Source organism: Camelina sativa, chromosome 12 (assembly GCF_030686135.1).
Source record: "Camelina sativa cultivar CO46 ecotype springtype chromosome 12, ASM3068613v1".
Lineage (NCBI taxonomy): Eukaryota > Viridiplantae > Streptophyta > Magnoliopsida > Brassicales > Brassicaceae > Camelina > Camelina sativa.
The window spans coordinates 13,962,226-14,080,254 of NC_141891.1; the positions used below are offsets into that span (position 1 = coordinate 13,962,226).

General features: G+C 38.5%; 10 protein-coding genes across 23 annotated transcripts; 5 read left to right on the plus strand and 5 right to left on the minus strand.

Moving 5' to 3' along the window:
- Window positions 1-45,980: 45,980 nt before the first annotated feature.
- LOC104773356 (scar-like domain-containing protein WAVE 5) lies at window positions 45,981-53,996 on the plus strand. 3 transcript variants are annotated; one of them, XM_087479819.1, is made up of 8 exons: window positions 45,981-46,088; window positions 46,185-46,401; window positions 47,010-47,173; window positions 47,388-47,511; window positions 47,606-47,738; window positions 47,979-48,046; window positions 48,156-53,684; window positions 53,800-53,996. In XM_087479819.1, exons 2-8 carry the CDS (start codon window positions 46,241-46,243, stop codon window positions 53,831-53,833), a joined length of 6,213 nt encoding a protein of 2,070 aa, XP_087335945.1. In that variant the 5' UTR covers window positions 45,981-46,088; window positions 46,185-46,240; the 3' UTR covers window positions 53,834-53,996. The 3 variants fall into 3 exon arrangements, with proteins under 3 accessions (XP_087335945.1, XP_010496253.2, XP_010496254.2); XM_010497952.3 differs by having other exon boundaries at window positions 46,009-46,088; window positions 46,990-47,173; XM_010497951.3 differs by having other exon boundaries at window positions 45,981-46,401.
- On the minus strand, window positions 53,989-54,891 carry LOC104773357 (pollen-specific protein-like At4g18596). The gene is made up of 2 exons (XM_010497953.2): window positions 54,551-54,891; window positions 53,989-54,461 (listed from the first exon to the last, which is right to left on the minus strand). The coding sequence occupies exons 1-2, from the start codon at window positions 54,720-54,722 to the stop codon at window positions 54,115-54,117; spliced, it is 519 nt and encodes a 172-aa protein (XP_010496255.1). The 5' UTR covers window positions 54,723-54,891; the 3' UTR covers window positions 53,989-54,114.
- Window positions 54,892-55,032: 141 nt separating this feature from the next.
- On the minus strand, window positions 55,033-56,432 carry LOC147930506 (putative inactive dual specificity protein phosphatase-like At4g18593). Of its 6 annotated transcripts, none has more exons than XM_010497945.3 (3): window positions 56,302-56,432; window positions 55,495-55,749; window positions 55,033-55,400 (listed from the first exon to the last, which is right to left on the minus strand). In XM_010497945.3, exons 2-3 carry the CDS (start codon window positions 55,739-55,741, stop codon window positions 55,204-55,206), a joined length of 444 nt encoding a protein of 147 aa, XP_010496247.1. In that variant the 5' UTR covers window positions 55,742-55,749; window positions 56,302-56,432; the 3' UTR covers window positions 55,033-55,203. The 6 variants fall into 6 exon arrangements, with proteins under 6 accessions (XP_010496247.1, XP_010496248.1, XP_010496246.1 ...); XM_010497946.3 differs by having other exon boundaries at window positions 55,495-55,745; window positions 56,302-56,431; XM_010497944.3 differs by having other exon boundaries at window positions 56,175-56,431.
- A 283-nt stretch (window positions 56,433-56,715) lies between these two features.
- LOC104773355 (replication protein A 14 kDa subunit B) lies at window positions 56,716-57,745 on the minus strand. The gene is made up of 3 exons (XM_010497943.3): window positions 57,618-57,745; window positions 57,124-57,393; window positions 56,716-57,004 (listed from the first exon to the last, which is right to left on the minus strand). Exons 2-3 carry the CDS (start codon window positions 57,377-57,379, stop codon window positions 56,940-56,942), a joined length of 321 nt encoding a protein of 106 aa, XP_010496245.2. The 5' UTR covers window positions 57,380-57,393; window positions 57,618-57,745; the 3' UTR covers window positions 56,716-56,939.
- A 119-nt stretch (window positions 57,746-57,864) lies between these two features.
- LOC104773353 (uncharacterized) lies at window positions 57,865-59,282 on the plus strand. Its single transcript, XM_010497941.2, has 5 exons — window positions 57,865-58,019; window positions 58,438-58,507; window positions 58,648-58,770; window positions 58,860-58,948; window positions 59,045-59,282. The coding sequence occupies exons 2-5, from the start codon at window positions 58,441-58,443 to the stop codon at window positions 59,138-59,140; spliced, it is 375 nt and encodes a 124-aa protein (XP_010496243.1). The 5' UTR covers window positions 57,865-58,019; window positions 58,438-58,440; the 3' UTR covers window positions 59,141-59,282.
- Window positions 59,260-62,878, minus strand: LOC104773354 (protein INCREASED PETAL GROWTH ANISOTROPY 1). The gene is made up of 6 exons (XM_010497942.3): window positions 61,360-62,878; window positions 61,033-61,164; window positions 60,767-60,948; window positions 60,559-60,670; window positions 59,664-59,801; window positions 59,260-59,576 (listed from the first exon to the last, which is right to left on the minus strand). Exons 1-6 carry the CDS (start codon window positions 62,617-62,619, stop codon window positions 59,445-59,447), a joined length of 1,956 nt encoding a protein of 651 aa, XP_010496244.2. The 5' UTR covers window positions 62,620-62,878; the 3' UTR covers window positions 59,260-59,444.
- Window positions 62,879-67,877: 4,999 nt separating this feature from the next.
- On the plus strand, window positions 67,878-70,870 carry LOC104773352 (phospholipase A1-IIgamma). Its single transcript, XM_087479820.1, has 4 exons — window positions 67,878-68,440; window positions 68,873-69,256; window positions 69,347-69,576; window positions 70,380-70,870. Exons 1-4 carry the CDS (start codon window positions 68,144-68,146, stop codon window positions 70,774-70,776), a joined length of 1,308 nt encoding a protein of 435 aa, XP_087335946.1. The 5' UTR covers window positions 67,878-68,143; the 3' UTR covers window positions 70,777-70,870.
- A 2,793-nt stretch (window positions 70,871-73,663) lies between these two features.
- LOC104773351 (adenylate-forming reductase 03009-like) lies at window positions 73,664-75,849 on the plus strand. The gene is made up of 2 exons (XM_087477566.1): window positions 73,664-75,209; window positions 75,374-75,849. Exons 1-2 carry the CDS (start codon window positions 73,845-73,847, stop codon window positions 75,716-75,718), a joined length of 1,710 nt encoding a protein of 569 aa, XP_087333692.1. The 5' UTR covers window positions 73,664-73,844; the 3' UTR covers window positions 75,719-75,849.
- Window positions 75,850-83,695: 7,846 nt separating this feature from the next.
- On the minus strand, window positions 83,696-87,422 carry LOC104773349 (uncharacterized). Of its 7 annotated transcripts, none has more exons than XM_087479045.1 (13): window positions 86,800-87,250; window positions 86,220-86,343; window positions 86,036-86,140; window positions 85,725-85,787; window positions 85,521-85,625; window positions 85,360-85,443; window positions 85,161-85,279; window positions 84,978-85,079; window positions 84,701-84,883; window positions 84,562-84,628; window positions 84,427-84,480; window positions 84,207-84,332; window positions 83,696-84,109 (listed from the first exon to the last, which is right to left on the minus strand). In XM_087479045.1, exons 2-13 carry the CDS (start codon window positions 86,220-86,222, stop codon window positions 83,978-83,980), a joined length of 1,143 nt encoding a protein of 380 aa, XP_087335171.1. In that variant the 5' UTR covers window positions 86,223-86,343; window positions 86,800-87,250; the 3' UTR covers window positions 83,696-83,977. The 7 variants fall into 7 exon arrangements, with proteins under 7 accessions (XP_087335171.1, XP_087335170.1, XP_010496239.1 ...); XM_087479044.1 differs by having other exon boundaries at window positions 83,696-84,118; window positions 86,800-87,243; XM_010497937.3 differs by lacking the exon at window positions 86,220-86,343 and having other exon boundaries at window positions 86,800-87,422.
- LOC104773347 (pentatricopeptide repeat-containing protein At4g18520, chloroplastic) lies at window positions 87,366-89,577 on the plus strand. Its single transcript, XM_010497935.3, has one exon. The coding sequence runs from the start codon at window positions 87,573-87,575 to the stop codon at window positions 89,436-89,438; it is 1,866 nt and encodes a 621-aa protein (XP_010496237.1). The 5' UTR covers window positions 87,366-87,572; the 3' UTR covers window positions 89,439-89,577.
- Window positions 89,578-118,029: the final 28,452 nt, after the last annotated feature.

A 118,029-nucleotide genomic window follows, 5' to 3' on the forward strand; every position in this document is an offset into this window, starting at 1 on the left:
TCCAAGAGGAGAAATGCCAAAGAGTTAGAGGCGTCAGAGAAGGCCAAAGAGTTAGAGGCGGGAGAGCCGGTAATGTCTGGTTTATCTTTGTTTTATGGCTGATGTTTCAGAATGTTTAGGCTGAGTTATTATAATTTTAATTGTCTTCGCTATGATATACAGGAAAAGAACTCTTTGACTTCTCCTAAGAAGTCTCCAGCTGCTAAGAAACCAGCTGATACGAAAACAGGGCCTTCCACGAGGAGAAATGCCAAAGAGTTAGAGGCATCAGAGAAGGCCAAAGAGTTAGAGGCGGGAGAGAAGGTAATGTCTGATTCATCTTTGTTTTATGGCTGATTTTTCAGAATATTTAGGCTGAGTTATTATAATTTTAATATACAGGAAAAGAACTATTTGACTTCTCCAGATGCTAAGAAGTCTCCAGCTACTAAGAGACCAGCTGATACGAAAAGACGGCCTTCCACGAGGAGAAATGTTAAAGAGTTAGAAGCGGCAGAGGAGGCCAAAGAGTTAGAGACGGCAGAGAAGGCCAAAGAAGTAGCTGCGTTAAAGAAGCCCAAAGAAGTAGCTGCGGCAAAGTAGGCTAAAGAAGTAGCTGTGGCTGGAGGTAGAGGTGGAGGTAGAGGTAGAGGTAGAGGTAGAGGTAGAGGTAGAGGTAGAGGTAGAGGTAGAGGTAGGGCGCCTACAAATCCTACTGCTGCTGTTGTGGCTGCTGGTGTTAAGCCATTGAAATTTGTACTACCTGGAGGTTCAGAAGCTGGTGCAGAAGCTGGTGCAGAAGCTGGTGCAGAAGATATTACAGACGAGTATTTTGCTGAAGCCGACTCACTTGAACCTGAATCTGAGGATGATGAGGAGGAAAAGATTAGGCTTGATAGAATTAAAGCTTTAAGGCTGGAGAGTGTTAAGCTGTCAGCGGATGGGAGTGCATTGAATACACAACAAGATCATCCAAGCTGGATTTTCCCTAATATTGGAGACAACGGACTGACGTGCATGAGGAAGAACTGTTCACCTGGACCTGGAATATATGATCCTCTGGCACCTGTTGATCCGGTGAAGTTGCAGAAACTTTTGGAGTACCTAAAGAAAGCCGAGTATGACCCTTTAGACCCTTTTGCTTAACAAGTTAATAACAGCTTGTTAACATTATATTAACTTGTGTTTATTTGTTTGTTAGGAATATCCCGTTAGGCAAAGGCGGAATGGAAATTGAATTCTATAGGGTGCTAATCACCGAACGAAAGGAATGGCCAGTGAAGCCAGAAGAATATGGTAAATATGGGTGGCTTACTGATGAAGTAAGTTTATCTTAATGTCTTAGTTATTGTTGTCGTTGTCTGACTTATATTACATTATGGCTGCGTTGTTGTTTACTACTCAGTTTTCTGTTGTACAGCACTTGGGCGCGTTTATGAGAGTCCTTAGGTGTAGGTACAAACGAGATCCCTTCCCATTCCACAACAAACGCATTGCGTTTAGAGACCCGTGGTTCACCAGTGAAATGGTTCACCGTCATTATCCGTTGTTCAAGTCCGAACCCAAGTTTTTTACAATGACTGGCAATTGTTATGAAAAATTAGTTAAAGGTTTGATTCCATCAGATGAACAAACTAATTTGAAGTGGATAGAAGATGTGGATCACCTGTATATTACTCCACAAATTGGAGGCGATCACTGGGTGGCGCTGCACGTGGATCTCAACAGAAGGCATATTGATTGCTATGATAGCATCGTGGGACAAGTAACCGGAGAGAGTGAGCTTAGAATGCTGAATGCTTGTAGGGCGTTTACGCGGATGATTCCAGCAATGATGAACGCGAACGTTCCTCACGAAATTCGTACACCTACTTACAAACAGTTTACCTTCAGGAGGAGGACAGTCTCCAAGGTCCCTCAAAACGTACATGTTGGTGACTGTGGCGTGTACGCTTTAAAGTTTATAGAATGTCTAGCGCTTGGTGTGTCTTTCGATGGAATCTGTGATCAAAACATTCAGGGTATACGTGTTAAAATGGCAGCAGAAATCTTCGATGAGTCACCTGATTTTATGAATCAGTTCACGTAAAAAACATTTGTATTTCTTTTGGTAGGTAGGACTTGCACTTTGGATATGTAAAAAAACATTTGGATTTCTTTTGGTAGGAATTGTACTTGGATATGTAAAAAAACATCTGGATTTCTTTTGGTAGGAATTGTACTTGGATAAGAAAGTTCTTTGTTTAGTATCTTTTCAATGTTACGGTTGAGTTATGTACTTCACACGGCTGAGTTATAATTAAATAATGAATAAACATATATGTTATGGCTGAGTTATATATTTCAAACGGCTGAGTTATCTATTTCGTACGGATGAGTGAGTTATGGCTGAGTTATGAACTTGGTACGGCTTCGTTTAGTCTTTCGTGCCGTGCCTCGATATTACTAAAAGTGTTGTTGGGGAAGCCCAAACAATAATTCTGTGCCTGCTCAGATCCACACGCGTAATCAATTTATAAAGTTAGTTTTTTCACAATATATTATACAAAATAATTAAAAAATTGAACTCAAAATTCGAATAAAAAATCTTAAAATTCCGACAAATTGACTAAGTGATGGCTGAGTTATTGACTTACACGGCTGACTTATAAAATATTTGTAAATTTACATTATTATAACTCAACATTTAAATGTAAAATTTAATTATGAATATTACAATTATTATAACCAATAAAAAGTAATAATTATAGAGAAAGATTGATTTTTACACATTCTCACCAAGGATGTGTAAAACATACAACACATGACGTTTAGGGGTTAGGGTTAGGGTTAGGGTTGGGGTTTAGGGTTTGAGATGTAGGGTTCAGATTATTTGATTTTTGGATTTGGTTCTAATGTGTTTTAATGTGTATAGTTTAAGGTGGTAATATGGATATAATAATATTATTACCATTTGAATATTTTTTAAAAAAATCAAAAAATCAAAAAATATTTGGTTATTTCCGGTTATGGGTCGGTTATATTAATATCTAACCATAAATAACCCAAAATATATTGTAATTAAGTAGATTAGCCTAATATAACAGAAATTAAGTCGAATATATCCGAAATTAATTAAACATACCAATTCAAAAATATCAAATTGGAAAATTTATTTTATCGGTCGGTTCGGTTTAGTCGGTTATTTAGGCATTCTAATAAATAACCCAAAATATATTGTAATAAAGTAGATTAGCCTAATATAACCGAAATTAAGCCGAATATATCCGAAATAAACCAAACATACCAATTCAAAAATATCAAATTGGAAAATTTATTTTATCGATCGGTTCGGTTAAGTCGGTTATTTAGTCATTCTAGTTTGAGGGTTGGCTGAGATATCGTCTATGACGGCTGAGTTATAATTAATGATGACTGAGTTATAATTAATCATGACTGAGTTATTAAAATAGATTGATAAAACACCACAACATAGAAAGTTCATATCATATCCAAAAAAAAAAAAAAAAACAACGGAGGTTGACTAATCTCACAGATACTTGTTCAAGCTCTCAAACTTCTTCTCCAGCGCGTCATATTTCTTTTCCAAATACAAGATCATTTCTTCTTGAATCTCGATGCGCTTCTTGGTTGCATCCAAGTCCTGCTTCATCTCATTCTTCTCCTCCTGAGTAACCCTAAACTCTTCGCGCACTGCATCAGTCCACCACTTCCTGAAACCGCAGCCTTGACCGGGACCCTTACAAATAGTACATAATTCATATTAGACTAAAAAAAAAGAGTCAGAAACAGAACACAAAACTCAACAATAAGAGTACAAAAATCTTTACATCTGTGATGTCATACGGACAACTGAAATAACGTTCTCCTCTCGTGGTAGGATCATTAGAAGTGGCAACGAGAAGCACCGCACCGCAATTACACCCGATTGGAACGCCCTTGTCTCGCCTCCGGATTTCGCCGTACCTCATTTTCATATTTATTTCATTACGATTCAGTTCCTACAGTTCCACAAACACAATATTAAGATAATGCTTTGAGATTTCAGATAGTCTAGAGATCTACCTCAGCTAGTGCTTCAGAAGCAGTTTTCTCATCAGCCCTGGAGTTGCCGCCGTATATATCTCTATTTGCCATCATCTTGACTCGATCTCGATTACTGAAGCAATGAATCACACCAAATCCCTTAATTTATACTAAAACAATATATCGAACGACGTCGTTTGACAGTAATATACTTGAAGGCTGAGTTGTGTTCTTTACACGACTGACTTAGGATAGTCAGTTAAATTAACAACTTTGTTATGGCTGACTTATGCAACGGCCATAATAATGGTTTTACGGCTGAGTTATCCGACGGCCACCCTATTAATTTATTATATACCCGCTCGGGAATGCAAAAAGGGTTGTTGGGGAGACGCAAACAATAATTATGTTTCTTGTTATCATCCATACGCTTTATAAAAATATTTTAAACGGTTTATTATTAAAAATAAATTCAAAAATTTGAATTCAAAAATTTGAATTCAAATTTGTCATGTATTTTTATTTATTATTAAAGAAGGGGCCAGTAATTTGACTAAGTAGTGGCTGGGTTATTGACTTAAACGGCTGAGTTATGAGATATTTGTAAAATAAGGTTATTATAACTCAAAATTAAAATTTAGAATGGCAAAATGAATATTACTATTATTATAACCAATAAAAATAATAATTATAGACAAAAAGAGTGATTTTTACACATTCTGATCAAAATGTGTCAAACATACCAAAACATGTTGTTTAGGGGTTAGGGTTAGGGTTAGGGTTTAGGGTTTAGAGTTAGATGAGGTAACATTATTTGTTTTTAGTATAACAGTTTGGTTTTGGATATAATGTGTTTAGATTAAGGTGGTAATATGGATATACTTATGGTTGAACCATTTTGAAAATAATTTTTTTAAAAAAATTTTAAAATTTTGAAATTAATTTTTGGTTATTTCCGGTTATTGGTCGGTTAGATGAATATCTGACAATAAATAACCCAAAATATATTGTAATTAGGTAGATTAGCATAATATAACCGAAATAAGCCGAATATAAGAAAACTAGGCAAACATACCAATACAAAAATACCAAATTGGGAAAAATTATTTTTTCGGTTCGGTTCGGTTTAGTCGGTTATTTAATCATTCTAATTTGAGGGTTGGCTGAGATACCGTTTATGACTGCTGAGTTATCTTTCCAGCATCGACAGTTACAATGAGAGGGAAAGTGAATGGTTTTTAAACCGCGGAAAAAAAAACTCTCTGTCCTTATCGTCGGCGAAATCTAACCCTAATTGTGCCGGCGATAATCTGTCTTTTTCTACTCTCCCGCCGTCATCTCTCGCCGTCCTCGCTCGATATCCTCATTCGCTCTTTCTTCTCTTCGTCGGCGCTGGTCTTGTTCATTTCCGTCTAAGCCGTCTCGTCTTCGAGTTCCGGTATGTGTCTTCCTATTTATTTTTGAGATACGGGTGATTGTCGCCGTCTTGGATGGCTGAGTTTGGACTGAGTTATCTTATGCTTTACGACTGAGTTATGTATTATGGCGGAGTTATTATATGCCTTGTGTTTGCCATATGTTATGGCTGATTTATTTTATGCTTTACTATCAGATGGCGAAGGATATTTCTGAAGAACAAACAAGGGATTACCCACCAAGACTATACGCTAAAATAGAGTCTAGAGATATAAACACAAATTTCAGGATGTTAGAATTACCTCAGATTAGGGAATCAATAGGACTGGATGCGTGGGATGAAACGAAGAAAGTACCAATTGGAATAATCTCTAAGCTAGTTGATAGCCAATTCGTCTGGTCTGGTAAGGTTGTTCATTTCCTACTATGTAACCAGTTAAGGGTACATAAGAAGGAGCTTTGGTTTGTGGTTGAATGAATTTCATTATCTGACGGGGTTAAACATAGACCCAATGCCTACTGAACAGTTTGAACTTGAAGAGGAACACAAAAAGTTCTTCCGACTTTTGAAAGTGCCTGGTGGGGCAGGTCCAACGCTACTTGAACTTAGGGAAGCATTAAAAGTGTGCCGGGGATGGGTTAACCTTGATCATCGTAAATGGTTGGGGCTGTTGCTTCTTCAACACATTGGACTTTATGGTTTGCATCATAACTCTAGAATTCCATATGAAAGTGCCAAAAGAGTTTTTGATGATGAAGCAATGAAGACGTATCCGTGGGGTCGGTCAGCATTTGAAGCTCTTGTTGATTCCATAAAGATGCTGAACCCTACGGGAAAGTCGTACACCCTCATTGGGGTTACACCCGTGTTACAGGCTTGGGCGTATGAGTCCATCAAATGCTTTGGAGAACGGTTTGGGAATGCATCAGCTAATGATGGTGGCATACCGATGCTTCAATGGCGTGGAAACCGTACACGTTCTACGATGGTATCGGTAATTGCTAAAGAGATCAAAGCGCTTGGTGAGGTAAGGTTTATATCTGGTTGAGTGATTGTTTAGTAATGGCTTCGCTATGATTTAGTTATGACTGATTTATTGTTTAGTAACGGCTGAGTTATGGTTTAGTGTTGGCTGAGTTATTGTTTAGTGTTGGCTGAGTTATTATTCCCTGATGGGTCTCATATTCTCTTATGTTACAGCTGCGTGTGACTAAAATGGTTATGAAGGATGATGTACGGGAGCTATTTCATACGTGGCCAGATCAAAAAGACGACCCAGCAGTTGATCGCCTTATCCAAGACATACATGAGGATAAGTTTGTTAAAGGTTTTTGGGATGTTGATTCTGACTCTCCTCCCGCAAAGAAGCAGAAAGTCAAGAAGGTGGTAGTTTCCAACAGTCAGGGTGGTGGATCTGGTGAAGGAGCTGAACAGAAGGTGGTAGTTTCCAACAGTCAGGGTGGTGGATTTGGTGAAGGAGCTGAACAGAAGGTGGTAGTTTCCAACAGTCAGGGTGGTGGACCGGTTGGAACTCTCATTGAGTTGGTGTCTAATTTAACCTCAAGTTTTGACACCTTGGAAAAAAACATTGGAGATAGAATAGAAGAGAGGATGAATGAAAGGTTTGAAACCAGGTTTCGTTCTGTTGAGAGTGATCTCAAGCAGATGAAAGAGCACGTGCTTTCCTTGGGTGTTGGGCAAACTGGCCAAAACAATGTTGAAGACCTTGGGGATGAACTGTTGTCACAAAACACTTGTAAAAATTTCAAAATAAAGAACCTTATTGATGAACTGTTGTCACCAAAAAGTCCACCAGTACCAGCAGTTCCAGGAAAAATGCACCAAAACTACTCTGTCAACAGTCCTCCGGTAATGTCTGAATTATGTTAATCTTATGGCTGAGTTTCCAGATTGTTTAGGTTGAGTTATCATTATCTTTAATTGTCTTCGCTTATGTTATACAGGTAGTTGGCAGTGGTTTGGCTGGGGTCAGTAGGAATCTGAATAAAGAGTTTGATAAAGATGAGTTTGATAAAGATCATCTTCTTAATTTCATTGAGAAGTCTCCAGCTGCTACGAAACCAATTCAACGGACTAACACGAGGAAAAATGCCAATGATGGAAAGAAGGACGAAGAATTAAATGCAAAGAAGGCCAAAGTTGAGGCGGCCGCTGCTAAAAAGAACAAAGAGTTGGCAGCAAAGAAGGCTAAAGATGAGGCGGCGGCTGCGAAGAAGGTCAAAGAGTTTGCGGAAAAGAAGGCAGAAGATGAGGCGGTGGCTGCAAAGAAGGTCAAAGAGTTGGCGGAAGAGAAGGATGGAAATAATCCGCCAAAGAAAAGAGTTAGAAAGACTACTAAGCCTAATCAAATCAATCAATTGGGATCTGATTTGAATGAGGGAGTATCCAAAGCTGGTGCAAACGCTGGTGCCGACGCTGCTGACAGCAGTATATGTGATATGAGAGCCAAGATTATGGCTGAATAAAATATCCTTGAACCTGAATCTGAGGATGATGAGGAGGAAAAGATTAGGCTTGATAGAATCAAAGCTTTAAGGCTGGAGAATGTTAAGCTGTCCCCGGATGGAAGTTCATTGAATAAACTACAAACTACACAAGAGAGGACTTTTCCTTATATTGGGGACAACGGACTGACGTGCATGAGGAAGAACTGTTCACCTGGACCTGGAATATATGATCCTCTGGCACCTGTTGATCCGGTCAAGTTGCAGAAACTTTTGGAGTACCTAAAGAAAGCCGAGTATGACCCTTTAGACCCTTGTTAATCACATCTTGTTAAAATTATATTAACCTGTTCTTATTTTTTTCTTAGGGGTACACCATTAGGCAAGTCAACATCAAATATTGAATTCTATAGGACTCTCATCACCGAAAGAAATAACTGGCCGTCTGGTACATTTGGGTGGCTGTCTGATAAAGTAAGTTTAACTTGATGTCTGAGTTATTATGTTTACGGCTGAGATATTATAAGTGATGGCTGAGTTATTATGTTTACGTCTGAGATATAATACATATTGATAGTAGGTGGCAGTGGTATGATTTGTTATTGTTTACGACTGACTTATATTACATTATGGCTGAGTTGTTGTTTACTAATCAGTTTTCTATTTTACAGCACTTGGGCGCGTTTATGAGACTCCTCAATATTAGGTACAAACGAGATCCCTTCCCATTCCACAACAAACGCATTGCGTTTATAGACCCGTGGTTCACTAGATCGATGATTGGTGATTATACGATGTTCAATATGAAACCCAAGTTTTTTAAAATGACTGGCAATAGTTATGAAGAGTTAGTTAAAAGTTTGTTACCACTAGATGAACCGACTAATTTGAAGTGGATAGAAGATGTGGATCACCTGTATATTTGTCCACAAACTGGAGGCAATCACTGGGTGGCGCTGCACGTGGATCTAAAGAGAAGGCATATTGATTGCTATGATAGCATCGTGGGACAAGTAACCGAAAAGAGTGAGCTTACAATGCTGAATAATTGTAGGGCGTTTACACGGATGATTCCAGCAATGATGAACGCGAACGTTCCTCACGAAATTCGTACACCTACTGCTAGTCAGTTCGGTTTGAGGAGGAAGAGTGCCTCCAAGGTCCCTCAAAACGTACAGGTTGGTGACTGTGGCGTATACGCTTTAAAGTTTATTGAATGTCTAGCGCTTGGTGTGTCTTTCGATGGAATCAGTGATCAAAATATCCAGGCTATACGGGTTAAAATGGCTGCAGAAATCTACAATGAGGCACCTGGTTTTTTTGATCCAGATTAAATAATGCATTATGTCCTTCCTTCGTTTCGTTTGTTATCTCGTTGTACTTGGATTTGTAAAACTTTGATTTGTCTATTTTCAAAATTATGGCTGGTTTACGGTTAAGTTACGGCTGATTTACATACTTCACACGGCTGACTTATGAAATATTTGTAAATTAAAATTATTATAACTCAAAATTAAAATATAGAATGAAAAAAGGAATATGACAATCACTATAAGCAATGAAAAGTAATAATTATAGACAAAGATTGATTTTTACACATTCTGATCAAAATGTGTAAAACATTTAAAACATGACATTTAGGGGTTAGGGTTAGTGTTAGGGTTAGAGGTGAAACAACCCTTTCCGTTTTTTTTTTAATACCTTAATTTACTAGTGGTCCCATACCCACTAACATCCTAACATCAACCAATAACCACGGATAACCAAATAAAACAGTTTCCATTCAATCCAATAGAATTCCAACTTTAATAACCCAATACTCAATAGCAACATAATCCAAATAAAGAAATAACCAAAAGCTAACATCCTACAATGTTCCACTGACTTAATCTAGCAACCTAACAACAGCTAGAACACAATCAATCAAGCCTCTAGAACATCCTCCCCCTCATCGCCTTTGATTCCACGATCACACTTTTCCTTTACCTGCACACCACAAACAACAATTGAGATGCGTAAGTATTATCATAAATACTTAGTGAGGCCATCCTCCCATCTACTAGGTTATACAAACAAGCAAATGAGACCCTCAAGTTTAAGCAAAACAAACAACACACAACACTACATCGAACCAGGAAAAACAAGTCTCGGATAAGACTAGTGTCGACCGATGCCAAACGATGTCGATCGATGCTACAACAAAGGTGTCGACCGATGCCAAACAGTGTCGACCGATGCCCCTCAAAATGGTGTCGACCGATGCTCTTGAGTGTCGATCGATGTCTCCTCTGCAATCACGATCTGCGCGAATCCGAAAGTCGAACTCTCCTCCCAAATCATCTCGAATCCATCTCAAACTCAACCAAACGACTCGGAAATCACTGGGAATCACAAAAGCAACGAACCCAAGCAACAAAACAACACAAACAGCAAAGAAACACACAAAACAAGAGAGATCTCATGCTTAGATCAACCATGGTCAAGCACTCACCTCAAGAACAGGAAGATTGGATTGAGAAACGTGGAAAACAACACCTCCAGAAGCTCCCCCTTTGTTTCCAGCAACAGATAACCCTCCTACAGCTTCAGATCTCTCCAAAAACTCCAAATACAAGCCCAGAAAATCCCAGAAACGTTTTCCTCTCTTTTCTCTCTTTCTTTTCACTCAACGGCGACAAATGAGACTTTCTGAAACCCTTCTTTCGTCCCAGACACTTAACACACGATTAGGGTTTTAAATCAAACCAAACCGTACCAATTCGGCAATTAAATCAAACCCGACCAAACCGGAAAAACATGGTGTCGATCGATGCCACCAAGGGTGTCGATCGACACCCACACCAAAAATACACAAATTGGTTCGCGGGCGTTACAATTCTCCCCCACCAATATGGATTCGTCCCCGAATCCCGCAATACCGTCCATCTGCCAAGGACCTCCGTGCCACCGTCTGCACGGCCCGCACGTCCCCAGACCGGACTAAGCACCGTCAGCCAAGGTTTCCCGTGCCACTGTCGCAACAGCCCGCACACCTCCGACTGACCCTCGAGGTCTCCCTCTAGCCAATATACTCGCATCATAAACACTATTTGCTCACAACTCAGTGCTTCCCCCGTCCGTGGTCGCAACCATCGAATCATGCCGGCTCGCTATCAGGCCAACCGCCTTAAGCTACGGCATCCAGGAAGTCACTCACACACACACACACACTCCCCCCGCTCTCAGGTCGCAACCTTCGAGTCATACCGGCTCACTGCCAGGCCACAGCCTACAGCTATGGTATCCAGGGAGTCTCACGCGCCCACTCCCCCCGCTCTCGGGTCGCAACCCTCGAGACATACCGGCTCACTGCCGAGCCGCGGCTCACAGCTACGGTATCCAGGGAGCCTCACATATCCCGCTCTTGGGTCGTCACCCTCAAGCGCGCTCTCGGATCGTCATCCGAAGCAACATACCACTCCCACTCTCTGGCCACAAAGTCCATCGAGCTATCGGTATCACGTGAGTTAGGCTCGCACGGCCTTGAGCAAAAACAAACACTGATGCCAACGAGTATCTCCCGGCTAGATCTACCTCAACACTTCCCACAAAAATTCCCCTTTTAGAAACTTTCTAATTCTGGAAACTTTCCTTTTGTGGAAACTTTCTATTTATGAAAACTTCCAAAAATAGAAACCCGAGCTATTTCTCTTTTTCCCATGACGACAACAGTCAAACATAAAGAAAAATACTCATCTTATTAATCTCAAAATGTCATAATCGTTACAACCTCAACGAAAATACAACAGAAACAATAAGATACAACAATCCAATCCATCAACCCGCATTCCGAGCACCACCTCATCTTAGTACTAAGTCGCACAACCAACCACCCCTAAGCGACCAAGTATCAAGAGAGATGGGCTGGAATACTCTGTACCCGCTCTAGCCACGGACTACAACTCAGACCCGGCTAGACAAGCTCAAGTCGCGGCCTGCTTCTCAAACCACTTCTTAAACCTTGCCTTCATCCTCGCCTCAGGCTCCCAAGTCTGCTCCTCTACTCCATCACAGTCCCACAGGACTCTCATCAAAGGAATCTTCTTCTTCCGAAGTTCCTTGACTCTCCTCCCGAGTACCCTCAACGGTCTCGCCTCCAACGTCATGTTGGGCTGAAGATCCTCAGGAATCTTAGGCAACAACCGGTCACCCTCGTGAAGACACTTCCTCAGCATCCACACATGAAATACCTTGTGGAACGCACGCATAACCTCAGGCAACTCCAGCCGGTATGCCACTGGTCCCACCCGCTCAACCACTCTGAACGGTCCCATGTACCTCGGACTCAACTTAGTCTCTGTCATGACCTGTTCGGACCCCGCAACATGGCCATCTTGAGGTACACTCTATCACCAACCTGAAACTCAAGATCCTTTCTCCTCTTATCAGCATAACTCTTCTGCCGATCCTGAGCCTCCTTCATGTTCAGCCTCAAAACCCGAATCTTCTCCGAGGTCTCTTGAACAAAATCTGCACCAAATATGCTCCTCTCCCCCACCTGAGTCCAACATAATGGTGTACGACACGGCCTCCCATACAAGGCCTCATAAGGAGCCATCCCAATACTAGCCTGGTAGTTGTTGTTATAAGCAAACTCCACCAAACTCAAGTGATCTGCCCAATGACCACCCCAATCCAGCACACACATCCTCAATAAATCCTCCAAAATCTGGATCGTCCTCTCTGACTGACCGTCCGTCTGAGGATGGTAGGCTGTACTCATATGCACCTTCGTGCCCATCTCCGCCTGAAATGCCTTCCAGAACACTGAAGTGAACTTGGAATCTCTATCAGACACAATACTAGCAGGCACCCGTGCAATCTGACTATCTCCCTCACGTACTTCTTGGCCAAAACCGCTGCTCCATCAGTTTTCTTGATGGCCAGAAAATGCGCGGACTTAGTCAAACGGTCCACAATGACCCAAATAGCATCAAACGTCCTCGACACGGGTAAACCTACCACGAAGTCCATCGTGATCAAATCCCACTTCCACTCTGGAATGGGTAAACTCTGTAACAAACCACCAGGAACCTGATGCTCCGCCTTCACCAGCTGGCAAGTATCACACTTCGCCACCCAATCAGCTACGTCCTTCTTCATCCCGACCCAGTGATAGTACCGCTTGAGGTCACGGTACATCTTGGTCGCTCCTGGATGAATAGAAAACCTCCTCGAATGAGCCTCTCTCAGTATCTCCTGCCTCAAATCCTCACCCTTGGGCACACAGATCCGACCATGCACAAGGATAGTACCATTGGCAGAAACCTGATACTCTGCACCCGCAGCCTTAGAGGCATTCACCAGCCCCTCATCACTCTCCTGAGCTAACCTCACTCTGCTCAACAAATCTGCTCTATCAACTGCCTCCAAACCCAAAGGTTCCTGTGAGATAGCACACAAACTCAATGCACTAATCTCACCTACCAACACCTCCATATCCTGCTCCTGAGCCGAAGCCACCCGCTTCCGACTCAAGGCATCTGCAACCAGATTAGCTTTACCAGGATGGTAAGCTATGTCCAAATCATAATCCGCTACTAACTCCATCCAACGCCTCTGCCTCAAATTCAGCTCAGGCTGAGTAAAAATGTACTTCAGACTCTTGTGATCTGTAAATACCTGTACCTTCCCACCATACAGATAGGATCTCCAAATCTTAAGAGCAAAGATCACTGCTGCCATCTCCAAATCATGAGTAGGATAATTAGCTTCATGCTTCCGCAACTGCCGCGAAGCATAAGCTATAACCTTCCCCTGCTGCATAAGTACACAACCCAACCCCACTCTAGAAGCATCTGTATACACAACATAAGGCTCGTCCTGCTCAGGCAATGCTAACACCGGCGTGGTAGTCAACATCTGCTTGAGACTTGCAAAACTTGCCTCACACTCTGGTGACCACACAAACGGGACATCCTTCCCTGTAAGCTTAGTCATCGGCTGAGCCATACTCGCAAAACCCCGAACAAACCTCCTGTAGTAACCTGCTAACCCCAGGAAACTCCGAATCTCAGTGGCACTCTGCGGCCTCGGCCACTCCCTGATGGACTGAATCTTCTCTGGATCCACTGAAACTCCCTCAGCTGAAACAATATGACCCAAGAACCCCATCTCACGCTGCCAGAAACTGCACTTACTCAGCTTAGCAAACAACTTCTGCTCCCGCAGCTTCTCCAACACTGCTCTCAGATGTACTGCATGCTCCTCAGGACTTTTAGAATATACCAGGATGTCGTCGATGAAAATGATGACTGACACGTCCAGAAACTCCTGGAACACGCTGTTCATCAATCTCATAAACGCAGCTGGCGCGTTTGTCAACCCAAACGGCATCACCACAAACTCATAGTGCCCATATCTCGTCCTGAAGGCTGTCTTCCTCACATCTGCCTCATGAATAGGGATCTGATGATAACCTGAAGCCAAGTCGATCTTGGAGAACCAAGTAGCACCCCTCAACTGATCCAACAACTCATCAATCCTCGGGAGAGGGTACTTGTTCTTCACAGTAACTCGGTTCAAACCCCGGTAGTCAATACACAACCGAAAACTCCCATCCTTCTTCTTAACAAACAACACTGGAGCTCCCCACGGTGAACAACTAGGACGGATAAAACCCTTGCCCAACAAATCCTCCAGCTGCTTCTTCAGCTCTGCCATCTCTGCTGGAGCCATCCTGTAAGGAGCCTTGGATAACGGCATCGTCCCCGGTTCCAGCTCAATGGTAAAAGGATCCGACCGAGATGGTGGTAATCCCTGCAATGACTGGAACACATCCTCAAAGTCCTCCACAACCGGAATACCGCTAACCGTAGACTTCCCCACTGATTCTGGCATAGATATAGTAACCAGATAGGCCTCACGGCCCTTCTCGATCATCTTCCCTGCCTGAACGGCTGAGATCACGAGACTCTCCGAAGTCGGTCTAATACCCTGAAAAACCAACTTCCCTCCTGGACTCTCAAACTCCACTCTACCCCGATAGCAATCCAAATGCACCTTATACCGATGCAACCAATCCATACCAAGAATGACGTCATACAACTCCACTGGACTGATAAGCAAATCCGCTGGCCACGACTCTCCTGCGATCTGAATATCAACTCCTCCAGCTCGTCCAATAACCCTCAGAAACTTGCCTCCAGCAACTCTGACAACTCCTGAACGCTCTCCAGAATCCCCTCTGATCCCCGCACTCACGGCACACTCCGGAGTAATGAAGCTATGAGAAGCTCTAGAATCAAACATAACATGGGACTTAAACCCGCCCACCAACAAGGTCCCTACACAAACCTCATGTGTTGAGAACCTAACACTTGACCACAAACAAAAACAAAAATAATCTGAACTATTGAATTGACTACTGAACGGTTTGAACTTGAAGAGGAACACAAAGATTTCTTCAGACTTTTGAAAGTGCCTGGTGGGGCAGGTCCAACGCTACTTGAACTCAGGGAAGCATTAAGAGTGTGCCGGGGATGGGTTAACCTTGATCATCGTAAATGGTTGGGGCTGTTGCTTCTTCAACACATTGGACTTTATGGTTTGCATCATAACTCTAGAATTCCATATGAAAGTGCCAAAAGAGTTTTTGATGATGAAGCAATGAAGACGTATCCGTGGGGTCGGTCAGCATTTGAAGCTCTTGTTGATTCCATAAAGATGTTGAACCCTACGGGAAAGTCGTACACCCTCAGTGGGTTTACACCCGTGTTACAGGCTTGGGCGTATGAGTCCATCAAATGCTTTGGAGAACGGTTTGGGAATGCATCATCTAATGATGGTGGCATACCGATGCTTTAATGGGGTGGAAACCGTACACGTTCATCGCTGGAAACCGCAATTGCTGAAGAGATCAAAGCGCTTGGTGAGGTAAAGTTTATATCTTGTTGAGTGATTGTTTAGTAATGGATGAGTTATGATGTAGTTATGGCTGAGTTATTGTTTAGTAACGGCTGAGTTATGTTTTAGTAATGGATGATTTATGCTTTAGTGTTGGCTGAGTTATGTTTTAGTAATGACAGATTTATGCTTTCATTAGTAATGACTGAGTTAAAACTTACTGATGGGTTTCATAATCTCTTATGTTACAGCTGCGTGTGATTAATATGGTTATGAAGGAAAATGGCTGCGAGCTATTTCATTCATGGCCAGAAGAAGAAGACGACCCAGCAATCGATCGCCTGATCGAAGACATACATCTGAATACGTTTGTTAAAGGTTTTTGGGATGTTAAGGGGAGTGATAAGAAGAAAAAGAAAAAGAAAGCTGAAGCAGTTGTTGAGTCTGAATCTCCTCCCGCAAAGAAGCGGACAGTTCAGAAGATGAAAGTTTCCAACAGTCAGGAAACTAGTGAAGGAGTTGCACAGGAGAGGAAGAAGAAAGGAAAAAAGGTAAGTGAGGAGGAAGATGCTGGGGAAGATGATCTCTACGAATTGATCTCTAAGTTATACACAAGGTTTGACACCGTTGATAGGAACATTGAAAATGTATCGGCGAATCTGGAGAAGAAGATGGATGAAAGGATTGAAACCAGGCTTGGATCTTTTGAGACGGACCTCAAACAGATGAAAGAGCTCGTGCTTTCAAAGAGCACGACTGACCAGACTTTAAAAATGGGACAGGAACTAAATAACCTGGGACATGGACAGGAACTTCAGACATCAAAAGGTCCACCAAAAGTTCCGGTAATGTCTGGTTTATCTTTGTTTTATGGCTGATTTTTCAGAATGTTTAGGCTGAGTTATTATAATTTCAATTGTCTTCGCTATGATATACAGGAAAAGAACTCTTTGACTTCTCCTAAGAAGTCTCCAGATGCTAAGAAACCAGCTGATACGAAAACAGGGCATTCCAAGAGGAGAAATGCCAAAGAGTTAGAGGCGTCAGAGAAGGCCAAAGAGTTAGAGGCGGGAGAGCCGGTAATGTCTGGTTTATCTTTGTTTTATGGCTGATGTTTCAGAATGTTTAGGCTGAGTTATTATAATTTTAATTGTCTTCGCTATGATATACAGGAAAAGAACTCTTTGACTTCTCCTAAGAAGTCTCCAGCTGCTAAGAAACCAGCTGATACGAAAACAGGGCCTTCCACGAGGAGAAATGCCAAAGAGTTAGAGGCATCAGAGAAGGCCAAAGAGTTAGAGGCGGGAGAGAAGGTAATGTCTGATTCATCTTTGTTTTATGGCTGATTTTTCAGAATATTTAGGCTGAGTTATTATAATTTTAATATACAGGAAAAGAACTATTTGACTTCTCCAGATGCTAAGAAGTCTCCAGCTACTAAGAGACCAGCTGATACGAAAAGACGGCCTTCCACGAGGAGAAATGTTAAAGAGTTAGAAGCGGCAGAGGAGGCCAAAGAGTTAGAGACGGCAGAGAAGGCCAAAGAAGTAGCTGCGTTAAAGAAGCCCAAAGAAGTAGCTGCGGCAAAGTAGGCTAAAGAAGTAGCTGTGGCTGGAGGTAGAGGTGGAGGTAGAGGTAGAGGTAGAGGTAGAGGTAGAGGTACAGGTAGAGGTAGAGGTAGAGGTAGGGCGCCTACAAATCCTACTGCTGCTGTTGTGGCTGCTGGTGTTAAGCCATTGAAATTTGTACTACCTGGAGGTTCAGAAGCTGGTGCAGAAGCTGGTGCAGAAGCTGGTGCAGAAGATATTACAGACGAGTATTTTGCTGAAGCCGACTCACTTGAACCTGAATCTGAGGATGATGAGGAGGAAAAGATTAGGCTTGATAGAATTAAAGCTTTAAGGCTGGAGAGTGTTAAGCTGTCAGCGGATGGGAGTGCATTGAATACACAACAAGATCATCCAAGCTGGATTTTCCCTAATATTGGAGACAACGGACTGACGTGCATGAGGAAGAACTGTTCACCTGGACCTGGAATATATGATCCTCTGGCACCTGTTGATCCGGTGAAGTTGCAGAAACTTTTGGAGTACCTAAAGAAAGCCGAGTATGACCCTTTAGACCCTTTTGCTTAACAAGTTAATAACAGCTTGTTAACATTATATTAACTTGTGTTTATTTGTTTGTTAGGAATATCCCGTTAGGCAAAGGCGGAATGGAAATTGAATTCTATAGGGTGCTAATCACCGAACGAAAGGAATGGCCAGTGAAGCCAGAAGAATATGGTAAATATGGGTGGCTTACTGATGAAGTAAGTTTATCTTAATGTCTTAGTTATTGTTGTCGTTGTCTGACTTATATTACATTATGGCTGCGTTGTTGTTTACTACTCAGTTTTCTGTTGTACAGCACTTGGGCGCGTTTATGAGAGTCCTTAGGTGTAGGTACAAACGAGATCCCTTCCCATTCCACAACAAACGCATTGCGTTTAGAGACCCGTGGTTCACCAGTGAAATGGTTCACCGTCATTATCCGTTGTTCAAGTCCGAACCCAAGTTTTTTACAATGACTGGCAATTGTTATGAAAAATTAGTTAAAGGTTTGATTCCATCAGATGAACAAACTAATTTGAAGTGGATAGAAGATGTGGATCACCTGTATATTACTCCACAAATTGGAGGCGATCACTGGGTGGCGCTGCACGTGGATCTCAACAGAAGGCATATTGATTGCTATGATAGCATCGTGGGACAAGTAACCGGAGAGAGTGAGCTTAGAATGCTGAATGCTTGTAGGGCGTTTACGCGGATGATTCCAGCAATGATGAACGCGAACGTTCCTCACGAAATTCGTACACCTACTTACAAACAGTTTACCTTCAGGAGGAGGACAGTCTCCAAGGTCCCTCAAAACGTACATGTTGGTGACTGTGGCGTGTACGCTTTAAAGTTTATAGAATGTCTAGCGCTTGGTGTGTCTTTCGATGGAATCTGTGATCAAAACATTCAGGGTATACGTGTTAAAATGGCAGCAGAAATCTTCGATGAGTCACCTGATTTTATGAATCAGTTCACGTAAAAAACATTTGTATTTCTTTTGGTAGGTAGGACTTGCACTTTGGATATGTAAAAAAACATTTGGATTTCTTTTGGTAGGAATTGTACTTGGATATGTAAAAAAACATCTGGATTTCTTTTGGTAGGAATTGTACTTGGATAAGAAAGTTCTTTGTTTAGTATCTTTTCAATGTTACGGCTGAGTTATGTACTTCACACGGCTGAGTTATAATTAAATAATGAATAAACATATATGTTATGGCTGAGTTATATATTTCAAACGGCTGAGTTATCTATTTCGTACGGATGAGTGAGTTATGGCTGAGTTATGAACTTGGTACGGCTTCGTTTAGTCTTTCGTGCCGTGCCTCGATATTACTAAAAGTGTTGTTGGGGAAGCCCAAACAATAATTCTGTGCCTGCTCAGATCCACACGCGTAATCAATTTATAAAGTTAGTTTTTTCACAATATATTATACAAAATAATTAAAAAATTGAACTCAAAATTCGAATAAAAAATCTTAAAATTCCGACAAATTGACTAAGTGATGGCTGAGTTATTGACTTACACGGCTGACTTATAAAATATTTGTAAATTTACATTATTATAACTCAACATTTAAATGTAAAATTTAATTATGAATATTACAATTATTATAACCAATAAAAAGTAATAATTATAGAGAAAGATTGATTTTTACACATTCTCACCAAGGATGTGTAAAACATACAACACATGACGTTTAGGGGTTAGGGTTAGGGTTAGGGTTGGGGTTTAGGGTTTGAGATGTAGGGTTCAGATTATTTGATTTTTGGATTTGGTTCTAATGTGTTTTAATGTGTATAGTTTAAGGTGGTAATATGGATATAATAATATTATTACCATTTGAATATTTTTTAAAAAAATCAAAAAATCAAAAAATATTTGGTTATTTCCGGTTATGGGTCGGTTATATTAATATCTAACCATAAATAACCCAAAATATATTGTAATTAAGTAGATTAGCCTAATATAACAGAAATTAAGCCGAATATATCCGAAATTAATTAAACATACCAATTCAAAAATATCAAATTGGAAAATTTATTTTATCGGTCGGTTCGGTTTAGTCGGTTATTTAGGCATTCTAATAAATAACCCAAAATATATTGTAATAAAGTAGATTAGCCTAATATAACCGAAATTAAGCCGAATATATCCGAAATAAACCAAACATACCAATTCAAAAATATCAAATTGGAAAATTTATTTTATCGATCGGTTCGGTTAAGTCGGTTATTTAGTCATTCTAGTTTGAGGGTTGGCTGAGATATCGTCTATGACGGCTGAGTTATAATTAATGATGACTGAGTTATAATTAATCATGACTGAGTTATTAAAATAGATTGATAAAACACCACAACATAGAAAGTTCATATCATATCCAAAAAAAAAAAAAAAAAACAACGGAGGTTGACTAATCTCACAGATACTTGTTCAAGCTCTCAAACTTCTTCTCCAGCGCGTCATATTTCTTTTCCAAATACAAGATCATTTCTTCTTGAATCTCGATGCGCTTCTTGGTTGCATCCAAGTCCTGCTTCATCTCATTCTTCTCCTCCTGAGTAACCCTAAACTCTTCGCGCACTGCATCAGTCCACCACTTCCTGAAACCGCAGCCTTGACCGGGACCCTTACAAATAGTACATAATTCATATTAGACTAAAAAAAAAGAGTCAGAAACAGAACACAAAACTCAACAATAAGAGTACAAAAATCTTTACATCTGTGATGTCATACGGACAACTGAAATAACGTTCTCCTCTCGTGGTAGGATCATTAGAAGTGGCAACGAGAAGCACCGCACCGCAATTACACCCGATTGGAACGCCCTTGTCTCGCCTCCGGATTTCGCCGTACCTCATTTTCATATTTATTTCATTACGATTCAGTTCCTACAGTTCCACAAACACAATATTAAGATAATGCTTTGAGATTTCAGATAGTCTAGAGATCTACCTCAGCTAGTGCTTCAGAAGCAGTTTTCTCATCAGCCCTGGAGTTGCCGCCGTATATATCTCTATTTGCCATCATCTTGACTCGATCTCGATTACTGAAGCAATAAATCACACCAAATCCCTTAATTTATACTAAAACAATATATCGAACGACGTCGTTTGACAGTAATATACTTGAAGGCTGAGTTGTGTTCTTTACACGACTGACTTAGGATAGTCAGTTAAATTAACAACTTTGTTATGGCTGACTTATGCAACGGCCATAATAATGGTTTTACGGCTGAGTTATCCGACGGCCACCCTATTAATTTATTATATACCCGCTCGGGAATGCAAAAAGGGTTGTTGGGGAGACGCAAACAATAATTATGTTTCTTGTTATCATCCATACGCTTTATAAAAATATTTTAAACGGTTTATTATTAAAAATAAATTCAAAAATTTGAATTCAAATTTGTCATGTATTTTTATTTATTATTAAAGAAGGGGCCAGTAATTTGACTAAGTAGTGGCTGGGTTATTGACTTAAACGGCTGAGTTATGAGATATTTGTAAAATAAGGTTATTATAACTCAAAATTAAAATTTAGAATGGCAAAATGAATATTACTATTATTATAACCAATAAAAATAATAATTATAGACAAAAAGAGTGATTTTTACACATTCTGATCAAAATGTGTCAAACATACCAAAACATGTTGTTTAGGGGTTAGGGTTAGGGTTAGGGTTTAGGGTTTAGAGTTAGATGAGGTAACATTATTTGTTTTTAGTATAACAGTTTGGTTTTGGATATAATGTGTTTAGATTAAGGTGGTAATATGGATATACTTATGGTTGAACCATTTTGAAAATAATTTTTTTTAAAAAATTTTAAAATTTTGAAATTAATTTTTGGTTATTTCCGGTTATTGGTCGGTTAGATGAATATCTGACAATAAATAACCCAAAATATATTGTAATTAGGTAGATTAGCATAATATAACCGAAATAAGCCGAATATAAGAAAACTAGGCAAACATACCAATACAAAAATACCAAATTGGGAAAAATTATTTTTTTCGGTTCGGTTCGGTTTAGTCGGTTATTTAATCATTCTAATTCGAGGGTTGGCTGAGATACCGTTTATGACTGCTGAGTTATCTTTCCAGCATCGACAGTTACAATGAGAGGGAAAGTGAATGGTTTTTAAACCGCGGAAAAAAAAACTCTCTGTCCTTATCGTCGGCGAAATCTAACCCTAATTGCGCCGGCGATAATCTGTCTTTTTCTACTCTCCCGCCGTCATCTCTCGCCGTCCTCGCTCGATATCCTCATTCGCTCTTTCTTCTCTTCGTCGGCGCTGGTCTTGTTCGTTTCCGTCTAAGCCGTCTCGTCTTCGAGTTCCGGTATGTGTCTTCCTATTTATTTTTGAGATACGGGTGATTGTCGCCGTCTTGGATGGCTGAGTTTGGACTGAGTTATCTTATGCTTTACGATTGAGTTATGTATTATGGCGGAGTTATTATATGCCTTGTGTTTGCCATATGTTATGGCTGATTTATTTTATGCTTTACTATCAGATGGCGAAGGATATTTCTGAAGAACAAACAAGGGATTACCCACCAAGACTATACGCTAAAATAGAGTCTAGAGATATAAACACAAATTTCAGGATGTTAGAATTACCTCAGATTAGGGAATCAATAGGACTGGATGCGTGGGATGAAACGAAGAAAGTACCAATTGGAATAATCTCTAAGCTAGTTGATAGCCAATTCGTCTGGTCTGGTAAGGTTGTTCATTTCCTACTATGTAACCAGTTAAGGGTACATAAGAAGGAGCTTTGGTTTGTGGTTGAATGAATTTCATTATCTGACGGGGTTAAACATAGACCCAATGCCTACTGAACAGTTTGAACTTGAAGAGGAACACAAAAAGTTCTTCCGACTTTTGAAAGTGCCTGGTGGGGCAGGTCCAACGCTACTTGAACTTAGGGAAGCATTAAAAGTGTGCCGGGGATGGGTTAACCTTGATCATCGTAAATGGTTGGGGCTGTTGCTTCTTCAACACATTGGACTTTATGGTTTGCATCATAACTCTAGAATTCCATATGAAAGTGCCAAAAGAGTTTTTGATGATGAAGCAATGAAGACGTATCCGTGGGGTCGGTCAGCATTTGAAGCTCTTGTTGATTCCATAAAGATGCTGAACCCTACGGGAAAGTCGTACACCCTCAGTGGGGTTACACCCGTGTTACAGGCTTGGGCGTATGAGTCCATCAAATGCTTTGGAGAACGGTTTGGGAATGCATCAGCTAATGATGGTGGCATACCGATGCTTCAATGGCGTGGAAACCGTACACGTTCTACGATGGTATCGGTAATTGCTAAAGAGATCAAAGCGCTTGGTGAGGTAAGGTTTATATCTGGTTGAGTGATTGTTTAGTAATGGCTTCGCTATGATTTAGTTATGACTGATTTATTGTTTAGTAACGGCTGAGTTATGGTTTAGTGTTGGCTGAGTTATTGTTTAGTGTTGGCTGAGTTATTATTCCCTGATGGGTCTCATATTCTCTTATGTTACAGCTGCGTGTGACTAAAATGGTTATGAAGGATGATGTACGGGAGCTATTTCATACGTGGCCAGATCAAAAAGACGACCCAGCAGTTGATCGCCTTATCCAAGACATACATGAGGATAAGTTTGTTAAAGGTTTTTGGGATGTTGATTCTGACTCTCCTCCCGCAAAGAAGCAGAAAGTCAAGAAGGTGGTAGTTTCCAACAGTCAGGGTGGTGGATCTGGTGAAGGAGCTGAACAGAAGGTGGTAGTTTCCAACAGTCAGGGTGGTGGATTTGGTGAAGGAGCTGAACAGAAGGTGGTAGTTTCCAACAGTCAGGGTGGTGGACCGGTTGGAACTCTCATTGAGTTGGTGTCTAATTTAACCTCAAGTTTTGACACCTTGGAAAAAAACATTGGAGATAGAATAGAAGAGAGGATGAATGAAAGGTTTGAAACCAGGTTTCGTTCTGTTGAGAGTGATCTCAAGCAGATGAAAGAGCACGTGCTTTCCTTGGGTGTTGGGCAAACTGGCCAAAACAATGTTGAAGACCTTGGGGATGAACTGTTGTCACAAAACACTTGTAAAAATTTCAAAATAAAGAACCTTATTGATGAACTGTTGTCACCAAAAAGTCCACCAGTACCAGCAGTTCCAGGAAAAATGCACCAAAACTACTCTGTCAACAGTCCTCCGGTAATGTCTGAATTATGTTAATCTTATGGCTGAGTTTCCAGATTGTTTAGGTTGAGTTATCATTATCTTTAATTGTCTTCGCTTATGTTATACAGGTAGTTGGCAGTGGTTTGGCTGGGGTCAGTAGGAATCTGAATAAAGAGTTTGATAAAGATGAGTTTGATAAAGATCATCTTCTTAATTTCATTGAGAAGTCTCCAGCTGCTACGAAACCAATTCAACGGACTAACACGAGGAAAAATGCCAATGATGGAAAGAAGGACGAAGAATTAAATGCAAAGAAGGCCAAAGTTGAGGCGGCCGCTGCGAAAAAGAACAAAGAGTTGGCGGCAAAGAAGGCTAAAGATGAGGCGGCGGCTGCGAAGAAGGTCAAAGAGTTTGCGGAAAAGAAGGCAGAAGATGAGGCGGTGGCTGCAAAGAAGGTCAAAGAGTTGGCGGAAGAGAAGGATGGAAATAATCCGCCAAAGAAAAGAGTTAGAAAGACTACTAAGCCTAATCAAATCAATCAATTGGGATCTGATTTGAATGAGGGAGTATCCAAAGCTGGTGCAAACGCTGGTGCCGACGCTGCTGACAGCAGTATATGTGATATGAGAGCCAAGATTATGGCTGAATAAAATATCCTTGAACCTGAATCTGAGGATGATGAGGAGGAAAAGATTAGGCTTGATAGAATCAAAGCTTTAAGGCTGGAGAATGTTAAGCTGTCCCCGGATGGAAGTTCATTGAATAAACTACAAACTACACAAGAGAGGACTTTTCCTTATATTGGGGACAACGGACTGACGTGCATGAGGAAGAACTGTTCACCTGGACCTGGAATATATGATCCTCTGGCACCTGTTGATCCGGTCAAGTTGCAGAAACTTTTGGAGTACCTAAAGAAAGCCGAGTATGACCCTTTAGACCCTTGTTAATCACATCTTGTTAAAATTATATTAACCTGTTCTTATTTTTTTCTTAGGGGTACACCATTAGGCAAGTCAACATCAAATATTGAATTCTATAGGACTCTCATCACCGAAAGAAATAACTGGCCGTCTGGTACATTTGGGTGGCTGTCTGATAAAGTAAGTTTAACTTGATGTCTGAGTTATTATGTTTACGGCTGAGATATTATAAGTGATGGCTGAGTTATTATGTTTACGTCTGAGATATAATACATATTGATAGTAGGTGGCAGTGGTATGATTTGTTATTGTTTACGACTGACTTATATTACATTATGGCTGAGTTGTTGTTTACTAATCAGTTTTCTATTTTACAGCACTTGGGCGCGTTTATGAGACTCCTCAATATTAGGTACAAACGAGATCCCTTCCCATTCCACAACAAACGCATTGCGTTTATAGACCCTTGGTTCACTAGATCGATGATTGGTGATTATACGATGTTCAATATGAAACCCAAGTTTTTTAAAATGACTGGCAATAGTTATGAAGAGTTAGTTAAAAGTTTGTTACCACTAGATGAACCGACTAATTTGAAGTGGATAGAAGATGTGGATCACCTGTATATTTGTCCACAAACTGGAGGCAATCACTGGGTGGCGCTGCACGTGGATCTAAAGAGAAGGCATATTGATTGCTATGATAGCATCGTGGGACAAGTAACCGAAAAGAGTGAGCTTACAATGCTGAATAATTGTAGGGCGTTTACACGGATGATTCCAGCAATGATGAACGCGAACGTTCCTCACGAAATTCGTACACCTACTGCTAGTCAGTTCGGTTTGAGGAGGAAGAGTGCCTCCAAGGTCCCTCAAAACGTACAGGTTGGTGACTGTGGCGTATACGCTTTAAAGTTTATTGAATGTCTAGCGCTTGGTGTGTCTTTCGATGGAATCAGTGATCAAAATATCCAGGCTATACGGGTTAAAATGGCTGCAGAAATCTACAATGAGGCACCTGGTTTTTTTGATCCAGATTAAATAATGCATTATGTCCTTCCTTCGTTTCGTTTGTTATCTCGTTGTACTTGGATTTGTAAAACTTTGATTTGTCTATTTTCAAAATTATGGCTGGTTTACGGTTAAGTTACGGCTGATTTACATACTTCACACGGCTGACTTATGAAATATTTGTAAATTAAAATTATTATAACTCAAAATTAAAATATAGAATGAAAAAAGGAATATGACAATCACTATAAGCAATGAAAAGTAATAATTATAGACAAAGATTGATTTTTACACATTCTGATCAAAATGTGTAAAACATTCAAAACATGACATTTAGGGGTTAGGGTTAGTGTTAGGGTTAGAGGTGAAACAACCCTTTCCGTTTTTTTTTTAATACCTTAATTTACTAGTGGTCCCATACCCACTAACATCCTAACATCAACCAATAACCACGGATAACCAAATAAAACAGTTTCCATTCAATCCAATAGAATTCCAACTTTAATAACCCAATACTCAATAGCAACATAATCCAAATAAAGAAATAACCAAAAGCTAACATCCTACAATGTTCCACTGACTTAATCTAGCAACCTAACAACAGCTAGAACACAATCAATCAAGCCTCTAGAACATCCTCCCCCTCATCGCCTTTGATTCCACGATCACACTTTTCCTTTACCTGCACACCACAAACAACAATTGAGATGCGTAAGTATTATCATAAATACTTAGTGAGGCCATCCTCCCATCTACTAGGTTATACAAACAAGCAAATGAGACCCTCAAGTTTAAGCAAAACAAACAACACACAACACTACATCGAACCAGGAAAAACAAGTCTCGGATAAGACTAGTGTCGACCGATGCCAAACGATGTCGATCGATGCTACAACAAAGGTGTCGACCGATGCCAAACAGTGTCGACCGATGCCCCTAAAAATGGTGTCGACCGATGCTCTTGAGTGTCGATCGATGTCTCCTCTGCAATCACGATCTGCGCGAATCCGAAAGTCGAACTCTCCTCCCAAATCATCTCGAATCCATCTCAAACTCAACCAAACGACTCGGAAATCACTGGGAATCACAAAAGCAACGAACCCAAGCAACAAAACAACACAAACAGCAAAGAAACACACAAAACAAGAGAGATCTCATGCTTAGATCAACCATGGTCAAGCACTCACCTCAAGAACAGGAAGATTGGATTGAGAAACGTGGAAAACAACACCTCCAGAAGCTCCCCCTTCGTTTCCAGCAACAGATAACCCTCCTACAGCTTCAGATCTCTCCAAAAACTCCAAATACAAGCCCAGAAAATCCCAGAAACGTTTTCCTCTCTTTTCTCTCTTTCTTTTCACTCAACGGCGACAAATGAGACTTTCTGAAACCCTTCTTTCGTCCCAGACACTTAACACACGATTAGGGTTTTAAATCAAACCAAACCGTACCAATTCGGCAATTAAATCAAACCCGACCAAACCGGAAAAACATGGTGTCGATCGATGCCACCAAGGGTGTCGATCGACACCCACACCAAAAATACACAAATTGGTTCGCGGGCGTTACAATTCTCCCCCACCAATATGGATTCGTCCCCGAATCCCGCAATACCGTCCATCTGCCAAGGACCTCCGTGCCACCGTCTGCACGGCCCGCACGTCCCCAGACCGGACTAAGCACCGTCAGCCAAGGTTTCCCGTGCCACTGTCGCAACAGCCCGCACACCTCCGACTGACCCTCGAGGTCTCCCTCTAGCCAATATACTCGCATCATAAACACTATTTGCTCACAACTCAGTGCTTCCCCCGTCCGTGGTCGCAACCATCGAATCATGCCGGCTCGCTATCAGGCCAACCGCCTTAAGCTACGGCATCCAGGAAGTCACTCACACACACACACACACTCCCCCCGCTCTCAGGTCGCAACCTTCGAGTCATACCGGCTCACTGCCAGGCCACAGCCTACAGCTATGGTATCCAGGGAGTCTCACGCGCCCACTCCCCCCGCTCTCGGGTCGCAACCCTCGAGACATACCGGCTCACTGCCGAGCCGCGGCTCACAGCTACGGTATCCAGGGAGCCTCACATATCCCGCTCTTGGGTCGTCACCCTCAAGCGCGCTCTCGGATCGTCATCCGAAGCAACATACCACTCCCACTCTCTGGCCACAAAGTCCATCGAGCTATCGGTATCACGTGAGTTAGGCTCGCACGGCCTTGAGCAAAAACAAACACTGATGCCAACGAGTATCTCCCGGCTAGATCTACCTCAACACTTCCCACAAAAATTCCCCTTTTAGAAACTTTCTAATTCTGGAAACTTTCCTTTTGTGGAAACTTTCTATTTATGAAAACTTCCAAAAATAGAAACCCGAGCTATTTCTCTTTTTCCCATGACGACAACAGTCAAACATAAAGAAAAATACTCATCTTATTAATCTCAAAATGTCATAATCGTTACAACCTCAACGAAAATACAACAGAAACAATAAGATACAACAATCCAATCCATCAACCCGCATTCCGAGCACCACCTCATCTTAGTACTGAGTCGCACAACCAACCACCCCTAAGCGACCAAGTATCAAGAGAGATGGGCTGGAATACTCTGTACCCGCTCTAGCCACGGACTACAACTCAGACCCGGCTAGACAAGCTCAAGTCGCGGCCTGCTTCTCAAACCACTTCTTAAACCTTGCCTTCATCCTCGCCTCAGGCTCCCAAGTCTGCTCCTCTACTCCATCACAGTCCCACAGGACTCTCATCAAAGGAATCTTCTTCTTCCGAAGTTCCTTGACTCTCCTCCCGAGTACCCTCAACGGTCTCGCCTCCAACGTCATGTTGGGCTGAAGATCCTCAGGAATCTTAGGCAACAACCGGTCACCCTCGTGAAGACACTTCCTCAGCATCCACACATGAAATACCTTGTGGAACGCACGCATAACCTCAGGCAACTCCAGCCGGTATGCCACTGGTCCCACCCGCTCAACCACTCTGAACGGTCCCATGTACCTCGGACTCAACTTAGTCTCTGTCATGACCTGTTCGGACCCCGCAACATGGCCATCTTGAGGTACACTCTATCACCAACCTGAAACTCAAGATCCTTTCTCCTCTTATCAGCATAACTCTTCTGCCGATCCTGAGCCTCCTTCATGTTCAGCCTCAAAACCCGAATCTTCTCCGAGGTCTCTTGAACAAAATCTGCACCAAATATGCTCCTCTCCCCCACCTGAGTCCAACATAATGGTGTACGACACGGCCTCCCATACAAGGCCTCATAAGGAGCCATCCCAATACTAGCCTGGTAGCTGTTGTTATAAGCAAACTCCACCAAACTCAAGTGATCTGCCCAATGACCACCCCAATCCAGCACACACATCCTCAATAAATCCTCCAAAATCTGGATCGTCCTCTCTGACTGACCGTCCGTCTGAGGATGGTAGGCTGTACTCATATGCACCTTCGTGCCCATCTCCGCCTGAAATGCCTTCCAGAACACTGAAGTGAACTTGGAATCTCTATCAGACACAATACTAGCAGGCACCCGTGCAATCTGACTATCTCCCTCACGTACTTCTTGGCCAAAACCGCTGCTCCATCAGTTTTCTTGATGGCCAGAAAATGCGCGGACTTAGTCAAACGGTCCACAATGACCCAAATAGCATCAAACGTCCTCGACACGGGTAAACCTACCACGAAGTCCATCGTGATCAAATCCCACTTCCACTCTGGAATGGGTAAACTCTGTAACAAACCACCAGGAACCTGATGCTCCGCCTTCACCAGCTGGCAAGTATCACACTTCGCCACCCAATCAGCTACGTCCTTCTTCATCCCGACCCAGTGATAGTACCGCTTGAGGTCACGGTACATCTTGGTCGCTCCTGGATGAATAGAAAACCTCCTCGAATGAGCCTCTCTCAGTATCTCCTGCCTCAAATCCTCACCCTTGGGCACACAGATCCGACCATGCACAAGGATAGTACCATTGGCAGAAACCTGATACTCTGCACCCGCAGCCTTAGAGGCATTCACCAGCCCCTCATCACTCTCCTGAGCTAACCTCACTCTGCTCAACAAATCTGCTCTATCAACTGCCTCCAAACCCAAAGGTTCCTGTGAGATAGCACACAAACTCAATGCACTAATCTCACCTACCAACACCTCCATATCCTGCTCCTGAGCCGAAGCCACCCGCTTCCGACTCAAGGCATCTGCAACCAGATTAGCTTTACCAGGATGGTAAGCTATGTCCAAATCATAATCCGCTACTAACTCCATCCAACGCCTCTGCCTCAAATTCAGCTCAGGCTGAGTAAAAATGTACTTCAGACTCTTGTGATCTGTAAATACCTGTACCTTCCCACCATACAGATAGGATCTCCAAATCTTAAGAGCAAAGATCACTGCTGCCATCTCCAAATCATGAGTAGGATAATTAGCTTCATGCTTCCGCAACTGCCGCGAAGCATAAGCTATAACCTTCCCCTGCTGCATAAGTACACAACCCAACCCCACTCTAGAAGCATCTGTATACACAACATAAGGCTCGTCCTGCTCAGGCAATGCTAACACCGGCGTGGTAGTCAACATCTGCTTGAGACTTGCAAAACTTGCCTCACACTCTGGTGACCACACAAACGGGACATCCTTCCCTGTAAGCTTAGTCATCGGCTGAGCCATACTCGCAAAACCCCGAACAAACCTCCTGTAGTAACCTGCTAACCCCAGGAAACTCCGAATCTCAGTGGCACTCTGCGGCCTCGGCCACTCCCTGATGGACTGAATCTTCTCTGGATCCACTGAAACTCCCTCAGCTGAAACAATATGACCCAAGAACCCCATCTCACGCTGCCAGAAACTGCACTTACTCAGCTTAGCAAACAACTTCTGCTCCCGCAGCTTCTCCAACACTGCTCTCAGATGTACTGCATGCTCCTCAGGACTTTTAGAATATACCAGGATGTCGTCGATGAAAATGATGACTGACACGTCCAGAAACTCCTGGAACACGCTGTTCATCAATCTCATAAACGCAGCTGGCGCGTTTGTCAACCCAAACGGCATCACCACAAACTCATAGTGCCCATATCTCGTCCTGAAGGCTGTCTTCCTCACATCTGCCTCATGAATAGGGATCTGATGATAACCTGAAGCCAAGTCGATCTTGGAGAACCAAGTAGCACCCCTCAACTGATCCAACAACTCATCAATCCTCGGGAGAGGGTACTTGTTCTTCACAGTAACTCGGTTCAAACCCCGGTAGTCAATACACAACCGAAAACTCCCATCCTTCTTCTTAACAAACAACACTGGAGCTCCCCACGGTGAACAACTAGGACGGATAAAACCCTTGCCCAACAAATCCTCCAGCTGCTTCTTCAGCTCTGCCATCTCTGCTGGAGCAATCCTGTAAGGAGCCTTGGATAACGGCATCGTCCCCGGTTCCAGCTCAATGGTAAAAGGATCCGACCGAGATGGTGGTAATCCCTGCAATGACTGGAACACATCCTCAAAGTCCTCCACAACCGGAATACCGCTAACCGTAGACTTCCCCACTGATTCTGGCATAGATATAGTAACCAGATAGGCCTCACGGCCCTTCTCGATCATCTTCCCTGCCTGAACGGCTGAGATCATGAGACTCTCCGAAGTCGGTCTAATACCCTGAAAAACCAACTTCCCTCCTGGACTCTCAAACTCCACTCTACCCCGATAGCAATCCAAATGCACCTTATACCGATGCAACCAATCCATACCAAGAATGACGTCATACAACTCCACTGGACTGATAAGCAAATCCGCTGGCCACGACTCTCCTGCGATCTGAATATCAACTCCTCCAGCTCGTCCAATAACCCTCAGAAACTTGCCTCCAGCAACTCTGACAACTCCTGAACGCTCTCCAGAATCCCCTCTGATCCCCGCACTCACGGCACACTCCGGAGTAATGAAGCTATGAGAAGCTCTAGAATCAAACATAACATGGGACTTAAACCCGCCCACCAACAAGGTCCCTACACAAACCTCATGTGTTGAGAACCTAACACTTGACCACAAACAAAAACAAAAATAATCTGAACTATTGAATTGACTAAGTTCGAATCTCAGAGGTTATACCTGTGATCGCTCTTGCACTAGTGCCACCGGGCTCCTGAGTCGAATACACCTGAGTCGTCGGCTCAATCCAACCCACCGGCTGCACACCGTGCTGCACACCCTGCTGCACCCCTGGCTGAGCTCCAGCCTGCAATACCGCTACCGTCCTCTGCTGCAACTTGGGACAACGAGGCTTGATATGCCCCGTCTCTCTGCAGTAGTAACACACCCGAGTATCTGTCCGCGACTCCGTCACCGCCCGCTGCTCTGTCACTGCCCGCTGCTCACCTCTCTGTGGACAGCTAGACACCTTGTGGTCCCTACTACCACACCCAAAGCACTTCGCACCCCCGTGCCTCGATCTCTGCATAGCATCGAACTTCCTCTTCTGCCCCTGCGCAGGCTTGCCGCCCTTGCTAGGAACAGAAAGCGGCTGAGACTGCTGTGGCTGCACCGAAGAACTGACCACAACCACCTGTGACCTCAAGTCATCCTCTATCCCAGCTGCAACCTCAACCAGCTCTGCTCTCGTAGCATAGCTCCTCACTCTGCACCGAGTCCTCAAATCATCCCGCAGAGCCAACAAAAACCTCCGCACCTGAGCTGCCTCTGGCTCCCATGCCCTGCCTGCATACCCCACAAGCCGACTGAACTCTGCATCCAGCTCCCGCACTATACGGTTCCCCTGAGTCAGACCCAAGAACCGTGCCTCCATACGATCAAGAGCCTCCTGAGGAAAATACTTGGAGTTAAACTCCCCCACAAAATCTCCCCAAGACATACCCCTCTGCACCCTCCGTGCTGTCACCGACCTCCACCACACACGAGCATCTCCTGACAAGTAAAACACTGCCAGATCCACCCTGTACCGGTCGGGACACCTAAGCGAAAGGAAAATATCCTCCATCCGCTCTCTCCACTCATCCGCTACACTCGGATCGGTACCTCCTGAGAAATACCCTGCTCCCACATGCCGCAGCTGCTCCATCATCCGCACATACTGAGCATCCACTACCTCGGCCCCCGGCTGCACACCTGCCTGCAAACCCGCTGCAGGCTGCACCACTGGAACCTGTCCACCACCCACTTGTGGCACTACTGGATCCTGCTCACCAACCACTGGCGGCACAACTGCTGGAAGTCGCTGCAAAGCCTGAGCTACCTGAGCTAGCAAGTCCATCAAGACATCCTCCCTGCCCGGAGCACCCGCAGCTGCAACCCTCACACCCGGGGCAACACCGTGACCGACACCGGGCCCATCCGCCCTGCCGTCACCCAAACCAGCCTGGTCTCCAGACACACTAGGATGAACCTGTGACTCCGCCACCTCCTCGCTGGCGATGCTCTGGGTCACACTCACACTAGCCTCAGGAACCTGACCTCGTCCCCGACCACGACCACGACCACGCCCACGACCACGACCACGACCGCGACCAACAACATTCTCACCTCTAACCATCTGTATCATCCAAGAACATAAGGCTAAGCAAACAATAATTCTAATACACAAAAACACAACTTATCGTGGAATCACAATCAGGCTCGAAGAGGATGTTCTAGGACTTCATGCCACACACAATTGCCAATCACACAATCAATTATAGCATGTAATCCTAAACATCAACAGCAAAAGCACAATGAACCCTAGACCTAGAACCGTAAGGACTCTGATACCAAAATGAAACAACCCTTTCCGTTTTTTTTTTTAATACCTTAATTTATTAGTGGTCCCATACCCACTAACATCCTAACATCAACCAAAAACCACGGATAACCAAATAAAACAGTTTCCATTCAATCCAATAGAATTCCAACTTTAATAACCCAATACTCAATAGCAACATAATCCAAATAAAGAAATAACCAAAAGCTAACATCCTACAATGTTCCACTGACTTAATCTAGCAACCTAACAACAGCTAGAACACAATCAATCAAGCCTCTAGAACATCCTCCCCCTCATCGCCTTTGATTCCACGATCACACTTTTCCTTTACCTGCACACCACAAACAACAATTGAGATGCGTAAGTATTATCATAAATACTTAGTGAGGCTATTGTCAGATCCTTAAGGCGGGATTGTCAGATCTGGCGATCTGAACTGAGCAAGCTGGTGGTGGAAGAACCGTTGGAGTCCGATCTATACGGTCCGCTCCCATCCTGAGTGTTTGACTTTTTTTTAGTAACTGTTGATGACGACATTTTCCGTTGGGAGGCCACCCTAATCGGACCGGTAAACACTCCTTATGAAGGGGGAGTGTTTAAAATATTTCAGTCACTGCTCTTGTAAACTCTATTTTAAAAAATATTTCATTCAGAGTCTACTGTTTTAATATTAGAAACAACTTGTAAAGCTTTTAGAAAAGCAAATAAAATTGATATATATCATTATAAACAATTTGTAAAACCTTTTAAAACTTTCTAAAAACCAGATATACTCTTGTAAATGAATGATATATATAACTTGACGGCTGAGTTATAATATTTACGGGAAAACGAAAGGTCATGTGATGGCTGAGTTATAGTAAGTTATGGCTGAGGTATCACAAGAAACAACTTGAAAGTAAATGAGTGATATAAATGACTTGACGGCTGAGTTATTATATTTACGGGAAAACGAAAAGTCATGTGACGGCTGAGTTATAGTGAGTTATGGATGAGTTATAGTAAATATATGGCTGAGTTAGTAAAAAAGATTGATAAAACACCACTAACAACAACATTAGTTTGCTTGGAATCCATAACCATTAACAACAACATTATGGAAACATAATCCCATCATACACTATCTCATCCTGCTATCTTAAATAGACCAAACATGATTATATAACCAAAAACTATCACAACTATCATAACCTTCATCCTTGCTTTCAATTCTGATTTTGCATCTTCAACCCTCTCAAATAGCTCCTTCCCAAGCTCCATTTGTAGTTTTTCAGTTTGAACAGATAAAGACTCTACCTCATCCAACAGTGCCTCATCGACCCACTTGAAGACGTGTTCATCATTCATAAGCTATCAAGGTGATGGAGACAACAATTGGAACAAGAACAGATTCAATATAAACCAACAAGAACAGATTCAACATAACCAAGAACAGACTCTACCTTCTTCGCAGCTGCATACCCACAACGGAAGTATCGTCGACAAGGATTTGACTCCGATTTTGAATTTTTGGCCACGATTGCTTCTCCACACCAACATCTCTTAGGTACGCCAACAAATGTACCTCGTCCTCTCTCTCGGACATTTGATGCACAACTCGAATCTCCAGATACATTGCTCATGATTTACGAGAATTTGATTTTTTAGGGTTTAAGCATTTGACATCTGGGGATTTTCGTTTTTAAGAAGAAGAACATCACTCGACAATTAAATATTAATATTATTAGGTTAACTTATGGTTTCTCGCCAACAACTGGATTTTAAAATTATTAGGTTAACTTATGGTTTCCCACCAAAATATCGCTTTACGGCTGAGTTATAACCATTATTGGAAAACGAAAGGTCACGTAACGGCTGAGTTATCACAAGAAAAAATTTGAAAGTAAATGAATGATATATATGATTTGACGGCTGAGATATCATATTTACGGGAATTCGAAATATCGCACCGATTCATGTTACGGCTAAGTTAGAGTGAGTATGGCTGAGTTACCTCAAGAAACTTTATGAAAATAAATGGCTGATATATATGACTTTGCGGCTGAGTTACAATATTTATGGGAAAACGAAAACTCTCAACGATTCATGTGACGGCTGATTTATAAATCTTTAGTGGCTGATTTATCATAATACCGGCTGAGTTATATTAATATGAAACATTACAAAAAGAAATAAAAATCAAACAAGTTCAGGGTTCATAAAGAATAAGAGACGACATTACAATGGAATTAATTTCTAAAAACCGATTAAGAGGAGGAGGAACCATGAGCTTTTAGTTAATCCCAATCAACAGGAGGAGGAACCACACACAGGTCGGCATCGGCCTCCGCAATCTCTCTCATCTCCTCTAACTTCTTGTGCTCTGTCGCTAAGTCGACAAGTTCTCCAGCCAAGATTTGATTCAGTTGGTTTAGTTGAGCGTCGATTAGTTCCACTTGATGCACGAGGACGGTCTTCTCTTCCTTCTTCTTCATATGCTCATCCATCATACGCAGAATTTCTGCGTAGCGACGCTTTGACTCCGCCTCGACCGTGGCCCTTGTCTGAGAAAAGGCTTCGGACACACCCAATAGTGATTCCTCTTCCCACTCGTAAGCTTCTGGGACTCTTGCTGGCGATAATGCTTCGTCTGCCTTGCGTTTTTGACGTCTACTGGAACCCTCTCCGTCCATAGCTCGGCTATCAAAATAAAAACAACCGTCACCAACTGATAGGTGCAATGATCGGAAAATATGCAATAGATTGAGAGGGGATGGAGAGGAGACTTACATATGCAATGATCGAATGATATATTGATATTGGTTGTAGAGGAGATTTGTAGGTGCAATATATTGTGAGCGGAGAAGAAGGAAACGATACAATGAGTAAGAAACCGAAACGATACAATGAATTAAGAGAATTTAAAGGAAAAACAATAGGTTAACTTTTGGAAAAACGAAAGGTCACGTCGACTATTAGGTTAACTTATGGTTTCCCGCCAAAATATTGCTTTACAGCTGAGTTATAGTTTTACGGATTCATGTTATGGCTGAGTTATAGTTATCAAAAGACAGGTCGGGTCTATTATTAGGTTAACTTACGGTTTCCCGCCAAATTATCGCTTAACGGCTTAGTTATAGTTTTTTACGGGAAAACGAAAGGTCTTGTATATTCATGTGATGGCTGAGTTATAGTAAGTGATGGCTGAAATATATATATATATATATATATATATATATATATAACTTGACGGCTGAATTATCACTAGGATTATTAGTCTATTACATGAATAGCTTATGGTTTCCCACCAAAATACAATACAATGAATTAAGAGAATATAAAGGAAAAACAATAGAAAAACGAAAGGTCACGTCGATTATTAGGTTAACTTATGGTTTCCCGCTAAAATATTAGTTAACGGCTGAGTTATAGTTTTATGGATTCATGTGATGGCTGAGTTATAGATATCAAAAGAAAGGTCGCGTCTATTATTAGGTTAACTTACGGTTTCCCGCCAAAATTTTGCTTAACGGCTGAGTTATAGCTTTACGGGAAAACGAAAGGTCTCGTATATTCATGTAATGGCTGAGTTATAGTAAGTGATGGCTGAAATATATATATGACTTGACGGCTGAGTTATCACTAGGATTATTAGTCTATTACATGAATAACTTATGGTTTCCCGCCAAAATATGCTTAACCCTAAAATCATTAGTCTATTTATTACCTCTCAACTACAAATAGAACCAAGTGCCTGAGTTAATATTCCCGTTTTTAGTCTATTACCTCTCAACTACAAACTAGAATAAAATTATTTTTTTCAACATTATGTCCGCGCTAGCACCCAAGATGCCGGATCTCCCCGACGACGTTTTCATCAAAATCGTTTCCCTTGTTGCAGAAAATGCTGCAGAATATGGTGGATGGACCGCACTTGTTCTAAAGACAACTGCTATCTATTGCCTTTGTACTGATCCCTCATCAGAAATCAACACATCCAATGCCCCTGATGGTGGCCTCCAAAATGAAGGGCGGCACAGGCCTTTCTTCGTCAAATGCTTTGACGCCGGCAACCCCATTGCCATTTACTTCGAAGGGCTAAGGGTTGTGGCTGAGGATAGAGATATCCAGCGTGGGATTGATATTCTCAGTCGTATTGTACCGGCCGATGGTCATGCCACCTTAGCATGTGGGGTACTAAGTATTTGTCAAGGGAATGAGGATATGGCCATCCATTATCTCCAGCTGTTTCATGCAAATCATTATCCTCTGATGTCTTCGGATGCCATTGTAAGCGGTAATTATTTTCTGGATGATTTATCTCGTTTTGATACGGCCCGGAAAAAGTCATACTCAGCCTCCCATCGCTATCCTGACAGCCCGCCACTCCCTTCACCCACTTGTGCTGTGATGTGTTCCCGTTCTCTCTGCTTCGGAGACTTTGAAATCAAGTGCAAAAACTGTTACCTTTGGTGGTTGTCCCTCAAAGTCTCTAAGATCCTTTAGGGTTTCTAGCAGTGATTTCCAGTTTTACCTTATCAATTTGTGACTCTAATTTCTGTTTATTTTAAAATAATTGTTTTCCATTTATTCGTATAGTTTCCCATCTTTTTCATGTATTAAACGTCCCTTTTTTCTTCGGCTAATTCTATGTATCCACCTTTCATGCTTCCACATTTTAGTATCTACTCTCATGTATTGGCTGAGTTATAGTTTTACGGGAACACGAAAGGTCACGTCGATTCATGTGACGGCTGAGTTATAGTAAATAACGGATGAGTTATCAAAATGAACAATATATATGGCTGAGTTATCAAAAGAAAGGTCGATTCTATTATTAGGTTAACTTGCAAAAATATTGCTTAACGGCCGAGTTATAGTGAGTTATGACTGAGTTATAGGAACAATCTATATGGCTGAGTTACAGGTCATGTGACGGCTGAGTTATAGAGAATGATGACTGAGTTATCATTATAAACAATTTGAAGAAATGACCTTCGTTTCTAATGATAACTCAGCCATAATTCTCATCGATTCATGTATTGACTGAGTTCTAGTTAGTAATGGCTGAATTATCAGTAGGAATAATCTGAAAAGGTCTCGTCGATGCGTCTATTACAGGAATAACTTATGGTTTCCCGCCAAAATATTGCTTACCAATAAATTAGGTTAACTTGCAATAATTTTATTGTTTAGTTTCCCGCCAAAATATTGCTTTACGGCTGAGTTATAGTTTTACGGGAAAGCGAAAGGTCACGTCGATTCATGTTATGGCTGTGTTACATGAATAACTTATGGTTTCCCGCCAAAATATGCTTAACCCTAAAATCATTAGTCTATTTATTACCTCTCAACTACAAATAGAACCAAGTGTCTGAGTTATAATATTCCCGTTTTTAGTCTATTACCTCTCAACTACAAACTAGAATAAAATTATTTTTTTCAACACTATGTCCGCGCTAGCACCCAAGATGCCGGATCTCCCCGACGACGTTTTCATCAAAATCGTTTCCCTTGTTGCAGAAAATGCTGCAGAATATGGTGGATGGACTGCACTTGGTTCTATTTTAAGGGTTGGTTATAGGGGGGAAAAATGCAGTATACAGTGATGAAGTTCTAAAGACAGCTGCTATATATTGGCTTTGTACTGATCCATCAGAAATTAACACATCCAATGCCCCTGATGGTAGCCTCCAAAATGAAGGGCGGCACAGGCTTTTCTTCATCAAATGCTTTGAGGCCGGCAACCCCATTGCCATTTACTTCGAAGGGCTAAGGGTTGTGGCTGAGGATAGAGATATCCAGCGTGGGATTGATATTCTCAGTCGTATTGTACCGGCCGATGGTTATGCCACCTTAGCATGTGGGGTACTAAGTATTTGTCAAGGGAATGAGGATATGGCCGTCCATGACCTCCAGCTGTTTGATGCAAATCATTATCCTCTGAAGTCTTCGGATGCCATTGTAACCGGTAATTATTTTCTGGATGATTTATCTCGTTATAAGACGGCCCGGAAAAACTCATACTCAGCCTCCCATCGCTATCCTGACAGCCCGTCACTCCCTAAACCCGTTTGTGCTGTGATGTGTTGTTTGAATTATGGTTTCCATTCTCTCCGCTATGGAGACTATGAAATCATGTGCGAAAACTGTTACCTTCTGTGGTTGTCCCTCAAAGTCTCGGAGATCCTTTAGGGTTTCCAGCAGTGATTTTTAGTTTTACCTTATCAATTCGTGACTCTAATTTATGTTTATTTTAAAATAATTGTTTTCCATTTAGTCGTATAGTTTCCCATCTTTTTCATGTATTAAACGTCCCTTTTTTTCTTCGGCTAATTCTATGTATCCACCTTTCATGCTTCCACATTTTAGTATCTACTCTCATGTATTGGCTGAGTTATAGTTTTACGGGAACACGAAAGGTCACGTCGATTCATGTGACGGCTGAGTTATAGTGAATAACGGATGAAATATCAAAATGAACAATCTATATGGCTGAGTTATCAAAAGAAAGGTCGCGTCTATTATTAGGTTAACTTGCCAAAATATTGCTTAACGGCTGAGTTATAGCTTTACGGGAAAACGAAAGATATAGTCGATTCATGTCATGGTTGAGTTATAGTGAGTTATGACTGAGTTATCGAAAAAGACAATATGAAAACAAACGATTGATCTATATGGCTGAGTTATCAAAAGAAATGTTTTTGTAATTATTAGGTTAACTTACCAAAATATTGCTTAACGGCTGAGTTATAGCTTTACGGGAAAACGAAAGACGCGTTTCATTAAATGTGTTGCACGGTCTTTTATAGTTATTCTCGGGACACAGCGGAATTTTCGCAGCAGTCTGATTGGTGGACTCAGCGGCGGTTACATCCTATGACTCTATATAAATAGGGATGAAGGTTTGGGGAATAAATCATTCGAACTTCCACCAGCGTAAGAAATAGAAGGATGCCAGCAAGAACTCGATCCGCATTGCTGAGACAGGCCCGGGAAAGGATAGCCGCCGCATCCGGCAATCGGGAGCCGGAAAATCCCATTCCACAGGAGGTAGGAGAGACGTCCCGATCTCGTGAGGTCGCTCCAAACTCAAATACTGTCGACCCTGGTGTGTCTCCCCTTCAGCTAGAACTCCGAGAGTACCGAGCTCGGCGAAAGAGGATGGGCGCGTATATTCGGGCGCTTCGGCTGAAACTTGACCAGCTCCATCGTTTTTACCGTTTAGAGGGAACCATTCTAGTCCTGGAAGACCTTATCGTTGAAGGTTACTTCTTGGCACACTGGCGAATGCTCCGTCTACTTGATGAGCACAAGGCGTGCAAAGAACTGGTCGATCAGATGGATGTACCCGATCTCCAGAAAGGCGATCGCGAACCCCTGAGGGAAACCGCCTTCCCGTTCGTGACGGATGTCTGGGCCTATCGAGCTTGCTTGACTAGGTTAATCCGATATGTCAATTTCCTGGAGTCGTCGGGTGAAGCCTTCCGCGAGCGCCATCTTCTTGAAGGCCCATGTGCCTTTATAGAGGACATGATGTCCAGAGGCTCCGGATTGCCAATCGAAAGGCTAGAGGCCTTACAACGGGTACGAGATTTCTGTCGAATTGCGGTGAACAAACTCGTAGTGGAGGAACCATTGGAGACTGACATATCTGGCCCAGCTCCCGTTCTGCGATTGCAGGACCGTCCAGAACACTAGAGGGTTGGTGGCGAAACTTTTCGATCGGGCTCCCCCGACCAGAGATCTCTCGTTTAGGCGTTGTTATTATATATATTTTTTGTTGTTGTTTGGATGAAGTGTAATGGAAACTAATCAAAACGATTTTAGTGAAGTTTAATGTCATGGCTGAGTTATAAAATTTACGGCTGAGTTATAGCTTTTACGGGAAAACGAAATATATAGTCGATTCATGTCATGACTGAGTTATCAAAGAAACAATCAAACGACTGATTTATATGACTGATTATATGGCTGAGTTATAGTTTATTACGACTGAGTTATCATGATATAGGACGAAATATATCGTCGATTCATGTGATGGCTGAGTTATAGTGTGTTATGGCTGAGTTATAGTGTGTTATGGCAGAGTTATACTACTTGACAGATGAGTAATACCACAAAATAAAGTAATAATACTTTGACAGATGAGTAATAACACAATATAAACTATAGAGCACAAGTTTTCGCATTGTGCCCAACTTGCTTACATCGCGAACATGCGTGTTGCTTCCTAGGGCGTTTATTTTCAGTGGCAACTTCCAAAGATGATTTAATCCTACACTTCTTTGGTCTTCCTGGCTGGTTCACAACAATCGGAGGCAAGCACTTCTGATTATCCACAATTTCAGGAGCAGGGAATGATTCATCTGGAGGCATGATTGAACCAGCCCATCCGTTAACCAAATCGACACTCCTAAATTTCGTATCGCACATGGATATACGAGACACATCCATATGCTCTGCAGCTGCGATTGCATGGATGCATGGTATTTTCTCGTGGTCGAAACGACGGCATGTGCAACTTTTTATTTCTAAATTTACAACATGCAAAGATGATCCATATTTCACTTGAACACGTACAACATCAATCGTTTGTACCTCCATAAGTCTTGCTTCGGTGACACGGCCCTATAAGGGAGTAGAACAAAAAACAAAACGCTTTAGGCTGAGTTATGAAAACAATTATGGCTGAGTTATTGAAACAACAATGGCTGAGTTATGGAAACTATAATGGTAATGGCTGAGATAAGGAAACAATTACGGCAGAGATATGGTAACTGTTACGGCTGAGTTATCAACATTGACGACTGACTTATGTAAAATTACCTGTAATAGTTTCTCAACACCTCGAGTGAGCGTTGTTTGCTGCGATTTCGCATCCTCTCTCCATTCAGAAAACCATATGGTCATCATATCCCGTATCGATTCTAGAAGTTGAACTATGGGAAGACTTCTAGCATTTGACAGTGCATGGTTCATTGATTCTGCAATATTCGTTGTCATTAAATTGTACCTTTCACCCGGGAAATGAACACGCGCCCACATTTGGACACCAGCTCGTTGGAGGTATCCATGTAGTTCGGGATGACGTGCTTCAATCTCATTGAAAGCCTCATTAAAATCAGTTAGCCTAAAACACTTTGCCGCTTTTTTCACCAGAGGGAACAAATGTTTTCCTTTGAACTTCACCAAGATGTTCTTATACAAATGGTAAGTGCAAATATCACGTGAAGCCAACGGATACACTTGACGAATCGCTTTCCCTATTGACTGATGTCTGTCAGAGATTACCGCAAGATCCTTTTCGTCTGGAATGGCAACTTTGAGTTGTGTAAAGAACCAACGCCAAGACTCATCATTTTCAGTGTCAACAACAGCGAAAGCTAATGGGAAAATTTGAAAGTTACCATCCTGAGCTAGGGCTGTTAGAAGTGTCCCTTTGTAACTACCATGGAGAAACGTTCCGTCGACAACAACAACTTTGCGCATGAAAGCAAACCCAGCAATACTCGCACCAAAAGCAATAAAAACATATTTGAATCTATCTTCATCACCTATTTGAAAACGCGTGACTGTACCCGGATTTTCCCTTTTTAACTTGAATATGTAAGAAGGCAACTCGCTAAAACTTTCCTCAGGAGTTCCCTGATGGATCTGCCTTGCATTCAGTAGCGTTCGATATGCCTTCCAATAACCCATTTGTCGACACCAACAAATTAATAAATCAGCCATAATATATAAATAACTCAGCCGATACATTCGAATAAGTCAGCCTTAAATAATCAATAAATGAGCCATAAAATGTAAATAATTCAGCCTATACATACCTATAACTCAGCCATTGTTATCAATAATTAACTCAGCCTATACATACCTATAACTCAACCATTATTATCAATAAGTCAGTCGAAACATAGTAATTACCTTTAGACTAAATTGCTTATTGAAAATAACTCCGACACTTTTAGGTTTAACATCTGGACGAAGATCACCAAGATAGTCCCTGTAAAGACCTGCTAGTACATCAGCTGTTGATTGACGGCATCTAGTAGAACGTTCCGTCACAGAACATGTGTGTTCCGAATCGTATACACGAACATGAAAATCCGGGTCATCCCCTTGTACAGATGCACGAACTCTCCAAATACATCCTTTAACCCAACACCTAAAAACCACTTGTCTCGGATTTGAGACTGGTACATTAAAATCAAATCCATCCCTAACCGAAATAAGTTTCACGTGATTCCTGAACTGCTTTTTGCTACTGTATCGTTGTCCTACAGCAATTTTTAGCGTTGACACCTCCAACCTAATAGCCTCCGGATTCATCTTCGATCCGGCAAAGTTATCATCTCTATGAGCTTTCTTCTGAGGAGGCGGAGTAGGTGGGTCTTCCACTGTACTCTGAGGCTCGCCCAATACAGAAAACTTCTCGTCATCAGATGACTCACCATCGGAGTCGTCGAAAACATCAAATCGGGTTGAAAATTCATCGTCTTCTTCTTCGTCAGATGCTACTTCAACAGCTTCTTCTTCGTTTTCTTTGTCAACAATCTTACCATAATCAAAACAAGTGCCTTCAAATCCCCCACCGCACACTTCGGGGGTAGATTCTGCTTTCGAGTCTCTGCTTCGCCGAATCATACTTCCTCTAGCTCCACTAGTTTCTGTAGACTCTTTCGCCGAAAACTCTACACAGAGACGTAGCTGATCGGTTTTCCATAGACCCAAAAAACATTGCAACTGTCGATCATTGGAGACAAAAACTGGTGGAGTATCATGCGCCATATGTTTCATTGCCCTGTTCGAGAACATGTAGCTCAGCTTTAGCTCATGTCTAAACGAGTCCAATCCGTAGTCTTCAAGAACAAGCTTAACAAGCTTGTCGTATGTTGTGCCTCCATCTATCTGCACAACTATACACCCTCTCTCGTCGGAGTTAAATACATATCTCTTGTCTTTATCCAATTACCGGACACAACTAGTACCGGCACTGGATCCATGAAATATAATGAAGAACAAGGTAGAGAAGAACAAAAGTAGAAGAACAAGGTGTGAAGAAGAAAGTGAAGAAGAAGTAGAAGAACAAGGTGAATAAGAAGGTAAAATAGTTCACTTATTAACCAGTTGAAGAACCAGAGTCGAACGATGTTTCGTATTTCCGGAGAAAAAGATGATGACATGGAATGCTGACATGGATGTTGCATCCGACGTGGCAAATCAGCCATGAAACAATACCATAACTCAGCCTAACTAAAACTCAGCCACAACATGAAAAACATTACAGTAATTAAAAAGCAAAAAAAATTGCTGCCAAACTCAGCCGCTTCATGAACTGAAAATATGTAACTCAGCCGTATCATTTGATAAGTCAGCCGTAACTGAAAAACATTTAGTAATTAATCTTTTGCCAATAAGTCAGCCGTCAAACGGCTGACTTGTCGATAAGTCAGCCTATTACGGCTGAGTTATAGTTTTTTACCATAACTCAGCCGTAACTACATCTCATAAGTCAGCCATTTTTCATAACTCAGCCAGTCGGAAAATGGCAACTCAGCCGTGTCGTTGTGATAACTCAGTCAAAATTTTGACAACTCAACCGTGTCGTAGCGATAACTCAGCCAAAATCTTGACAACTCAACCATCATGTGAAAACTCAGCCATTACTACAGCTGAGTTATGCGCATAACTCAGCTAAATTTAATAAGTCAGCCATAACTCATGGCTGACTTATAAGCGTAACTCAGCCAGATTTTCATAAGTCAGCCGTCCGCTCTTACTCAAATGTTTTTTTGAGTAACTCAGCCGCAACATACCTATAATTCAGCCGTAACATACTCTGTATCGCGTTACGGCTGAGTTATGGTACACGTCAGCGATTTCTGACGTGGCGTCTGACGTGGCAATGGCATTTTTGTAATAACGTTTTTTCCGGTAACATAAAACAGGGGCACGCTGGGTATTTTGAAAATACCCGAAACATTCTAGTAATAAAAAAGTTTTTTTTTATTCTGGTAATATTACCTAAAATGAGTAATATTTGAGTAATTCACCCTAAAAGATTTCTAAAAGTATTTTGTTATATTAATATTTTATTTGTAAAATAACCTGTATTTTATTTTGTTTAAAATGCCCAGCAATGTTATATATAAAAAAATCAGCCTGGTAACTATAAACCCAATAAAGGCCCATATACATGATGTAATCTCAGGCCCATATTGTCCGTGACGTAAAGGGGTTTATTAACAAAAGAAGAAAGTGACAAATTTATCTGGAAAAGCTGAATCAAAAATGTACACACAAATGATATGAGCATATAAGAATCAAAACTTTAGACTTCTCTAATTATGATTCATACAGAAGCTTTTATTAATTAGGTAAGGTTTCAAATTAATAAAGAAGAAGGAGTCAGATTGATTCATCAATGGTGGTCACAGCTTTTATTTATTAACTTATTATTATTATTATTAAAGCTCTCAGTTTCAGAGAGAGAGAGAGAGAGAGAGAGAGAGAGCGAGCGAGAGAGACAATGCCGTTGGTGAGGTTCAAGATACGGAACGAGCTAAGCTTAGGTGGGCCGGAGCTAAATCGTAGCGCCGCCGTGGAAGATGAGGAACCCAAGGCGATTCTCGGCGCTGTTGAAGTTGCTGGACTCATCGGCATACTTCGTCAGTTAGGCGATCTCGCCGAGTAAGTTTCTCCTACTGTTGCATTACCCTTATATAAGATTTTTTGAATTCGGGGTACTTGTAGCTTGTTTCTTGTGATTAGGATTAGTTTTAGCTCATCAATTTTATTTTTAGCTCGAGTTTGAAGGGTTTCAGTTAACATTTCTATATTTTGATTTCCGTTAGGGGGTTTAGGGCTTTTTGCAATAGTTTTGATTTTAAAACTCAGTTCGTGGAACTAGTAACTGATTAATTGACTCTTAGGAAGTGAAGTGTTGATTTTGTGAATATCCTGGTGAAACCTCAACATGGTTAACTTGAGTTTAGGATAGTTCAAATAAAGTAAAGATTGCTAATTTATGTAAACTTCTCATCTATTGATGATGAGAAAGTGAAGTTTCTTAACGGGAACCATGGATTATGAGTTTTTTTCTTTCTTGTTGGTGTTGTCTATACACGAGGAGATTGGTGAAAGTTTTGCATAGTGCGTTTTGCAAGAAGATGTTAATTCTCCCGTAGTCAAAATCCTTTCTTTTATAACTCTCTTGCATGGAATAAAACATAAGTTTGCTCAGAGCGAATGTAAACTGATAGAGAGTTCTTTAACCAGGTGGCATTTCTTACATGTAGATTTTCCGCAGAAGTATTTAATGGCATACAAGAAGAAGTGACTGTTACAGCGTCTAGGTGTCAGAAATTGACAAGCCGTGTTAGGCGGATAGAGTCTGCGCTGTCACCTCTTGAAAAGGCTGTGCTCTCACAGACAAGCCACATTCATTTTGCATACACAGCAGGTATGGCTTTACTCATGCCCCTCACCTATAGGCCTCTGGTCTTATTTTTGAGTTTCTGTTTCGAAGGTTCTCTATGCCTTTTTATCCTTTTCCCTGTACCACTCTTGCTTTCTTATCCTGCACCTCACTTGTGTTAAGGGATGGAAGATTTTATGATCACATTTCCTCCAAATTTGCATGATATATTTTTAAAAAGTTTTTGTTTCTCCTGTAGGCACTGAGTGGCATCCTCGTATAAGGAATGGACATAGTCATTTTGTGCAGAGTGATTTGCCACTGTGTGTTATGGAAAGTTATGAACAATGCAGAGATCCTCCTCCTTTGCATCTGCTTGACAGGTAAGAGACAAGCTTTTAGTTTAATTAATCCTAATATAGAAAATAATACATTGGATCTTTCTTCTGAAGTGGCTGATTTTCTTCCTTCTTGCAGATTTGCTATAGGTGGTCCTGGATCGTGTCTGAGAAAATACTCTGACCCAACATTCTTTAGAAAGGAATTAGGCAACCCCAATAAAGCAGATGATATCAAGGTCCAGAGAGATCAGGCTCACCGCAAGAGAAAGGTTTGTAATTATCTTAATGGATTTACGTTATGCTGCCTGAACCATTCTAAGAGTTTATTTTCTGTTTATGAAGTCTTTCCAAATTCTTACAACTGTACCATACCATTTGTAAAAGAACCTTTGTGACCTGAAGAAAATATGATTTTTTAAGACATCTCAAGTGCTATGGTTCTTATTGTTGTGCATTTTTGGCTGGTTTAACTAATTTTATATCTGATTTGTGCTTCGCTGAAATGACAGAAAAAGAGGTTACCACAAAGAAACATTTGCAGATCAAATGCTGTGTCTACATCTGATGAAACCAATGGGTGGGTGATTTGAAAAATATAGACGTAGTAATTCTCGTCAATTCATGTTCTAAATATGCAGTATAGTTGCTCTTGACAATTAAATTTGCTAACCTGAATTTTTGTGCAGGGCTCATCTCAGTTCTGTTACTGATGACAGACAGACAACATCTCAGAGTACTTCCACAGTTGACATGCCACGTAGCTCTAATATGCAGGATTTATCTGATATTATAGACCAATCTCAACTGCAAGATGCGCAAGAACAAAGTGAAGCACAAGTACAATCAGATTTCCAAGATTCATCGAAAGCTCGTGATTCTATAACTGGTTCAGGTTATATCGAGTATGTCATCAATCAAAGTCCTGTTAATGAGCCTGAAGTGAAGCTAGTAGAGGGTTATCTGTCTGGTTCCGTACAACCTGCTGGTGGAATAGGTTCAGTGGCTCCTGAAGGCTGCATTGTTGTTGTAGATGATAATATCCTATATAACCCTTCAGAAGACCTACATGGGTCTTGTGCCTCTGTTGTTCCTGATAAGAAAAAAGAAACATATGAACCGATGGAAGAGAAAAGCAGCAAAGTTGAAGAAGTGTCAGAGATACATGAGTCAAAATTTGGTCCAGAGACACCAGACAGGGTTAGGCAAAATCAAAGGGACTTTGATAGGACGCATATTTTGTTAGATGAGGTAGATATTGTGCGAGAAAAAGAGAGTAAGAGTCAGGCCAACAATATTGATGAAATACTAGTAGTTGAGAGCGAAGAAGAAGATAAGAGTGAACAAGGAAGTGAAGTAGATGAGTTTGTGGATGCACGTAATACAATCGAGTCGGAATCGGACAGTGATCTTGATGGAGTACCAAAACCAAAACTGGAGCATTATTTTGGGGATGTTAGTACTTATTGTTCGGAAGATGCTAACAGTGATAACAATGATGGGTCAGAAGAAGATATACCATATGAACAAATGGCACATGATCTACACCATGAAAACCCTCTAGATGAATCTTGTTCAGGTTCCTGCCTTCCTAATGATGCTAATGTTTCCTGTCGCCTTTCAGATCCAGTGTGTGGGAAAATTCAGTCTCATGATGAGACTTTTCAAAAGCCTTGGGAATTTTTTGCCATGTGCCCTTCATTATTGGCTGAAGAAGCCTTTCCCAATATAGCAGTTTTGCGAGAAGAACCTGTTGCTGAACATCCCGTTTTGGCAGGAGACTCTTCTAATGAAATTTTTTCATCTGAAGATCCAACATCCTTATGTCAGTCACTGAAAGATGCAATTCCTGCTGAAAAGACACTGCCAGAAGAACATTTGGCCAACTATCCATCTCTCGCAGAAGCTGTTATCCATGAAAAGAGCTCACCAGGAGAGTCTGTTGCCAAATTTCCGTCTTTTACAGAAAGGATGGAGCTTTCGAGTGAGGATTGGCCGAGGACAGTTCGAGATGTACCGGGAATCCTCCCCCAAGAAAAAATCTTGCCTGTAAAATCTCTTCCCAAAACTCTGGCTGTGGCAGAATCTGTGTCTGACACTATGACCCAGTCAGGAGAACCTGACGCAGTTCATCCATCTTTTCCCAACGCTATTCAAGAAAAGAAAATTTCACCAGAAGTTATTGATTCGAAAAATCTGTCTGTGCCAGAAGCTGATTCACACGAAAAAATCTCACTTGAAGAATCTGTTGGCATATATCCGTGTTTGGTAAAATCTGTTCCAGATGAAAGGTTCTTGACAGAAGAACTAGAAGAACCTGCCACCACAGAAGAACTTTTGGAAGGGGATCTTTATTTGGCAGAACTGCCTAAAGAAAAGGTCTTGCTAGAAACATTTGTTGGTTCGACACGTCCATCGTGTGCCAAAGCCGGTCCAGAAGCGAATCCATCATCAGAAGTTCTTACTTCCACAAATTTGTCTGTGACCGAAGCTGTTCCACAAGAGCAAATCTCACTCGAAGAATTTGTTGGCGTAAATCCGTATTTTGCAGAAGCTATTCCTGATGAAAGGTTCTCGCCAGAAGAACCTGTCACCACACATCTGAAAAAATCCGTGGCTATTGAAAAGGTCTTGGCAGAAGAGCTTTTGGAAACATATCCTTCTTTGGAAGAATTGCCTGAAGAAAAGATTTCGCATGAGGAAACTTATGATGCTACTGATCCATCTGAAGCTGTTAGTGATGAAGATATCTCATCAGAAGTTTCTAATTCCACAAATTTGTCACTGGAAGAAGTTGTTCCACAAGAGCAAATCTCACTTGATGAATTTGTTGGCAGAAATCCGTGTTTGGCAGAAGCTATTCCTGATGAAAGTTTTTTGCAAGATGAACATGTCACCACATGCCTCTCTTTGACAAAAGTGGCAGCAATTGAAGGAGTCTTGCCAGAAAAACCTTTGGAAACATATCTTTCCTTGGCAGAATTGTCTAAAGAAAAGATTTTGCATGCGGAAACTAATGATGCCACACATCCGTCTGAAGCTGTTCGTGATGAAGAAATTTCATCAGAAGTTTCTGATTCCACAAATTTGTCCCTAGAAGAAGCTCTTCCACAAGAGCAAATGTCACTTGAAGAATTTGTGGGCATAAATCCGTGTTTGACAGAGAATATTCCTAATGAAAGGTTATGGCCTGAAGAACCTGTCACCCCATATCTCTTTTCGACAAAAGCTGCGGAAATTAAAGGAATCTTGCCAGAAAAACCTTTGGAAACGTATCCTTCACTGGCAGAGTTGGCTGAAGAAAAGATTTTTCATAAAGAAGGTGATGATGCCACATATCCATCTCTTTTTGAAGCTGTTAGTGATGAACAAATCTTACCAGAACCTCTTGATTCCACAAATTTGCTTGTGGCAGAAGCTGTACCACAAGAGCAAATCTCAGTTGAAGAATGTGTTGGCAGAGATCCATGTTTTACAGAAGCTATTCTTGATAAGAGGGTTTTGCCAGAGGAACCAGTAACCACATGCATGTCTTTAACAAAAGTGGTGCCCATAGAAGAAGTCTTGCCAGAAGAAGCGTTAGAAACGTATGCTTCTTTGGAACAATTGCCTAAAAATAAGACCTCACTAGAAAAATCTGATGATACCAAACACCCATCTTGTGCCAAAACTGAAAGTGATGGAAACATCGCACCAGAAGTTCTTGATTCAACAAGTTTGTCTGTCGCAGAAGCTATTCCACAAATGCAATGCTCTTTTGAAGAATTATATGGCATAGATCCGTTTTTGGCAAAAGCTGTTACTGATGAAAGGATTTCGCCAGAAGAACCTATCACGACATGTCTGTCTTTAGCAAATGCTGCGCCTATCGAAATAATCCTTCCAGAAGAAGCTCCGGAGGTGTATCCTTCTTTGGAAGAATCGCAAGAAGAAGAATTCGATGATGGCACACATCCATCATTTTCTGAAGCTGTTGGTGATGAAAAGATCTCGCAACTAGAAGGTCCTGGTTCCACATATCCATCTTTAGAAGAATCTGTTCCGCGTGAGAAAACCTTACATGAAGAACCTGTTAGCACAAATCCGTTTTTGGCAGTAGCTGTTCCTGATGAAAGGATTTTGTCAGAAGAACCTGTCACCACATGTCTGCCAATGACAAAAGCCGCGCCTATCGAAACAATCTTTCCAGAAGAATCTTTGGAAGTGTATCCTTCTCTGGAAGAATCGCAGGAAGAAAAGATCTTGCAAGAAGAAGAACTTGATGATGACACACATCCATCATTTTTTGAAGCTGTTGGTCATGAAAAGATCTCGTCACTAGAAGATCCTGATTCCACATATCCATCTTTGGAAGAATCTGTTCCGGACGAGAAAACCTCACATGAAGAACTTGTAAGCACAAATCCGTTTTTGGAATTAGCCGTTCCCAACGAAAGGAGTTTTCTAGACGAACCTGGCCTCATATATCAGTCGTTGGCAGAAGCTGTTTCCAAGGAAAATAACTTGCCAGAGGAACCCTTGCCTACATATTCGTCTTTGGCAGAAGCTGTATGCGATGAAAAGATCTCTCTAGAAGAACCTGATGCTTCATGTCCAACTTCTGCAGAAGCTGTTTTTGATGAAAATATCTCAGGCTCAGAAGCTCCTGTTTCCATGATAGAAACTGGTCCACACAACAAAGTCTTCCCTGAAGAACCTTTTGCCATGGATAGTTCCTTGGCCGAAGCTGGTTTTCATGAAAAGATCCCAGACGCAGAAGCTCCTGGCTCCACAACAGAAACTGGTCCACACAACAAAACCTTCCCTGAATTACATGTTCCCGACGGCGATAGTCTGCCAAAAGAACCTGTTGCTACATATCTGGCTTTGGCAGAAGGTATTCCTGACCAAAAGGTATTTTTGGACGATGCCGCACTTCTACTATTTGCAGAAGCTATTTTCGACCAAAAGTTCTCACCAGAAGTTCCGGATACCACTTATCCCTCTTTGAAAGAACCAGAAATGCATGTTGCCGCACCATCTTTGGTAACAGATCTTCCTGCTAAAAACATCTTGGTAAAAGAAGGTGAAGCGTATGATGAATCCTACCCAGCATCTGACGTTTCTATGAATCAGAAAACTGGTTTGACGGAATCAGAATCTGCTGAAAGAACAATTCCCTTGAGTGGTGGTACAGTCACAATTTCTTCAGATACTCGGGAATCTCTTTCAAATGGTACAAATGTTGAATCAGTAAGTATATGGAGCAATGGGGGACTCCTTGGACTTGCGCCATTGAAACCTCCAGTTTTTGCTGAGCCTAATTCGGTAAGCGAACATTTACAGAACGAGATCAACAAAGCTAGTGTTCTTTCTACAAGGAAGCAGGAATCAGCAAGTAGATCAGTTGAGAATACTGAGAAAAGCTCACTTCCATTAGTTGTTTCAGATCCTGCATCTCAACAGCACAGCAACATGTTGAGTCCCTCTCACCTACAGAGCACTGGAACATCATTCAGAGTCTTTGGCTTAAGTCATAGACTACTCATGGCTGGGTTTCGTGGAAACTCTTCTTCGAGTTGCAAATTTGAATCCTTACCTAGTAGTAGCTATAATACCGGAGTAGCAGCTGAAAACAAGTCTCAACAAACTCGTGGTGACTCAAGCTATGAGGAGCAATTGGATTATGAATCATCTCTCTTTGGCTCGCCGACTTCATCACCTCTGGTTGAACATATGAAAATATCATTCAACCCAAAAGACGCCTCTCCAGTTCCCAAATTGAAACTGAGAATCCCAAGCCAACCTCAGTACAATGGGGAAAATGCAGATATGTTCCCTACGTTTCAGTTGGTTCCAGAGGCTAGCAACTCTGATGACGACGACAACAGCGATACCTTTTGCCAGTCATCTCCATGTGTGTCAGACAATTGTTTGTCGGATTCTGAGCTGTGGGAATCTGATGAAAGTCCTAAAAAATCTATATCAAGCTTGAAGCACGTTGGAGAGAGAAGTAGGCATGGCGACATGGGTTCTTTCTCTGGTTCGTTTCTGGATCTTCCATGCTACGACGCCGTAGATCATCAATCCACATCTTCAAGACTCGAGCAAGAACCAGTGCCAGATTACAAACCATCTGTCTTAGAGATCATCCGTGATTGGCCACCAAACCAACCAAAAAGCAGTCCCAGTAATGAAGCAAACACAGTTCTGAAGAATACGCAAGATCAATCTCCCGGGTACTTATAGCAAAACTCACTCTCCTTTCGTTCCCTTAAATCATCTGCGTTAGTCGTAGACTCTTAGATCATTAGCCTCATGAGACTAACGAACAAATCCTTCACTGTTAATTAGGCTGTTAGCTACAGATGACGGTGGTGAAAGATAAATCGGTGATAGTGTCTTGATGAACTTAAAATCAAAGAAATCTAACAATTGAATCTTTGTTGTACTTGTACATTCCTCCTGTCATTTCAATTGTCTGATTTCATGTAAAAAAACAAATCTTTTTATAAATCAGAAATATAAATTTGACGCTCTAGAAACAAAAAGATAATAAATTATTTAATTACCGCATTTTTTTTTTGTATTTTATCAAATTACATTCTTTTTTGCTTTTCGTGAAAACAAATAATACATTACATGACGATCTTGAAGTCGCCATCACATTTAGAAAGTGACGTCAGGGACGATTCCGATCTCCTTGAAAGCAGCGGGGCATTCAGCTGAGGGAGTCTTAACCATGAAACCAAGAGGGTTAACGATACGTGTCTCGTGAGAGACGATTCCGTCATTTGCGGTCAGGCTGATCTTAGCGGCGTTACGTAGGTAAGCCTCTTTGCTAACATCACTGCATTCACTGTCTGGTGATTCAACGAGCACGAGCTCGCAAACTTCCTCCTCGTGGTCACCGGTCACTTCCATTTTGTAGCTCCCTGACTTGTCTGTTACGGCTTCTTTTGTCAACGTCACGGTTCCGTTTACTCTGCTCCTGCACTCTAGCTTCACTTTCGCTCCTAAAAAATTCACAAATGTAGAAATTATAATAACCATAACAACAACTATAGATAGAAGCGATGTGTAGATAAATGTATGGAAATGTTACCTTCAAGGAATTTGCTGAGACGGGTAACGAATTGGACACGGCATGTATCACAGTAAACCGATCCCTGAATCTGGAAACGGTCAAAGTCATCAGCGTCAGCGACGGCCACGCTGGCTAGGGAGGATAGGCACACGGCGGAGACAAGGAAGAAGAAGATGGCTTTGGATGCCATTTTGTTTGAAAATGTTTTAGAGATTCTGGTCTTTTTTGATACCTCTTCTCTTTTGTAATCGTTTTCTTTCTTGAGATGTTGTTAGAGAAGAGGACAACTAATTCACAAGAGCCACAAAGTTCGGTTTTATACAAAGGAAAACCAGTAGTTATTTTTAGCTAATTAGAAACTAATCGTTCAATGGTAAATTAAATTAATTACCGAGTTTGTTAACTGTTTTAATTATAGCCTCTAATTTCCATATGTGTAACCTTTTGTCTCCCTATTTTTTCTGTCTTGGGGTTTCCTCCTAAAATTAGAATGAACCAAAAAGAAAAAAGAAATACACATAACTAACTCTATGTTTGAATTCAAACAACACTTTTGAGATTAAGCTAATAAACTTTGTTGGATTTTGTAACTAAAATCCCCTTAAGGACATTGAATACAATAGTAAGGCTTCCTTTGATCTTATTATCCAAGAGTTAAACATCTTCTCCTTTCATCCAGTTTCTGTCTTTAGGTTCGGGTTTGGCAGGTTTGACTCGGATTTACACTCGTCTATTCGGCTTTTATTAAGCTGGAAAGCCGGATTAACCCAAGCGCCGCAGCTACATTGCATCCCAGACCAGTTGAAATAACCTAACCGACCATTACATCCAAAACAAAGAAGCTTCTCTTCCACCAATCCATCATGTACTGTTAAAAATCAAATGTAAATAAGATCATTAGAAAGAAACTGGACGAAAGATTCTTTCACTTGTTAAGGAATTATTAAGAAAGATTCTCTCACTTGTCTGCATCCATTTCATAGGCTCGACGAAGATAGAAGAGCATTGCACTTGTTCAGGGTTTCCACTTCTCTTTTTCCAAGCAAAGCATTCTTCACCTTTACCAGGTTCATGCTGGACAACGTTTTCCTCAACAGCTACTATCCTTCTGCATTTCTTACATCTGTATATGACTTGAGGCTTCGGGACGGCAGACTCCTGCAAAGAAGAATTGGTCTCTACCTCCATTTCCATTTGCACTTCAGTCATAGCTCTAGCTTCAAGATTAAAGAAAGAGAATACTCAGACTAAGTTTCAATCTGAGTATACACAAACAGTTCAGCATCAATATAAGAGAGATCCCAGTTTCACAGTTAATATGGACAATGAATGCCATAGTAATACAAACGAGACTAAAACGAGATGTTCAAGTTAAATCGAGTAAAAGTTTCGATTTTTGAGCCACCCACAAGTCCAAAATTGCATCATCACAGAGAAATTATAATCTACCAACAAAATGATCCTATGTAAATGTTCTTAATTTCTCAAATCCCTAGTAAAGTTGTCAGCTTTTTACAACAACAATTGATTTGATTTCCTCTAATCCATACACGAGTCAGCCACTAACCTCATACACGGTTACAAACGAATTAACCAAGAAACAACGCATATGACATTCAAGTTGCAAACAGTAAAGATTTACCCGAAAAGTAATAGATTCAGCGGCGAAGAAGAACAGTACCAACAACAACAGCTCAAACCAGGCAAAACCCTAGAAGTGAAATCTATAACCCTCCACGAGAAAACACACAAAATACCAAAGCAATCACCTTTGCCAAAACTGATTGATTTCTTCTTCGTCACCAAATTTCTCCGGTTTAGGTTTAAAGGTTTTGTGACTCTACTTCGGTTGTGTCAGTCTTATGATTCTTCCATGATGGTTAAATCTCTCAATAGTCCGGTTTAAAGCCAGCCTCCAACGATGTCGTTTTAAAGAAACGTTGGATGGGCCGTGGGCTTTCGAAGTTGTTGTGTATGATCGATCGTATTTCAGAAAAGAGAATTTTTGTTTTTTTACAAAATACTATTACTAATTTTCCAGATTCCTTAACATTTTTGAGTTGTGTACTTGTGTGTGTAAATTTTTGTTTCCAACAAAGTGTGCGTGTTTTTTCATTAGGCCATTTACAATCTAAGACATCCAGATGTGATGGACTCAAAAAGAAGCAATGAGAACCAAAACATTAATCAAGAAACATATATATGATTCATAGTTAGATTAACCAACATAGTTTGCCTTGAATCTGAAAGCTATGATAAGAAATCAAAGACCATAAGAACCCTAGTTCACATGAAACAGAAGAGCTTCAACACTAGATATCATATATTAACTATCTCCAACCTGAATAATCAACAAGATTAAATACTTGGAAATAGCTTCCATCCGTATCGCCAGTACCCCTGTAATTTAGATAAACAAGTGTCTAAACTCACCATTTGCAAGCTTACATAGTTCATTGTAGTTCTGTGCATCTGCAACCAAAACAAGATCCAACTCAAGCGAAAAAGAATTTTGCAAATCTTACAGTAAACCAATAAAACTCAATTGAGAGAGCTTAAAGGAAAGGACTTTTTTCACTAGATTTACATACCGAAACTATCACCAAAGTTGGTCCAAACATCAGCACGAATGGTGTTGTCACTCTCAGCAATCCCAATCACCTCAAGGTAACTAGTTAAAGGAGGTTGAGGCGAACCTTTAACAACAATCTGTTGATCATCAGTCGATTTACCAATCACCGATCCAATGTCTGACCTGATTACTTGAATCACTGCTCTCACTTTCTGACCAATGTACCTTCTCAACAAAGCTCCATTCACAAACACAGCAGGACTTGTTGTATCCATTTTTCTCTATAATTCTATAACAACCCACAAAAATGTTTTAGTCTTATCTCATTTGATGAAACACAGATACAAAACCTAGACTAATCAAATCGATAAAAAATTTCATATTTATCTAAGTCAAAACAAAAGTATTTATCCCTATATCTTGAAGCAAAGAGAAGAACATAGCTACCAAAAACGAATCAAGCAGACGTTAAACATTAACAGATATTACTAAAGCCTTGTGATTTAACATTACCCGGAAGACGAATTGAGACAATTTCCGGTGAGTTTTCCGCGGGAATAAAACCCTAATTTTTTCCTGGATTAGTGAGAAGAAGAAGAAGAAGAAGAGGAAGATGGAGAGAGAGAGAGGTCAAGAAATAATAATAGTGTAAACCGAACCGGTTTATAAGGAATCTAAACCGCTTGCATATTTGGTTTAATCAGTGACACGTCAGCTACAAAAATAATTAATTAAACCCTATTTATATCGCTAATAACACATCCCAGCATTGCCTAATCTCAAGTTTTATAGCCACCGCAAATCTCTCTGCTCTTCTTCTTCTTCTTCCCCTGACTGAATTGTTTTGATAATTCGAACGACCATCCAATTTCTCTAGAGATCTGATTTAGCAGTTTCATCTTTAATCTTCTTAAGGTAATTATCATACCTAACTATTTGACACTGAATTTTTTTATTTTTATTTTCCTTCGAGGGTATGGTTACGGAAACTAGGGTTTACTTTGTTTATTTTTTTGCTTGCGGCGTAATTTTCCTGTATATCTCTGCTTCGAACGATCTGAATCTCTTGTTTTTAATATGTTTTCGTCGATCAGGTGTACAAAGATGATAAGTTTCTTAATCTTTGAAGGGCTCTTTCATAAAATTTTCAATCTTTTTTAGTCGATTGGGTATACAAAGTTACAAACTTTAATAATCTGTATAGGGTTCTTTGATAAAATTTCCTATCTTGTTTAAGGGTACTTTAGGTTTAGGTTGATCTCTTTGGTTCTCATATAAGTAAGTTCCTGCAATTGCTTCACCTGATTGATTATGAATTACTGTTCTGAATCAGGACATGGCGAAGTTGGAACCAGTTTATGTCGATTGTCTCATGGATTCTCGCAAGAGGAAAGGCTGTAATGGTAAGTTGATTTGCTTGTGTCACGGTTTAGTCTTTCCAACAATTTGATTTTTATCCTTGAGGTTCCTTTTTGTTTCATGCTCTGAGTTTATTGATTTGGAAATTTATGTGTCTTGGTTGATTTTGTATTTTTTGTTGCAGGAGTGCCCTTACCATATTTGATTCGACCTCTTAGGGTTCTGCCTCCTTTTGATACTTTTGCCTTCTACAACGAATACTCATCTGATGATGAAGGTGACTCTGCAATGGAGGAGGCTGACAAAGGTAATTGTAGTTTTGTTTCCTTTAAAACGAGAGTGTTGCGAATTTATCTGAAAGGGGTAACTAAATCCGTTCTTTATGTCTTTGATCAGGTCATTCAGATGACGAATATGTTATTGTGGACAATGTTGTTGAAGCTTTGCCCAACGCTAAAATGGAGAAAGCAGCAGTTCTTCAAATGGTGTGTATTCTTGTTTCTCAGGACATGTCTTTCAACTCTGTTTTTTTTTGTTAATTCCTTTGTCCTAACAAATACGTCCTTCCTTTTTGTTTTCAGATGGAACTCTCTAAAGATGCAGTTGATGGTGATGGGTCTGAATCCGAAGATGCGGGATACAAAAGTGACAAAAGTGATAGTTGGGTGGTTGTGTAACTAGGAGGTGTAATCTTAAAAGTGCATGCTCTGAGTTCTTGGTTTTAGGATAATGGAATTTAGTTTTACTTCTGTCTTTCTGAGACATTTTCTGTTATAACTTTTATTAGCAGTACATATGACAAAGATGGTTTTCGATTGATTATGAACTGTTTCATCCTCTCTTCTTTTCATTCAGCAAGAAAAGAACGTATATTCACAAGAGTTATCGGTCTAGATTTAAAAAAAAAAAAAAAAACAAATTGAATCGATCGAGATAATGACAACAGTGAGGTTGGATATATATGAAGCTAAGATTGCTTCTTCAACAAGGGGTAGATCGATAACAAAGTTTATGTTGATGTGTTTGGCTTTGACACTGAACATGACATGATCTTGCTTTATCCCTTAGCTCTTGAAATGCCCTCATTGTCTCTGCATCGAATCCTCCAGCAAACTGAACAAAAACAAAGTTTCAAGAGTTTGGAGCAAAACAATTGTTGTAACAAACACTAAACCAATGATCAAGGTCTTTTAAGTTTACCTGATGAACACGGAATGCGAATCTAACGCCTTGGACAATAAGCTCTTCCTCTTCAGGACCACCACCTCCAGTGGCTTCAAGCTCTGCTGATACTCTCTTCATATACTTCATCGCTAGTTTCACGGATGCTAGTTTAATCTGAAATCACATTCGTAACATAACAACACACTTAATACGAAACTTGAACATACCCATATTCTAAGTTTATACTAAACAAATATGAGACTCGGGTAACTTATTTAAGCACACTAGACTTAAACATTAAAACTTGAAAGAGTGAGAATGAAGGCATCCAAAGTCATTAGAGAATCAGATTCCAATCTCTCTATTGATTTGTCTATTTGTTACTTGTGGTGTGTGCGTATGTGTATTAAAAAATCTCATGAATCCCGAAGCAAGAAAACAAAGGAAACAGACAGGAAGATACAATATGAGAAAATCTCGGAAAATATCACAGGCGTGCACATAGGAAAAACCCCACCAAAAACATTAAAGTAAAACACTGTATCCAACAAGTTTACTTTTTCTGAAATAATTTGTATCTATCTGAATTTGTCATCTTGTACATAATAGTTTCATTCACCATGTAAACAAGCAAAAAAAAACTAATAATAGAGTGAAGAAGACAGTATCTCAAACAAACAACAATTTTTCACAATTGCCCTGCCCTCAACAATTGACTTTTATCAAAAATTGGGGACCATAAGAATTGTTGTTCTTGTGACCTATATGTTTTCTATATGCCAATCAAAACGCAATAACTGCACACAAATTTGGGAAGTATATTGATCATGACCAATTGAAGCAAGAAGCAATATTATAATCTAGTAGCAAGAAAGAAACATAGAAGAAGCATCTCACTAATGTAAATCTCGAGATTGGCTATGTTGCTGACCTGGCTAGTAATGCCGGTTTCGAGCATCCAATCAACCGGAATTTGGAAACTCTTGAATTTTGTAGCCGCCGATTCTTTCATCCTCGAGAGACTATAAACACCATGCTCTAACCTATTAACATCAACCAAAAGATTCTTTTGATTAGTCTCATCTCAAATTAAAAGAGTTAAAAAATGAATGAATCAAAGATTGGATTTTTAATTTTACTTTTCAAATAAAGCTTGCATTTTTTTAAGAGCAGAGCCTGAAGATTGACGAGGGTCTTCCCGGAAACGAGAAGCTTCTGATATGAGTTTCTTCAAATCGAAATAACAAAACGCTGCTTCACGTAACGCATCGGCTTTTTGCTCCGGCCATTCGAAGTGTTTCAACACTGCTCTCTCATCAACCTTTAGAAACCAAACATCAAAATAATTTCAATATTTCAAATCTCTAATAATCACATAGCCAAACCAAGAAATCTTTCTTCATACCAAGTAAGAGAGTTCGTCGTCGAGCCATTTGACGAAGGGGACAACGTCTTCGATATCTGAAAACGCAGCGTTTTCTACTTCTTTGATCAAGAACCTTATGAAATCTCCTTGCGTTTCCACGTCGGTTTTTATCTGCAATGTTCGGTTAAGTTAAACCAATACCGGTTTATGATTTTTTAAAATTTTGAAAGTAGTTACTTGGAAAAGGACGAGGAAAAAGTGGAACGAAACGACCAGTCAATTCTCACTGACGCAACCAAAGTCAGAGATTGAAGAAACTAAACCGAAATGTACCGAACCGGTTGAAGAGCTAGATTTGATAATTACCGCGAGGAGATAAACCGATCGGTTTTCTATTTCTCCGATCATGTCTCGGGCATTGGAGCTAGCGAGTATCGCTTCTGCGGCGGTGCCACCGCCGGTGGAATCTCTTCTAGAATTTGTTGAGTCTCTTCTCATCAGCGAGTGGTAAAACTCCACGACTTCCGGTACTCTCCTCACTTTCGCCGACGCAATGCCTAAACTCTTCGGTGGCGGCGGTGGAGGAGGCGGAGGAGGAGCTTTGGAAACAGACGGAGGTGGTGGTTGTTGTTGAAGAAGCGGTGGCGGAGGGGGAGGAGGAGGAGGAGGAGGCGGAATTGATTTCTGCGGCGGCGGTGGAGGATCTGCTCTGTTCTCCGTGGAATCACATAATGAAGAAAATGACCGTTTCGGCGGTGGTTTAGGGACTCTCGGAACCCTAGATCTGACGGTTGAGAGTGACGTCGACTCAGTGAGTTCGTCCGAGTTACAGCTCTTGGAATAATTCTCGATCTCGTCTTTCCGATAAATGTCGCCGTCGGCGTCGCCGGATGAAGAAACGCTCTTGATGTTCTCTTGGCTCTGAATCGGGTCGGGTATGTTCCTCATCGACCCGAGCCGTTTTAAACTTCTGATGAGACTCGACTTCGCCGACACATCCATTAAACCCTGAAACCTCTGCGAATTCGAGAGCGCGTGGTCGTCACTCTCCGACGAAACAAGTTTCCGAAGCTCAACCATCTCCGCCTCTGTTTCCTTCTCTCTCCTCTCGCTCTCTCTCCTCATCTCCTCGCTCCGGTCAAACTCTCGCCGTAATGTCTCGTTCTCCTCCGCTAACCTCGCCGTCTCTTTCCTCAAACTCTCGACTTCGCCGCTCTTCTCAGCGATCTGCGACTCTAGCAACGGGATAACTGAAACGGACTCTCTGAGAAGCTTAAGCTCGAGGACCTCTGTTTTCAACAGAGCTTCTCTCTCACGAAGCTCCTCGACCTGACGACGAAGCTCAGAGACGACGCCGTTTTGTGAAGAAGCGGCAGCAGCAGCGTGGACTTGAGCGGAAGCGCGTGGGAAATAAACGCCGAAAGAGCGGGTGAAACCCGGTTTACCAGGATGATTAGTAGACGGTTTAGTAGAAGAACCGGAAGAAGGCGGTTTAAGTAGAGACGGAGGAGGAGGTGGAGGAGGGAGAGGTAAAGGAAGAGGAGAAGTCATGTCTTTGGTTTTTTTAGTGGAAGGTGATGATTTATGAAAACCCATTGTTACACGAACCTTACCACCGGCCACCATTGATTGATGTCTTGATGATGATATCTGATAAGAGAGGAAAAAAGGTTTCAATTTTTCAAAAATGGTTTCTTGAGAAGAAAAGAGTGATTTGCATGGAAATTAAAAGCATGTCGTTGTCCGTGCAGTTTCTTGAGTGAGAGAGAGAGAGAGTGATAGTGATGATTCAAAGTTTGGGCCTTTGGGATTAAGAAGAAGGATGAGAGACTTACTTGTTTGGAAGGATTGATAATAAAAATATAAAATATAGTTTTTGTATAATGTATTTTTATAATAAATTGGGATTTTTACCTTTTTCGACCGTTGGAAGAATAATAATCTGAATGAAATTGAAACTATGCTTTATTTTTTTAAGTAGAGAGTGCACAGATGACGAGGAACGTTCTTCTGTTCATCTTAGATTTTCAAATTTTAAAACCAAAGTAAACTACACTTTAAGTCTTTGGTCCCTCTCGGTTCTTTTTACCTTTGTCTTTGACAATTTTCAGTTTGTGTTCGGTTCGGCAATACTGAGAATGATCAGTATGATGGGATTATTTACCTTTTTAATTTATTTTTACGTAATAGTATGGTACTAATAACTTATTTCCAAGAAATTAGTAACTAAACTCGTTTCTGTAGAAGTTATGGTAAATAACTGTTATGATATTAGCTCTAAAAATGGCTAACAAACAGACACAATAAACGGTTATAGAGTTATTGACGATTAGATTTAATAATGGTAAAGTAACTACATTAGTGTACATTAATTTTAATGCTACTTAAGGTCTGATTTAAACCCCCACATTAAATTTTACACGGTAAAAGTACCATTGTTTCGGTTTCCACAAACATCATTGTTTTAGAGTTGTTTTCTGTACGAAATGCATAACGTTTGGTAGTAATATTTTCTGATGGTGATTTTCAAACTAAAAACCATAATTTCACCACAGAGTTAATAAACTTTAAATTTGAGTCATTATCATCTAAATAGCCGTAGTTTAAATAAGTGTTTGATTATAATTCAAAGTTTAAATAAGACTTGACCCAATAATCTAATCAGGCACATCTAAGATAAAAGCTTGTTAAATATTACTAGTATAGCTGATTCGTTGTTATTACACCATCATAACTTAGACTCGGTATTATTATTGTTCAAACGTAGAACACTTTGGGAGAGAAGAGCTGTTTTATACTGACTTTTTCCCGCATTACTTTGTCAGCACAGATCATATTGATTTTGCCCTTCTTTTCGTAAATTGATCAAACACAAATTCAGAGACATTTATTTATTTATTTTTAATGTTATAAAAATACTTGACACTATATACTAGCTCTTATTACTTACAGTATTACTCTTGTAGTACTAATTATAAAATAAATGGATAGAATAAATCAATAAAATGACGATATTGTGATACTATTGGACCTTTCATTGCAACATATTGATTGTAGTAATCTTGAGTAAATTTATAAACTATTTGATAATTATTTTTAATTACCAATATTATATACTGTATATGTTTCATCTTTAGAGCCTAAGAGGATTGAAAATTTATAGTTTTGTTTAACTCAATAACTTTCCCAGTTAAACAAACCGTGTCGTTTCCAAAAAAATTTCCCCAATTAATTTCGACATAGTTCCAATTTTCACAGACAAAAGTTAATCGCCGAACAGTTAAGTAGCTTGATGTTCAAATGTAGATAGACAAAAAAACAAAAGGAAGAAGGTATACGTGTTTACTGGTTGGTCTTTTTGAGAATGATTAGATTGATTTATTGAGAAAAAGCTTAGCTAACTAACTATGAAAGGGAAAGGGGAAATTAATGTGAGCAGCGTCGAAGAAGGGGAAAGAACAGAGAATTGAAAAGAATGTCACATAACCTAGTGGGGGTGGCATACATGTATCCATGTGTGTGTATATGTATTTTGTAACAATATTTGAAGGTGGTCCTTTTACAAAAAATCAACATCTTGTCTCTTCTATACTTTGCTTTAACTTACAAAATATACACAAATTTATACATATTAACACATGTGCACACATACCTAACTATATCTTATACACACATTTTTAAATTTCTGATTATGGTGCCATGATTTTGTTTTATACTTGATTACATCGTTGTTACAGGGTTTTTATATTGGATCAGAAGATGAAAATCTTTAACAATATATACATTTAATTTTTTTTGGTCGTCTCCTCAATTAAATAAGATTCATTAGTTTTGAAGTTGGTGATGCTGACTTGTGTACTAACAAAATTGTAATTAGACGTATTAAAAGAATTGTTCCTATTTTGAGTATTGCATCTTTGTTTCTCAAAAGTGGGCTCTATTGAATTGCTGGTTATGTCATGGAAATTTGTTGTATGTGTGAATTTATGAAAAGGATTTGTGTTGGGGACTCTTAGCCACATTAGAGGTGTAAAAGGGAGCTTTCTCTTCCCACATGCTTTTGTTTATGCTTCTAAGCAAGAAAATAAAATGGTATCCATATCTATCTCTACTCCATCAGTCATCAATGTACCAACCCTATTAATCTAATAGCCAATACATATATATTTCTAAATCAACGTTAGGGTGTATAACTGTATATTTATATACTACGAATTTTAGTGTTCTTTTAAATGAACCAAAGAGTGGTATTCAGTAACACGGCATTAGAATGGTTAGGTTCTTTTGTGGGTCTAGTATATGCACCCCACCATCTAAGATTATAAGGATCACACCATTACATAGATCCTTGACAACTGTAATCGTTCTAAGTGGCATTCTTAAACAAGAAAAGTTTATATATTACCAGATAATAGATACTTACTAAGTTCAAACCGAATATTATGCTATGATTTAAGAGTAGTTTACGTAGATCAGTATATGTTTCCAAATACAGGTGCCGTCACAGAGAAAAAAGTGTCCAATTATAGGTAGCATTTTTGTTCCTTGTTACAACTTTGAGCAGGAAGACTTTAATTTACTTCAATAATGTATTTCTTTTTGGTCGACTTCAATATTTGTTTAAGATACAAAACCCAATACTTAAAAAATTATTTGAAATCAAATGCGATTAGATTTTTATCAAATCATATGTCATCCATGATAATACACTTTTTTCGGGTATCTTTACACATTCACAATTTGGTTTTAGTGACAAAATTCTATACCAGAATTCAATATCCACTTCACAACACACAACAATTACAAAATTGGACCACAACTTGATTAGGATGATCTTCCAAACCACGATCCATCATATGTGGAAAGAAGAAATAAAAACGACGTCAACAAAGTTGGCTCTCGACAGTCGACATCTCACGTATCATTGACAAGACGATTACGAATAAATTTATATGTTTACGTTACGAAAAAAAACTCGTATGTTTAACGGACTATTGCACATATGGTTTGAAGATCGTTTATCATAAACATCAGTCATCACCCTAAACAAATGATTTTCTCGACCCTCTAGGTTTCTCCACTGTGAAATTACTCTGGTTCCAAAGCTTTTTTCTCTTAAGTTTCACCAACTTCAGTTTTTTCCCACATTGTAAATGAGTCTTTTCTTAAAAAAAAATTTTAAAAAATTGAGCAACAAATATTAAATTTCAAAAAATGATATTACACCTAATTAAATTCTATCATATATTTAGTAATTTGCGTATTTGTTATTTACTAATTAATATATTTAAAAAATATTCTAAATTTAGTATATTTGGGTGGTAAGAAAAAAATGATTATTCAAAACTCTAACAGATTAATTAGCCCTGTTAAACCCATGAGACTATTAAGGCTAATCCAAAAAGCTCATTCATTTCAAAGGATCTCACAAGGGTCTATCATATCACCAATTTCGACAAACCCTAACGCCTATCGCTGAGGCCTGAGGGTGAGGGTAACACACAACCTCTGTGTTCATCTATAATTACACGTGTGTATGTGACTAATTTTGTGGAGACAGTAGTGCAATGATCCTTGTGAAGCCATGCACTGGACTCAGGACCATTTTTAGTTTTTCACCAAAATGGTCATACTTTAACATTGTACACCAATTATTACGTACTGTACATTTGGATTTTCTGCAGCTGTACAATCATTTATTTATCCTATAGTATGATGGCTTTTTCTATATAGTATTATGCAGGCCCGGCTCAATATTTTTTTGGTCCCTGTGCTCCAACCAAAAAAGGGCCCTTTGTTCTCTGTATTTTTCTTCTAGATTTTTTAAAAATACATCATAAAACACTAAAAAATAAGGAAAAAATTTTGGGGACCCTGTGCTAGTGCACCGCTTGCACACCCTTAGAGCCGGGCCTGGTATTATGACGGTCAAGTTTCACATGTAACAAATCTTTTAAACTTGGTGTGGGAGAGAGACTAAAAAACAAGTAGAAGAGAATAAATTAGGCCCTATATATGGACGAAAAATGAAAGCTTCAAGCCCATATTGTAAAAGGCCTGTCTTCATAGTTTTGTTACAACACATATTTTTTGAGTACTAAAATATCTATGATGCGAAACATTATTATTAATATGCACAAACCCGCTATGGATTTTAGATTTATTTAACAACTTATTTGCATAACGTGATAATAAGTGCACGGTTTTAGTTAGTAAACCTCCAATCCATGTTACGAAGCTTCCACGGATAAGAAAATATTTTTAAAAAAACAAATCAATCTATATAATTGTGATCTGAAATCATGTAATGTATCAACGTGTGGACTTTTTTAGTTGGTAACACACATATGATATGACCGTCAATTTCGGAGCTATACGTGGCTATCGACTATATTATAATTTAAGATAAGATCAAAGTATTTGTATGAAATTAGTTGCAAATCATTTTTAAATATTTTTCTATAGTTAAATGATCGCATAGATATATGATCTTTTTCCAAAGAAGTTTGTGTCGACCTGTTTAAAGCATATATTAGTATTACGTTAGATAGCTTGCTCCACGTTTACAAGCAATTGACAATTTACTCAATTAGTGACACCACACTCATGCTTTCACGTAATATATATGATAGTAGATATGCTCGATTCGTTTTTTCTTCGAATTTTGACTTTACGGTTTAGCAAATATAGATAGATAGCTTGATCCAAGTTTGGTAAGGTTCGGTATAGTTTCAATTGAACCAATTTTACATCGAACCCTTTTATATATTTTTTTGGTTGGTTTGGTCAAATCCAACTCGAATAGTCATAGTCATAGCATAGATCATGACAGAAAAGTGAAAGAAGATTATAAGAAAAGAAAGGAATCGTTTGTTTGATGAGCTATTGCTTTCCTTAAACGTTAAAAAGAACTTGTTTCCAGATATATTAAGAAACTTAAACTTTTTGTCTATCAAACAAATTTGATATTTAATACCAAATATAACGAGAACGATGCTTCCTCTGCAGCACGCCTAAGATACGCGATTAAATATTTATATCATCAAACCAGCTATCATCTCTAAAGTTTTCAACATAATTCATCTTCTTTAACTCAAAGAGCTTCTTCTCTGATCAAATAAACTTTAGAGATATATCTGAACGATTGATTATGGAGGAAGAAGACAAGAAAGCGATGAGGTGTTTTAGCTTCAAGAGAATCATGAAGAGGAAGAAGAAAGAGGAGGAGGAGAAATTGATAGTGGCTAAAGAATTCGCAAAGAGATGGAGAGATCTGAGCGGTCTAAACCACTGGAAAGGGATGTTACAGCCGTTGGATCAAGATCTCCGGGAGTATATCATACATTATGGCGAGATGGCTCAAGCAGGTTATGATACTTTCAATATCAACACCGAGTCTAAGTTTGCTGGCGCTAGCATCTACTCTAGAAAAGACTTCTTCGCCAAGGTATCATCGGAAAAATTGAAAAGAAAAGTTTACATATCTAACGTTTTGATCGATCGGTACAGTTTTTAGAATTGTGAAACGTGAAAAGTTGAAATTCCTTAATTATTATTTGCCAAGGTTAGTTTGTTATACCCATCCATCATATACTTTTGTGGAATTAACCAAATGATGCAATATGCCTTATTTCATCTTACGTCAATCAAAAACGGTGTAAATTACCCAAATGATGGAATATGCTTTATTTGTTAGAGTGTACATACTATATGATATATTACAACTTACTCCACATATGTTGTTTTCATTTTTTATACTATTTTATAATGTCACCAATCGAAGCAAGAAGTATATTTATTTAATAAATAAAGGGAAAAGGTACTTTCTTCTTATGCAAGAAACAATGATGCAAACCGTTTTTGTTTTCTTAAAACGCAGGTGGGTCTAGAGAAAGCACATCCGTACACAAAGTACAAAGTGACGAAGTTTCTATACGCGACATCACAGGTCCACGTGCCTGAGTCATTCCTATTGTTCCCAGTTTCACGTGAGGGATGGACAAAGGAGTCGAATTGGATGGGTTACGTGGCGGTAACAGACGACCAAGGCACGGCGCTTCTTGGCCGGAGAGATATTGTGGTTGCTTGGAGAGGCTCAGTTCAACCGCTTGAATGGGTTAATGACTTCGAATTCGGTTTAGTGAACGCCAAGAAAATCTTTGGTGAGAAAAATGATCAAGTACAAATTCATCAAGGTTGGTATTCAATTTACATGTCTCAAGATGAACGATCACCTTTTACTAAGGCCAATGCTCGTGACCAGGTCCGTCTAAATAGTACTTTTTAAATGAAGATTTTTACCATTTTGGTTTTCTTTGCAAAAGTATATATCTGAGAGAGAATAACAAAATAGGTATTACGAGAGGTTGGGAGATTGTTGGATAAGTATAAGGACGAAGAAGTTAGTATAACTATCTGTGGTCATAGTCTTGGAGCTGCACTCGCGACGCTTAATGCTGCGGATATTGTGGCTAATGGTTATAACCGACCAAAGAGTCGTCCTGATAAGTCTTTTCCAGTTACGGCCTTTGTCTTTGCTAGTCCTCGTGTTGGGGATTCTGACTTTAAGAAACTCTTCTCCGGGTATGTCGATCCAATCTACTTCTATATATTTTTTCTCAATATTTTCAAAATTGTCATTTCATACCAAAATACTACTCTTTTATTTGAATTCTGTTGAGCCCGAAGTTGGGTTAAGCCTTAAACATCGTGGATACATGATAAATGAGTGTCTTTAGTACAAATTGATAAAGGTTTTAAAAATATATAAGTATATAATCACTTAGTTAACAAATAGTTTTCGTTACCATTTAAAAACAAAGCTATGATTCATAATTATTGTAAAGATATGCATCATGTGTGTTATATACCTGGCTAGAAGAACAAAAAAAGTCAGGATGTTCATGTTACAACGGATATTATATCTTAATATTCGTATTCAAATATAATTTTTGGATTTTAAGATTTCCGTTGAAAAGTTTTATGTACGTGCAAGCATCCATACCCTTATCCGAATCATTTTTGAGAAATCATTGATAAAAGACATATATCAATTAATCATTACGAATTTACGATAGGCCGTCAAGTGGAAGTCAGTGATTTATGCCGTAAATGAGGTCTAGTCTTATACAAAACATGAAGAGACCCTTTTTCTTTTGATACCGAAGAAAGAATCATCATGAAAAAATTATGATAAAATATTATATTAAATATATTCTACCCATATTTACATTTACAAATTATATCATCCACGTATTGTGTGATTAATAGTACTATATCAACTAACCTTATTATAAAGGTCCTATATAAATTTATAATATAGCCTTGATATCTTACATGGTACGTTCTTACAGATGAAACATGTCTTATAATGCAATGAAAAACAGGTTGGAAGATCTCCGAGTGTTACGGACAAGGAATCTACCGGACATAATTCCGATATATCCCCCGATAGGTTACTCCGAAGTTGGAGACGAGCTTCCAATAGACACAAGAAAGTCACAATACATGAAATCTCCAGGAAACCTCGCGACCTTCCACTGCCTAGAGGCTTACTTGCACGGCGTTGCAGGGACTCAAGGAACGGCCAAAGCTGACGAATTCAGACTCGATGTGAAAAGAGATATCGGATTGGTCAATAAATCAGTGGATGGGTTAAAAGACGAGTGTATGGTCCCAGGAAAATGGAGAGTTCTTAAAAACAAAGGTATGGTCCAACAAGACGATGGCTCTTGGAATTTATTGGACCATGAGATTGATGATAACGAAGATTTTGATTTGTGATTTTTTTTTACCTTTTTTTTTCTTTTTCTTTCAAGTGTTGATGTTTGAAAAAGACTGTATTTTTCATATATATTCTTTGTATCGTATTCTTGAATTTTACTTATTTAACAAAAAAAAATATCTAATTTTTAATTTGATATATTGAATGTAAAAAAATCAGAACCTTTCCTTCAAAATATTGTGTTAGTTTCATTTAGTACAAAATATTTTTTCCTTTTTTGGAAATTTAATGATGCTTAAAATATAACGTATTTTGCTTCTATTTAACGTTGTATTTTACCCTAATGCATGTCAGCATGTACAATATAGTATATTAAATGTCTATATGAATGCCTGGCCCTAGTTGTGTGTCGTACGTACTCGTATGTATGTCTTTATTATGTTTTAAGTTTTTAAGCTTTAAAGCATTTATGTTCTTTTGATACAACTTGGATAGTTGGATCCCCAGCTGCAAAGCCCGTATTAATAACATCCGACTCGCGAATAATCAAGTTTGGCAACTGACAAGAGTGAAGAAGAAAGAATAGACAAGAACGTCGTCGACATAATTCTGTAAGAGAAATAAGTTTCAAGGTTAATTTTTATTTATGGTTATTCACCGTTCATCTTGACCGTCCACATGCACATCCTAATTATAGTTCTCGACAAATTTTAGTTGTGTAGAAGATCCTAATTGGTCAGACTTAATACCTTGAATTACCATTAATTAATTATAAAGGTATGTTCAACCAAATGGATTGTGTCTTACATGGTATGTTCAACCAAATGGATTATGTCTTATAATGCAATAAAAACAGACTGGTTCATCTCCGAGTGTTACCGACAAAGAATTTCTAGGATGAGTGTTACCCATTGATAGGTTACGTCGAGGTTGGAGGCGAGCTTCCAATAGATACAAGAAAGTCACGATATATGAAATTCCTAGGAAACCTCGCAGCCTTTCATTGCCTATCGAGGCTTACTTGCACGGCGTTGCAAGGGATTAAGGAACGACCAAAACTGACTATTTAGACTGGATGAGAACAGAGACATCGGATTGTTCAATAAATGAGTGGATGAGCAATGAGTTAAAAGACAAGTGCATGGTCCCAGGGAAATGTAGGGTTCTTCAAAAAAACAAAGGTACAGTCCAACAAAACGATATGGGTCTTGGTTTCTTGGAAGTTATAGACAATGAGATTGATGATATATAACGAAGATTTTGATTTTCTGATTATTATTTTTTTGGTTCTTTTTAATTTTTTGGTCAACGGTTGATGTTTGGGAAAATACTGTAATTTCTTAATATATAGAGTTTTGTATTTTGCACAAAAAAAGATGAGTTTTGTATATTTCATTTATTTAATATTTTTAATTTAGAATACCGATCCACTTATTTCAAGAAAATTCTGTTAGTTTCTTCCTTTTTCTTACAAAAAAAGTTTCCAATTGTAGATTTTATTTGGAATACTGTAAGTACTTGTTTATATTTTTAAACTTGGAAGTTGGTTTGATTGTTACTGATCTTTTTACTTTTAGTTTATTAGGATATTCAATATACAGTAAAACCTCTATAAATTAATAATATTGGGACTGTAGAAATTTATTAATTTATAGAGGTTTTATTTTATCGATAAATTAATAATTATTAATTTGTAGAGATATTGTCCATATTTGGTAATTTTTTTTTAAAAAGTTTTTAAAACTAAGATTTAATTGTTATAAATAATATTTTTATATAATCAATTACAAGGAAAATAACAATTCTTATGTTTTAAAGAGAAAACTAAAAGTTTTTGATATAGTAGAAATATTAGAAATAAGGTCTACCAAAAATTAATGTTTATATATATACATATATTTTGATAATTTTCTATAATTAATAACTTTGATAATTTTACAAAGAATTTTTAAAAAAATTATTATTTTATTATATTATCAAATTATGTCCAAAATTATACCGGTTCCAAGTTGGGACCGGAGAAATTTATTAATTTACAGAGAGTATTAATTTACCGAGTATTAATTTATAGAGGTTTGACTGTATATAGTTATGTAATGGAATATGTAAACTTAGACCGATAAAAAAAATTCAAGATTTACTTCTACTGCAATGTAGCTAGACTACAATTACGTTTAAGTAAATAACAAATGATTGATTATATTTTTTTACGGGGTTGTGGCTCAGTAGTCACTCTATCTCTATGACCAAACCGTTTCATATAATCAAACCATCCATGTCTAAAGCAATAATCAAATATTTTGGCTAATAAATCTCATCAACGCCACTTGCATTTTCTGATTGAGTATTTAATTGTATAGTGGAACTAGTTTGACAAATTCTTCGTCCATTGGGCACATCATGTGAGTTTCATATCATGTGGAGTATCGTTTTCACGCGTCATGGACTAAATTAAATGAAGAAAGAGATATAGTATAAAACAAAATAGTTAGTTATTGTTGCCTCTTTTCATAACAACATTTATAATGCAATTACAATATGGGTTGTAAATTGTAACTTAGTGATGAAACCCTTATGGGATGAACTAAAGCTATTTTCCGATTCAATATTTTGAGAAAAGGAAAAAAAAAAAAACAGTTTGGTAATAGGTAAGTGGTAACTCACAGACACTACACACCAACAGCTGTAACACAAATTAAATTAATCAGTAAAATGCCAATCATGTCAAATTTCAGTGAATTAATCCTCCAAATTTCTATTAATCATATATACAATGTGAATGTAGTAAGAGTTTTTCGATCACAATCAGTGTGTTATTTGACAATTTCAGAGCTTCTCCAAGTCAGAGTCAAAGGAAAGACATACAAAACAGAACTCTTTATGGTCCTACCTTAATAACAAAACGAAACAAAAAAATGGCGTGAAAACGACGTTTTTGTCCGAGTCAATGATGAAAAATCAGAATGTGGTGATACCAAATTACGATATAAAAAGGCATGCAGTTCATGAACAATCCATAAAGCTAAAACCAAACAACAAGAGCTCGATAAAAACTCATCCTTGCCTTGTCTCTTAAGCCATCCTTCTTCTTTCCTCTTAATCTAAGCCAACAAAAGAGATAGCAAAAATGGAAAAGCCTTCGACCGTGAGATTCTCTAGCTGTCGAGGTGTAGCGTTTGAGATAAAACCTCATGCAGACCCTTTTGCTGTCGTTACCATTGATCAAAACCGCAACGCAAACCTTGAACGCGAGGGAACGTTCAGCAGGTTTCGACGTCCATGGGATTTCTTGAGAAACCCCTCAAGAGTTTTCCCTTCATCGATTCAACGCTCCATGAGCCGACCCAGCAGCCATTTCTGCGATTTGGAGTCTGACAACGACGATGACGAAGAAGATAAAGATGATATTTTCTACTTAGAAGAAGGTGGGATCAAGGAAGGGAACGAAGAACACAGTGAGACTGACGAAAAGCCTATTCTTACCTCTTCCACAAGCAAACACAGCGAGAAGCCGCAGCAACCACCGGTTCCAAAGAAACGTCCTTCAAGACTCTCAATTATACTTCTTGATCAAGGCTTGTTCACTGTTTACAAGCGTCTCTTCGTTCTTTCGTTCTTTCTGAACGTCCTAGCTCTTGTTCTCGCGGCCACGGGAAATTTCGCTTACGCTAGAAACAGAGCAGCTCTGTTTTCAATCGCCAATATTCTTGCCCTAACTTTATGCAGAAGCGAAGCCTTCTTGAGACTCGTCTTCTACTTAACCGTGAAACTCCTTGGACGCTCCTTTGTCCCTCTCCGCATCAAAATCATGGTCACATCACTCTTACAAAGCCTAGGTGGCATCCACAGCGGCTGCGGTGTTTCCTCGGTAGCTTGGCTCATCTACGCACTGGTTCTCACTCTTAAAGACAGAGACAACACTTCTAATGCAATCATAGCGGTCGCTTCCGCGATTCTCTGTCTCCTCTTCCTCACTTGTGCTGCCGCGTTCCCACTTGTTCGCCATTTACACCACAACGTCTTCGAACGCATCCACAGATTCGTAGGCTGGTCCGCTTTAGGTCTTGTTTGGGTGTTCATAATTCTGACGATTTCCTACGATCCAATCACAAGATCCTACAGCGATAATCTCGGCTCGAAACTGATCAAAACACAAGAGTTTTGGTTTACGCTAGCGATCACGATCGCTATTTTGCTCCCTTGGTTAACCGTGAGACGTGTTCCGGTTGACGTATCATCTCTCTCGGGCCACGCGTCCCTGATCAAATTCAGAGGAGGCGTGAAATCAGGGATCTTGGGTCGGATCAGTCCATCGCCGTTGTCGGAATGGCACGCTTTTGGGATAATCTCAGATGGAAAGACATCGCACATGATGCTGGCTGGTGCTGTCGGCGACTTCACAAAGTCCTTAGTCTCAAAACCTCCAACACACTTATGGGTCCGTACGGTTCACTTCGCTGGCTTACCCTATCTCGTTAACTTGTACGACAAGGTAAATAAATCTCTCTTAAGAATTTGGTCTAACTAGTAACAGATTTTAACAGCTTTTTGTTGACTTTTTTAGGGTTTAGTAATCATATATCCACCGACATAACAGTTGATAAATTATTGGTGAAAATATAAATCATTACTAAATATATTTATTTGCTTTCACAGGTATTACTTGTGGCCACAGGATCAGGGATTTGCGTGTTTTTATCGTTCCTTATGCAACAAAGCAAGGCTGAGGTATATTTGATATGGGTAGCAAAAGGATTAGATGATAATTTCGGGTCTGAGATTGTGAACAGGCTTAAAGATTATCCTCATCAAGATAGGATCATAGTTCACGATACTGCGGTTTTAGGAAGACCTAATGTCTCGGAAATGACCGTGGAAGCTTCAAAGAAGTTTGGAGCTCAAGTTGTGATTGTTACAAGCAATCCTGAAGGAAGTCGTGATGTTGTTAATGCTTGCAAGGCTTCTGGTATTCCTGCTTTTGGTCCTATTTGGGATTCTTAATTAGATTACTATTTTTTTCTTTCCTTTTTTTTGGTTACTTCTCTGGTTACGTTATTTATTTCTTTGTCTGTTTACATTTAACAATGATCTAAACTTGTGTGATATTATCGTAATAAATGAAATCTTATCAAGAGTAATGAGTTAATAAGATAAGACATGTTCATGTGTGACAATGAGTTTGTTAGCTTACCTCCCATACAAATTAGATAACGTTTTGCCAACTACGGAGACTTTGACTATACTAGTATATGAGTTCTACTTTTAAACAAAACAGTTTGGCTTAGGACATGATTAGTTCAGTTGGGACTTTTAATTTTTAAACCTGTAATTACTTCTTTAAAGCAAAAAATTAACAGTCAATTATTTCCAGTACTTGTCACTTTTTCTTTTCTTTACAGTCCTATCAGAACACATGTTTTTCTCTCACAATTATTGAAGTCCAAAAAATGAGACTTTTGTGGTCTTTTACGTGAGCAATCTTTTTTTTTTTTTAATAATTGAGTATCTCCTTAACGATTTATCTTATCTTCTATTTATATCACAATTAATTATTGTTTAAAAATAAACTAGATATTTCACTATTAATAGAAGCAAGAATTCAACAAAAATAAAAAACATTAAAAACATATGTTTATGTTTTATTTGGTCAAAAATGTATATATGTGTTTTATATCAATGTGAAAATTATTGTAAAACAATAAAGTCAATATAGAAACATTCTATTCAAAACAAATTAGCACATGATAGTGAATCAAGAATCATTCAAAAACAATAAAAGAGAATTTTTAAAGCATAACATATTATTCAAAACGAAAAAATAAATTTAATTGCCTAGAATATTTATCACTAACGGCTAAAAGTATACAGTAACAACTTATACCAAAAATCTTAACCAGTTGACCCCTTTAACCAAGAACAAAACAAAACAGTGTGCAACGACTTTGACTTCTCAGTTCTTATCATATATACGACTACAAGATTTGATCAAGTCAAACTCAAAACCCATAAAGATTTGAGCTATTATACGTTAGGGTCAACACGAAATAGGACTGTACACAAACACATGAACAAGTTGACTTTTATAAGGTGCATCATGATCAATATTATCATTATACTTCTCTAGGGTTTTCACCGTTCTTGTTATTATGACATTGTATTACGTACCTTCAATCATTTATCTATGCAAGCCTAGACCTGTATACTTTATGGTTTTCTCGCAATACATGTGCACATACATACATTTAATAAATTAGATGCCTAATTAAACAAAAACATGTTACAGAAACAAAATTTAATTGTTTTTTTTTTTATAACAAATGTGAACACTTATAATGAAATAACGGGATAGAACTGATACACTAAATCATGCTTCTTCATTAGGTTTCTAGAGTGAATACGATTTGTCATTTTAATTGGGGACACGCTTTATTGGAAATCGATTTGTTTACTTTTAGGTCATTTACATTAAAAATGTGGGTCCAAATATGTGTTTTGCTCATGTATAATTATTGCATAATCAGTAAGGCGGAAACAGATGTTCGAATGAATATATATTTCGTTCGTGTCCTAATCAACATCTAATTTATTAGGATTTCAAATTAAAAATTTATTTTGTAAAACATCATGAAATAAATTAGATATTCAGATAACAAAAAGAATTTGAAGTCACCTTTGAACCTTTCCACCAAAATTGGAAGTCATAAACAAAATTAGTAGACATCACCTTAGTTACATTCCATTTGGTAAATTTACGTAAATATAATCATGAGATATTGTTACTAGTACAAAAACACTTCTGTATAAATTTTTTTTTTTGGACAAACATATGTTTCATTCCATTAAAATAGAACACAACATACAACAAAGAGAGCAAAGTTTAAGGAACAACAGAATAGGGCAATCCCCAAAGCCAATACATTGAAGAGATAAAAAATAGATAAGGGTCATTGAAATTGTAGACTTGAGAGCTATGAACCAACTCCTTGCAAGGATTTTGGAACCTGTGAGGTCAAGAAATAACAATGCTTCTTCCATGAATGCTTCTATGGATGAGAAGGTGGCCACTGTCTTAGATTGAAGACTAAGCTACAGCTGTGACCCGAAGGAGAGCTGTGCTAAGGGTTTGAGCAGGGTTAATAATGCTCTGTTTGAGGAGAGGTATAAGGTTGCTTGCGGTTTTAATCTCAAGGGTGAAACGCTTGAAGATGGTGTGGTAACCCCAACTACTATGAATTGGGATCATAATGCCACTAATCTTCAGGTTTTTAGGAAGGAACTTCAAAAAGTTGATGAGAGGCAGTTTAGCGAGCTTATGTATCAGTCGGATTGAAGAAGGGATCCTGAAGACACATCGGTAACCACAGTTCCATATGGACTGGATCATAATGCCGAGTTCATTCAAAATACTAACTTCACAAGCAAGAGCCCTAGATGATTCTAAAAACATGTTTTCTAAAGAATTCTTCGACCAAACTAGCCTCAATGGTAGTTTATTATCCAAATGCAGTCTTCGAACAAATGGTTCCATAAAGCTACACAAAGATTGCCTAGAGTGTGAGAGAATTGAGTTCTGATCGAACCTGGATGAAAGCGGAATAAAATGTGAATCATCTTTTCGCAATGGGCTCGAGAAGCTTAAAGGGCCGAGAGTTTGTAAGCCCACCAATGGAAATCCTAGATTTCCGATTGGGGACGGTTTGGTTCTCACGCGGCAGCTAGACTGAAGCGAGGTCTGATACAGGGGTTTGGGTATCTCCGGTGGGGGAAAGGGTGCTGGTTGTGGCTTCATAGCAGGCCTTGAGGCTTCAGAAGAAAACATAAGGAGCTTAAGATCTACGGTTCTAGAAGTCGACACCAAGATGAGATGGTCGTTGTGTGCCGTCAACGGTTCCACCAGGCCAGCAGAAGATGGTCCAAGCAGAACTGCTTCTGCCATCGCCGATACCTGGTGTGAGCACTACAAGAAAACACGCGTTTTGCGAGGAACTGTTGCGACGGACAACAGCTCTCGCAAATTTGCGGTGGATTTGCGAGGAAAATACGAGAAACAAAAAAACCCTAGCAATGCCCTCGCAAAATTGCGAGGAAGCCAATCGTCGCAAATTCGCTGCTCATTTGCGAGGCATTTACGACAAATTCGCAGGGAAAGTCACCTTCCTTGCAAATCAATCGCAAAATTGCGACGCATTTGCGAAAACATTATCCATAGCAAAATTGCTATGGACATGCGAGTGATTTACGAAAGCCATAGCAAATCCATTGCAAAATTAAGAATTTTTTTTTATATATAAATATTACAAAACTTAATATAATTATTCTGAAATATATTTCAATGTGTTCATAAGGTGAATTATTCTGAAATAAATTATTCTGATGGTTTTTATAATTAAGATATTCAAGATTTGCGACAAGCTTGCGACGGATTTGCTATATATAAAGCAAATTAGTCGCAAATCTATTGCAAATTACTCAAATCATAGCAATTCCCTCGCAAATGACAACTTTAAACCTAACCCCTAAACCCTAAACCCTAAACCCTAAAGACTAATTACAATACTATTAATGATTAAAAAGATGAATTCAAGACTTATAATCAAATATAGGGCAGTGCAACACAAAATTGTTAGAGAATTGGACAATGTTGGAATATTTGTCAAATATTTGTCTCAATGTAATGAACATATGTATGATATAGTGTAGAAGATAGTTAATGATTAGAGGAAGATGCAAAATTAGACAATTTTGGAAATTTTTATGATAGAAAAAAGTATGATGAGGCCATTGGACCTTATAATATACTTGAAAGTTTATTTGACTAATTATTTAAATTATTTTGATAGTTTTTATAAATTAGTTATTCAGGTTGTGCGACAAATTTGCGACTGATTTGCTAGCTTCATAGCAAACTAGTCGCAAATCCATCGCAAAACACTAAGATCATAGCAATTCCCTCGCAATTGTACAACTTTAAACCCTTGAACCTAAACCGTAAAGACTAATTTCATTACTATTAATGATTAAAAAGATGAATCCAGGATTTATAATCAAAGATAGGGCACAAAAAACAATTTCTAAACCTAAACCCTAAATACTTTGCGAGGGATTTGCTACGGTCCCTCGCAATTCGCTCGCAAATACTCTTATTTTGAATTTTTATTTATGAGCCAAAGTTTCACACATTGGTGGGAAACTAAATTTTTAGTAAATTTAAATTGGTTATTTTTAGTAAATGTAATATTTTAATAAATCTATCGCAAATCCATCACAAAATACTCAAAACATAGCAGATCCCTCGCAAACATAGCTATGCTCTCTCGCAATTCTCTCGCAATGTCTGAAAATATTAATTACATATTTTTATATGCTTGCTAGGGATTTGCGAGGGGCCATAGCTAATCTATAGCAATATTTGCGAGAGATTTGCGACGCTGTATTTTTCTATATAACTTGAAAACCTAGTTTGAGCTTCGCTCAAACCTCGACTAATCCGCAGCCAAAAGAAAAACCCTAGTTCCCTAATCCGATTTCTTCTCCGATTTCTTCTCTCTTCTCTAATTTCTTCTCTCTTCTCCGATCTCTTCTGTCTTTTCCGGTTAACCCTTCTCGAACCCTACTCCTCCTCTTCTCTCTTGTCCTCTGAAACTCTTGTCCGGTTAATCTCCAACTCGATCTCTTCTCTCTTTGCCGGTTAGTCTCCTCCTCTCCCCTTCTAAATTAGGGTTTCAAAATTGGGGATTCAATTTGGGGTTTACGGTTATTTTTCGATTAGGTTTTTAATTCGATTTTAGGGTTTCAAAATTGGGGATTCAATTTGGGGTTTAGGGTTATTTTTCGATTAGGTTTTTAATTCGATTTTAGGGTTTCAAAATTGGGGATTCAATTTGGGGTTTAGGGTTATTTTTCGATTAGGTTTTTAATTTGATTTTAGGGTTTCAAAATTGGGGATTCAATTTGGGATTTAGGGTTATTTTTCGATTAGGTTTTTAATTCGATTTTAGGGTTTCAAAATTGGGGATTCAATTTGGGGTTTAGGGTTATTTTTCGATTAGGTTTTTAATTCGATTTTAGGGTTTCAAAATTGGGGATTCAATTTGGGGTTTAGGGTTATTTTTCGATTAGGTTTTTAATTCGATTTTAGGGTTTCAAAATTGGAGATTCAATTTGGGGTTTAGGGTTATTTTTCGATTAGGTTTTTAATTCGATTTTAGGGTTTCAAAATTGGGGATTCAATTTAGGGTTTAGGGTTATGATTCAATTTGGGGTTTTTAATTTGATTTTAGGTTTTCGAAATTGGGGATTCAATTTTTGTGTTTCTAATCAGTTTTTTTTTCTGCTTTTAGATGTCTTCTCGAGACCAAAACGTTTCTGTAAACCAAAACGTTTACAGAAACTTCATTGCTTCTCAAGGGTTAAGTCCTCCAGTCTCTTCTCGAAGGACACATTCAGCTTCTGCTCCTTCCCAAAGGTTACCTTCTCCCGCTTCTTCCCAAGGTACATCACCGGCGATGCATGCTGATAATCCTCATGGAAGCTCTCCGGCGATGCATGATGAGAATCCTCCTCAGCAATCAACTTCGCGTATGAACAGTATTTCTGTGTCCCAAACTTTTTTCACTCTGGAACAGTTACTTGCAAGTCCCGGGCGTGCTGGCTTACCAAAACTAGATCCTAAGCGACCTCCAAATACTCTTTGGTGAGAATGTTATGTATCTAACCTATAGTTTATCTTTATGTTTTGTATTTTCAATGATCCTCATTCCTTTTATCTTATGTTTTGTAGGTTTGACCAGGATTCTTCGGTTGCTGCTACTATCCGGGCCATTTTTGAAAGAGATTTCAAATCAGCTCATGCCAATTGGACCCAAACACCAGGTCCGGTTGTAAACCGGTGGTTTGAAACTTTTGCGGTAAGTTACAGATTGTTGATGTGTATAAATTACAGATTTTGTTTGTTTATCATTTGATTCTTGTTATGATTCTGATTCTGATTCGTGTTATGTCTTTACAAGCAAACATATAACTGGGATGCGTCCATCAATGGAAGAGTTAGAGCTGAGTTTGAAAAGAAGTTGAAGACCCGGATGTGTGATCAAGTGTCTCGGTGGAAGGGTAAGTGGAAGAAGAAAGGTAATGATGCAATGCCGCGGTGGCTTGATCCTACCGTATGGGATGGCTTGGTCAAGTTTTGGTGTGAACCAAAATCAGAAGCAAAGAGTATCAATGGCCGTAATGCTCGCTATAGTGATCCTAATGGCACCGGAATACATAAGCACCGTTCTGGTCAGACCTCTTTTAAAGCCCGAGCACGAAAGCTTGTAAGTATCTCTGTTTAACACAAGTTCATTATTCATATCATATCTACAATATACTAATAGAGTTGTTTCAATTCTCTGTTTTTAGTCTGAGAGTACTGGTGAGCCACTACCTGATTTTCTACGAGTACTAGAAGACACTCATAGGAAACCTGATGGGTCGTTTGTTGATGGACTGTCTGAGAAGGTGTTCAATGAAGTGTCATCAAAGATAGCTGAAGCTGAGTCTGAGCTAATATCAGCGGATAACATGGAGAGTAGTGCTTATGGTGGGTTATCACTAATTGTGAAGAACCAAATTTATACCGAGGTAAAACATGCTTCATTGTTTATGTTAATGTTTGTATTTGTGTTTGTGTTTGTGTAAACACTTATGTGTGTATATGTTTATGTTTGTGTAAACACTTATGGTGTGTATATGTTTTGTTGGCAGGTTGCTCCGAAGAAAAAAAACCGGATATATGGTGTTGGTAACATGCAAGCAGAAGCATCTTCAGCTCAGATTGTTCAACCGCCTCCTCCTTCTGAAGATCCACTTGTTCTAGCTGCGAAGCTTGCTGCTGCCGAAGCTGTTCTTGCAACTCAGGCAACTCAACTACAGGCCAATGCACAGACGATGCAAGAAAATGCAGTGAGGATGCAAGAAAATGAGCTGAGGATGCAACAAAATGATCTGAAGATGCAAGAAAATTCAGAGAAGATGCATAGTTATGATGCATACTTTGATTATCTTGCATCTAAAGATCCAGAGTTTGCTGCTAGATTTCGCCGAGAGGATTCACCGGCCAGACATGCCACCAGAGATGGAACCACCGGACAGTAAACACTGATGAACTTGTTTTGTAAAACTTAGTGTAACACTGATGAACTCTCATCTATTTTTTGTGTAGAACAAAATCGGTTATTATGTTTTGTTATTGTAAATTTAGTACTTCTAATTACAACTTTAATTTGCTTAAGTACAAGGTTTAATTATAATTACAGGTTTAATTTTAATTACAGGTTTAATTTAATTAAGCTTACAAAATGAAAATTCTAATTTTTTTTTTCACCGTTATTATCATTTGCGACGGAAATATTAATTGCAAAAGCATCGCAAATTTGCGAGGGATTTACTAGATACACAATTGCTAGGATATTGCTAGAAAAATAGTTCCTCGCAAAGTGCGTGGGATTTGCGAGGGAATTGTAACGTTGACCGATTTGCGAGACGCGATTTGCAAGGAACGGACTTTCCTCGCAAATATCTCGCTTTTGTCGATTTGCGAGGGATTTGCGATATATTCGTCCATCGCAAAAGACGTGTTTTCTTGTAGTGGAGATCTCTGTTTGGTGGGTCGAAACTCTAGATTTGGCGTTTGCTGGTTCTTCGGATAGCATCTCCAGGAAGGGGATGGGTAGTGGATAAGAGCCGTGAAGCCTCGACCAACTATTCACCTCCTTAGATTTGAGATCGGCTATTGAAAGCATGTGGTTGGAGATAGATCTAGAGGGATTAAAAGGAATCAAAAGCTTAAAAACTACTAAAGAAAGCAAAAACAAAGAGTGCAAGAAAAAGGAGAAGAAAAACGGATTCTTTCCCGACGCCGGCAAAATTCTTCTTCGCCGGCGCCGGAGAAAAGTAGCGGTGAAGACTCTTCGGTTATTGTGCCTGGGAAAAAACGCGTTTTTGCGAAAAAAAATCTTTTTTTTTCTCATCGAGAGGCGGCCTTTGTCACACTTCTGTATAAATAATGCTACAAAATTTGAAATCTACTCTGTGGTCTACAAAACACATAAATACACACTGATGTCTATTCCCAGTAAAAAAAAAAAGAAAAAAAATCTATGTACCAAATAATGGTATACAAATGGATCACACAAACGCATACTCAAACAAGAAACAATATCAACACCACTATTATGAGTATTCCAATTTGGTTCGGTTTACTTAAACCACTCAGGTCTTTTAATACGGATCGACCCAACATCTATCATCTCTCACAGCTTTCTTCCAACGTTCCTTGAATCTCTTCATCTCTACAAATGATTTCATCCTCACTTCTGGTCTATTATCTACTTCGCGAGACTCCAATGACTCCTGTGAAACCTAAACCAAATTATTTCCATACGCTTTATATAAAAACATAACTCCTCCAAGAAAACATATACTGTACAAAAACACTTGAAGAGCATACCGTTGAGTTCGGGTCTGTCTCATTCCGTATAGAGCTTGAAGATGTTTCAACCACACCGAGCGTTGGAAGACCGTAATGAACTATGTACTCCGCATCAACAACACCAACATTTTTCTTACGATCACCCTATCCACATCCAAGAACGTTTTAATAAGAACACTAAGTGAGGGCTTATCAAAACAGTTAAGATAAATAAAAGGAGTTAGAAGAAGAAACCAACTTGAGCACAATAACCAAGCTGCGTATCCAGACCCCAAGCATGGATCAAATCATTCTGCAACACAAACCAAAGCATTAAACCCCCAAAGACTCGAGGAACCAAAAAAGAATGTCGAGATATATATGAAAATGTTACCTGAATCATATACCAAGAACATCTCCATGCTCCTCTTGAGAAAACAGGTGCCATCATTTCTACCCACCTACAGATCCAAGTTACAGATTAACAAGAAAATGAGGGAGAAAGAGCTGAGCATATGTTAAAAAGCTTATACCCGATACAGGGAGGATTGGTGCTATGGTCATCACATCTCCCGCTACCTTTATATTTATACATCCTCCTGTGAACTTTTGATTTCTTGCGACGAGCGGTTATAGGATGATGCACTTCTGACTTTGTAGTGTCTAGAGCTGGTTGCGATATCTGAAGCCTTTCTTCTTTGACAATAGCTAAGTATCTAACATAAAAAAAATGATTTCATCATGTAAATGTAAAAAAGAGAAAGATAAAAAAAAAAATAAAGGTGACAAGTTCTATATTTGGTGGATTACCGTTGAGGATTGAAATGAGCTACACCAAGATCCTCGTCCCAAAGAAATATATATTCATACTCTGCAACAATATCGGGATGCAAGAAACGCTTGGCGAACCACCTGTGACATCATTCAATTGTTAAGATAATATATATGAAGGTTGGTGGGGAGAATAATAACAAGAATTGCAAAGAAACAGACCATTTTGTTTGATTCATTACGGAAACATGAATTGCATGCTCGTTCCATGGATACTGCTTCCAATCATCAACAACACCATCGTAATGAAAAAGCATGACCGCGAAATCTTGAGGAGGAAACTGAAGTCACAGGCAATTTGTATCATCAAAAAGGCGAAAAAAACTTACTGATAGAAAAAAGCAAAATACAAGATTAAAACCTTTTGGATAACTTTGTTGACTAGCTCCTTTTGCTTGATTCCAACTGCCATAGCTAGCAAACTCATTGAGCGGTTCGGACTTTTCTGAAAGAACGAAAGATTAAGCTACATAAATAAGAAGCCATGAATATTTTACAAATCTTTAAGGAATCTTTTAAAACCTTTTTTGTGTCATCGTAGTTCCATAGATGTTGCGTTTCCAAGTTCGATGTTCTCTCGATTATTCCTTGCGGTAATGCTTCAGTACCCAATGGCTTACTGGAATTCTAGTGAAAAAAAGATAAATTTGAACGTTTTGATATCAAAAAAATCTCATAAAGTAAACTCAACGATTAAAAAACCGAACTTCGTCTATGAAGACAAACCTCGCACATACTGGTTGATGTTGTGTTCTGCAGCTTATTAGCGATCTGCCACTTCAGCAATCTCTGTAAATTAATAATCTTATGCATCAAAATCAGAATTACACTATTGTGGTTCCTAGACTTAATGATCTGATATAGACTAATATAAAACACGAATTCCTCAGTAATGTTATGTTCTACTACACAAGTAGGAAAAATACAATTTTACTGATTACACAAAAATACAAACTGAACAATCCAACCAAAACAAAATACAGCATCATAGAAACAGAGCTTAAGGTGATTGGTGTCAGATACAAAATAAATCTTACCTCTTTAAATTCTTCAGCAAGATAAGCATTGCCAATGAAGTAAGCACCACAGATCAGAGCAGCAGCGATTAAGATACTACAGAGACACGATCGATTCATCGAACTCTGCAATTTAAAGAATTGATAATGAAACTTCGCAGAAGTAATATCAATAACCCTTTATTATAAAGTAGAGAAACAGAACCATAAACGGTAATAAGAGTAAAAACTCCCCAAAGAGAACTCTAAGTTCTCTTCCCTCGGCCTAACACGATCGAAACCTCCAAAGCTCTCAATTGCTTGGATGAGTCTTACAACCTAGACTTCACCTTTATATATAATCAAATCGTAAAGTAAACCCCTAAGAGAAAAGGAAATAAGAAAAATAGAAATAATCCTAAATAGCTAAACAGAAATATTCGTAACAGAAAACAAACAACAGAGTCTAGAGACAGAGGCTTTAAATCATATACATATCAGAACACTGAACAAGGTAGAGTATCTGAAGAAAACTTGTTTGATTTCAATAGGACAAATGAGGTCAATTTGGAAAAAGATAACAAAATGACAGAGATTTTGTAGATTTTGTTCCCTTAATGTATACACACACATGATAAGAAGAAACAGCTATTAAGCTACCAAATCCGTAATTTATCATACATCTTCAACAATTAACCAAACCACAGACACAAAAATTGGATGATGTCATACATCTTCAACAATTAACCAAACCATAAACCAGTAAGAAAGAAAGAAAGAAAGAAGAAAAGCTTGTCTCTTTGTACCTGTTTCATGAATTTTTGGCTGATTTGATTTCTCTGTTTCTGCCTTTTGGGTTTCTCTGAAAAAATTGAACCTTTTTCTTCCTCTTCTTTAAAAAGGTTTTATTTTTTTGAGAGAGACAGAATAAAACCCTTTTGTCGAGAGAAGAGGAAGAGACCAAAAAAAGCAGAAGAAGAAACGAATAATTCCGAACTTGGGTCTTTTTATATTCTCTCGTCTCCCACGAGTTCTAAAGCTTTAAAACAAAATAAATAATGAATCTGCTGTCTAAGAGAAGCTTTTAGCTACAGAGCAATCTGATTTGCTCTGTTAACTTCATAAAACCCAGAAACTGATCAATTTAAGCTGAAAAGATGAACACTTAAGAAACGGAATCGAAAGGGATTGATGAGTAAGACTTGAAGTCAGAGAGACACGTTTACGAGATCGTGTAGCAATTTCTCAATGGGTTTTTTTTTTTTTTTGAGACAAATGCTGATATAGAGAGAGAGAGAGGAAAGTGGTAAGTGGTAAGAAACGTGGTTGTTGCTAATTGGCTGTTAAATCTATTTTATTTAAAGTCGTGTTGTGTAATATTTGTCTCTCGTAGGAATTTGAAAAACCGACCGAGATATTATTTGTTGTCGTCGTCATAATTACCAGATCAGATTATTAAATAAAAACAATCGAAACTTTTTTTTTTTGCGTTAATAAAAAACAAAACTTTATCTGAAATTTTTCATTTTTCCCGGCGGGATATATCTGAACCTTGAAGCTTCTCTCATTCTCTCAATCAATGTTTTCATTAACGTTAATTCAACCGCGTCTTCGTATTTCAGAGATTCCGGTTACTCAAAACTTCAAATCTCCGACGATATGTTACAGTAACGATTCAAGAACGAAGCGAGAGGAACAGAGGCATGGGAAGTTATCTGGGTTTCGACTTGTTTCTGGAAAGAAGCCATCTTTTGATTCGGGTTTTAGTGATTCTTTCGGGTTAAGACAGTTTAAAGAAGAAGATTTGAATCGTGTTGATTCTTTCGATAGCGAACGAGTTGATTATGCTCTGTTAGCGGAGTGGCTTCAGTCTTCTAATGGGATGCGACTCATTAAAAGGATTCACGCTATGGCTTTGAAGTGTTTTGATGATCAAGTGATCTATTTTGGGAATAATTTGATTAGTTCTTGTGTTAGATTAGGGGATTTGGTTTATGCACGTAAAGTGTTCGACAGTATGCCTGACAGAAACACTGTTACTTGGACTGCGATGATTGATGGGTATTTGAAGTATGGTCTTGAGGATGAAGCTTTTGCGCTGTTTGAAGAATACGTGAAGCATGGGATACGTTTTACTAACCAGAGGATGTTTGTGTGTTTGTTGAATCTGTGTAGTAGGAGATCAGAGTTTGAGTTAGGGAGACAGGTTCATGGTAATATGGTGAAAGTTGGAGTGGATAATCTCATTGTAGAGAGTTCTCTTGTTTACTTCTACGCGCAGTGCGGTGAGTTGACGAGTGCGTTACGAGCGTTTGATATGATGGAGGAGAAGGATGTGATATCTTGGACTGCTGTTATATCTGCTTGTTCAAGAAAAGGGCATGGGAATAAAGCTATAGTCATGTTTATGGGAATGTTGAATCATGGTTTTTTGCCTAACGAGTTTACGGTATGCAGTATCTTGAAGGCTTGTAGTGAGGAGAAAGCGATGAGATTTGGAAGGCAAGTACACAGCTTGGTGGTTAAAAAGATGATTAAGACAGATGTTTTTGTAGGAACTTCGTTGATGGATATGTATGCTAAATGTGGGGAGATATCTGATTGCAGAAAAGTGTTTGATGGAATGAGCAATAGAAACACGGTCACATGGACTTCGATTATAGCTGCACATGCTCGGGAAGGTTTTGGTGAGGATGCTATCAGCCTCTTTAGAGTAATGAAGAGGCGGCATTTGATAGCTAACAATTTGACAGTAGTAAGCATCCTTAGAGCGTGTGGATCTGTTGGTGCTTTATTGTTGGGGAAGGAACTTCATGCGCAGATTATCAAGAATTCTATCGAAAAGAATGTCTATATTGGAAGTACTTTGGTTTGGCTGTATTGTAAATGTGGAGCATCTCGTGACGCTTTCAATGTTCTGCAGCAGTTGCCATCTAGAGATGTGGTTTCATGGACAGCTATGATCTCTGGATGTTCGAGTTTAGGACATGAGTCAGAAGCGCTGGACTTCTTGAAAGAGATGATACAAGATGGTGTTGAGCCAAACCCATTTACTTACTCTTCGGCTTTAAAAGCTTGTGCGAACTCAGAATCTCTTCTAATCGGCAGATCAATACATTCCATTGCAAAGAAGAATCATGCTCTGTCAAATGTCTTTGTGGGGAGTGCTTTGATTCATATGTATGCAAAATGTGGATTTGTCTCGGAAGCTTTTAGGGTTTTCGACAGTATGCCCGAGAAGAACTTGGTCTCATGGAAGGCGATGATAATGGGTTACGCGAGGAATGGGTTTTGCAGGGAAGCATTGAAGCTAATGTATAGAATGGAGGCAGAAGGATTTGAGGTGGATGATTATATATTTGCTACGATTCTCTCTACTTGTGGAGATATTGAGCTCGATGAACCTGAATCTTCTGCAACTTGTTACTTGGAGACCTCTTCTTAATCTTTCTTCTTTAAAAGCTCTTTTCAAGTTCTTGTTTGATAAAGTTTCTAATAGAAAAAACGTTCCGCAGTAGCACCAATTCACAAATGTACAAATTTCATGTTGATGATATAAAGATTCGAAGATTTTGAATTTGCAATTTTCGATTTTCAAATGCAAATGCAAAGATTTAACATTATAAATAGTGATTTTAAATCAATCTATATAATAATAGATCTGAATAAATGCAAAAAAACAATTGCATATTTTCGTTATACCTTTTCATTCAATAAGTTATTTTTTAGGTTTAACAGAAATTTTCTACGGTTGCGTATTTTTTAAAAGTTGCATTTGTTGAATGTAGAGTTGTATCTCTTACGAACAGCTGTGTATCTTCGTAACAGTTGTCTTTTAGATATTCACATCTTTAGAAATCTATATATTTGTTCTTTTTTTTTGAGAAATTTTTGAATTTTATTTTCAATTCAAATGTACACATTTTTATAAATCTATATATTTGTTTTTCTTTTGAGAATTTTTTTAACTTTCTTTTTAACACAGTTTTTTTTCATAATATAGTGATGAATCAAAATAATTTATAATTCTATCAACATCATCCTCTTCTCTCAAAATTATTTTCGACATACATAATTTTAAAATGACTTCTCATCATTGTGAAACAATTATTGCATTTTTTGACTTGTTTTCTAAATCATTGTAATATTTATTCAGTGTGTGAATGAAATTATTAATTTTTATTTATTAGAATAAATTATTCTAAACGTTCAATTGAATCATTGCAACATTTGGTATTTTAATATTTAAAATCACATCACTCGGATAAACTCTTAATAAATTATTATTTATTAGTTTTAAATTTTTGATTTTTTAAAAAAATTGTTGCAACTTTTTCATTAAACTATGACAAATTTAGTTTATTTGATAAACCATTAAAACTTTTGATTAATTTTATGAACCGTTGCAACTTTTGGTAAATTTGATATTTATGGTTGTGTCTATAAGACGAAATTTTATATAAATAATTTTATGTCGTTCGTTTAGTTAAAATTAATTTATTTGTCAAACCACTGCGACTTTTGGTTTGTTTTTTATCATATACTTTTGTTTTGTACTGTTTATACTAGGACTCAGTCCCCCCGCAATGTCGCGGGAGAAATATTTTAGAAAATAAATAAATTGAACTTAAATTTTACAATTATACATTATGAAATTATTTGAATATAATAGAATAATTTGAATACATAAACTATTACTAAAAACACAACCATTAAAATGAAAACTTATAACAAAATATATTATGTAAAATAGACGCAATTTTGCAAAACATATTGTTTAAAGTATTCTAAATATAAGATATTTTTATGAAGAATTATGGTAAAGAGTTACAATTAAAAAAAAATCATTATGACAAAGTGATCCTAACTAGCCCTGGGTATTTTAGGATCAAAGTCATCCGTTATATTAAAGTTGACCCCCAAAAACTCGAAAACTCGAAAACCCGAAAACCAGAAATAATGACTAAGATGAATCAACCAAATTAATTAAATAAAAATGTTGTTGTATATATAAAAATCGATTCAGTGACAATAAGAGAATAATGTTAAAGATATATGAATCAAGGCTTGCTGAATCATACTCATATAATCAATTTTCAAAGATATTACATAAAACAAAATTTAAATCAATATTCTATCAAAATTTACACACACAAAAAAATAAGAGAAATAGGGAGAAAGATCTCATAGCTGCAAGCCTGCAACCAACCAAATTGACTAAACATATAAATCTATGGAAAATTAGAAATCACAATCAATTACCTAGATTAATACTTGGAAGAGATAATTGATGCGGTATAAATAGAAAACGACACCAAACAAAAGTTAGACGATGGGTGAATCAATGTTGATTAATAAATTTAAAGAAAACAATACTCAGAATTTTTAAAACTTGAAGGTGTGAAACAATACTCAAAAAAACAAAAAAAAAACTCTTTTCAAAGTCCATAAAAATCTGTATATATAAATAAAAATAAAGAGGTGTGAAAACAAAGAGGTGAAATAAAAAGGTGTAAAACAAAAAGGTCCAAAAACTAACAAGTACAAATATTGAAAGTTAGGGGTACGACGAAGAAACACAACTGTTGGATCAAAACATTGCAACTTTTAAGATCATTAAAAAAATATAAACCGTTAGATGAGACAATAAAAACAATCTCATCCGTTATATTTAAATTGACCCTTAAAAGTGGGTTTGCTATTATATATAAAAGTTAAAAACACTCCAATAAATCAACTCTTTGAGTTGATTTATTAACTGGTAAGTTTAAAATTAAAATAATACTCAGAAAACAATAAATTCGAAACTTGTTTTAATAAAAATCTACATATAAATAAACAAAGAGGTGTAAAATACAGAGTTGTAAAACATAGACGTGTGAAACAAAAATGTGTAAAAATTAATAGGTGTGATTTTTGAAAGATGGGAGTACAACGAAGAAACACGATTATGGAAAAATAAACTTGTTACTGTTGGGATCATTAATATTCTAAATCGATAGATGAGATAATATAAATAATCTCATCCGTTAGATTAAAGTTGACCCCCAAAAATGAATAAAAAAAGACTTGCAACTGTTGGGATCATTAATAAGTTTCAACCGTTAGCTGGAATAATACAACAAATCTCATCCGTTGGATTAAAGATGACACAAAAAAGTGGGTTTGCTATTATCCCTTATATATTAAAAGAGAAGCACTCTCACACAAAATGCTGACGTGTCGCATTTACAGAGCTCCAGACACTATTTCTTTTATTTGCCATTAGTATTTAATAATATTTACATTAGTTTTCCAAAAATATAATTAACACCCAAAATTAAACTTTTATATTATCTTATTAACTTAATTATATGCTTTAATTACACTTTCATAAAATCTTTAAAATGAATTTTAAGAACTATTTGTTCATATGATATGATAATATAAGATTGATATTAAATAATTTTCACGGGTTAAATTTTAATTATTATACAAAATTTTAATATATTTTTTAAAATATATATATATATATATACTACACAATCGAATTTTAGATTCCAATTACCGATAAATATTATAGATTTTGTAAATAAAAATTACAGTAAAAATATTTAATAATTATTTTGTATCGCACATAGTATGGGTTGTTACCTAGTATATAGATATACTAGGACTCAGTCCCTCCGCAATATCGCGGGGGAAATATTTTGGGAAAATAAATAAATTAAATTTAAATTTTTAAATTATATATTATGAAATTATTTGAATATAACGAAAATCGATATATCCATACCTGATAATACTTCTGTATATTTTCTTTCTTTTTTTTGCTAATTTTTTTTTGTGATAAAAATATACTAATATGTTTTATATGTTTTGAAATTTAATTTTACAGGCTTCAGATGAGATCGTTTGCATCGGCAAGTATGAACAACCAGCTTTTTGCCATCCTCTTTTAAAAAATCACAAGATACAGGTTTGTTTTTTACATTTTTTAAAAATTTTTTTATTTATAATAGCATGTGCCGATTTTTTTATTTATATTTTAATTTCGTTTTTACTAAAAATTTTAAATGAAATTTCAAGGACAAAAATTGAATGATAAACATTTGAAGCACAAGTCAGCAAGATGAAGTGTGCCATAGGCGCAATACCGATGCAAAACGTAACCGCTTTGGATCATCGGGCAAAACCTGAAACGGGCAGGGTTAACAGTAGTCTCCAACATGAGGTACATAAAGCGGTTAATCCTATTATATATTTTAGCGGTTAATCTTATTATATATTTTACTGTACTAGTCATACGTTTTTAAACTATGTCGATTTCAAGAAAATATATGTTTTAGTCCAACTTTTTTCTTTATAGTTTGATTATGGTCAAATGAAAACTTTATTACAAATGTTTCTGGCCTTTAAGGCCTAAATTGTTTCTTTATATTTAACTGGGCCGCGCCTGAAACTTGTTTCTTTAATTGAATTTTGGAATCAATACAATAAAACTATAAAAGAAGAAAGAGTTTCTCTCATGTGTTGACACATCAACTTTTTGGTTGAAGGAGGACAAATCAATTAAAATGTGTAACCAATAAAATTATAACAATAAATACAGCTCATCTCTAATTTTGCCAACATGTCAATATTCACAATTCCAAAAAAATTTAAACCCTATAGAAAACACCAGTCAGATGTTTTCCGGTTCTCTTTATCTTTCAATCACTTATATTTTCATGAATAAATCTTCTATTTTGTATTGTTTGTGACTTTAAAATTTGGGATTATATATTAAGTTAAACGTTATTTTCGACGGAATAGTTCCTAGCGTATTGCTTTGATTGAGGGTATATCCTGGTTTTTTAAGAGAAATCAAGTGTGGCTGGGTTTTCTTTGCTTAATAATTTGTATCTGATGGTTTCAATCCATGCAAGTTTAATCGCTATGTTAGTATTTGATGCTTGTCCTCCATATACAGTAAAACCTCTATAAATTAATAAAGTTGGAACCATGAAAACCTATTAATTTATAGAGGTTTTAATTTATTGATAAATTAATAATTATTAGTTTATAGAGAAATTTTTTTAATTTGGTAAAAAAAATTAAAAATAAGATTTAATTGTTATAACTAATATTTTTATAAAATCAATTACAATGAAAATAACAATTATCATGTTTTGAAGATAGCACACAAAGATTTTTATAGAGTAAAAATAATAAAAATTAATGTGTATATATACATATATTTAGATAATTTTATAAAATTATTAATTTATATTATTGATAGGAGTATATATTTACAAAGGATTTTCAAAAAAATCATTATCTTATTAAATTAACGAATTGTGTCCAAAATTACATTAGTCCCGACTTAGGACTGAAGAAATTTATTAATTTATAGAGCTTATTAATTTACGGAGTATTAATTTATGGAGGTTCTATTGTAATAAAATATGAATTTATTTCGTGCATTTAAAGTTTGTAACGTTAGTTCTTCTTCTATAAAAACACAATCATGAGATTTGACTACCTTTTGTGTTTTTTTTTTTTTATCTTTTTGTTTGTGTGTTTTGCAGTTTCCAACTTTGCTTTTCGATCGTATTTATACATTTTTTTTTCATGAACTGGCTGGTGACCTGCAACTTGGTGGTTTGTTGATGAGAAGGTAAGCAAGGAAACTTAATCATGCATATTCTAATTCGTATATATAACTGCATATCTCTTATGCTAATGTCGAATTGATGTAAACGAGGGGTAGAGAGAAGTGTCACTTGTGTATACCATTCGATGTTTTGTTTGGTGCTTCTAAATGGATTAGGCTTAACAATATTGGCTTTGCTTAATGTGTCGTTTGATACTCTTAAGTATTGATTTTTGAGTTTAAATACTATTTTCTTTGGCCAAATTAAAAATACTTTTTTCTAAATTATAATTAGTTGATGACTAGAATAGATTCTTTAGATTATTTACTTTACAATATTTTGATAGAGCAAACATGGCAGAATCTCACACATGAGATTAATATATTTACAAGGATGTCGTAAATATAAACAAGGTTTTTCCCCTAATATATTTTACATTCATTCCAAAAAAAAAAGCAAAGTAAATTGCACTATACCATAAATTGAAATCATATTCAATGGATTTTTTTTGTTTCTAAAGACAACTCACAGTTGATGCCTTCTTGGTTTTACACGTACAGTAGTTATTTTTTGGGAGTTGAGAGAAATAGTTTTGGAAGAAAAAATAGGGTTTGTGCATAAGAGAAGGAAGATGAAGGTGTGGATATTAGTACTGACGCGGTGGAGAACGGATGAGCATAAACCTGATTCTCTGAGTGGAATACTAACGTTGAGTACTTCATTAAGAAGGTAAATTTTGTTCTCTTTTGTCATTTCGAAAATAGCGTTGAGTTAAAATGATTCATGTATATACAATTTTGTCAATTTAAATTTTTATATGAAGGTGAAAAAATCTGTTTATGATTTATTTGTGTTTGATGGTGGTACTTAAAAGGTTTTGTTTGGATTAACAAAGCTTCAAAAAATAAAATTAAAATTAATAACTTCTCTGCATCCTAGCCAAGGTTTATATTTGAAAATTTGGTATATAAGTTTGTCACAAACTAACTTATCGACATTTCTAAAAGTCCATTTAACTTGATACATATAGAGTGATATTTTACAGCCAATGATTATTTTCTGGTATAGATTGCTATATATATAAATTTTTGTTAGAAAATAACTTATCGATAAATTATATAGACAACTTATCGTTATTATATCAGAGACTTAAATTTCTTATAATTAATGAACCTGGTTACATTTTTGTCATCTAGATGTTGAAATCTCTAAAAATGGGTCTTGGAATTAGAACTATATGAATAAAAAATTTCAATCTAAAAATATGAGTATAAGTAAAATTACTAAAATGAGCAAATGAAAAATACTAAATTTTACAAACATTTAAAAATTTAACTAATCATACTTACCTCAAAGGCTCAAATAAAATAAGCTTAAAAATCTATCACGCGGCATAGCGCGGGTTTTTACCTAGTTAAGATCAATGTTTTTTGTTCCTCTGGTCAGATATCATGATTAGAAGTTTGTTTAGTTTACAAATATTATAAAACAGTAGTAAATGTTTAAGATATTAGCCGTTTATAACTTTATTAACTGTGGTATCTTTTTGGTTGTAAATAATAGTATGCAGAGGTGGCTACGGATCGCCTACAGAAGCTGTATGGGACCATAGCTACGATCAATGTGTGGGAACCGGTCGATGAAAACCGTGGCGAGTTGAGTCGTGCCCAAGTTTGAATAACTTCGGGAGACTATGAGACAAAATATCTCAACACGATTGAAGTCGGCTGGCAGGTTTAGAATAATTTTTGTTTTTTATTATTATTATTTTCCTAAACCGCTAATTTAAATCAAATACATGAGACTAATATAGTAAATAATTTTGTTAATTTAACTATTTAGGTGTGCGAGGGGTTATACCAAGACAACAAGCCAAGATTGTTCATTTGGACGGTATGTCTATTTTACCTTTTTTTTTTTTTTTTCTTTTTCACAGTTTCAAACATAATTTATCCTTATTTTTATTACCAGTAAGTTATTATCCATGATAATTCTATATAGTATATACAAACAGTATACGTTAATGGAGCCTTGCTCTTATACTTTTAGGTTAAGAAAACAAGATTATCAACAATATATAGATATTTAAATTGATTGGATTTACTATATATAGAACCAACTATTCTGGTCTGGAAGGTGCTACTTTTAGTTATTTTCGTTTTTTTTTTTGTAAATAGACATTACATAGTTTTCCTAAGAACAAATAATATCAAAACACATAAGTAAAAATATTTTACTTATGTTTTGTTTATATTTTGCATATATTTTGCTTATTTTTTTGTTAATATCTAAAAATATTTTGCATATATTTTTATTACCAGTAAGTTATTATCCATAATAATTCTATATAGTATATACATACAGTATACGTTAATGGAGCATTGCTCTTATACTTTTAGGTTAAGAAAACAAGATTATCAACAATATATAGATATTTAAATTGACTGGATTTACTATAGAACCAACTATATCTATAATTCGTCTTGTTTTTTTTTTTTTTTTTTTTTTTTTGCAATAATACAGATTAAAAAAATGATTGTGTTTTCTTAGTAACACAGAACTTAGTTCGTAAAAACCTTTCATTCACTGTATTCTATACATGTAATAAGTATTCTTAATAACACTGACTTTAATATGCAAAAAAGTTATAAGCTTCCAATTTATTTTCCAACTATGTTAGAAAGAGAAAAATAAGATGCAAAATCAACCCATACTTGAATTTGAATTTTTCGTCTTTATTAGAATCCAAAATTTAAAAGAAACTTACTCAGTATTTAAAGTAATTAAAAACGACATAATAAAATCTTACTGTTAGTTTTTAAGGTTTTTGTTTCTCTGAAGACACATGTTTTGGTAGATAATATGATAATGACATAAATTTTAATAATTTTCATGTATCACGGAATGCATGGCCACACATGCGAACTGGATGTACACATAAATTTTCTTATAAGCAAAATGCATCACGTACGTAGTTGAATTATTTTAATAAAAAGTATCAACAGTTAAATTTATTATTTGAGAAGAAAACATAATTTCTCGGCTTACTTTTTGTTTCTGGTTGTTGTTGTTATGATCACATACAATAATAACAGTAAATCCTCTTATGATATGAAAAAAGAAATTTAAAACGTCCAAGATGTTGTTTTTCACATAGAAACATATATGTACAATAACATGGTTATGAATGATTTTTTTTCTGCATTCTAACAATAATATTGATATTCACAGAGTGACGCATAAAATACAATCGGAGGCTATAACCTTCGCCAACCTGGGTTTGTTCAAACCAGCAGCGAGGTTGTCCTAGGAGGTGCTATTTCTCCTTTATCTAGCATCAATCGAAGGTCGCCAGTTTGAGATAATTATTCTGGTTTGGAAGGTGGTTTTTCTTTACATTTTATGTATTTTATAAATTAAAATTATGCATTTTGTTTAAGAAAGGTAAGTCCATTCATCCCGATGGACACAATCTTACTAATTCACCATCTGCTTACCTGACTCTCCAGGGAAAGAAACGTAAGAATTGTGATGTGGAACGCTACTACCAACAATGGGAGGCAAGGGAAGATCTGACGGTCCTGTGTCAGATCAAGAAACGAACCAAGGCAGAGTCTGAGGCGTCTTGTAACAGCAACAGATTGGACGGAGCCGCGGGGAGGCCGGTTCCCCCAATGCCTCCATGAGAGTCGTCACCTGGAACTACAACGGCATCTGCTCACCTTCAACACAAAGTAGATTAACTCGCTTATGCCGTATTCTCAAACCACATGTACTTTTTTTTATGTGAAACTTTAAACTCTAGTACTACTGTATGTAACTTTGCTTCAACTTTAGGCTACAATAATATTGTAACTGAACCCCCCCGAGGTCGGAGTGGTGGTTTGGCAATGATGTGGACAGATGATGTTATTCTATCCACCTTGTATCAGGATGAACGCATCATCGATGTCCATATTAACTTTAATAATAATGACTTTTATTTTTCTGGTGTGTATGGTAACCCCAATCAAAGTCTAAGACATCATTTTTGGGACTTCTTAGAGGGTATAGGTTGTACTCGTACTGGCTCTTGGTTGATTGCAGGTGATTTCAATGAAATTAGAGATAATTCTGAGAAGGTTGGTGGTCCTCCACGCGAAGCATGGACTTTCAGAAATTTTAACCGTATGATTGCAACCTGCAACTTATCAGATTTAAAAGCGAAAGGGGACAAGTTTTCTTGGGTGGGTGAGAGACAAAACTACACTGTTAAATGCTGTCTAGATAGAGCTATGGTAAACTCAGAATGGGAAGCTCTCTACCCAATGGCTGAGGCAGAATTTCTTGAATTCAATGGTTCAGATCATAAACCAATATTAATAACCATAAACCCACCACAACGATCTTCATCAAAACCATTCCGTTTCGATAAAAGATTAACAGAAATTGAAAACTTTGCTGAAACAGTTGACAGAGGATGGAATTTATGTAAAAAACAAGATCATTATTCCATTTGTGATCAGATTAATGCGTGCAGACGAACGATGGCTAAGAGAAAACACTCTGCAAATATAAACTCGTCAAAACGAATTGAGTTCTATGAGCGAGAGCTCAATAGAGCAATGGAGAGTACAAATAGATCACTAAGGCGTCATATCCCTCGTTTGCAAGATGAACGCACCAAGGCTTACAGAGACGAAGAATAGTACTGGTTCACAAAGAGCAGAAACAGATGGCTAAACTGCGGAGATCGCAACACTGGCTACTTTCACGCAAGTACAAAAACAAGATATGCAAAAAACATAATAACTTCTATCAAAGATGCAGCAGGCAAAGAATACAAGGGGGATAAAAACATTGGCGATCATGCTCACGATTACTTCACTAAGGTGTACACTTCAAGTCGAATACCAGTTTCGCCAATTGATTTTGGAGATTTTCCATCAACCGTGACACAAGACATCAATGATGATTTAACCAAAGACTTTACCTTAGAAGAAATATATGAAGCCCTCTCCCACATTGGTGATGATCGTGCCCCTGGTCCGGATGGCCTAACTGCAAGATTCTATAAGCAGTACTGGGATATCATTGGACCTGATATAATCACCGAAGTAAAAGATTTTTTTGACACTTCTTACATGAAGTCAGGCATCAATCACACTAATATTTGCCTCATCTCAAAGATAACCACACCTACAACCTTCTCGGACTTTAGGCCTATTGCTTTATGCAATGTTCTCTATAAAATCATCTCAAAGTGTTTGGTTAATAGACTAAAGAAACATTTGGATAATATTGTGTCTGATACTCAAGCTGCTTTCGTACCAGGGAGATTGATTACTGACAATGTCATGATAGCACACGAGGTGATGCATTCCTTAAAATCACGAAAGAGGGTCTCCAAAAATTATATGGCCATTAAAACAGATGTCACTAAAGCGTACGACAGGGTTGAGTGGGATTTCCTTGAAACGACAATGATTTTGTTTGGCTTCTCAAGAAAGTGGATTCAATGGATCATGGCTTCCGTTCGTTCTGTTAATTACTCAGTTCTCATTAATGGATGCTCACAAGGGATGATCATTCCTAAGAGAGGAATTCGTCAGGGTGATCCCCTATCACCATACCTTTTTATTCTGTGCGCAGATATCATGAGTCATCTTATCCGTAGCCGAGTGCAAGATGGAGATATTCGGGGTGTCAGAATAGGTAATAATGTGCCGGCTATTACACATCTACAATTTGCTGATGACTCGTTATATTTTTGCCAAGCAAATGCTCGAAACTGTAAAGCCATCAAGGAAGCGTTTGAAGTTTACGAATACTACTCAGGGCAAAAGATTAACACAAGCAAATCCCTAATCACATTCGGCTCACGAGTTCCGGGACAACTTCAAAACAGACTGAAGACAATCTTAAATATCCCGAATCATGGAGGGGGTGGTAAGTACCTTGGACTACCTGAACAATTTGGAAAAAAGAAAATTGAAATGTTCCAGTACATCATTGATAAGGTTAAGGACAGAACATCATCTTGGCGAGGAAGATATCTATCCCAAGCGGGCAAGGAGATCCTAATAAAATCTGTTGCCATGGCTATGCCTGTTTTTTCAATGTCTTGTTTTAAAATCCCTCAGGGAGTGCTATCTGAAATTGAAAGCATATTACAAAGATTTTGGTGGGAAAAAAGCAATCAAGGTAATGGGATACCATGGATAGCTTGGCAACGGTTACAGTATTCAAAAAAGGAGGGGGGTTTGGGTTTTTAAAGACCTCGCTAAATTTAATGACGCCTTACTTGCAAAACAAGCATGGCGTTTGATACAACACCCAACATCACTCTTTGCAAGAATTTTCAAGAGTAGATATTGTTGCGATGATAATATCTTAGATGCAAAACAGAGAGTAAATCAATCCTATGGATGGGCATCAATTTTGGAAGGAATGAAGATTATCAAACAAGGCTATCGATATGTTGTAGGGGATGGAAAGAGCATAAGAGTAAACCAGGACAATGTTATTACCACACCTCTTCCCAAACCGGTTTCTACCAATAGTGTTGAACAAAATTCATATTTAAGTGATTATATTTGCTCAACTGGAACCCGCCACCATTGGAACAATGACAAAATCAGTGATAATATTATTGAGGAAGATCAACAACAACTCAAAAACATATACCTTCCTCGCAATTTACTCCCTGACAAAATCGTTTGGCATTTTAATAAGTCAGGGGATTATACTGTTCGCTCCGGGTATTGGTTATCGAGATATAATTCACATCAACCACCAAACTTGCCTCCTATACCTCATGGCTCTGTGCTACTAAAACAAAAAATTTGGAAACTTAATATAATCCCAAAACTAAAACATTTTCTTTGGCGAATCCTCTCAAAGTCCATCCCAACCCTTACCCGTCTAAATTCTCGTGGCATGAACCTGGATCCCGTATGTCCCCGTTGCTTTCGGGGTGATGAAACAATTGAACATATTTTCTTTTTATGCCCTTTTGCTCAATCAATCTGGCTACTTTCTAAATTGCCTTCCTCGATTTACTGTCGTAATTATCCGACAGTAGAAGATTTTATTGAGGCCTTGCTAGTTTTTTCTAATGACCCGACTACATCAAAACACAATGCATATCTTCCCTACTGGATACTCTGGCATATATGGAAAAATAGAAATCGTTTTACTTTTGAAGGTCTTCAAGAAGTTCCGGGTAACACCATCCTTCGTGCACAAGCAGATGTTCGTGAATGGAATAGGTTTCATCATCTCAAAAACATGTCAGTCATCTCCACACATACTAATCATCAGAAGGCATGGCAAAGACCTAAGCATCCATACATAAAATGCAACTATGATGCAGCATATGACTCGAACACAAATCAGGCAAAAGGTGGGTGGATTCTACGTGATAAGGATAGCGTCTCTTTAGGCTGGGGAGCATCAGTTTTAGGTTCTGCAGCATCTTCATTGGAAGCGGAAGCAAAAGCTCTACTATCAGCACTACAACAAACATGGATCAGGGGAATAACAAATATTGTTTTCGAAGGAGATAATAAAACTCTAACAAAAATAATCCATAAATTAAATTTTGATATCTCAATTGTGAGTATAGTTCAAGACATTATGTACTGGATCTCATGTTTTAAATCATGTCAAGTAGTTTTTTCTCCTAGAACGTCCAATTATGCTGCGCATAATTTAGCCAAATTTGGTTGTAACACAAATATTTTTTACTCAGATTGTTACTCACCTCCCATTTGGTTATCAAACCAATTATGTAATGACTTTTCTAATTCATTAATATAATTTATTTTTGCTGAAAAAAAAAATTAAAATTATATTATAATATTATCAGCTTTTTTTCTGAACTAATAGAAAATAAAAACATTTACAGGATCCCCAAAGTGGAAACTGGTGGCTGCGTGTAGGCACCGACTTGGTAGGATACTGGCCTAGGGAACTTTTCACCTTAAGTATTTAAGGGTGCATTTTTAACTATTTTGCCATCTTAGTTTCTCTGTTTTAAGATGAAATGTTAAATATTTATATATATACAAATTTTCCAAAATTTATATAAAAATAAAAATTAGTTTTTTTTTTTCATGGTTTGACTGAGTTCTGGTATACCCGAATTAGCCGAACCCGAACGAGTAATACCCAAACCCAAACTTAAAAGTACTAGAAACCCGAACGGGTTCTATATGTCTAAATTCAAAAACCCGAAAACCTGAACCCGATCGGGTTCGGAAACCCGAATGCCCAGGGCTAATCCTAACTGAGAATATTAAACTAATGGTTGTAATGAGTAAATGTAATTTTCTATTAAATAACCATAATTAAAAATATATTTGATAATGAGTTAAACTGTATCAACGAAAAATTAAAATTAAAATACACAACTCTTAAACACAAAAGAAAATAAATTTTAAATATTAAAATAGTTTTTAATGAAAAGTTACGATAAATAGACGCAAATGTAAATTATATATTAAATTTTATATTACTATAATCATTTCTAAAATTTTAGTTAGATTATAGAATGACATTTAATATTAGATATTAATATTCAAATTATTTAGATTTAACATAAATAGAAAATTTGTTTCAACGAACTTGTTAATTAGTGATGAAGAGACAAATATAAAGAGAGTTCAAAAGCATGACTATTTAAATAAACACACCTATTAGTACGAAAAGTTGTGATAAAAAATAAAAATAAAATAGAGTGAAAAGATACAACTCTACAATGAATAGATACAACCATTTAAATTAAAAAAAAAAACAAAAAAAACAATTTTTTTTACGAAAGGTACTACAAAAAATCACAACTGTTGTGTCTGCACTTGATTATACCTACAAACTCATATAAACTGCTTTTAAATAGAAGACATTTTTATTATCATATTCAAAATTCAAATCCAAATGCTCACTATACAATCCATCTGACTCTTGGAAAACAAATTTTAGGTATTTTCATTAAATTTTTATATATAAAATTAACTAAAAGTTGTAAATTAGATTCATCATTCCAAAATCTTTTGTTAAATCAAGAATTGGAGAAATTTCTTTATTTTTAAAAGAATGAATGCCAGAGAATAATTTTGTAAAAATCGTTGAGATTGAAATTTTATATTATTTTGTCTCATGGCAAAAAAATGAAAACACTTCAAACAGACAAATATTATAGATTTCAAAAATATGAATATTTGAATAGACATAACTCTACAATGAACAGTTGCAACTTTACAAAAAAACTGTTACAATGAACAATCACAACTTTTTGTAAAACACATAATTTAAATTTTCTACAGATTTTTTTGGAAAATTATCCAAAAGGTACGATTGAAAAAACACAACCTTTGGTGGCATTTATTCGGATTGCTATTAACTAAAAGATGTAAATTAGATTCATCATTCCAAAAAAAATTTGTTAAATCAAGAATTAGAGGAATTTTTTTACTTTTAAAACAATGAATGTTATAAAATAATTTAGAAAAATGTATATATCATTGAGATTGAAATTTTAGTTGATTTTGTGTCATGACAAGAAAAATGAAAACAGTTCAAATAGACAAATATATATATATATATATATATATAGATTTCAAAAGATATGAATGTTCCAATCAACATAATTTTACAGTGAGCAGTTGTACTTTTTCATAAATAACCATTTTAATGATCCATCATGAAAAAACACAATTGTTGGTCGCATTTATTCGGATTGTTATTATTATACAGATTTATTACCGTATAACATTTTGTACTATATTTTTTATTACAACTCTTATTTATGTTCTTTTTTCATTTATTATTGGGGAATTTGTTAGAAATACCAATTTTGATATACATCTTAAAAAAATACCTCATATTTTGAACATTTTCATTTTTGCCCTTTTTTACACAATTACAATATGTTAAATTAATTTTTTAGAATATTTTTTTTAGATTTGGGTTCTCTATGTTACATTTAGGATATAGTTTTAAAGGGGTATTGTTTAGTATTTGGAGTTTAAGGTTTAGAATTTAGTCATTTTATATATTAAAAATGGATATTTTTGACCTTAGTGCAGTGGCCAATGGTAATTACTTAATGCACAAGCAACCCTCACACCAGGGATCGAGTCTTGCTCCCTAAGAATGTAGGGATTAGGCTAATAGGCCGGCCTGTTGTGGCCTAATGGTTGACAAAAACAATATATTTTTGAAAATAACAACATGAAGGAATATTTTTGAAAAGAGACACAGAAAAAGATATTTTCAATTGCATATTTTAATTACAATTTTGTTTAAAACTATTGAGTGAAATATGTGTAAATTACATCATTGGCAAAGAGTAACTTATTAATTAAATGGATTGAACAAGAACACGTCAATATGAAATTTTCGTTAATCAAATGTAAAGGTTAAGTTTGTTTTTAAGAATATTATGCAATAAACATATAAAAATATATACATGAACTTAACAAATATTTATATATTAAAATAAAATTGTGATAAAAATTGCGAAATCGTGGGGGTTTGATACCTAATTTATAATAGTTATTTTTTGCAATATAATAGTTTTTTATTTAAAACATTAAGATGGTTGTAAAATACTTTATTAACCAATTTGCTCTCTACCTTTTTGTTTTTTTACGGTCACAGAATCCCCCAGTCCGGTTGTGGCTTGATTTATTTATTAAGACTAGATTTTAACCTGCGATACGCTGCATGTATATAATTTTTAATATTATTTATATTTTATGTTGTATTTGTTTCTAAAATATTGGATTTTGTGTAAATAGAGTAATAACTAAATATTCAGGTTATTTATACGGCTAAATGTTTATATTATTTTTTAACCCGTAATATACTTCATGACTATTTGTTTGTTATATTTAGTTTGTTTTATTTCGTATTTGAGATTTTATTTTAATTTTTCATTATTATAACAAAAAATAAGGAATCTAAATAAACAATAAGTCATTTATACACTATGATTAAGTCATATTGTTCCTAATGATTTAATTATTTTACACAATCTTAGTTAAATCAATTATAGATAATAGAGATCCAAACTTTGTAAAGAACAGATTTACACGAAAACACTTCTTTATTATGAGATATCGGAATACAAGTCTTTAGAGAACTTACGGATTCTCTCCCTCCCCCTTACAAGTTGATCCAAAGTCTAGATACCTCTCTCCTCTACCTTACCTTCTACTTTATACTACTCTTGTCTTATTAGTCCTAGTAGCCGTTGTGACTCGATACAGTAATCACGCCAGCTAGCATAGAGACTTATTACTTAACTACGGTTACTTTATTACTAGCTATGGTAAACAGTCTTTTCCTGATCCTTCCAGTCAACATGACACCTAACCGCTTCTAGGTCCTTGTTGGATTCCTCTTGGGCCTTGAGCCTCGTCCGATACTTAAACAGAACTGGTGGGCGCCTTGCGTTACACATATCATTACTCTCCCCTTCAACTACAACCTTGTTCTCAAGGTTGAACTTGGGAAACTGTCCCTTGATGGTGGAAATACACTCCCAGGAGCTCTCATAATCCGGCATTCCCTTCCACTTGATAAGCACTTCTGACTGACCGGTGACAGCGTTTTTACGAGTACTTGCCACTGCGTCCGGCTCTGCGTGGAGAAACCCATCTTCAAGTAAATGAGTAGGGATGGAGGTTGCTGCTGGTAGTTCTCCTATCGCTCGCTTTAACTGGGACACATGAAAAGTGGGGTGTATCTTAGGCTCGTTTGGTAGCTTCAGCCGATAAGCTACCTTCCCAACCTTTGCTTCCACAGGGTATGGTCCATAATAGCGAGCTGCCAGTTTCTCATTGACCCGCCTGGCCAATGAGCGACGCCTGTATGGTCTCATTTTCAAGTATACTTGTTCCCCAATCTTGAACTCTACCTCTTTGTCCATCAGCTCTCTTCTTCATCTGTTGCCGAGCCTTGTGTAGTTGAGCCTTGATTACTGATAACACTGCGTCTCTTTCCAGCATTTGTTTCTCAAAATCCGCTTTTGCCGTCGACCCATTCTCATATTTGATTACCGGAGGAGGTTCCCTGCCATACACTGCTTGGAAGGGAGTTATTCCTATGGCTGAACGGAATGATGAATTGTAGCAGTACTCCGCCCATGCCAGATATTGAGCCCAAGTACGAGGCTGGTCACCCGAAAAGCATTGAAGGTAGGTTTCCAAGCTGCGATTTGTCACTTCTGTCTGTCTGTCAAATTGAGGATGCTACGCTGTATTAAAGCAGGGCTTGGTTCCAGATAGTTTAAACAGCTCCTTCCAAAACTGACTGGTGAAAACTTTATCCCGGTCAGAAACAAGGGATCGAGGGAACCCGTGTAACTTGATGATTTCTTGCACAAACAGATTCACCATGTCTGCTGCTGTAAATGGATGTTTCAACCGTAAGAAATGCGCATACTTAGACAACCTGTCCGCCACCACCAAGATCGCGTTATTGCCTCCCGACTTTGGTAGTCCTTCGACAAAATTCATGGACAAGTCCTCCCATATCTTTTCTGGTATTGGTAGAGGTTGTAGTAGTCCTCCCGGAGCCAAAGTCGAGTATTTGTATCTCTGACAAACTTGACATGCTGCAACATACTGCCTGATGTCCTGCATCATTCCCGACCAATAGAACATATCATTAAATCTTTTCTGAGTCTTGAGTACCCCTCCATGTCCACCTATTTTTCCATCATGAAACTTCTTCAGGATCAATCCGATGACTGCAGAGGTTTTCAGAATAACCAGTCTTCCTTGCCTTAGCAACCGTCCATTCACCAATGAGTAGTTTGGATGTGATTCACCATTTGTAGCGAGATCTCGGATAATGTTCTGCAGCTCCTCGTCCTTATCTACCTCAGAACAAATTTCCTCCAGCTGTATTGCCGCAAGAATCAACATAGCAAATAAGGTTGATACCACTTCTTTGCGTGACAAGGCGTCTGCCGCTTTGTTCTCTAACCCTGGTTTGTACTGGATGTCGAAGTCAAACCCTAGCAATTTAGAGAGCCATCTTTGGTAGTCCATGTTAATCTCCCTCTGCTCCAACAAGAATTTCAGACTCTTCTGATCTGTTCTCACCAGGAACTTCCTACTTAGTAGATAATGCCTCCATTTTTGTATGGCAAAAATGATTGTCATCAGCTCCCTCTCGTAAACTGACTTGAGACGTTGTCTATCTGTCAAGGAATGACTGTAATAGGCCAATGGTCTCTCTTTCTGCATCAATACTGCTCCCAGACCTAATCCTGACGCGTCTGACTCCACCACAAATACTTCATTAAAGTCAGGTAATGCCAACACTGGAACCGATACCATGGCTGTTTTGAGCTTGCTGAATGCCTCCCTTACTCTGTCATTCCATGCGAACTTATCTTTTCTCAACATCTTAGTTAAGGGTCGAGCAATATCCCCATACCCCAACACAAACTTGCGGTAATAGCCTGTCAATCCCAAGAACCCTCTCAACGCTTGATGTTGCTCGGTTCTTCCCACTCTGTCATTGCCCTAATCTTGTTTGGATCAGCCGCCACACCATCCGCAGAGATGACATGTCCCAGGTACTCAACTTGCTGGCTCCCAAACTGGCATTTCTTATGGTTGGCGAACAATTGATGTTGTTGAAGAACCCGCAACACTGTCTTCAGATGCTCTTGATGCTCGAGTATGGACTTGCGGTAGATTAGTATGTCGTCGAAGAACACTAGCACGAACTTCCAGAGGAATGGTCTGAAAACATCATTCATGAGGGACTGGAATGTGGCCGGGGCGTTTGTGAGCCCAAACAGCATGCCCTTCGTGTGAGCGGAATGTTGTTTTGTGCACGTCCTCCTCTCTGAGCAGGATTTGATGGTGTCCTAACCTTAGGTCCAGCTTGGAGAATATGAGAGCACCCTGGAATTCATCCAGCAGTTGATCAATCATAGGGATAGGGTAACTATCCGGTATTGTTGCCTTGTTGAGCGCCCTGTAATCCACGCAGAACCTCCAGCTTCCGTCTTTCTTCTTCACCAGTAGGACAAGACTGGAGAATGGGCTTCCACTTTCTCTCATGATTCTCGCAGTAAGCATGTTGGAAATTTGTTTCTCGATCTCCTCCTTCTGAGCATGCGGGTATCGAAAGGGTCGTACATTCACTGGCTTTGTGTCAATCTTCAGTTTGATGGAGTGCTCCTTGCCTCTTGAGGGTGGCAGTCCTTTTGGCTCTTCGAACACGTCCTTAAACTCTTCCAAAAGTTGGTGAAACTCGTTTGGACAAGCTACTTCCTTGTCTTCTTTCCGCAATTCGTGGTACTCTACCATTAGTCCTTCACCTTCCTGTTTCAGTATTCTCCACAACGCCTTGAGAGATATGGCAGTGTTCTACAGACTGTGGTCTCCTCGAAAAGTCACGGGTTTTCCTTGAGCCCAAAATGACATCACTTGCTCCTTCCAATTGACCCGTGTATCTCCTAATGTCACTAACCATTGCATTTCTAGGATAACATCAACACCCCTAGTTCCAATGGTAAGAAGCTCGTAACCAGGTTGTAACCAGGAATCGCCAACCTTACGTCCTGACAAACCCCTATTCCGTGGACCACTATTCCCGTTCCCATCCAATTCCCATACTCCTGAGTTCCCCGTAACATGAGCCCCACTCGGCGAACCACGTGACAAGAGATGAAGTTGTGGGAAGCTCCACTGTCAATCAAGATAGTCACCTCCTCCGTCTTAATTGATCCTCGTAACTTCATAGTACGTGGAGAGGATATACCCGCCGCCGAGCCTAAGGATAGAACAGCGCACTCCGCCACGTCCCCCGTGACCGCGTCAAATGCTTCCTCCTCCACATCGTAGAAACACTCCGCGTCTCCCAACTCTTCGCTTACCACCATCACTTGCAGCTCCTTCATCCTACACCAGTGACCCGCGTGAAACCTCTCGTCACATCGGAAGCAGAGTCCCTTAGCCCTTCTGTCATTTGCCTTTGAATCCGTCAATCTGCGATACGGAAATCGCCTCCCTTCTCCCGTTATGATTTGACTAGGTTTTGGGTTCACAGCTTGTCGAGACGACGTTGTATGCTTATCTAGGGTATTGTTAGACTTTTGAGTGGACGAAATTACCCCTTCGTTGAGCCGTTGACCCCCACTAGAGTGTTGACTGCTGCGAGTGATTAGTCTCTCGCCGCCAGACCTTGTTAACGTTCCGTTGTTGCTTCCCGACGAGATTTCCGATGAGGTCTCTCCAGACCAATCTTCCACCTTTCGGGACAAGCTCATCATTTTTTTCAGATTCCTGGGCTCAAACATCTTCACTCCTGCTCTGATTTTTGGCTTAAGACCAATCATAACGCCCACTCCAAAACTTTTTCTGTTACCTCCGAAGCGTTTGCCGCCAGAGCGATAAATTCTTTGCAGTAACGCCTGTGGTGTCGTCTTGTCGCAATAGTAGCAATCTTTCACCCTCTGTTAGGTCGTCGGACACGGAGAAGTCATCCAACACCCTTTCCTTCATCTGCTCCCACCCTGAAAAAGGGTTTCGGTCGCGTTCCCAGCAGTACCATATCAGAGCCTCGCCGTCGAAGCACATACGCACTGCCTTGAGTTTTTCCTCCTCCGAGAACTCCTCCATTTCGAAGTACTGCTCCACTCTTTGAACCCAAACCTCCGCGTTCTCACCATCAAATAGAGGAATCTTGATTTTTCTTGTCAAAGGATCATTTTTTTCTGGAACATCAATCTTCGTCTCCTGCAGAGCGGTTGTTGGCGTCTGGGTGTGTGTGAAGAGGCGATGTACCACGTTGGTTGTGTTGGCATTGTCCTCGGACGGTTGTGTGTCCCCCTCGTTTACCCATGAACGCTTTTCCTCACCAAACAAGCGCTTCTGGATGATCTCCAAAGCGTCTAGCTTTCCCATCTGCTTCTCCATGACGTCTAGTTTCTCCATTTTTGTTTCCTCATTTCCTTGACCTCGGTTTCCAGCTCTGAGATTATGCTGACATCGCGTTGAAGGTGTTCGACTTCCTTCTCTAACTCCTCCATTTTTTTCGTCATGGCTTGTTTGCTCTCCCAAGATTGAACAGCTCTGATACCAAATTGATAGATATTATAGATCCAAATTTTGTAAAGAACATATTAACACGAAAACACTTCTTTATTATGAGATATCGGAATACAAGTCTTGAGAGAACTTACGGATTCTCTCCCTCCCCCTTACAAGTTGATCCAGAATCTTGATACCTCTCTCCTCTACCTTACCTTCTACTTTATACTACTCTTGTCTTATTAGCCCTAGTAGCCGTTGTGACTTTATACAGTAATCATGCCAGCTAGCATAGAGACTTATTACTTAACTACGGTTACTTTATTACTAACCATGGTGAGCAGTCTTCTCCTGATCCGTCCAGTCAATAGAACACCTCACCGCTTCTAGGTCCTTCCTCCCTTGTTGGATTCCTCTTGGGCCTTGAGCCTCGTCCGATACTTAAACAGAACTGGTGGGCGCCTTGCGTTACACGTATCAATCAACTTGATTTTGTATGTCAAATATTCTAATATTAATAGTGTTGAAAAGTAATAAAACAAAGATTTAACCCGTGTTAGCAAAAATTTAATAATATTTTATTAATTTCAACATGTCTTCTTTATAACTCATCTACGATATAACCATATTATATAGTATTTTGAACTTTTTTAATTTTAACATATTCGTAATATTTTAAAACTTTATTAAGTTTATATTTATTATTTATAATATTTAAATAAATGTGAATCAAAATTTTTCTTACGTTAAGAATCAAAACTCACATGTATTAGAATACAAAATGGATATCAAATTGTTGTTTTTTTGTTTGTAAATGATTCAGAGATAGAATATATTCAAAACAAAATAGAAAGTGTGGTTAAATATATCATAGTTTCTGTTTCCGTATTAGTTAGAATGAAATTTAAAATATTTAGGAAACAAAATCTAAAATAATGCTATTTTTGGAAAAAATTAAGGAATTAAGTTTATAAATAAGTTTTTAAATAAATACAAATAAAATGATAGAACTCAAAATGTACTTAAAAATGTATATATAGATCGTCAACTTTTTCAAGACACAACTAAACTTAACTCAAGTGTGACAGATTTTGTTCTTTCGTGATCGGAAAAGAAAGACACAGTCATCAGCATTAACACAAAAAAACAATGAATCTGGTTTCACGATCAAGAATTAGGTGCATATATCCAAAGACAAAAACTAATTAGTTTGACGAAATGAAGGGTTAAACCTTAAGTAATCAAATCTCCTTCACTCTTGTTGTTCTCTTTTTGACTCTACTTTCTTCTCCTTTCTCCAAATGATCAATGATACATTCATATGTAACGGAAACAAAACACTCTGTTACCTCCAACTTTGGCAAATCCTATGAATGAAGTATGAAAATTTTCATTTAACAATGGAAACTCAATCTTTCCGTTGACTTAGCCAAAATTCTTCTTCTTAATCATGGAGTCGGGTAGGGTTCCATTAGGGTTAAGAAAAAGTATATATAAACCATTGATGAATGTGAAAACTGCTATCGTATAGACAGACATAGAGCCATTGTTCGGTGTTTCCGAGGTGGGATCGAGCTTTGATCTTGGCGTTAGAGAGAACTGAACGGAAGCTTTTGGAAACAATTGAGAGTGTTGGGTAATACAAACTCGAGATCATGGCTAAGCAATTCACAAGGGAGTAAAGAAAAATTCGGAGATGGTGAAGAAGAAAGAGACGAATTCTGCTTAGTCGTCGTCTTCGTCCTCTTCCGCTTCTTCTCTGGTAGTTCTACTTGGATGATTTTGTGGAACTGTATCAGATTAGAGAAACTATATATAGGTTTTGGTTTATTTAATAGCAAAATAAATGGTTTTTTTAAAAGACCATGATTGTATTTAGGAGAGTTCCAAGATGGCTATACTGTATAGCCTATACAATCCAAATTTGCTTTTTACCATTTTGTTCTCGATCAATGGACGCTCAACTCTGCAGTGTTAAACTCTAATAATAATAAAAGTTGCTAATTTCTCACATGAGCTTCCAAGTTTCAACAACAAGACATTACAATTTAAACAAATAGCTTTTTCTTTCCTCAAAACATAGAACTCGCGCGGCAGTCATACATTCATGGAAAATAATGAAGACCAAACTGTGGATCCAATTTGCCAAAGTTAAGGATTAAAAAAAAAAAATCAAAAGGACTGGAACATACCTTGGATACAAGTCAATCAAACCGAGACAACACGAAAACGCAAGAGCTGACTTGATGTGGGGACACTATACACAACGTCAACCCACTCAACAATTCCCCAAACCTCACTTCCATCACGCTTTTCCAACCCAATTTCCGCACACCAAATCTTCCTATCATTGGGATTGAAGTTCGTACATCCTTCCCAAAGAAGCAAGAATTTCCTACCAAAGCTAACCATTCTATCTATAAGACCATATTTGCCACCACTGCTCTTGTACTTGTCTTTTAGCAAGAATTTCCTACCAAAGCTAACCATTCTATCGTGTTATAAGTGTCTAAGGACGAATTTGAGGGTTTTGGGAGTTATATTTGGTCGCCGCTAGTGAAAGAAAGAGAGAAAAGAGAGAAAACGTTTCTGTGACTTTCTGGGCTTGTTCTTGGAGTTTTTGGAGAGATCTGAGGCTATAGGAGGGTTAGTTGTTGCTGGAAACGAAGGGGGAGCTTCTGGAGGTGTTGTCTTCCACGTTTCTCAATTCAATCTTCCTGTTCTTGAGGTGAGTGCTTGACCATGGTTGATCTAAGCATGAGATCTCTCTTGTTTGTGTGTTTTCTTTGCTGTTTGTGTTGTTTTGTTGCTTGGGTTCGTTGCTTTTGTGATTCCCAGGTGATTTCTGAGGTAATTGGGTGAGTTTGAGACGGATTCGAGATGATTGGGAAGGAGAGTTCGATGTTCGGTTTCGCGTAGATCGTGTCTGCAGAGGAGGCATCGATCGACACTAGGAAGCATCGGTCGACACCATTTGGAGTGGCATCGGTCGACACTGTTTAGCATCGGTCGACACCATTGTTTGTAGCATCGATCGACACCGTGAGGCATCGGTCGACACTGGTCTCAGTCGAGACTTGATTTCCTGGTTTGATGTATTGTTGTGTGTTGTTTGTTTTGCTTTAACTCGAGGGTCTCATATGCTTGTGTGTATAACCCAGTAGATGGGAGGACGGCCTCACTAAGTATTTATGATAATACTTACGCATCTCAATTGTTGTTTGTGGTGTGCAGGTATGTGACGTGGAATCATGGCGATGAGGAGGAAGATGAACTAGGGTCTCGTTTGTGTGTTGTTGGTCTTTGTTATATTGTTTAGGATGGAACCTTGGATAGAGATATGTTAGGTTGCTGGATAGAATGGATAGAAATGTTATTGTATTGGTTTTGTATTATTGATATGTTTCCGCTGTGCATGTAATTGGATGTTGGTTTATTATTGGTTGGTTACTGTGTGTGGGTTGGTTTGTTTAATTAAGTAGTATGGGATACTTAATTATATATTGTATTTAATTAATAAAAAGAAGAAAAAAAAGGGTCGGGTTGTTTCATTTTGGTATCAGAGCCTTTATGGTTCTAGGATGGTTAAATGGATGGTTAGAGCAGTTAGGAATTTAATGGGGTGAACTATTTTCCTTTTGCTTGATGCATGATGTTGTGTGATGGAATTGATTATGAGTAGTTAGTCAATTTGTTTGCGGTATGGAGTCCTAGTATCATCCTCTTCGAGCCTTCAATGAGATTCCACGGTAAGATGTGTACTCTATGTGCGGTTTTTGAATTGTGTGCTTAGCCTTTTGTTCTGGGTAGTGCAGATGGCTAGAGAGGGTGCTGTTGGTCGCGGTCGTGGTCGTGGTCGTTGGCGTGGTCGTGGTCGTGGTCGGGGACGAGGTCAGGTTCCTGAGGCCAGTGTGAGTGTAGCCCAGAGCATGGCCAGTGAGGAGGTGGCGGAGTCACAGGTTCATCCTAGTGTGTCTGGAGACCAGGCTGGTTTGGGTGACGGCAGGGCGGATGGGCCCGGTGTCGGTCACGGTGTTGCCCCGGGTGTGGGGGTTGCAGCGGGAGGTGCTCCAGGCAGGGAGGATGTCCTGATAGACTTGCTAGCTCAGGTTTTGCAGCGACTTCCAGCAGTTGTGCCGCCAGTGGTTGGTGGGCAGGATCTAGTAGTGCCGCTAGTGGTTGGTGGGCAGGGTCCAGTAGTGCCGCCAGTGGGTGGTGGGCAGGGTCCAGCGGTGCAGCCTGTGGCGGGTTTGCAGGCAGGTGTGCAGCCGGGGGCCGAGGTAGTGGATGCACAGTATGTGCGGATGATGGAGCAGCTGCGGCATGTGGGAGCCGGGTATTTCTCAGGAAGTACCGATCCGAGTGTAGCGGATGAGTGGAGAGAGCGGATGGAGGATATTTTCCTTTCGCTTAGGTGTCCCGACCGGCACAGGGTGGATCTGGCAGTGTTTTACTTGTCAGAAGATGCTCGTGTGTGGTGGAGGTCGGTGACAGCACGGAGGGTGCAGTGGGGTATGTCTTGGGGAGATTTTGTGGGGGAGTTTAACTCCAAGTATTTTCCTCAGGAGGCTCTTGATCATATGGAGGCACGGTTCTTGGGTTTGACTCAGGGGGACCGTACAGTGCGGGAACTGGATGCAGAGTTCAGTCGGCTTGTGGGGTATGCAGGCCGGGCTTGGGAGCCAGAGTCGGCTCAGGTGCGGAGGTTCTTGCTGGCTTTGCGAGATGATTTGAGGACTCGGTGCAGAGTGAGGAGCTATGCCACGAGGGCGGAGCTGGTTGAGGTTGCAGCTGGGATAGAGGATGACTTGAGGTCACAGTTAGTGGTGGTCAGTCCAGCGGTTCGTTCAGAGGAGACATTGGAGCAGAGCATTCCAAACAAGGATAGGCAGTTGGAGCAAAGGCGTAAAAGGAAGCGGGAAGAGACGACAGTGGTGAATCAAGGTGGCCAGAGAGGTTATGGGAGCGGGAGCACGGATCACGTGTCGGCAAGCGGGGCCAGGGGAGGTGATTCGCAGGAGTACCGTCGAGTGTGTTATCATTGCGGGGAGGAAGGGCATATCAGGCCTTTCTGTCCTAAGAGGAGGCAGATGATGGAGGTTGCGGCGCAGCCGAAGGGAGGACCGGGTGTCCATTCCGGCGCTTAGTTTTAGCTTATGTATTCTTTCTTTCATTATGTATTTTCATTTGGAGTTGTAAACGATTATTGCATTTGAGGTTCTTATAAAAGTTGGAGTTCTTTGGTTTTGGGATTGTGAAAAATCACTGGAAAGGAAATAGCACGGGAGTCTATAAATGGAAAGTTTCCATAAATAGAAGGTTGCTATAAATGGAAAATTTCTAAAAATAGAAGTTTCCAGAAATGGAAAGTGTTGAGGTAGATCTAGTCGGGAGATACTCATTGACATCGGACTTATTTGCTCGGGATTGTGTGGGCCCAACTCATGTGATACCGATAGCTCAATGGACTTTGTGGCCAGAGAGTGGGAGTGGTATGTTTGCTTCGGATGACGATCCGTGAGCGCGCTTTAGGGTGACGACCTTAGAGCGGGATTTTTGAGACTCCCTGGATACCGTAGCTGTGAGCCGTGGCTCGGCAGTGAGCCGGTACGTCTCGAGGGTTGCGACCCGAGAGCGGGGGGAGTGGGCGTGTGAGACTCCCTGGATATCGTAGCTGTAGGCTGTGGCCTGGCAGTGAGCCGGTATGACTCGAAGGTTGCGACCTGAGAGCGGGGGGAGTGTGTGTGTGAGTGACTTCCTGGATGCCGTAGCTTAAGGCGGTTAGCCTGATAGCGAGCCGGCATGATTCGTTGGTTGCGACCACGGACGGGGGAAGCACTGAGTTGTGAGCAAATAGTGTCTCTGATGTGAGTATATTGACTAGAGGGAGACCTCGTGGTTCAGTCGAAGGTGTGCGGGCTGTTGCGACAGTGCACGGGAAACCTTGGCTGACGGTATTTAGTCCGGTCGGGGACGTGCGGGCCGTGTTGACGGTGGCACGGAGGTCCTTGATAGTTGGACGGTTTTGCGGGATTCGAGGACGAATCCATATTGGTGGGGGAGAATTGTAACATCCGCGAACCGGATTTTGTGATTTTCAAAGGAGTGTCGATCGACACCCTAGTGGCATCGATCGATACCACTAATTTCTGGGTTCGGCCGGTTTGATTAATTGCCGAATTGGTTCGGTTTGGTTCAATTAAATCCCTAAATCGTGTTATAAGTGTCTAAGGACGAATTTGAGGGTTTTGGGAGTTCTATTTGGTCGCCGCTAGTGAAAGAAAGAGAGAAAAGAGAGAAAACGTTTCTGTGACTTTCTGGGCTTGTTCTTGGAGTTTTTGGAGAGATCTGAGGCTATAGGAGGGTTAGTTGTTGCTGGAAACGAAGGGGGAGCTTCTGGAGGTGTTGTCTTCCACGTTTCTCAATTCAATCTTCCTGTTCTTGAGGTGAGTGCTTGACCATGGTTGATCTAAGCATGAGATCTCTCTTGTTTGTGTGTTTTCTTTGCTGTTTGTGTTGTTTTGTTGCTTGGGTTCGTTGCTTTTGTGATTCCCAGGTGATTTCTGAGGTAATTGGGTGAGTTTGAGACGGATTCGAGATGATTGGGAAGGAGAGTTCGATGTTCGGTTTCGCGTAGATCGTGTCTGCAGAGGAGGCATCGATCGACACTAGGAAGCATCGGTCGACACCATTTGGAGTGGCATCGGTCGACACTGTTTAGCATCGGTCGACACCATTGTTTGTAGCATCGATCGACACCGTGAGGCATCGGTCGACACTGGTCTCAGTCGAGACTTGATTTCCTGGTTTGATGTATTGTTGTGTGTTGTTTGTTTTGCTTTAACTCGAGGGTCTCATATGCTTGTGTGTATAACCCAGTAGATGGGAGGACGGCCTCACTAAGTATTTATGATAATACTTACGCATCTCAATTGTTGTTTGTGGTGTGCAGGTATGTGACGTGGAATCATGGCGATGAGGAGGAAGATGAACTAGGGTCTCGTTTGTGTGTTGTTGGTCTTTGTTATATTGTTTAGGATGGAACCTTGGATAGAGATATGTTAGGTTGCTGGATAGAATGGATAGAAATGTTATTGTATTGGTTTTGTATTATTGATATGTTTCCGCTGTGCATGTAATTGGATGTTGGTTTATTATTGGTTGGTTACTGTGTGTGGGTTGGTTTGTTTAATTAAGTAGTATGGGATACTTAATTATATATTGTATTTAATTAATAAAAAGAAAAAAAAAAAGGGTCGGGTTGTTTCAGAGATGACGACGACGACGATGGTGGTGAAGAAGAAGGAGACGAACTCTTAGTCTTCTCCGTCCTCTTCCTCTTCTCCGGTGGTTCGACTTGAATGTTCATAGCTAGCCACAG

What these genes read in the sequence shown, in the direction of transcription:
- LOC104773356 (XM_010497951.3), top strand. Translation starts at nt 46,241, where the DNA reads ATGCCGTTGGTGAGGTTCAAGATACGGAACGAGCTAAGCTTAGGTGGG. An exon ending in TCATTTTGCATACACAGCAG is followed by an intron (nt 47,174 to 47,387) that starts GTATGGCTTTAC and finishes TTTCTCCTGTAG; the next exon opens with GCACTGAGTGGCATCCTCGT. An exon ending in CCTTTGCATCTGCTTGACAG is followed by an intron (nt 47,512 to 47,605) that starts GTAAGAGACAAG and finishes TCCTTCTTGCAG; the next exon opens with ATTTGCTATAGGTGGTCCTG.
- LOC104773357 (XM_010497953.2), bottom strand. Translation starts at nt 54,722, where the DNA reads ATGGCATCCAAAGCCATCTTCTTCTTCCTTGTCTCCGCCGTGTGCCTA. An exon ending in TCTCAGCAAATTCCTTGAAG is followed by an intron (nt 54,462 to 54,550) that starts GTAACATTTCCA and finishes TGAATTTTTTAG; the next exon opens with GAGCGAAAGTGAAGCTAGAG.
- LOC147930506 (XM_010497945.3), bottom strand. Translation starts at nt 55,741, where the DNA reads ATGACTGAAGTGCAAATGGAAATGGAGGTAGAGACCAATTCTTCTTTG. An exon ending in TATGAAATGGATGCAGACAA is followed by an intron (nt 55,401 to 55,494) that starts GTGAGAGAATCT and finishes GATTTTTAACAG; the next exon opens with TACATGATGGATTGGTGGAA.
- LOC104773355 (XM_010497943.3), bottom strand. Translation starts at nt 57,379, where the DNA reads ATGGATACAACAAGTCCTGCTGTGTTTGTGAATGGAGCTTTGTTGAGA. An exon ending in CAACTTTGGTGATAGTTTCG is followed by an intron (nt 57,005 to 57,123) that starts GTATGTAAATCT and finishes TTTTGGTTGCAG; the next exon opens with ATGCACAGAACTACAATGAA.
- LOC104773353 (XM_010497941.2), top strand. Translation starts at nt 58,441, where the DNA reads ATGGCGAAGTTGGAACCAGTTTATGTCGATTGTCTCATGGATTCTCGC. An exon ending in AATGGAGGAGGCTGACAAAG is followed by an intron (nt 58,771 to 58,859) that starts GTAATTGTAGTT and finishes GTCTTTGATCAG; the next exon opens with GTCATTCAGATGACGAATAT. An exon ending in AAGCAGCAGTTCTTCAAATG is followed by an intron (nt 58,949 to 59,044) that starts GTGTGTATTCTT and finishes TTTTGTTTTCAG; the next exon opens with ATGGAACTCTCTAAAGATGC.
- LOC104773354 (XM_010497942.3), bottom strand. Translation starts at nt 62,619, where the DNA reads ATGGTGGCCGGTGGTAAGGTTCGTGTAACAATGGGTTTTCATAAATCA. An exon ending in GATCGGTTTATCTCCTCGCG is followed by an intron (nt 61,165 to 61,359) that starts GTAATTATCAAA and finishes CGAACATTGCAG; the next exon opens with ATAAAAACCGACGTGGAAAC. An exon ending in ACGACGAACTCTCTTACTTG is followed by an intron (nt 60,949 to 61,032) that starts GTATGAAGAAAG and finishes TGGTTTCTAAAG; the next exon opens with GTTGATGAGAGAGCAGTGTT.
- LOC104773352 (XM_087479820.1), top strand. Translation starts at nt 68,144, where the DNA reads ATGGAGGAAGAAGACAAGAAAGCGATGAGGTGTTTTAGCTTCAAGAGA. An exon ending in GAAAAGACTTCTTCGCCAAG is followed by an intron (nt 68,441 to 68,872) that starts GTATCATCGGAA and finishes CTTAAAACGCAG; the next exon opens with GTGGGTCTAGAGAAAGCACA. An exon ending in TTTAAGAAACTCTTCTCCGG is followed by an intron (nt 69,577 to 70,379) that starts GTATGTCGATCC and finishes AATGAAAAACAG; the next exon opens with GTTGGAAGATCTCCGAGTGT.
- LOC104773351 (XM_087477566.1), top strand. Translation starts at nt 73,845, where the DNA reads ATGGAAAAGCCTTCGACCGTGAGATTCTCTAGCTGTCGAGGTGTAGCG. An exon ending in TCGTTAACTTGTACGACAAG is followed by an intron (nt 75,210 to 75,373) that starts GTAAATAAATCT and finishes TTGCTTTCACAG; the next exon opens with GTATTACTTGTGGCCACAGG.
- LOC104773349 (XM_010497936.3), bottom strand. An exon ending in CATCAACCAGTATGTGCGAG is followed by an intron (nt 85,626 to 85,724) that starts GTTTGTCTTCAT and finishes TTTTTTCACTAG; the next exon opens with AATTCCAGTAAGCCATTGGG. An exon ending in GCTCATTTCAATCCTCAACG is followed by an intron (nt 84,884 to 84,977) that starts GTAATCCACCAA and finishes TTTTTATGTTAG; the next exon opens with ATACTTAGCTATTGTCAAAG.
- LOC104773347 (XM_010497935.3), top strand. Translation starts at nt 87,573, where the DNA reads ATGTTTTCATTAACGTTAATTCAACCGCGTCTTCGTATTTCAGAGATT.